The 120943-nt window shown below is 18.8% G+C and overlaps 21 protein-coding genes across 21 annotated transcripts; 17 read left to right on the top strand and 4 right to left on the bottom strand.

Moving 5' to 3' along the window:
* Positions 1 to 5105: 5105 nt before the first annotated feature.
* Positions 5106 to 5984, top strand: MKS88_004032 (uncharacterized protein; the record flags this gene model as incomplete). The annotated part of the gene is made up of 2 exons (XM_067217176.1): positions 5106 to 5192; positions 5325 to 5984. The coding sequence occupies 2 exons, from the start codon at positions 5106 to 5108 to the stop codon at positions 5982 to 5984; spliced, it is 747 nt and encodes a 248-aa protein (XP_067071631.1).
* A 2562-nt stretch (positions 5985 to 8546) lies between these two features.
* On the top strand, positions 8547 to 9527 carry MKS88_004031 (uncharacterized protein; the record flags this gene model as incomplete). Its single annotated transcript, XM_067217175.1, has 2 exons — positions 8547 to 8636; positions 8763 to 9527. 2 exons carry the CDS (start codon positions 8547 to 8549, stop codon positions 9525 to 9527), a joined length of 855 nt encoding a protein of 284 aa, XP_067071630.1.
* A 9592-nt stretch (positions 9528 to 19119) lies between these two features.
* Positions 19120 to 20158, top strand: MKS88_004030 (uncharacterized protein; the record flags this gene model as incomplete). Its single annotated transcript, XM_067217174.1, has 2 exons — positions 19120 to 19206; positions 19331 to 20158. The coding sequence occupies 2 exons, from the start codon at positions 19120 to 19122 to the stop codon at positions 20156 to 20158; spliced, it is 915 nt and encodes a 304-aa protein (XP_067071629.1).
* A 3504-nt stretch (positions 20159 to 23662) lies between these two features.
* On the top strand, positions 23663 to 24557 carry MKS88_004029 (uncharacterized protein; the record flags this gene model as incomplete). The annotated part of the gene is made up of 2 exons (XM_067217173.1): positions 23663 to 23725; positions 23877 to 24557. The coding sequence occupies 2 exons, from the start codon at positions 23663 to 23665 to the stop codon at positions 24555 to 24557; spliced, it is 744 nt and encodes a 247-aa protein (XP_067071628.1).
* Positions 24558 to 28114: 3557 nt separating this feature from the next.
* MKS88_004028 (uncharacterized protein) lies at positions 28115 to 28960 on the top strand (the record flags this gene model as incomplete). Its single annotated transcript, XM_067217172.1, has 2 exons — positions 28115 to 28201; positions 28331 to 28960. The coding sequence occupies 2 exons, from the start codon at positions 28115 to 28117 to the stop codon at positions 28958 to 28960; spliced, it is 717 nt and encodes a 238-aa protein (XP_067071627.1).
* A 4369-nt stretch (positions 28961 to 33329) lies between these two features.
* On the top strand, positions 33330 to 33638 carry MKS88_004027 (uncharacterized protein; the record flags this gene model as incomplete). Its single annotated transcript, XM_067217171.1, has 1 exon — positions 33330 to 33638. The coding sequence occupies one exon, from the start codon at positions 33330 to 33332 to the stop codon at positions 33636 to 33638; it is 309 nt and encodes a 102-aa protein (XP_067071626.1).
* Positions 33639 to 37002: 3364 nt separating this feature from the next.
* Positions 37003 to 37811, top strand: MKS88_004026 (uncharacterized protein; the record flags this gene model as incomplete). The annotated part of the gene is made up of 2 exons (XM_067217170.1): positions 37003 to 37089; positions 37215 to 37811. The coding sequence occupies 2 exons, from the start codon at positions 37003 to 37005 to the stop codon at positions 37809 to 37811; spliced, it is 684 nt and encodes a 227-aa protein (XP_067071625.1).
* Positions 37812 to 41378: 3567 nt separating this feature from the next.
* Positions 41379 to 42372, top strand: MKS88_004025 (uncharacterized protein; the record flags this gene model as incomplete). Its single annotated transcript, XM_067217169.1, has 2 exons — positions 41379 to 41465; positions 41593 to 42372. 2 exons carry the CDS (start codon positions 41379 to 41381, stop codon positions 42370 to 42372), a joined length of 867 nt encoding a protein of 288 aa, XP_067071624.1.
* Positions 42373 to 45660: 3288 nt separating this feature from the next.
* Positions 45661 to 46555, top strand: MKS88_004024 (uncharacterized protein; the record flags this gene model as incomplete). Its single annotated transcript, XM_067217167.1, has 2 exons — positions 45661 to 45747; positions 45878 to 46555. 2 exons carry the CDS (start codon positions 45661 to 45663, stop codon positions 46553 to 46555), a joined length of 765 nt encoding a protein of 254 aa, XP_067071623.1.
* Positions 46556 to 49090: 2535 nt separating this feature from the next.
* Positions 49091 to 50109, top strand: MKS88_004023 (uncharacterized protein; the record flags this gene model as incomplete). Its single annotated transcript, XM_067217166.1, has 2 exons — positions 49091 to 49177; positions 49306 to 50109. The coding sequence occupies 2 exons, from the start codon at positions 49091 to 49093 to the stop codon at positions 50107 to 50109; spliced, it is 891 nt and encodes a 296-aa protein (XP_067071622.1).
* Positions 50110 to 56832: 6723 nt separating this feature from the next.
* MKS88_004022 (uncharacterized protein) lies at positions 56833 to 58022 on the bottom strand (the record flags this gene model as incomplete). Its single annotated transcript, XM_067217165.1, has 3 exons — positions 56833 to 57006; positions 57130 to 57852; positions 57996 to 58022. 3 exons carry the CDS (start codon positions 58020 to 58022, stop codon positions 56833 to 56835), a joined length of 924 nt encoding a protein of 307 aa, XP_067071621.1.
* A 3999-nt stretch (positions 58023 to 62021) lies between these two features.
* MKS88_004021 (uncharacterized protein) lies at positions 62022 to 64633 on the bottom strand (the record flags this gene model as incomplete). Its single annotated transcript, XM_067217164.1, has 3 exons — positions 62022 to 63163; positions 63430 to 64483; positions 64613 to 64633. 3 exons carry the CDS (start codon positions 64631 to 64633, stop codon positions 62022 to 62024), a joined length of 2217 nt encoding a protein of 738 aa, XP_067071620.1.
* Positions 64634 to 68698: 4065 nt separating this feature from the next.
* On the bottom strand, positions 68699 to 69001 carry MKS88_004020 (uncharacterized protein; the record flags this gene model as incomplete). Its single annotated transcript, XM_067217163.1, has 1 exon — positions 68699 to 69001. One exon carries the CDS (start codon positions 68999 to 69001, stop codon positions 68699 to 68701), a length of 303 nt encoding a protein of 100 aa, XP_067071619.1.
* Positions 69002 to 76909: 7908 nt separating this feature from the next.
* MKS88_004019 (uncharacterized protein) lies at positions 76910 to 77807 on the top strand (the record flags this gene model as incomplete). The annotated part of the gene is made up of 2 exons (XM_067217162.1): positions 76910 to 76993; positions 77136 to 77807. The coding sequence occupies 2 exons, from the start codon at positions 76910 to 76912 to the stop codon at positions 77805 to 77807; spliced, it is 756 nt and encodes a 251-aa protein (XP_067071618.1).
* A 2763-nt stretch (positions 77808 to 80570) lies between these two features.
* MKS88_004018 (uncharacterized protein) lies at positions 80571 to 81132 on the bottom strand (the record flags this gene model as incomplete). The annotated part of the gene is made up of 2 exons (XM_067217161.1): positions 80571 to 80702; positions 80911 to 81132. The coding sequence occupies 2 exons, from the start codon at positions 81130 to 81132 to the stop codon at positions 80571 to 80573; spliced, it is 354 nt and encodes a 117-aa protein (XP_067071617.1).
* A 3315-nt stretch (positions 81133 to 84447) lies between these two features.
* On the top strand, positions 84448 to 85429 carry MKS88_004017 (uncharacterized protein; the record flags this gene model as incomplete). Its single annotated transcript, XM_067217160.1, has 2 exons — positions 84448 to 84534; positions 84662 to 85429. 2 exons carry the CDS (start codon positions 84448 to 84450, stop codon positions 85427 to 85429), a joined length of 855 nt encoding a protein of 284 aa, XP_067071616.1.
* A 3500-nt stretch (positions 85430 to 88929) lies between these two features.
* On the top strand, positions 88930 to 89768 carry MKS88_004016 (uncharacterized protein; the record flags this gene model as incomplete). Its single annotated transcript, XM_067217159.1, has 3 exons — positions 88930 to 89016; positions 89145 to 89521; positions 89633 to 89768. 3 exons carry the CDS (start codon positions 88930 to 88932, stop codon positions 89766 to 89768), a joined length of 600 nt encoding a protein of 199 aa, XP_067071615.1.
* Positions 89769 to 91652: 1884 nt separating this feature from the next.
* MKS88_004015 (uncharacterized protein) lies at positions 91653 to 92609 on the top strand (the record flags this gene model as incomplete). The annotated part of the gene is made up of 2 exons (XM_067217158.1): positions 91653 to 91727; positions 91851 to 92609. 2 exons carry the CDS (start codon positions 91653 to 91655, stop codon positions 92607 to 92609), a joined length of 834 nt encoding a protein of 277 aa, XP_067071614.1.
* An 8129-nt stretch (positions 92610 to 100738) lies between these two features.
* MKS88_004014 (uncharacterized protein) lies at positions 100739 to 101624 on the top strand (the record flags this gene model as incomplete). Its single annotated transcript, XM_067217155.1, has 2 exons — positions 100739 to 100822; positions 100947 to 101624. 2 exons carry the CDS (start codon positions 100739 to 100741, stop codon positions 101622 to 101624), a joined length of 762 nt encoding a protein of 253 aa, XP_067071613.1.
* Positions 101625 to 107177: 5553 nt separating this feature from the next.
* Positions 107178 to 108166, top strand: MKS88_004013 (uncharacterized protein; the record flags this gene model as incomplete). Its single annotated transcript, XM_067217154.1, has 2 exons — positions 107178 to 107264; positions 107384 to 108166. 2 exons carry the CDS (start codon positions 107178 to 107180, stop codon positions 108164 to 108166), a joined length of 870 nt encoding a protein of 289 aa, XP_067071612.1.
* Positions 108167 to 119051: 10885 nt separating this feature from the next.
* MKS88_004012 (uncharacterized protein) lies at positions 119052 to 119590 on the top strand (the record flags this gene model as incomplete). Its single annotated transcript, XM_067217153.1, has 2 exons — positions 119052 to 119138; positions 119267 to 119590. 2 exons carry the CDS (start codon positions 119052 to 119054, stop codon positions 119588 to 119590), a joined length of 411 nt encoding a protein of 136 aa, XP_067071611.1.
* Between the last annotated feature and the right edge of the window lie 1353 nt (positions 119591 to 120943).

Raw genomic sequence — 120943 nt, 5'->3', positions numbered from 1 at the left:
TCTGCTTACTTATATTTTTTTACTCGAATTGATTCTTTTATTTCTTCAAGAACATCATCAAAGTAATTAATAGATGATAACGAATAATGAGCATTTTCGGAATTATCTTTAAATATTAATGAACTACTTGAGTTTTGAAAATTATCTTAAAAATAACTTTTTAAATTAAATACTGTCTTTTGAGAATCTATATTTGTTTCCGTATATAATAATCTGTTTGGTCTTATTTTTGATGTATTATTAAAGCTGATTTTTTTATTGCATGATTTGTCAAAGTTAGTTCGCTGTAAATTAAGGTAAATATATAACATATAAAATAATACATGTACGTTCGTATTATTAAAATATTCAATTTAAAATAAATATGTAGGATTACAAAAAATGTATAGAAATTATTGAATATAATAATTATCTTACTTCATAGGAATAATTGAATATCCATATTAAAAGGGTAAGGAAGAAGAATTTATTTTTTTGTTTCATCGTGTTGAATGTATTTAGAATATTAAAACTTATGTAATGATAGAATTTTCAGGAATATATGTTTTTTGATAATATTCAATATAACAGTAATAATTTTTCTTTATGGTTTTTTGTTACTTTAAAATATGAAAATTTATGGCTTTCTTAAATTAATATTAATTAAAAAATATGTTTAAAGTTAAAAAAGGAAAAAATGCATTAAATAGAAATATTATACTAATTTTTCTATAATATAATATTATTAAGTAATATAGATAAAATATATTTAAAAAAAAACATTAAAAAATATATAAACAATTATTACATAATAATTGCAACTAAGCATATGTAAATAATTTATTTTGAAAATTTTGTTTATATTTATATATTCTCTACGTTAAATATAAACCTGCTTTCGTAGTTTAGCTATGAATATGAATAAAAATAAATAAAAATGGAATGTAGTATACATATTATTCTTTAAAAAAATATAATTTTAAAATTTTATGTTGATTAAAATAATGAAAAAAAATTAGGAGTCTACCAGAGCATTTTATATGAATTTTTTTTTTAAATAATTGATATATACGTAATAATTGTAACAACAAAATATATTATGATAATAATGATTTAATAAAATTTAATTTGAAATAAATATTACACAATATTAACAACTTATATATTTTAATTAAAAATGCTTAATAGAATGTTGACAATAAAAAATATTATATCTCAATGAGTTAATTTAATTAAAATATTATATTATTTAAATTAAAGTTTTATTTTTTTTTTACAATATAAAACATAATTTAATTAAATTTATGGTATATTAATGACCTTTAATATTACTGAATATACAGGAATATTAAATATATGAAATAATATTAAAAATAAAAATTTGAAATAAAAATTTTTTTTAAATTCTTATGATTAAAATAAGAAAATGTAATTAAAAAAAAAAAAAAATAATTAATTAAAAGTAATAAATTTATATATGTTATGAATATAATGAAGAATTATATATATATATAATTAACTGACATTTAAATGATGTTTTAATGTCGGGTTATTATCTATTTTTCATTATACAATAAGAAAATAATTATAACATACAAAAAGGGTTCAAATAAATATATTTTAGAACAATTTTATGAACAATATATATTAAACAAAATGAACTATTCTTAATATTAATAAAGAAATTATTAGCTAACATTATTTACATCTCTCTTACAATATTAATTTAAAATGTTATTAAATTATTTTAGACGATTATTCATATAATATGAATCAACTATATTACTCTAAACAATATAAATATATTTCTTACGTATATATTAATTCTGCTATATAAAGAACCAATAATGTATAATTATATTCTTATTTTTTATATTAATTAGATTTATAATATTCAAATATTGGGACATTTATTTATTTTGTTTATACTTACATATAAGTATATAAGAAATAGTGGATAAAAAAAGTATTTTCTTTATACATTCAAATGATTAATCATGTGTAATATTTAAAACGGCACTTTTAAAATAATTTTCTTATATTATAATATTATTTATATTTGTTATAAATATAATAAATTCATAAATATTACAATGTACTTTTTTTGTGTAAAAAAACTTGGGATAAAATGTGAAGACATGTATCTAAAATTTTCATGGGGATATCATTTATATTTAAAAATCAAATACAAATAACTTCATAATATTTTAGTTTGAAATTTTATGATTTTTTGCGTACTTTCTCATAAATAGTCAGTATATTTGTGTATGAATAAAGAATTTCTATTTTTTTATAAGAAAAAAATTTATAAATTACGGATTTTGACTCGCTATATTTTTTTTTTTGTTGTTGAGAAAAGATATAGCCTTATTATCAGGATTAAAGTTTTTGGATAATACATTGTGTACAGAATATAGCATACTAATATTTTTTCACAATGCTAAAGGAATGGTGCAGCATATATTAGTACCCTCTTTTCATGTAATAATATATAACTTACTTTTATATTGTCTGTTATAATTATAACGGAATTTTATAAGATCCAATGAAATAATAAAAAATATAAAAAAATTATGTTAATGTATCAGTAAAATGAACAATGTGTAATGAATATCTTTTTATAAAGAAGTGTATAATATGAAATAATATCTATAACATTTTTAGTGTTATACTTGCTAAAAATACACATAATCCCTAGAGTATTGTAAATGTACATGCTTATACCAGGTTACTTTGATAAACAATAATAAAAATTTGTGTTCATTTTTTTGTGGATTTGAACGTTTTAACATTTAAGACTTTGTATTTTAGTGTGTTATTTAGTATTAATTAAAAACATTTAGTATTACATATATATGTATTTTTACACATAAGTAGGTGTGTATGAATATTATATTTTGGGGCTATAAAATGAATAAATGATAGAATAGTTCGCATAATTTAATAGAACTCAAATAACTTACATTTTAACTAATAACTTTTATTCTCTATTTTGTGTTATATGTTAGTCTAAAAAGATTGTTTGTTAAGTTAATAAAAAACAAAATGTATTATTAGTTTTAAATTAATAATGAATGTGTCTTTTTTTAATTTTAATATAAATACCCTAGCATATTATGTTGGTTCGATAGGTACATATATATATATATATATTTATATTTTTGCTTTATAGTGGACTTAATACTTATTGTACAAAATTAGTTTTATCAGTTATGGGTTATAATATATATGTGTATAGTAAAAATTGTTTTAACTTCTTTTTCATGGTATAAAAGAGAACGTATATATATATATATATATATATATATAAATAATAAAATAATATATTCATAAAAGGATATTGATAAATGTTTAATAACTTCAGAATTTTAAATTTTAACAAAAAGATAACGAGAAAAAGTTATTAGATATATTATTATTGTGCAAAACTATGGAGTTAATTCAATTTTTCTGTTATTAGTTAAATATATATAGTATTAAAAATTTATGGATGAATACGATATATATAGTTCTTACGTTTATATGTCAATGATATATTAAATTAGTGAACTAAATTTAGTGGTATATTAATGGATAGTATACAAAAATGTTATTTTTGTTTTTTCGTTATAATCGTCATCTAAAAGTATTTTATATTTCAGCAAAATACTAAATAAACTTTAGGGATAATAAAAATAAATATATTTTTTCTGCAGTCTTATGGCAATATGTATTTATTTATTTATTTCCACTATTTATGATTGTTTTTTATAAATATATTAAAAATAATTTTAACATTATTTTAAGGACGAAACAATTAATATAGTTTATATGGTTAATTACAAATTTTTTTTTTAAGCTAATATTTTAAATAAAAGGAAATAAGAAAAAAATTTTTTTTAATATATAACTCATAAATTTAGGCTTACGATTTAGACTTACATTACAACCTATTTATAAAGAATGGTGTATATTTATTAGTATAATTTTAGTTTTAGTAGAAATTGTATGTATCATATTACTAATATTGTGCACAAGTAAACTTCTCCAAAAATCATGTGAACCCGTGCATTGATTGTTTTATTATAACACTTACATAAATGTTAATTTAATTATATTGTTTAAAAATTACTTAAATATCTATAAAAAGGTAAACTAATAAACAAATATAATCATTCTTATTCTTTATCAATTTATAAAAAAACATTATACATTAAAAATTATTTTTATTTTTATATATTTTAACAATAACTGCACTATATACTATTCGTTTTTTATTACATTCCTTTTTAAAATTTATATTTATTTAAAAATAAAATAGAATAAATAAATTTAAAAACATTTTATTCGAAAATAATATTATACTTACAAATCACAATGTTCAAAATATATATATCACAAGAATAAAAGATTATGCTTTATTTACATATAAAATAAATATGTACTTGTAGATTATGTAGTATTTTATATATGAAATTTTAAAAATATTTAATATATGGTGGAATATTGCACATCATATAAAAAATATAAAAGTACTTGTGCAAGATATTGCTATTTTTATTTATAATAACTCTTATTATAGTGTTATATAATTAACATCATTTAAAAATAATAATTATTTTAAAAAAAAAAAAATGTTTTAAACATTATAATTATTAATAGGTAAACTTTATTATAATTAGTTATTATCAACTTTATTTATAGGACAATATATTATCTATATTCTATACGATATATACGCTGAATTCTAGATTCTATAATAAATTGAATATTAAGAAATAATATATTGTTTTTTAATCTTATAAAGGTTAAAAAAATATATAATATATATAGTGTAATATGTTAAAATGTATATTTTTAATATATATGAATGATTTCAATTTACTTTATTTTATTAATAATTAGTTTTTTTTTTTTTAAAAGGATTAAGATATAAATTATGTAATGCATTTATAATGTTATCTTTCTCTGTTAATGTTATGAAATATAATATAGTTAAATATAATACATAAAATTATTATGAAAAAATAAAAAATATTAAAAATTAAATTTTAAAATAAATGTAGCTTTTTTTTATCACTAGAAGTATATTTTATCTTTACAGTTTTTTTCGTATATAACATATCAGATTATTAAAAATTTAAATCATGGAACAAAAAATTAAGTTACTTTTTTTTATTAAGTTTTCAAAGTTTATGCTTTTAATATGGATATGTCATTTTTACAATGATATAGTACGATAGAATTATTAATGTACATTTCGCTTATACATATTTTCTCGGTTTTGTATATAATAATATATATTTTTTTAAATTATATCTTTATTCTATTAAAAATATAATATTAACATTTTTTTATTTTTTTAGAGCTCCTTTAACAAAATTTTGGAAGATAATTTAAATCTTATTAGAAAATTAGAAATAAGAAATTACCGATTACTAGCAAAATATAAAAAGAAAAAGGATTTAAATATTGTATCGTTAAGGGAAGATATAGCAGACAACAGAGAGTGCGAGAAAAAAGCAATATATAATAATGAAAATGTGTTCACAAAAGAAAAGAAACAGTCTAATAGATGCCCATTAAATAAGGCGCAATACTACACAGAATTTGTGGATTATAATAATTTAATTTTTGATGGGAAATATTTTCATTTTGAAAAGAAATGGATTAAGAAAAAAGATTATGATTCTTTTCTTGAAAAAAAGAGGAGAATGAGAGATATAAAATTAAAAAAAATCAAATTTAGAAGTTACGGATTTGGAGTTTTCATATTTTTTCTTTTTTTCTTGTTTGGAATAGGATTACCCATATTATATGGATTAAATTATTTGGAAAAAGTGTTATCACCTTTGGATAGTCTTCTACAATCAGATGGAGGGGACGCAAAAATGTATTCTTTTCTAATACTATTTGGAATAGTTATCATTATATTATCTGTAATAATTTTAGTATCAATTCCTAAAATCTTAAAAAATAATGAAAAATATAAAAAAATTAAGTATATGACAGAGCGAAATGAATAATTTTGACTACATAGTTTTTTACAAGCTGCTTATAAATACGATGTAATTTCTATGATGTTTTTAGTGGTATATACATAATAAACGTAATTTTAATCTTTATAAAATGATAAATACTCGTGTGTACATATAGGATATATTATGCATCATAGAAAAAAATTATATTCTTCATTTTGTTGTAAATTAGGATGTACGATTTGTTTACAGTATACTTCTTAATTTATTAACTAATTTATAATAAATACATATAACATAATATATATATTTGTGTATTTATATTAATTTTCATGAAAAATACATATATATGCTTTAAAATAAATAAGTATTATCAAAATACATACATTTTTATTGAATTCTTGTGATAACAATATATTAAATAATAAGTGCTACGATATATCTTATAACCCATTCTCGTGTAGAACCGTCAATTGTTCTGGTTATTAACAAAAAGTGGTATAACCTTTAGTTAGTACAAATTTTACTTTTTTTATATTTTATGAAATGAATGATATATATTTATTGATAATGATATGTATATATATTTTTTTTGTTTAATTTACAGAAAAAATCAATATTTATATTATATGATATATTTTATGTAAAATGTTTTATATAAAGTACAACTTGTAAATTTCTCTCTCACAGTATATACTAATATTATTTGAATCACATAAACGTGAAATAATAAATATATAATGAAAAAATATTCTTGGTAAATTTCGATTATTTATAATTGTCTAGTAAAACTGTGATTCCATATTATATTAAATAAAGTTTTAAAAAAAATTGTCATTTTATTATTGTGCTTAATTCTAGTGTTAATAAAATTTTGCAGATATTAATTGAACGTATATTAAATTGAAAATCCATAAATAAAGGAATTATGTTGTTTTTATTTTATATGCAATACAATAATTTAATTAATTAGTAAAATTTAATCATATATTAATTTATAATATGTACAAATACTTTTTTCTACCTGTGATAGAATTGTATTTCTAAAAATTTATTATATATCTGTAAAAATCTAAATTATCATAAAAAGTAATCAAAGCAAATATATATTTCGTATAATAATTTCTTCACATATATGAATTTATTTATATATTTATGCTATATTAAAGTGTATATAAATATATTAGTAATTATTTAATATTAATATAAGAATATATATTAATTAATATTATATATATTGACCAATAACAACGCTTTCTTATTTATACTGCTAATTTGTTAAATAAAATAAAACTAAAAAATTAAGAATTTTTTTTTATACACAATTTATAAATACAAATATAGGTTTTAATTCAGAGTTCGAGAGATAATAGTAAGGTTATTTATAAGGATTAGTAAAATCTTATAAGGGAATTTTTAGATTTAGTATAAATTGTATATATGTAATTATTAATATTGAGTATTTCATTGGTGTTATAGCATATAAGGTGACAAATACTTTTATTATTTTTTTATTACACTTTTGTATTTTTTATTTAATTTTATTTTATATATATTACTTTCGTTTGCATAATATAATAAAGCAATAACAAAAAAATATATGCGTTTTTATTTATGAACACATGAAAAAAATAAAATATTGAACCATGGATATCGCAATAATAGTAAGTATAAGTATTAATATATATACTTTTTTTTTACTTTATTAAATAGCATTAATATTTCTTCTAAAAAAATATATAATTATTTATTAATAAAAAGGAATATATAATAAATTAAGTGCAAGGATATAATAACAATTCGTTTACAAGCAATATGAATTAAACGTAATTTAAAATTGTATTTTACAAAGATTGTTATAAAAAAAATAATAAATTATCATTTATTTAACTTATAAATATATATTACATTATAGATTTTGTATAATCCAGAAAACTAGATTTTTTTAAATATATTACTGCTCATTAAAAAATTAAAGTGGTGTAATTAATATAATATAAAATATTATATGATTTATGCTTCATTTAGCATTGTTCTTATTAGATTATTATGATAATTAATATTACAAAAACATTAATTTCAACTTTTCAAAAACAGAACGTTCATTAAATTAGAATTATTATTATAAAAATATTGCTAAAATTAGTTATTATCTCAATACAGGGAAAATTTATTACCTATATTCTCTACATTCTATATTCTACTTAAACTATGTATTCGGATATAATAAGCAATCTTATATTTTTATTTTAATTTATTCATAACGGAATAATAAAAAATTATTTAATTACCCTACCATATTAAATAAATATATTATATATTTTAAATATTTATATATGAATTATTATTATTTTTTTTTAATAAAAATTAGTTTTTTAAACGTTATATAAACATAGGAATTCTATTATATATTCTTAATCTTACTTTTCTTTGTGTCTACTGTTAAAGATATTATATATACCTTTTTTATTTTATGATTTTAAGAAGCAATAAAGGATAATAGAAAATCATATTAAATAAATAATGAATAATTTTTTATTATTAAAAGAATATTATACCATTGTAAATTTATTATTTCCCAATTAAGTTACAACATTAAAATTCTATATCATGGAAATAAAAATTATAATACTTTTACTTGTTAACATTTTTGCCTTTAACTTTTTACCTTGGAGATCATATTTTTTTGACAATGATATGGTATGATAATTCTATTAGAAAATATTTGGTTTATTGCTATTTTTCAAGTTTTGTTTTTATTGATAAGTTATCTTGTAATAAAATTTTATATTCTTTAAATAACAAATGTTTACTTTGTTTTTTTAGAGTTTGTTCAACAACTCTCTGAATGAGATGTACAGTTTTCGTAGAAAATTAGGTAAAAGAGTTTGTCGATTACTTTCAAGATATAAACAGGATATGTATTCAAATATTTTAGGAATTAAGGATGATTTACCGTATAATGGAGAAAATAACAAAGAAAGTGTGTATAGTAATGAAAATGACAAAAAAGTAAGAACGAAATCAACAAAGGGAAGTTCATTAAATAAAGCGGGAAATCATAAAAAAAATAAGAACTATAATTCATGTATTTTCAAAACTAAAAAATATTCCCGTTTTGAAAAAAAAATATTCAAAGAACTTGACTATGAGGATTTTCTTAAAAAAAACAGGACAATTAGTGATAAATTATACAAAAAAATTATACTTAAAAAATATGGATTACGACTTTTCCTTCCTCTATTATTGTTTTCGTTATTATCCTTATCTCTCATTTTAGATTTATTTGCGGGATATGGACTTCTAAATTTGTTATACAAGGTATTAAGTATTTCGGGAGCTCAAGATTGGATGAAATATCTTGGACCAAATTTTAATAAGCTTATAGGGAATTCTTGGGCTACATTCTTAAAACCATTTTTTACCCCTGCATTTGGAGAAAATGAGAAACTCGATGTATTTTATAATTTATTTGGTACTGTAATTTATTTCTTACCTTTCATTATAATGGGTGTCACAATTATATCATGGATTATTTTTTATCATAAAAAGGTTAAAAAATATGAAAGAATTAAGTTTAGAAAAATGTAAAATGTAGAGTAAGGAATATGCTTTCTTTTAAAATACGTTTTTAATAATAAATATTATCTGTAATATCTTTAGTGATTTCCTAATAAAAATAACTACAATTGCATAAATTTTATAAATATTCACATACGCGGCCTTCATTATACATAAGTAAAATACGTATTTCGTTTATTAGTATATTTCAAATTTTTATTATTTTTCAATTCGTATTATAAAGAATTTGTTCATATTAATAAAATGTATTTGTCACAATTTTATTTATTTTTTATTTAAATATATTTTTATAAAAATAATGTACATGTACATTAAAATTAATATATAATTCAACAACTATTATTATTTTATAGAATTATTGTAGTAATTTACATTTCATATAAAATGCGTTGCTTTATATTTTATATGTTATTCTAGTCCAAAATGGTTATTTTATCATGTTACAAAGAATTTTTATTTTTAGATTTAAATTAGCAATATATGTGTATTGTTTTGTATATAACTGAAGAATGTAAATATATTTTATTGTGAAGATATGTATATATATATATTACTAATTACAAAATGTAATATTAATCCTATAAAATATGCTTCATAAAAAAAGTATCATAAGGTATAATTATTGTAAAAACCATTTTAATTTAATTTTAGTACTTTTTACATGATATAAATTTGAAGATATAAATATATATGATGAAAAAATATCTTTATTAAATGTTGATTATTTATATTTGTCATCCAGGTAATAGGTTGTGTAACATTATAATTAAAATAAATATTTAGTATCATTCAATATCAAATTTAAATTTGGTGCTAACTAAATTTTATAAAAGCGAATTAAATAAATATTATATTCATAATGTATAAATAAATAAAAGATATATATTTTTTTATTCTTTAAATTATCAAAATATTATATTAATAAATTAAATGCGTACTTATATAAATGGACAGTATGTACAATTTTTTTTTTTTTTAAATTGTAAAATTTTGAATATGTATATATATATATATATATATATATATATATATATACGTAAAAAGCTATGTAGTCATTAACAATATTGAAACAATATATGTTTTTTTGCATTAATATAATAATGCATATATATATTTATATATATATTTCCTATTTTCCTTGTATACAAATATATTAAATAAAGAGTTAATATGCATTTTGAGATGTATATAAATACGCATAATTTATATTGATAACTAATAATTCATTTATATTTATAACTCTACTTTTCTATATAAAATTTAATTAAATTTTCTTTTAATTTTATTTTAGTTAATTTTTTGGTACATAACCTTGTTTTTTTAGTGATGTAAGTTTTAGTTAGTTCTATTAGTAAAATATTATATATTTTCTGTATCAGAGTTAATTAAGTATAATGTATTTAATTTTAGAATAATAATGTTTTTCTCCTAATATTGGTAACTAATATTAATATATTAAATATACTTTTTTAGAGATTCTAACGAAAAATATGAGATAATGTTAATATATATTATAGTTATTATATTTACAAAAAAAAAAATAAAGAAGAATTATTCAGTTAATGATATAACATGTGGATGTTTTTTTCTTTGGAAAAATATACTAAAGTGATATGAATTTTGAGACTTATATATACAAACATTAATGAGTAATGAAAGTGAAAAAAATGCTAATAAGAATTTAATATAAAATATTTATGTGTTTTTTGTTATATAATATGAAGTATTACTATATATTATTAAAATATTTTCTTCTGTGGGTATTATATATATATGCATGTAAAATAAGTATATTACCATATATATATATACATATATTATTTTTTGTTTTTTGTTTATTAGTAATTTTTGAATAATTTTATAATATTTATATGTGTATATGAATATTGTATATAAATTACATATGCACATATACTTGTAAAAAGTTCTTCATATTCTCGATTTTTTGTTTTTATCGCAGTTTTATACTTCTACCTTTTACCTCATTTTTTTGGTTTCAACTCTTTTTGCATTTAATACTTGAAAAATTAAAATTAAAAAATAAAATGTTATTAAATTTTAATGGAATTACAAGGTGTAAAAATTATTAAATTTAAGAAAAAGTAGAATTTGCGTTCTACTATTGTGACGAAGTCAATGAATTGTGGATATAATATAAACTGATATAATAACTGTTGTGATATGTGTAGTAATAATTGTAAATTTTCTTTTATTTTGCACACAGTGTATGCTTTATTTCATTGTATCGATAAATATTCATGGAGCATATGTTCATAAATATTAATAAAAATAATAAAGTAGAATTTAGCGAATAAACATTACATATATGTAAGCATTAAGTATATGATAGATATGAATAATACAAACTATTTTTTCGATTACATATATCTCTATGAAGATCATTTATTCATCGAGAAAATTACAAAGGAAAAAGAGAGGATGGAGAAGAAGAGAAACCAAACATAGAAAGGATGGACAGGAGAAATTCCAAAAAAAAAAAATAAGAAAAAAAAAAACAGTAAATCATATAAAATGTTATTTCTTATGAAACGAAATATGAATTTATAACTGCTAATTTTAAAACCATTATATTTTCCTTTTATTTATACGTTAAGACAACAGTTACAAAGAGATTTTTGTAAAAACGAAGATGGATATAAACGTATGTGTTTAATGAATGAGTCAGAAAAAAAAGGAAGATAATTTAAATAAAATATTTTTCTAAATTATTTGTATTTCCCTTTATTCTCATAAAAAGGAGAAAAACTGAAAAAATTAGCTTCTAATTATGTATTTGGAAATTGGGAATATAAAAAATGAAATCATATATATTAAAGAATTTATATTTGTTACACATGCTTCTAAAGCTAATACATATATATATGCATATGTATAAGTATACGTACATCTACATGAACATACATGCATCTCATAATGTGATGTATCAATTTACGTATTTTCTCATAAGTGCCGTTTTATGTTTCATAAATGAATATATACTTTTATACGTAGTTATGTACTTTGAATTATTCTTCCGCATAATTAAAAAAGTTCATTTAATCACTTTCTCTTCCACAGAATGCATATGAAAAAATTAAAATAGAAAAAATAAAATGCATTTTATATTGCATGTTTTATATATTCAGCCTTATGATATTTTTTGAGGAATTTCTTTTTGTGACAATGTTTTGCTTATATATACGTACATTTTTTATATGTTGACTTCATCTGTAAAATATATTTATGGAGGCTCTAATGTTTACGTAAACTTTTAAAAAAAAAGTATAACTAATAATACAGTTTTCACTGAAAGGTAATATTGTGTACATAAATAAATGAAATGGTTTATGTATACAGTTGTGTGCATAATTGTGTGGGTACATAAGATTGCATTATTCATGACTGAATGCTTATTTATACATATAGTACTTATGAATATGTATATTTTTTTTTTACTATCATTCTTTGGATGTTTTAGCTTGTTTACATTATTAAGTTGTAAACGTATGCATATACATATATATGTACATATAAATATTTGTATGCTGGAAATTTATTTACTTGTTTTTTTTCACATTACCACTTATGCTCTCCTGATGTACATGGACTCATGTAAGTGTTCATGAATATAAGATAGAATGAGACGAATGATAGTACTGTAATATATGACAAGCTAATATCACCACAGTATGAAATTCATTAAAAGGTATATTTCTCTTAATGTTGTTAACAAAAGGAAGAATAAAGTATATAGATGTTAAGGCAAAATAAACGTGTTGTTGATTAAATTAATTAGTTGTATAGATAATTCGTTTAACAATAGCTCTATTTTATAATAAGTCACATTTGTAAAATTACATGTGATTACTTTTATTAAAGATTCTTATAAAGGTTTTTAATTAGCATAATTGTTATAAGCATTCAGAAAGAACGAATTAAAAAGTAAAAATGGGAAAAGTAAAAAATGGAAAGGTACAAATTATTAGTTTTTTAGAGTTCTATGAAAACAATTTACATATACACAAATGCATAGGGTGGTCTTACGAGTGAATGCACGTGCTTATAATATGCATCACATATAAACAAGTATATAAGGATGCACAAAGAAGTAATAATAAAAAATATTGTACAAGCAAATTACTTCACATGTATGCATATAATGAATTTATTCTTTTGATACCAAAAGAAAATCAATTTTAACTATAGTTATTGTTTTTTTTTTTTTTTTAAACATCGCATTAGTTTAATATAAATAAATTTATTGGTAATAAGAAAAGATTAAGTATGCTTTGAAACAAAAAAATTAATTAGAATAAATAGATGTCAGAAATCTCTTGAGAAGAATGAAATACATATAGATATAAATTAGAATTACCCTTATTTCAGTGATTACATTATCAAATATATGTTTGCGCGAACATATCTCAGAGAATTTATAGTTGTAATAGTATTGTAGGAGAGGTATATTCTACAATAAAAATTATTACTGAATGAAACAATGAGAGATTAATAATTTCACTGGAAATATATATAAATTACATTAATTTATATTTAAATAAAATACTGAAATTAAAAAAGTCATATTTGTCATTATTATTAGATCGTTAGTAGTATCGCTAATTAGAAGAAACATAAATTATTTATATAAAAGTAATATTTATGAAATATTATTATTACAAATTACACTAAATCTACAAAAAGTCAATAAGAATTAAAGGACTAATATTAATAATAATACATATATATGAGAACTCATATATGTACATTTATAAAATGAATATTTATATTTAATAATACCATTGATTAATGTCGTATACAATTAATAAGTAACTAATTAGTTATTTCAAATAAAAAGGAAATTATTTATTGATAATTCTTTCATTTTTATAAATGCACAAAATTATTTAATTTAATTGGACGTTCATATAATTAATTAATATAACATGCATAAAGTAATTAAAAAATAAAATACGAAAGCTGCTAAAAAATATCAACTGAATTAGTTACATGAAAGCATAGAAAATAATAATTAAAAAAATGCTTAGTATATTCATGTAATTATTATAATTCTATAATCTTCATAATAGGCAGTTTTAATTATTAAGTTGAGTTATACTTTTTTACATCAATACAAATTTGTAAATTTTGACAAGTTGTTATCCAAATGAAAGTATCATATAAATGTCTTTAACCAAGTATCTTGACAAATATATATATATCTAAATATAAAAAATTTATATAGTGCATATATTTACATGAACACAAAATAAAATAATAATTATGTCATTTTTCTATAATGCTCCAGAGTAATGTATACTATGTAGCATATATAAATTCAAGGATATTTTATATTTATTTTTAATTAATTATGTTTAACTTGTTTACATACACAAATTAGCATCTATTATTATATAATAAACATAATATATTTTTGATATTACATTTTTATAATTATCTACGTTTATTATATTAAACAAACAAAATGAAATATAAATAGTTTTGCTTTTATAGATATATTTCATTAAAAGCCCAATTTAATTTATTTAAGTATGTCACATAGTAGTTTTAATATAATATGTTATTATAAGTAATATTTATTTATATGCCAACAAAAATTATGTACATTACAATATCGACCATAAAAGTGTTAAAAGGGAATATAATGCGTCAAAAGTTTTTCTAAATTTTATAATGTTATACTATATATTATCTTTTTCTATTTCTTAATTATATTATTTTCCGTTGTAAATTATTTTATTTGATATAATTTGTTTATTATAATTTTCCTTTTATTAATCATAATTACTGAAAAATATTTATTATTAAATATAATTGTGCATGATTCTTATATTTTTTTAATATTACTATTTCTCTATATAATATAAAATAACATATATTTTAACCAAAAAAAAAAAAAAATAATATTAATTAATTAATAAATTTAATAAATTTTATTTTAGTTATAATAAATAAAATACTTGTATTTTAATTATATAGAAATTATTGTATTCTATTTATAATAATAATATACAATTGTATAAAAGAGCTAAATTGGATAAAGCTCTTTAAAATATTATAATTTTATATTTGAATTAAATTCTAGAATATACTTTTAAAATTATCCTGCTACAAATATTTTACATGTCGTATATATATGGTACATATTAGATTATAATTTTAGCTATAAAAAAAAACATTTTTTATATTTCCTTTTCATTTTATGGATACTTTTTTATCTTATACAATAATTTGTATTTTTAGTTTGTAAAATAGTGTTTAAAAAGTACGATATGCATAAATAATTAAGCTCATTATATGGAATTCCTTTAAAAAAATAATAACTATATTCCTAATATATGATAATATTCTCATTCTCAAAGAATATCTGATTTTTTTATGCTAATTATAAAATAAAATTTTTGTGTATCAGAAAGGCCATTTTATAATTTTTCTGAAAAGTATTAATAACAAAAATTTAGATCTGTTCTGTCAGGTTATTAAAATATATATGTTTTTTGATCATTCATTAAGAAAATTAGTTTTCTGAAATATCATTTTAATGGTTCTTTTTTTAATAATAAATTTATTGGAAATATATAAAAACATATTTTTTAAATTACCTTAGTTTTTTATATCTTGTACACTATTCATGGAATTTTCTAATTTTTTAAAAAATAAAATAACTATGGAAATTACTATGCGCTTATGTTACTAACTTGTGAATATAATGTAGTATTTTTAACAAAATTGATATATTTTAAAAATAAATGAATCCATATTTAATGGAAAAAATTAATATTTTATATTAGTACAATTAGTCAGATTTATCTTTTTTAATATGATGTTTCCATATTTAACTAGTGAGTTATAATAACTTGGCATAAATTTTGCTTTATATTTTTGCTTCTGCATATTGTATGCTCAAATATACACCTGTAAGATAATTAGTATTATGAATAAAGAACTTTATTATATTATAAATAATAAAAATATCTTCCTTTCATTGCAATATATCTTTTATAATTTTTTATATAATTAGAACAGTGGAAATGTATTATTAGTTTCAATAACTGTTATAATATTTTCAGAAAATTAGAAAGGAAGAAATAATATATAATTAAAGATATGTTACAAGATAATGTATATGATAATTCCTAATACAATGAGGTAATGCTGAATTAAAAGATCATCGAAAGTATTAATGTAAAGATGATGATACTTCAAGAACTGCATCCAAAAAATTATTCATGAAATGCATATCCATTATTTTTAAGACATATATAGTGAGAGATCTATCTTTAAAAAAAAACTATACAGAGCATTTATTCATATATATTATAACACAAAATATGTCTGTCTTACCAAGAAAAAAAGTTTAAAACTTTCAGAATATATGAGTAATACTTTAGAATTTACCATATTGAATACTTTTTCTATCGTATTTTTATTATATTTTTATTTCTTATCTCATTAGGAAATTTGTTATATATATTAGGGTGAGATGTACTAACGAAATGATTTAATTCTCAATAAGGTGTTACAATTGTATGGTTATTACTTCTTATGCACTTTATTTCTTTATATACTATTAAAATTCTAAAATGTGTCGCTGAAGTAGAAAAAGATAAAATTAAAGCATATTTACAATTGATAGATAGTTTTAAAAAATACCTTTTTTCTTGTATCTAATAGATTTTTCTTTTATGATTAATGAAAATATGTTAACAAAAATTAACTGTCGTATACATATAAAAAATTTTTTATGAAACGTTGATATTGTACAGGTACATGTTTGCACAAAAAAGTAATAAGATATATGTTAAATAATATTAAGGGTTTTTATGTTTCTATATTTTTTTTTGTATTACAATTAATTATTCTTTACATATATATATATATATGTAATAATATTTTCTTGATTCATTAAAATGTGAAATTCAAATTGTTCAATAATCAGAATAAAGATATATACCTAATTTGCAAAAATTACATATGTAGTTGTTTCATTCGGGTTTTTATTATAATATATATGTGACATTTAAGCTATTATATTATATCGTAATCAATGTATATTAACTCAGCTAATAAAGTGATTTATTTATTTAACCATTTCTATTCTTCTTATTTTTTTAAAGGTTGCATGTTTTCATTTTTGATCCTATTAATAAATATATGTTATATTACTTTTAATTTTAATATATGATTACTTTTTTATTTAGTAAAATCAGAATTATTTTATTTTTTGTGTTAAGTTGTACTTTTTATTTAAATGCAAACATAACAAAACATCTTCATAAAAAACTTATTTTGAAAATTATATATTTAATAAGTTATATGAAATAAGAATGTATTAATAAATTTCTAAATTTTTTTATAGTTAAAGTATTAAATTATAAATAAATAATGATATAATTCTCATTTAAAAATTAACTATTAATAGAACATTATGAATTTGAAAATATATGAAGCTTTATAATTAAATTAGGACTTCTATTAAAAATTGTGATTTACTTCTTATCCTATATAAATACGGGATGTAATACATTTGTATAAGAATTGCTTAAATAACTATGATATAATATATTAATAAGAAAATATTATGTTCATGAATACATTTGACATAATTAAACAAGTGCATTCTTCTATCAGCATTTTGATTATGTGAATATACTTTATACAACTATTACTCTCTTTTTATTTACTATATTTCTTCTGAATATATATATTAACTAAAAAAATATATCTATTATTTAATCGACAAATTTAACAATTTTACATTTATAAATAATATTAAAAAATATAACTAATTAAATACTATACCCTTCAAAAATGATATTACAAAAATAAAAGTTCGGTATTTATGTACCTTTTCAATTTATTGTTTTTTACTAGATTAAGTGATACGTCATATATTTAATATTTTAAATATGTTGTATACCATAAATAAATGCATATGATTATGAAGTAAATGATGCAATCACTATAAATAATGAGAAAAAAAATTTATACAAAATATTATTTTCATATTTTCTTATTACTATTATTTTATTGGTACAATAATAATATTTTTTAGAAAAAAACAATTTTTCCGAAATATTATTTTCAGTATGTTAGAATTATTAGTAGGATAACATCATTTAAATAAGTGATATTTCTCCCATCATTTAGAGGAAACAATCATCTATATTCTCTACTTTCTACATTTTCTATATACTCAATACATATAAATATTATGAAAGCATATATATATATTTTTTAATAAAAATTGATAAAGAAATTATTTAATTACTTCACTGTATTAAATAAAAAATTCATATATTTTGAATATCTAATAATGAAATAAATTTGTATTATATTAATGAAAGTTATTGTTTTAAAAATTGCATTTTTATAAAAAATTTATAGTTTATTTTTGAAGTCATTTTTTTTTGTTTCTGTTGTATAAGTAATTATAGTCATACAGTTTTTATTACTATTTTACGGGAAAATAAAAAAACACAAATTAAATAAATAATAATAGTGTTATATATTATTAAAAGGATATTTTATTATTGTCAAATGAGCCCTTGTTGGATATATATAAATATTAATAATCTATATAATGAAGAAAAAAATTAAGTCACTGTCATTTATTAAATTTGTTACGTTTTTTCTTTTAAGTTGGATATTACATTTTCACATTTATGTGGTTATAATAATTTTATATAGATATAGGTGTATTGTTTATATTTTTAGAGTTTTATATTCATAATTTTTTTTTAGTATATTATTATTTATTTGATCATATAATAATTTTATTTTTGTTTTTTCAGAGTACGCACGAGAAATCTTTGAATGAATGCTACAATAATCGTAGAAAATTATATACAAGATATTGTCGTTCATTGGCAAAATATAAGCAGATTAAGAATTCAAGTATTGTATGTTTAAAAGAAGATATACCAAATGGAGCTAACAATAAAAAAGATATATTTAGTAATGAAAAAAGGAACACAGGAACAATGAAACAATCAAATGGAAATCCGTTATATAATGTTAAAGGCCATAAACAATCTATGAAAAATAAATCCTGTATATTTGAAACAAAAAAATATTCCCATTTAGAAAAAAAAATATTCAAAGAACTTGATTATGAAGATTTTCTTAAAAATAACAAGACAATTAGTGATAAGATTTATAAAAAAATAATATTTAAAAAATGCGGATTACGAGTAGCCTTACCAATATTACTGTTTTTTGTATTAGTGATATCGTTCATATTAGATAATTTTTGTAGATGTGGGCTTACACATGGTTTGCTTAATGTGATAATTCTCTGTTCACCTGTCGTACAATTTAGTCAACTAAAAGATATTTCATATCTTCAGCATATTACAAAAATGAATGAATGGTATAAAAATGGAGGTTCTCCGGCCTTAGTACACTTATATGACATTCTGAACAGACCTCCTTTGAGATGGTTCACAGAAGCTTTGGTAAAGAAATCTAATAAAACATTTAACTGCTGTGTAACAGGTTTTTTGGGATTTCTAATATATGTTGTGCCTTTATTCATATTAGGTATCATACTTATATCAGGGGTTTTTTATTATCATAAAAAAGTTAAAAAATATCAAAAAATTAAGTTCAGAAAAAGGTAAATGAATAATAATTAATATTTTTCTTTGCGTAATGAAATATTCAATATGAACAGTTAACTGTAATATCGTGAATTGTATTCATAATATGAATACTCATAGTTAAATAAATATTATAGGTGTAAATACTTATACCAGTTCTAAAGGATACACACCATTAAAAAAAAATCTTATTTTTTTTGTGAATTATAATATATAATATTTTTTAGTTTGTAATTTAAGGTATCGTTTTATCCAAATTGAATATTTTGAATTATTGGATATATTTGTATATTTTCATATATTTGTATGAAAAATATGTCTTTGTGTGTTATAATTAATATTAAGTGGGACAATTTATATAATTTTATTTATTGCTTGTGTTAATTTATATTTTGGCTATAAAAATATTTTTTTATATGTTTTCATTTTTCTTTAGTTTTAAATGAATATTTGTTGACATAATTTGAAAGATATTTCATTACAATTAATATAAAAAAAAATATGTCTTGATTTATTTTTATTGACACGATGAAGTTGTATTTTGTTTAATTGTAGTACATATATATTTTATAAAAGCAAACATAGTATTCACTGTATAAAATAAGTTTCATGATAAATAAACTGTAAAAAATTTACATTGTAAATTTCCTTTCAACGGATTATTATTTTTTATATTTTTAATATAAAAAATAAAATATAAATTTACAATATAATATCTTTATTAATTTTTAGGTAATTATAATAGTTCAATAACCTAATATTTCTAAATATACACAATTAAATGAAAATGACTACTATTTATCATTTTATTATTTATCTTAATTGTAAAGTTAATATTATATCTGAGAAATTGATTAAATATAAATTTTATGTTAAATTTATAAATATACTATATATATTTTATAATTTTTACAATATTATAAGTTTAAATTAATGAATTAAATGTAATCAAATATTAAAAAATAATACGCATAAATACTTTTTTTTTTTTTTTAATATTATTAACATTTTATATACATTCATATCTATAGAAAAAGATAAATTATCATTAAGGGTAATAAAAAAGTATATATTTTTTCTACATTTATATAATAATCTGTGTTTTTTATTTATATTTCCTCATTTACTTATGTCTAATAATATATTATGTAAATAGTTAATATTATATTATAGAAGCATAAAAATATATGTAGTATATATTGAAAATTACTAATTAATTTATATTGATAAAACTTATTTTTTAAAATAAAATGAAATTAAAAAAAAAATTACTTTTCTTTAAATAATACATATCTACATTTATGTTATTTTTGGTTACATAGGTTTTAGCTGAGTCTGTTAAAAAAAATTTCCATATATTTTTGTAGATGTTTTAATTAAATAAGTGTAATGATTTATTATTAAGTATATTAAGAATTTGTAATCGTTAAAAAATAATAAAATGTTGTAAAATTACTATTGTAAATGTAAGAATTTGTCAATTTCCTTTTATACAATAATAATGAGGAGAAAAAAAAAAATATTTTAAATGCTTTTATATTTGAAAACCATAATTAAAAACACAATGCATTAGTAAAAATAATAGATTCAGAAGTTAATATTGCAAAAAACGATATTGAATCTACAAGTGAATGAAATAATAATAAAACGTTAATACAAATATATATATAAGAGAATATTGCATTTATGTTTTACATATTAAAGTATTATAAAATTAAATATTATATAAGGATATTAATCTATTTATATGTTATTACTTAATTTAGTAAAAACACAAATAATATAGAAAAATATAAAATATTTTAAAAAAAATAGGAGCAAAAATATTTAGTTATCGTAAATGTTGCTCAAACAGAAAAATTGTATTTTTAATAAATTTTTAGCAGAATTATATGTTTTACTGTGATTATATTTCGTAATTAATTTTGTAATATATTTACATATAATTATTATATTACATTTAAAAACTTAGTTTCTTTATATTTTACATGAAAATATTATCTATTAGAAAAAACGTTAGACGATAAATGTATGGAAACATATAAACTAGTTAAATATGAGTCTTAATAAATTGCACTATGAATGCATTAATAATGTAAAATTATAAAAATATAGTAGTATTAGTATTTGTAGTATATTCAACATATTTTAGTTATTTAATTATTCAATTGTAGGAATAAAAGTTTTTAAAGAGAACAATAATAAAATATTATATATCAGATAATTATATTAATTATCTGTGCATATCATGTTTTCATAATTATCACTGTTATGTTTATAGTACTTACGGAATATATATATTGGACTATAATATTTCTTTATTGGTAAATATATTTTCAATAAAGCATTTACTGTTTGTATATTTATGCCTATTTATTATATTGACCGTTTAAAATTTGTTCTTGACATAATGTATCTATAAAAAATATATAAAATATAAAAGTATCCGTCTAAAGTTAAAAATAGAAAAATTACTAAATCATACATTTAAATAAATTATAGTGCTATCCTTTCTTATTTGTTATGTAGATATTGTAGACTATATATATTATTTTTATTTGTAAATTTATTTCATTTGTAGTATCCTTAATTTAATGTGAATAAAGTAATATCTTTGTAACCATTTTTTCATTAGGCAATTTTATTTCTTTTTCTTTACATTATTATATTAATACTACCAATAATTATATACATAATTTAAAAAAAATTATAAAACTAAGTACATAAATATAAAGAGTTCTAATTTAAATATAGTGACACAGTTTGATCTTATTTAAAAATTGTAATTTTCAAAAATTATTTATAAAAATAAAAAATCAATCCTTATTTGCTTTTAGAGTACATATATCTTTATATATAAAGTACTGTATATATTTTACATTTTAAAAAATATTATAAAAAAATTAAATATAATTGTTCATTGGAATCTAATGCACTTGTTATAATTAACGCAATGAAAAAAGTTTCTATCATTAAATAATATTATTATTATAATAATATTTTATTTAAAATAAGTATTTTTTCCAAAATAAAATGTTTGAGAATTTTGAATTATTAATACGAAAATATCCTTAAATTTGTAATTATTGTTTTAACATACAGAGAGATACATTATATATATATTCTCTACATTCTGTAGATGAATTCAATATTTACATATAATAAGAAATCACAAATATACTTGTTTATGCTGAAATTGATTAAAAAAAGTATATATTAATTAGTGTTATACATTAATTAAATTATAAATTTTAAATATTTATGAATATATTAGAATTACTACATTTTCATAAATGTTCTGTTTTTTTAAATAATATTATGGCAAAAATAATATATTATATTTTTAAAGTAATTTTACTTTGCGTATGTAGAAAAATACAGAATAGTTACATACATTTTATTATATATTTATGAAGTAATAATAAAAATAAATTTTTAAATAATTATAACATCCTTTGTCATTAAAAGCATATTATTATTAGTTTGTTTTCTGTCGAATAAATTAGAATAATAATTATTTATAAAATGCTTCAAAAAATTAAGTTACCCCTATTTATAAAAATTTCTACATATATCCTTTTAACATTGGTATGGAATTTTAACAATGAGCTGTTTCAATTATATATTTTAAAGATATTTACGTTTTTCATATTTGTATTGTTTTATATTTATGTATATGAATTTTTGTTATTAGACTATTTATTCTATTGAATAATAAATATTACCTTTCTTTTTCTAGTGTATAATTGATAAGCCTATGGATGAGAACTGTTACTTTCACAGGAAACTAGATATAAGGAATTATCGATTATTAGGAAAATATAAACAGGATGAAGATTCAACAAATGTGTGTTTAAATGAACACTCAAGTAATAATAAAAGGAACCAAAAAAGAGATATATCTAATAATAAAAAAGATGCCTATAGAAAATATAAACAATCAATTAAAGATTTGTTAAATAAGGAACAATACTATACTGAAATTGTGGATCATAATTCTAGTATGTTTGATGGAAAACATTTCCATTTTGAAAGAAGATGGATTAAGAAAAAAGACTATGATGAATTTCTTGGAAAAAACAGAAAAATTTGTGATATAGCTTTAAAAAAAATAAAATTTAAAAGTTATGGATTTGCAGTTGTTCTATTTTTTATTTTTTTCTTGTTGGGAATAGGAATACCCGGATTATATGGAATAGAGTCTTTGAATGTTAGTTGGAATGATATTAAATCACATGATATCTGGAAATATTTCGAAGAACCTATAGAAAGTATGGTTCCAGGGGCAATAAGACCATATATTCATATAATAACTTTTAGCATACTTATGATTATAATATCAGTAATACTTATAGTAGTGATTTATAAGACATTAAGAAATAAGGAAAAATACCAAAAAATTAAGTTGATGAGAGAGTAAAATGAACAATAAGGAATTTGTATTTTCATATAAATTAATGATTAATAAAAAGTATTATATGTAATATCTTTATTGTTATATACTTTATAGTCATACCTATTATTGATTTAATTTTATAAATATACATGTGTATAAAATATTATTTTCATACGAACATTAATAAATTATGTTTTTGCTTTCTTGTAGATTTGAATATCTTAATAATTTTCATATAGTATTATAAATTATTGTTTAAATATAATTAAATATTATTGGTTAATATATATATTTGTGCGTTAAATTTATTTCTAATAAAAATGTATGTATTTAATCAAAACGAACATGTAATATTAAAATTAATATAATTTTGTTAATTTTATATTATAATATATATATTAGATTATAAATAACTGTATTCTATTTTTTACGTTCTTCAATTCTAAAATGCCTATTGGTAGAAGTAATAAGACGAGTACATGGTTAGCTATATTTTAAAAATAAAAATATTCTTATCTTTATTTAATCGAAGTGCATGTATTATGTTACATTATATATATTTTACTCAGAAGAAAAAAGATAATTTTTTTTATATAGAATAATGTTTATTAGAAAAATATTATAAAATATATTTATTACTTCAGACTTTTTAACAAATGTCTCTTTTTTTTTTACGGTATAAGTGAGGAATTATAAATATATAATAAAATAATAGTTTTTCTGTATAAAATTATGCGTATGATATGTTATATAATACTTGCTGCCGTAATAATATATCTAACCTTTTTCAAAACTACTTGACGTTATATGTTCATTGTATTCATCTAAGCATTCCCATGAATTTACTATTCTTCGTAATGAATATCATATAAGTGTTCAGATGAGGAAAAGTAGCTTAAACAGAATTACATATTCGTAAATGCAACACTACTGAAATAATAATTTTATGTCCTAATAAATTAGAGAGATTATGAAAGTTCAATTATTATTTTAATTGGAATAATTTATAATGTTAGAAGAACAAAAAAAATAAGAAAAATGCTGTAATAGTTGTTAATGTAATTATTGAAAATTTATAAATAATTTCATGTCTTTTAACATGAGTAGTTCTTTTTCTCATGATTATGATTACTAATGAATTTCTTACAAGAACATGGATTTATTTAGATTTAAGGGCCTCATGTTTATCATTAAAAAATTGTTAATATGATATACTTTTGCACTTAGTCATAAGTATTTTATAAGTAACATATTCAATTTTAATATTTTGTATTTGAATAAAAAAATTATTGCCATTTTGCACTATACATATATATATATGATTATTTTATAAACAATAACATGTTTCATCATAGATTAGAAGATATTATGTATAAAATGTATTAATGTAACTTTTTCGAAATTGTGAAGCATATACTATATATGACAAATTATATAACAGGAGATCAATTTAAGTATTTTTTGTTTTATTGTAGAAGAAAATAGCTTACGTTTCACTATATGAATTATAATGAAAATGTAAAATATATTAGATTAAATAAAAATTTAATATTTAAATTAATATTTTTTATCTTTAATAGGGTATGGCTAGTATAAAAATGAAAAAAAAATTTTGAAAAATGAAATTTATATTGCTTTACATTTAACTTTATTATTATGCAATAAAATTTTTTATTAAATATAAAGATGTTATAATGGTAAATATATGTGTAATTTATTGAGTTATATTATGCATATATATATATATATATATACGAATACAATTGTCTATTAGCATGTATAATTAATAAAACGAAAATTTTAAGTATTACTAGGAAGTTAGAGTATTTATGTATTCTTTTTTAATTTAGGAATAACATAAATAATTTATAAAAATAAATAATTATTTTTTAAGAAAACGCCTCATAAATATGTTTACAAACAATGAACGTTACTATGAGAATAAAGCTGTGTTTATCTGGAAAAGTTTACCATGATTTTATAAAATATACACTTATTTTTTTTAAATTATTTAATATTTTACATATGAGTGTTGTTTTAAAATTTTAAATTGGTCATCATACACTATATATTAAAATATTAATTGTGTAAAAAAGTAACGTGCCCCAAATGTTCGAAAACCTAAAAGAAACTAAATAAGTTATTTCACAAATGTCAGTTTGACAATAAATTTAACTTAAAAAAACATAAAAAGAATAATTTAAATTTGTTTATGTATATATATATTTTTTTTATTTCTTAAGTTTTTCCTTAGAAAAGTAACATTTTATGAGAATAAAATGGATTTTTATATTATATAATTAATATTAATTTATTAATTCCATAATATTTTTGTAATTCATAATTTTTTATTCTGATATAATATATAGAAAAATAATTACGCTGATAGAGAATAATTTTGCTGTTAAAGAAATTTCCATCAATATATAATTTTATGTTGATTAATTTATATCTCTAAGAAATGTTTTTAATATAATGTGTTTGTAAATAAATTAACTAAAAATTATTTATCTATTCAAATATTATTAGTAGTAAAATTACAAAATCATACATTTTACAAAAATTACTTTTTTATTTTTTTATTTATTGTGTATATTTAATACCATGCATATAATATTCATATAGTAAATATATTTCATTAGAAATATCTATGACTTTATTTTTTGTATATACTATTTTTACACCAATTTTAATTTTAATCTCAACTTTTTTTTTTTTTTTCTTTAAATTTTATTAACATTTTTTCAGAAAATGTACTTTTTATAAAAAAAAAAAATATATAAAGAGGAAATTATTAAAAATTTTCATTTACAAGCAGTGGAACAAATTAAACTTATAAATTCTAATTTATAAAATCTATGATGCAAATATAAGAACTCTGTTTTTTTTGTTAGATTTTAAAATTGGCATTTTTTTAATACATATATATCATATAATTTTGATTTTTTAAATATAAAATAAATCATATAAAGTACAAATTTTAAAATTAAAATTATACAAAATATGTAAAAATATTTCTACTTCAGTTCATTTTTACAATTATAATATTGTTACGATAATTAATATTTTTTAAAAATAATAATCGTTTGTTCCACAATATAATGTTTATCAAAAAGTAATTATTAGTAAGGAAATATAATTTAAATTAGCATATATTCTCTTAATATATGGAACATTGTATTATCTACATTTTATACATTATGTATTTTATATAAAATGAATGTTTTCAAGTATTAAGAAATTTTTATTTTTATTTTATTTTGAAAATTATTAATAAAAAAACTATTTAATTACCATAATATATTAAATAAACAAATTAAATATTTTAAATATTTCTGATTATTTTCAAAATTATGTTATAATTAATTTTATATTTTAGTAATAACAATATGATAAAAATATGATAATAAAAATTTAGAGCTATCTTACATTTTCTGTAGTGTAAACTGTATTATACTTATTATATACATACTATTAATTTTTTATGAAAAAAAAATATAGTATCCCTCGTCATTGAAAAGATATTTATTATCAGTAATTTGTTATTAACAGGATATTGTACAATATTAAAAATCTACACTATGAAAAAGAAATTTAAGTTATTCTATTTTATTAAAATTGTGACCTTTATCTTTTTAACATGGATACGTCCTTTTAATAGTGAATTGGTATGACATAATTTAATTCAAGATACCTCTGTTATTCATTTTTATATTTTTCTTGTTTCTATTAATATTTCTTATTATCCTGGATTCATTTTTGATTTTAAATCGTGAATATTAATTTTGTTATTTTAGAGTAACTTTTGTAAATATTTGAATGAGAACAAAATTACTAATGAAAAATTATATACAAGAACTTATCGTTTACTAGCAAAGAATAAAAAGGAGGTGTGTTTAAATATCGTATGGAAAACGGAAGATATTCCAAATAATGTAATATACGAAAAGGTGAATATATCTAATAATAAAAAAGTATCCAAAATAAAAAATAAACTACGAAAAAAATGTACATCAAATAATTCAGGAGGCTATAGAGAAGCTGGGAAATGTAAACCTTCTGCATACAATAGGGTAGATAACTATTATGGAAAAAGAATGTTAGACAAAGTATATTATAAAAATGTACTTAGATATAGTAGAAATGATGATTTAAAGTTTATAAAAAAATGTATACAAAGAAAACGTGAAGTATTTTTTGCTTTATTTGTCTTACATTTAGTAGTTGGAGTATTATATGCTCTATTATTCAGTGCTTTTGAGATTATGGGGAGCAGCGCATTTAATGTTAATAATATATTAAAATATTTTGTACCATTACAAATATTATGGATTATAGTTTTAGTAAGGCTTTTCTATATCTTAAGAAAAACTGTTAAATATGAAAAGCTATTACATTTAAAAAGTAAATTTCATTATACGGAGTAACATTCCTTACGTAAAATAGTGTTTTATAACACTTAATATATATAATTTACTAAATGTTTCACACAAATAACAAATATACATATAATTTAACAGATATAATAAGTAGATCTGCAGGTGACAGGAGTTTTTGATTCTCAACAGAAAAAAACTACACTTATGATGTTTTTGTAAATTTAAATGTTTTAATTTCATACACATTTTATTTTAAAATGTTTTCTCAGTTTAGCATAATATTTTATTTTACATATATGTTTTTGCTAATAACTAGATTTTTTTCAAAAATATATGTAACTTGATATAAATATATAAAAAAATAGTTTATATATTTTCATTCATATATATGTCAATTTATATTAGTAATTATAAAAAATATATTCTCGATACTCTATTATATTATTTTAATCTTATTTGCTATTTAATGAAGTAATTAAAACATGTAGAATTAGTCTTTTTAATTAAAAATAAAAGTGTCTTGTTTTTCGCTCGAAGAAACAATGTGAATAAATGTACTTATACTGTTATATATATATATATATATATTTTTTTTTTTTTTTTTTTTTGTTTATATATAAAGAACGAATGAATTATGAATTGGATCAATCGTATCACATAAAATTTTTTTTTTAATTAAAAGATTAATTTGCTTTATGAGAGCTATTATTATATTTAAAAAAAAGAAAATTAATGAAAATTAATTTTATAGAATATATAATTTAGGATAGTATATATGATAATTATTGTTTATTCATATTGCTTTTTAATCTTTTTATTATTATAAAATATATTGTTTAATCAATAATAATACTTTTTTGTAAGTCACAAATAGGTGAAGAATATTTATGATATTCTAAATAGTAGAAGATGAAATGTAAACAACATTTTTGTTTATTTTAATAATTTTATTACAATAAGTGTTATTAATGAATTATAAGTATAAATATATCTAAGTATTATTATACATTACAATTTATGGTTGATAGTAGGTCCTACTATTTCAAGTAACATAGAATATAATTTTTATATCTTTTTTAGTTATATTTGCATGAGTTTTCTTATTAATATTTATGTATAAGAACATGAATAAACATCTAATGATTAAAATTGGTTATTTTATTTATGTTTTTTTATTATTTTGTTATGTATGTTTATTGAATTATACGTTTTATTATAGGCATATTAATTAATTTATCTCTATTTATTTATATATATATATATTTTTTTATTAGACTTATATTAGTTAAATATTTGTAAAATTTATAATATATGAATATATTAAATAAGTTTTGAACATGGTAGATTAATTAAAATAAAAAATTGTGTTAAAAAACACTAAGGTAAAATAAGTAAAATGTTAATGTAGTAATACATTAAATGAAAATAAAAATTTCACGAATTTTCATTATAAATTAAAGTATATACGTTTGTAATGATATATTTTTGTAGTTCTATTATTAGCAAATAGCAGAGTTGGAAAAAATTAATAGATCTATAATAAACATCCATGTAAAATAATTGATCAATTGAACGATAGTTTAAGAATATTTTTTTTGAGCATATATGTAGTATACTATCATATATTTTTAATCATTATACTGGAATAAAAACATTATATACCTTATAATTATATAATATTAATACCTTTACTGATTATTTGGTGCATAATCAAATATAACGGGATAAATATTCAAGAAATATGGGTATTGTACGTGATATTTTAACTGAAATAATTGAAATAATATTAATATATATATATAATAATATCATACGTTTATGCTATATACATTTAAACCTGAAAATATTAAATATATATTGAATTAGGTTTCAGGTTTTTTCTGTGAAATATTGAGTATTTATTTGTGTTATTTAATTTTTATTAGAAATTTTTGGTGGAACATTATTAATTTTTTGAGTTATTACTAGATTGTTCTAGTGGATAACAGGATTATTATATTTATCATTTTATTATTATACATATATAATTTTGATTTAATACTATTTAATGGATATATAATTAAAAATTTATCATAATATAAATTTATGGCAGAAAAGGATTTCTATTTATATAATTGACATATTTAAAATAGTATATCATTAAATATTTTTATTAAATAAAGGGAAAAAGAAAAAGAATTTAAAAAAAACAAATATGGAATATAATAATTGAGGAGAAAAAATTAATATAGTATCATATTATTAAATGTAATTTATATGTTCTTATAACTTAATTTTTAATGTGCATATTAGAAGCTTCTACTTTTATTAATTTTTAAGAGTTGTCACAAATGTTATGTAAAAATTTTTGTTTAATTATTTAATATATATATATATTTTCGAATTCATAAAAGGACATAAAAGATAGCAGACCTGTATCAATATGAATATTTGAGTATGTACATATAATATAACTGTATGATATATAATTAAGTCGATTTTTTTAACTTGATTAAATAATTAAAAAAAAAATTTAACTGTAGTATTTTTATTCTTACTTTTTAAATATATTAATGTGTTTTCTTAATATTTAACTTACTGAAATAAAATTAAGAAAATTGTTTTTTCTTATTTTAATTAATAATAATATATTTTTGAATAAGTATTTTTACTATTGTCAGTTCAATGTAAATATACTCAGAGTAAAATTCCTATAATATATAATAATTTTTTCATCATAAGAAATATTTATATTATTCGCGAATATTTATTGTTTTTATATCACCTAAAAATATATTTTTAATAGTATATATTTATATAAATTTATTTGAATTTCTCTAAATTGTTTCATATGAAAAATTAGTAAATTATTTATATTCCTAAATATTTTATAGGATCCTTTTATATATCTTATATAATTATTTTTTCTGTCAGTATAATTTGCAAAAAAAATATTGCTATAAATATCTTTGAAATTATTGAATTGCACAGAATACTTTATACTAAATAACTTTTTACCCCCTTTTTTTTATTATGTTAATAATATTCACTATATATGTTTATTTACACTTTTAAAAAGAACAATATAGAAATTAAAAATTTATTAATATTCTATTAAATAATAATAAATCATTTTCTGATTCAGATATAATTTATAACTTTGTAAAATCATTATAGAAATATATAACTTTCAAAATTATATCTTTTTAAACTATATGCACACAATTTCACAGATTTCCTTGTAACAATAAATTTTATTTTATTATAACTGTATGGTTTATAAGGAAAAAATATTTTTTTTTAGACAACTACTAATTTTTATAAAATTAAAAATATTCTTCATAATTTTATGTACTTTATCCATTATTTTTACAATTAAAATAATTAATATTATTTAACTGTAGGAGTAAATTCTGCAAAAAATAAATAAAATTAGAATTATTTTTTAGGATCTATGTAATAGTTTATAATTAACTTCTGAATATAGTAAGTATATATTTTCTACATGTTATGCTTTATTTTTAATAAATAAACAGTTTTTATCACTGAATGAATAATATATATTTTTTTTTTTTATCTTATCTAATATTATTATTTTTAATATTTTATTTTATCATTATATTTATGTAAAATCTCTATATATAGAAATTATACAAATCAATTTTTAAGTTAAATTTCGTTTGTAAAATTTAATATGAGTTACATATATATATGTATATATATTTATATTTTATTTATTTTCATTAAAATAAAATAAATTAAAAACTATATAGGTTTATTTTGTCATATGAAAGAATTAATATATAAATAATATTTTTTTTAGTTAATATATAATAAAATTAAAGAACTATATAATGAACGAAAATTTTAAGGCCCCATTTTTTATTAGAATCTTTGCATTTATCTTCTTATTTTGGATATGTGATGATAATAATAATGTAGTATTATAATAATATTTCGTATTTTTTTTTTTTTGAGCCTACGATTTATTTTTAAGAATAAACTTTTCCTAATATAGAAATACATATACTTGTAAATAATAAATATATATATATACTTTTTTTAGTATACCTGTTGTAAATCTATGAAAACCTAGAATAAATTAGATATCTATTTGTGTATTATAGCTAATAGGCTATTTTAAGAAATATCGTTGGATGCGTTATCAACTGGATATGCATCAGATGACGAGGATATCACTAAATTAATTGATGAAAGGATATATATTTAAAAATGACAAAGAGCATAATTCACGAAGAAAATTAATGAAAGAAATTTTATTAAAAGCAGAGAAAAGGAATAAAAAGCTAAAATAAAGAAGTATTCTTCATTTAATATAATTGATTTATTTCTTGGAAAAGATATATTAATCCAATTATAATACATAGATAAAATTAAGAATAACAAGAAAATAGTTATAAAAATTGAAAGAATAAATATGTATAGGAAGGTATCTTTTGGAGTTATTCGACTTTTTTTAATTATTCTGATAGAAATCCTATTATTATTATTATTATTTGCGTTGGGGGCATCAACAACTTCAGGATCGGGTGGCTATCAGACTAGTGATGAATTCTCAGCGTCCATAATTTTATTATCTGCAATATCATTAGCAATATTTTTACTTTTAGTGTTTGTGGATCTTTTAGTTACATCAAGTTTTTATTATACTTCGAAGAAGTTTGATAATTTTAAAATAAAAAATGTAAGTGATTTAAAAATATACTGTGATATTGATAATACGTAAGTTAAAAAAAAAATTCTACATGGAATAAAAAGATTGTAGAATCCTTAAAAATAATATATAAATAATAAATATGAATATATTTATTTAATTTTTATTTTAGAGCATACATATACTTAAGTATTTTGATAAGAAATATAAAAATACGTATTTTTAATCTCTAGTAATTTTCACTGTTTTATCTTGAAAATATGATTTATAGAGAATTCATTTAACGTAATTTTTATTTTTTGGCATAATATATGCATGTGTATATAAGTATTTTTTTTATATGAATATATGTATATCGTAAATAAAATTAATTTATATATATGAATTATTATTATTGTATTAAATTAATAGGAAATTCCTCGTTACTAATAACAAAAAATGGACATAATAAGTTTTTATCTCTTTCTTTTTTTTAGTTTAAAATGATTATTTGGTGATATAATTAAAAAAAACGTATTATTTTTTTAAATTAATTGTACATATTTCTTTTTGGATTTATTGAAACAGAAAAGGTGTATAAGTTTTTTGGATTTTGTAAAAGGAAATTTTAACTAATTTTTATTGTGAATGTTATTATAATATATCTATTATGGTACATTTAAATTTCAAAGATGTTTTTAATATATTTTTAAATATTTGAATGTTTTATTTATGATAACATAAATGTGTAATAAAAATAACTGTTTAAAAAATGAATCATATACTTCATCATTGTTTTAGAGGAATATTTATTCTTTTAAGTAAATTTTTACTAAGTACATTTATTGGAGTACTTACTTTAAATGAGTTATTAATTGAATTTTATAAAAATTAAGTATTTATTATAAGGTATTGTTATAAATATATTTCCTACTTTAGTTTTTTCTTTTTAGTTAACATAATATATTTCAATATATTATTAAGTTATTTTGTTATATATATACATTATTTTGTAAAATATTTTATATAAAAATTACTATTAATGAGAGAACCAATTTAATTCTGAGTAGTAAATTTTTATTATGGAATAATATCTCTGATTATGGTTCCTATATAAATTCATTCATAATGACTTAAATTTTTTATAATAATACAGAATATATTGTAACTCTATACTTTCTCTTACTTTTATTTTATATGTTCATTTTATTCATATACTAAAATTTATAATGTAAAACACATATATGGAAAAAAATATGTATTTCGTCAATTTCATTTAAATTATATATTTTTATAGAAAATTTTAAAATATAATTTAAAATTTTTTTTTAGAATGCAACGAGTAAAATATTTACTCTTGGTAATATGATATTATTACATGTTCAGTTCGATATTAAGCATATTAATAACTTAAAATGTATGAATTAACATAATTCTCTTAAAAAATGAAGTATCTAGAACAATTTAAATTAATTTTTTTAATTTATTAAATAATATAATTCATAATATCTCAGACGAAAACTGTATAATTGAAAGTCCTTGTATAGAGTGTTCTTTATATATATATAAGTTTTGAACCGAGGTGGAAATATTAAATATATATTACTTCAAGTTCGTTAACATATTTTTAAGTATATTAAAAATAATTTAAAAAATATAATAATGTTCATGAGTATAAGTTTTATTTATAATTTAATATCTGTTGGTGTATGATTTAAAATACCTTTTTTATTATATTATGAAAATAATAAAAATAATTAATATACACAATGTGCCCTTCTTTATTATCTAAGATCCTTTAAAATATTCGTTATGAGTTGTATATTAATTTAAAACTTTTTTCAATTTATAATAATGTTACATTTTATACTTTTGAAAAAGGTTGATACATCAAAAGCTAGAAAAATGAAAAAATATATATATATATAATAAAAAGTAGAGTATTAATAATAGTAAAAAAACATATGAATAAATGTATTAATAATAAAAACGCAAGTATCTATATAATAAATAGATAAACTGATATTAGCTTATGTTTAAGAAATGGAATAGTATATTAAATTTTGTATTTTAACTTTTAACTTGGAGAATATTTTATACTCAACTATTTTTTGAGAAAGTCAACTCAATGAATTACTGAATTGTGACTTAATACTAATTTATTTTACAAAATATCTAATATATCCCTTAATTATTGTAGAAAGAGAATCATACCTTATTTTATAAACTAAAAAGACGTATAAATTTTCCATTATAAATTTATTTACAGATATATATTTATAAAAATAATACTAAATATGGCATTTGAATAATATTATATATAACGGGGAACGCTCTGTAGTACATGACGTATCTTAACATCTAATGACTCTCAAAATATATATATTACTATATGAATGTTTTAATGTATATATATATTTTTCTACGATAAATATATTCATTTAATTTACATTTATATACATATATATATTTTTTTAAATATACTCTCTTTATAGTATGTGTTTATAAAACAATAGAACAAATTATAAAATTGTTCGAATATGCTCTTCAGAATAATGAATGTATGATATCCTTTATATTTATTTCCCCTCTATTTTATTATTTACAGAAAAATATCGTACATAATATTTATTTGCAAATATATTTCAATCCAGTATACTAGATATTATTACTAATGCATTCAAAGAATATTAGCCAAAGCTATTTTTCATTTTTTTTTTTATTCATAAAAGTTTATTTATTTGAATAAAATAAGAAAAAAAAAGATTTTTCATAAATTTTTTTAATGTAATATATATAAGAATGAAATTCTTTTTAAAACATATCTAATGTATAATAGTATTAAAATTTTATGATACAGTAACAAAGAATTCATATGCATAATACCTTTTAAAATAAAACATTTTTCATAAATTAAGTAATATAATAAAAATCTAATTTCTAACAAATGTATTATAATTCAACGAAAATTTTATGTAATGTTAGTTACTATGATATAACATATAATGTAAAAGTTCTTTCTTTAAAAAACTATTTTTTTGTTTAATTTTATAATTAGATCATTTAATTATAAGAAACAAATTTAATAAAAGTCACTCTGAATTTATTAAAACTACATGTACGAAAAAATAATTGAAATTATAAATTAATGCCTCAATACATAATAGTGCATATACTATCTATATTTCGTACATTTTTTATTTTGATTAAACTCACTGTAATTATATATTGGGATATAGTTTTTTTTTTTTTTTTTTTTAATTGTTTAATAAAATATTATTTTATTTACACTTCAAGGAAATATTTTTATACATTTTGAATATTTTATAGATGACTTAAATTATATTATTTTTATTTAAAGTAGGTATTTATAAATAAAATTAGGATATGAATTTTATAATATATTTTAGTAATATTGTTTTGTTATTAAATATATTACGGTTTAATGAACTATAACATGGAACACAAAATTAAGTCACCGTTTATTTTTAAAATTGCTATTTTTATCGTTTTAACTTGGATATGTTATTTTTACAATGATTTGGTATTACAATATTCATTAAGGAATTTTGTATTTTTTATTTTTTCTGATACTTATTCTTATTAATACTATATTTTATAATAAAATTGTTTATTTTTATAAATAATAAATATTTTTTTTTTTTTTAGACTACATTTAATAAGTACATAGGGATATACACTCTTGACAGGAAATTATATATAAGATATTATAGAATACTAGGTAAATATGAAAAAAAAAAAGTTTCAAATATTGTAGGGATGAATGAACTAATATATAAATATGAAGAGAAGGAAGATAAACCTAAATATGGAAATAGAAAAAAAGACCAATCAAATAAGAGTTCATTATATAAGGAAGAATTCAATAAACAATTAAAGGGACATAAATATTTAGTATTTGAAGGGAAAAAATTGTCTCATTTTGAAAGAACATTATTCAAACATCTTGATTATGTAGAATTTATTAGAAAAAATCCAACAATTAGTGATAAGAGCTACAGAAAAATAATTTTCAAAGAATATGCACTACTAATATATTTGCCTTTTTTATTACTTTCGTGGTCATACATACTGTCTATAATAAAACATTCGGTAAATAATTCAGAAGTATCTGATTTTCATTTTATATTATTTTGCGTCCCAGTCGCTATATTATTTGCTATATTTATGTTAGGGTTTGCTTATACACTTGTAAAAATTAAAAAATATAAAAGATTTGTAAAGAAGCAAAGGGAAAAATTATAATATGAATTATAGTTTTTCTGTAGAGAGGCCAATAATAATAAGAAGAAAATCTAATATCCTTAGTGATATACCTAGTAAACATGTGAATAATTAACGAAATTTCATAAATACTATAGAGTATACCAGAAGTTATTGATAAACTGCATTTAAAAAATATGATCTTAGTTTTTTTACAGTTTGATTATTATAGTGTTTTTAAATATTTATTTTAAGATTTTGTTTTACGTCAATCATATATTAAGTGGTGGTATTTATATTTGTATATTTAAAATTATTCCAGTTAATATTGTATATATTTTTTTTCTATATTTAATATATAGTAACACAATTTATATAATTTTATTGAAGCGTGATAATTTGTATTAGAAGTAGGAAGTGTTTGTTTGGATATTTGATATTGCTTTAGTCTAAAATTATTTTTTGTTGTAGTAACACTAATAATGTATTATTAGTTTTAAATTAAAAGTAAATGTGTCTTTTTTTCTATTTAATGAAAAAAAAGAAAATATGTTATTACAATGACATATATACATGTATTTATGATTTATAATTAAGCATAATTTTTATTCTATAAAATAAGTTTTATAACAAACGAGAAACAAACATATTTATTATAAATATCTTTTAAATAAACGTTTGGTTCTTATTCAGGTTTTAAAAGGAAAAATATATATATAAATATATAATAAAACTGTATATTCACCAAGTATTGTTTACACATAATTCCATATTAAATTTGGAATTATAAATATTAGCAGTAAAATGAATACTTAAAAGCTTTTATTATCTTATATTCGTTTCTATCTTTTCCTTTAATTTTGTAAAATTACTTAGATATATATTGTATTGAATATTAAAAAAATATACATTATATTGTTTTAATGTGTTATGTCATGGAATTATTATAATAATAAATAATCTTTGATAAGTTATTCTTAGTTAACTTTTTGAAGTTACTTTATTTTTGATATTTAATAATAGCAAAGTTAGGAAATTTTTTTATATATATGTAAATATAAAAAATTTGCATACGAATAATGGAAAGGTATATATACCGTTCTACAGTCATGTAATTACGTGTAAATAAGAAATTATATATTTGTACTATTTTTTATGCATTCCTCTTATTATATTAATTAAATTATTAGCATTATTTTTAAAATGAGTAAATATAGTACACATTAATAATTATCAATACTTTTACATTTATATCATTTATTTTTTAAATAAAATAAAAATAAACAAAATTCTTCTTCTTTTGTGTATAATTTATGAATGCATATTTGATATTTAGAACAATGGTTTAGTTCATTTTTGAGAAATGTTGTAGACCCATTATCATTATTTTTATTCTTATTATTTATAATATGTAGTATATTATTAATATTGATTATTACTCTCAATTATCAATAAATGAAAGGATAGCTGATTTTGTTATTATAATTATGTAATTATTTAATTAATTTAAATTTATAATATTTACTTAAATATCTGTGATTAATAAAATGACAACAAAAAAGTTATGCATTTTAATTCTTAACAGAATGAAACATACATACTATCGAAGCAAAGTTATTTTGTTATTAATTTATTTTTAAAAATTACTTGTTTCTTTTTTTTTTTTCTTTTTCTTTTTATTTTAATTAATAAACTTTTAGAAGTGTAATAAGTGTATATTAATGAGTAAATTTTTTTCATTTATATTAGAAACATAATTTATTTACTATATAATATATTTATAAATATTTCAAGTCTGTATGTGCAGACAACAAGAAGGAATAGACATATTAGTATATGAATATCTCTCTTTTTATACTTTTATTTAATAAAAAATCTTAATTAATTCGTCTGCATTATATGAATAAAATTTATTATTCATTTTATGATCTTTGGTTACATTTATTAACATATGAATAAAGAGTTAATATCATAATTTCTCCTATATAATTATTTCAAAAAATATTTAATACAAAAATTTTTCTATAATTTTATTATATATTAGCCCTGTACTTTACCCCAAGGTGCTATATTAATTAGAATTTTTATGCATTATCAGAATTACCAAAAATATTTTATTACTAAATTTATTTTAACATTATTATTTTTTTTTTTTAATTTATTTTTCTATAGAATATATAAATTTTTTTTATTTTTATAAAAAAAATAAAAAAGGAAAATAGGTGAATTCTTAAAATTAAAAATTTTACTTTTAGTTATATTAAATAAAGTACATTTATTAAAATTATATAATAACTATAATGTTATGTTTGTAATAATTTGTTACTATTTTATAAAACTGTTAATTTAAATATTGATTTTTAAATTAAAAGAAATTTTTAGTATTTAATACAAGAATTTACTTTTTAAAATAATAGTGATTAATTTTTATATATATTCCAGATATATTTCTCTTGTTACCTTGTAATTAGTTCGATACATTTTTTGTATTTTGTTTTCCTGTTTGCGACATATCAGTGATTTTCTATCCAATATATGATTTTATGTTTTTTACATATAAATTTATTTATAAAAATGTATAAGTTTCCCAAATTACGTTTATTTATAGAAAATATAGAAAAAATATCAGTAGCTGTGTTACTATAATATATTTATATTCATATTCACGCCATATATATATATATATATATATAATTAAAAAAAAAAAACTTTAATTTGTTAATATTAAAAATTCTTCATTTTGAAGTAATATTATATAATATAATTAATTTAAAATTACAACAATGAATAATTTTATTACAAAAATAAAAGACAAGACTTTAATTATCTTTAAAAAATATAATATTTCATATATTAATTGTATTTATATATTTTATTTTTGTATATATTATAGATCATAAAAATTTTCATATCCTTATGTAGTAATTAATTGAAAAGTTATATATATTATAACACAAAAAGATATAAAAAATATTATTTTCAACTATTATTACTATTACTATAATTTTAAATAATTAATATTTCGTAAAAGTTATAAACTGTATTAAAAAATAAAATTTATGTAAAATAAGAATTATTAGTAGGTTACTTCATTGGAATCAGTATATATTCTCTTAATATAGAGAAAAACAAATTGCCTATATTTCCTACGTTGTATATTCTATATATTGTATATTCCATATATTGCTTACATTCTATATCCTACATAAAATAAATAAAACGTTTCATAAATCCTAATCGATCTTTAATGTTTTTATAAAAAGGAATGTATTATAAAATATATTTAATTACTCCACTATATTAAATTATTATATTATGTATTTAGAGTTGATATAAATGAAAACAAATTTCATTATTAAAATTAAGTTGGTCCTTTATAAAATATATTTACATAATGGATTTATAATATATTTTTTAATTTATTTTTCTAATATATATTATAAAATGTATTCTTGATATTTTTATTTTATTGTGTTTTTATCTGAACAGAATAATAAAGCAAAAAGAAAATTTAAAGAATATATATACTGTTCTTATTATTAGAAGTATATTGTGTCAAATAAATTTTTTTTTTTAACCAAATGTTTTACAGTTTTATAAATTAGTATCATGGAACAAAAAATAAAGTTTTTCTTAATTATTAATATAGCTATACTTTTAACTTTTACATGGATATTCAATTTTTACGATGATATGGTAAGAAAATATTATGAAAAGAAATTTGTGTTATTAATACTCTTCTCTTCTAATTTTATTAGCACTGTAATTTATCATGGGATTATTTGTTCTTCTAAATAACAAATATTACTATATTTGTTTTTAGAGTAAATTTAACAAATTTATAGATGAAATCCTCAAAGGGAATAGAAAATTAGACGAAAGAACTAATCGATTACTAGTAAAATATAAAAGGGATAATGAATCACATATTGTATGTTTAAAAGATATACAAAATAATATAGATGACAAAAAAAAAGATGTATCTAATAATGAAAAAGAAACCAAAACAAAAGTGAAGCAATCAAATGGAAGTTCATCAAGGATTGTGGCAAGCAATAAACGATATAAAAAAAATAATTCTTGTATATTTGAAACGAAAAAATATTCTCATTTAGAAAAAAAAATATTCAAGGAACTTGATTATATAGATTTTCTTAACAATAACAGGACAATTACTAATAAAATATATAAAAAAATAATACTTAAAAAATTCTCATTACGAGGCGCTTTACCTTTATTGTTGTTCTTCTTATTATTAATATCACTCATATTAGATAAATCGATGAATCGTGGTTTTGCAAAAGGATTTTTTGAGTTAGCGCATTTGTTTTATGGAGGAAAAGGATGGTACAATGCTTTACATCAACGGTTAAGTGTTTCCCCTTTATCTGGGTTCTTCGGGACTGCGGAAAAGATAACATATAAAGTGCTAATAGGGGGCACTAAGGCGACCAGACAAACATATCTTTATGTATTTAATTTTTTTGACTTTATAATATATACTCTACCTTTATTTATATTAGGTGTCATGCTTATATTAGGAGTTTTTTATTACCATAAGAAAGTTAAGAAATATAATAAAATTAAATTTAGAAAAAGGTAAAATATGTAATATGATATATATTTCTTTTGTAATGAAGTTTTTAGTATAATGTAACATTTGTATTTTCTCTAATTATGCACTTAATAATGATGTCCATGAATTTCTAAGCTTTAAAAGTGCACCTACTTATAAATATCCTTTTTTGTGCACAGTAGTCAAAAAATATTATCTTTGTATATTTTTTTGAATATGTATATTTTCATAATTTGTATGTGCAATATAATGTATCAATTCAGTTTAGTTATGTATTATTTTTTCATATACATATATATAAGTAGACTATTATAAAAAAACATAAGTTTATCCGTTAAAATATATATATATTAGGACAATTCATATAATTTTATTAAAATTGTGTGTTATTATATATTTGGTATATAAGAAATGATATATTTTTTTTCTTTTATTCCTACATAATTTTATTATTTGTTAGAGAGAAAAAAAACGGTGTGTTATTGTTTTAAATTTGAAAATACATGTGTCTTATTTTCTGTATAAGGAAATAAAGATAATATATTTTACTGCATTGATGAATCTAAATATGGCTCTTTAAAGCAGAATATAAAATTTATGTTTTTATATATGGAGTTTAATATAAAATGTAAAAATATATTAGTACAAAGGAAAGTATTATTCTAAAATGAATAAAATGAAGTATCTTATTTATATGTATGAATCATTACATAAGGAATTTCATTAATGTAATATATAATTAAAACAAAACGTTTAAAAAGCATAGGTATATAAAGCTATTATAATTTTAAAAATATATGTAAATAAAATAAATATTTAAGGAAATAAACATTTTGTGATGATAAATTGTAAATTATAATGAAAAAATTAAAAGGACACAGTATATTTTTCGCAGAACTTGTATAAATTTATGTTAACTTATATAAACTATGAATATATATATTATAAAATATATTGTATCGATTGAAAACATAAATATAAATAAAGAAACACACATAAATTGAAATAGTATTCTTAGAAATAGAAAATGATTAATACCATGATATTTTAGTAACTTGGATTAATTATTATGATATATATTAATATGTGAATATAATTATGTTTAATTTCTAAAGGAATAAATAAAGCATTGTAATATCTTTTTTATATATATGTTAAAGAATAAATAATTATTCAAATTTTTTGAACGAATTTTCTATTTTAAATGTAAATATGTTTTTAATACTTCTTAGAAAAATACACTGATTGAGCAAAAAAGAATCACACTATACTGCGTAACATTATACAAATTTATTAATGTTACAATTCGTTAATATATATAATATATTTGGGAGAAGGTAGAAACGAAAAAAATATTAGATAAACTGTTGAATATAATATCTATTGGGGGATTAATACTAATATATATAAAAATGGTTCATGTTGTAGATATTTAATAAGACTTAAATTGAATGTATTATAAAAATGTAAAACATTAATGCGTAATACTTTAATTTTGCAAATGGATGAACAATATGGGCAAATATATTTATGTAATTAATAAAAACAATCCATATATAAGTTAAAAAACAATGAAGATTTCGAAGAATGATGAATTAATTTTATAAATAAACATTTAGCATGATTTTATTATACTCATTTTTTTTATACATTATATATATATTACTTAAAATTCTTAAAATGAAGTGACACGTCTTTTATATAAAAATTTAGATTGTAAGTAAAATTATGAGACGAAAATATTACAGCAAAAAAAAAAGGGAAATTAAATAAAGGATTAATAAATATCACGATAACTCAATAAATAATTTTAAACAATAAAGGCAAAATATTATTATTTTTATTAAATTCCTTTTGAGTATTATACAGAACTTTAAATTTAAATGTTTTTTCTTTTTTATAATTTCTTAATTATTTCCACGGAAAAAAAATATTTTAGGTGAAAAATAAAATAGTTTAATATTAGATTATTTATATAATATTTTGGGGAAAAAATACATTTGTTATTATCAGATTCTCAGTTATAATATATAATTAAGAGAAACATTTGAACTCAACATATTTTTGGTCTTAAAAAAATTTATTGCAAAATAGTATTTAATGATGTGCGTTGTATAAAGTATACTTTTAAATTATGTTCCACACAATACGTATTAGTGGGAAAATAAATAAAAAATAATGTCTTCGTTTTAAAATTGTTAACAGAAAAATGACTATATCATATATTTATGTATATCATAACTTCATACTTTCTAATTCGTTATGTATATATTATACTCTTTAAATTATTCTTATTTGTAAATACATTTTATTTAAAAAATATAAAAATTCCTACAGTAGTATATAGTATTTATATGCTAACTTTACTTTTAATCTACATTTATTTTCTTATTTTCTCTTATATTAAAAGTTCTTCTTAATATATATATTAAATTAGTAAAAATAAAAAAAAATAAGTTTATATTTTTTAACGTTTCATTTAATAAAAAAAGATATAAATTAGATTTAGTTGAATGTAATAATTTCATATACTATAATGCATAAATGAAAAATATTTCTTTATTTAGCTTTAAATATAAGTGTCTTATTAGACTACATTGTGTAATATAATTTGGATTTTTTGAATACATTATATATTTCAAATGAAGCATATGTTTAAGTATGAAACACTTAAGTTTTTACTAATAATTCAAAGGAAAGTGTTATACGGTATAGTTGTATTTTTATTTATTACTACAATTATTACTATTACTATAATTTTATAATAAATAATGTAATCTAAGAAAAATACAAAAAATATTTAAAAAACGTAACGATAATAAAATTATAATTATTAATAAGATAACATTCATAAAATTATCAATTATTGTTTTAATTTGTAGATCAAAATTATATTTATATCTTCTCTATATTCTATATAAACTCAATATATCCATGTAACATGATATAACATATTTTTTTGTTATTTTATTATTGGAAGGATTAAAAAAAAATGCATAAATGATGCACTCCATTAAATAATTATATATTTTGAATAATTGTTAATCAATATATATTATTTCATTCTAATCAATCTTACCTTTTTTTTTTGAATAATAATAAGATAAAAGTATACTATATATTGTTAAGTTTATTTTTTTTTTTTTCGTTAATGTTGTAAAATGAACTATATTTATATACATTTCATTAAGTATTTACAAAGAAATAATAATGTTAAATTTTAAAAATAAAATTTTCATATTATAATTAGAAGTATATTATTTTTTTACTAGTTTTTTATTTGTTGAATATATTGGAAACTTAAATATATATATCATGGAACAGAATATTAAGTTACTTTTATTTATTAAAATTGCTGTGTTTATCCTTTTAAATTGGATATACATTTTTAACAGAAATATCGTATGATAACTTTATTTAAGGATACTTACATTATACACATTTTACATGTTATATTTTTATGAGTACTAATTTGTACAATGAATTATTTATTCTTTATAAAATAAAAATTTATGTTATTTATTATTTTTAGAACAAGTTTAACAAATCCTTTGATCAGACCTGCAATATTTGTGAAAAGTTAAATACAAGAAATTGTAGATTACTGGCAAAATATAATAAGGTTAAGGATTCAAATGTTGCAGGTTTAACAAAAGACTTATCATATAATGAAGGATACGCAAAAAAAAATATATATAATGATGAAAAAGGAGTAGAAAGAAACAATAAACAATATAATAGAAATTTGTTAAAGAAAGCACAATACTATACAGAAGTTATAGATTATAATATCGGAATGTTTGATGGAAAACATTTTCATTTTGAAAAAAAATGGATTAAAAAAAAGGATTACGATAATTTTCTTGAGAGAAAAAGAAGAATTTGTGATATAGCTTTAAAAAAAATAAAATTTAAAAATTACGGATATATAGTTGCTATGTTTTTAATTTTTATCATGTTTGTAATTGGAATATACAAAATACCAAGATTAGAGTCTCTGAATGCTGCATGGAAAGGCCTTGATAGTGGCAATATATTGAAAACTTTGTATGAAACCGTAGAAAAGTGGGAGCCAACAGTAAAGGTATCCATTTATTTAACATCATTTAGTGTAATTATACTTATATCGATTTTTTTGCTTGTAATAGGAATTTGTAAAATCTTAAGGAATAATGAAAAATATAACAAAATTAAGTTAATGACTGAGTAAAATAAAAAATATTGGATACATATGTTTTCATGACGAAATTATTAATGTGATGATACATCTTTGATATTTTTGGTGATATAATCTTTATAACAGTAACTCTTATTGTTATAATTTCATAAATATTAATGCGTATACTTGAAATCTTTGAAGTATCATAATGAAAATTTTAGCTTAATTTATTAGTGAATTAGAATATTTTAATTTTTTACAATATGATATTTAATGCATAAATTAGTCTTAATTAAATATATTTGATACATCATATTATTTGTGTATATGTATGAATTTTCATGAAAATTATACCTTTGTGCTATAAAATTTATAAATAATATCACAATATATATATTTTTATGGATTTCTTGTGATAATTTATTTTTTAACTAATAAGTGATGTTTCTATATTATGTCTTGTTCTCATTTAAACTTGTTACTTGTTCTGATTATTAAGAAAATGCCTTGTTATATTCAAGTTAGTTGTAAAAGTGATCGCTCTTGTATTTTATGAAAGCAATTGGATATATTTAGTTATAATGATATATATATATTTTTTTAATTTATGATACAAATTAACATTTATTTTGTATTATGAGTGTTATGTAAGTTATTTTATTGAAAATGACAATTGTAAAAACTTTTATAACAGATTCACAGTTTTTTTTGCATTGTATAAATTTGAATTAATAATTATATAATGAAAAAATAGGAATTTGGAATATGTATTATTCATAATTGTTCTGTAAATTTGGATTATAAATCATTGGAATTGAATATAAATTTAAAAACATTTATTATTTTATTATTATGCCTAAATATTTTATTAATTCTATAATGAAAAAATTAATTATATATATACTTAATTACAACTTAATACATAAATATAATACTTATTGTTTTATTTTTTACGTATTTTAAATATTATATTAATAGACCAAATTTAATAATATCTCAAAAGATAATATGTACAAACCTTTTTTTTCATCTACATGTAATAGTGAATTTCTAAAAATGTGATATATATTTTGCAAATATTTAAATAGGTATTAGAGAAAATTTAACCAAATATATATTTTATTCAATCGTTTCATCGTGTATTCGTATTTATTTATGTACTTTAAGATATATTTTGTTGTTATCTATAAATGTGTTAAGTAATATTTTCATCTTATTTTAGAATTATACAAAAATACATGAAGTTTATACTTACTATTTGTAATTCTTTTATATTTATGATGCTCATTTTTTTAAATAAAATAAATGAGAAAACATACAAATTTTTTTTTATATATTATTCTTAAATAAGGATTTAAATTTTAATTTGGTGTTCAAGTTATTCATTATATACTGCTTTGATATTTTGAAATAATCTTTGTTTTAGTAGTAGCTCTATGTAGAAAATTATTAATTGTCGTATTACTACGCTGTTAATGGATAAGAATTTACTTTATTTATAGTTTAACTACTATCATTGAATAACTGTTGATGTTATTCTATTTTTAAAAATATCTTAAAATTTTTTGGTAAATAAATTGATTAATAAAAAATATATATAATTAAATTATAATGAAATTCACAAAATATATATAAGAACCGATAATGCTATGACTACAATATATTTAATGCTAGAACTACAAAATTTTTCGTTTTATTAAATGAATATCATTTCTAAATTTATATCCTTAATTAAAGAAAAGAAATTATGTTAAGAATTTGAAAATATTTCATTTGAAAATAATTGAATTAAGTTTAATTATGAATAATAATTTTTAGATTTTATTATGAAGTAAAAAAAAACTGTAATTTATTTATCTTAAATATATATATTCTCTCAGATTTTGTTTTATTATAAAATATAGTCTTATTAAATATTTTATGGTCTTTTAAACAATGAAATTATAATTACCATAATACAAAATGCTTTACAGTACATAAATATTTTCAACTGTTATTATTATTAGATTATTACAATAATTAATTTTATATATCAATAATAAACCGTTTTACATAAGCATAATGTTTATTAAATTAGTGTTACTAATATAAAAACATGTTGAAATTAGTTACTATTCTCTGAATATAAAAGATAGTAGATTACATATATTATATACATTCTATATGGTATACCTTCTATATCCTATATATTGTGTATTCTATATAAAATCAGTATTTAAATATATCAGAAAATCCTATATTCTTTATTTTTAATAGGATTAATAGAGAAGTTATTTAATTTTTATATTAAACAATTTAATTATATATTTGGAATAATTATGAATTATTTCAAATTATTTTAATTTAATGGAAATTATTATTTTCAAAACAAAATTAAAATAAAAATTGTATGACATGTTTCTAAATTTATTGTTTTTTGTTTCTGTTGTATAATACATTATACTTATATATATTTTAATAAGTCTTTGCGAAAATTTATGAAAAAAAGGAATAAAAATAAATATAATGTGAATCATCATTAAAAATATATAATATTATTTTTAATTTTTCCCTTAATGTATTATTACAATATTAATAATCTATATAATGGAACAAAAAATTAAGTTCCCTTTTTTTATTAAGATATTTACATTTATTGTTCTAAGCTGGATATATCATTATTACAGCGATGTGGTATGATAATGTGATATATAAATATATTTATAATTTATATTTTTTGTGCTATATTATTATAAATATTCTTTCTCATTATGTAATTACATAATACTTTTAATAATAAAAATTTATTTTCTCTTTATTAGAGTTATCTTGGAGAATTGTTTTATAAGAAAAATTTTTATAAAAAATTAGAAAGAACAACTCAACGAACACTAGCAAAATATAATCAGGATAAAATTACATGTAATATAATGTTAAAAGAGGAGATACCAAATAATGAAAGACTCGAAGAAAAAGACATAGCTAATAATGAAAAAGGGGGAACTGGATGTATGAATCATTCTTATGTAAGTTTAACAAAGAATACTAAAGGTTATAAACAATCTAAAAAAAATAATTCTGGTATATTTGAAACCAAAAAATATTCCTGTTTCGAAAAAAAAATATTTAAAGATCTTGATTATATAGATTATCTTAAAAATAATAGAACAATTAGTAATAAGGTTTACAAAAAAATAATATGTAAAAAGTACGGTTCAGGAATTGCTATACCTATAGTATTGGTTTTGTTTTTATTAACAGTATTCATAGTAGATCTAGCATTGGGTTTGTTACCAGGAAGTAATGGGGGGTTGTGGTATGAATTAGGGTTGTGGGAACCTTTAGCAAATTTGGCAAAAAATAAAAGTGGATGGTTGTATACATTTTTAAATTCAGTGAGATCTAAGTTGCCAACAGGTTTTACTAATTGTGGGAAATGGGTTTCCACAGGAGCATCAGAAGGTGGTAGTCATACGTGTAGTGTGGCGTGTACGTTAAATAATTTATTTGGTTATGTAGTATATTTTATACCTTTTATTATATTAGGTCTCATATTTATAATAAAGGTTGTTTACTACCATAAAAAAGTTAAGAAATACCAAAAAATTAAATTAAGGAAAAAGTAAAATGATTAGTAAGTTATATGTTCTTTTCTCTAAAGAAGTCGACAATGTGCACAAATATCTGTAATATCGTTTGTTATATTCCTATTAAGAATATTCATAATTGCTTAAATTTTAGAATTTTACGTACAAGTACGTGGTCTTTTTGATAGAAATCAGGGAAAACATATGTTCTTAGTTTATTTGACAGTTCGAATATATTAACACTTTTGAATTTAAATTATGAAGTGTTATTTTAGCCAGACTATAATATATGACATCATATACAAAATTTTTTATTTTAATAGTTTTTAATGAAAAATATATCTAAGTGCATTAAAATAAATATATTATAGCAAATTCATATAATTTTATTCAAGTGTGATAATTTATACTTGGTATAAAAATTGTTCCTTTCTTTTTTTTTATATGATGTTTTGGTATAATATTCTTTTGTTATTTTTTTTATTCAAGAAAATTTATTATTAGTTTTAAGTTAACTATAAGTTTGTTATGTTTTGTATTTAATAAATGAGAGTGTATATAGATTGTTACATCGATAAATGTATTAATAACTTTTTTATTATTAAAAAAATTAATTAATAAAGAAACGATATAATAAGTTTTACAAGAAGTATATTATAAAATATAATTACTGTAAAAAACATTTTAATATAATTATAATTTTTGTGCATGATATGATTTTGATGTTATAAATATATAATAAGAAAAAATATATATTATATATTGATAATTAATAATTAAGAAATAATGGATTCTATATATTTACAATTAAATAAAGAGTTAAAAGAATTAACTATATTGTTATTTAAAACTTTTTGGAGATAATTAAAATTTGGTAAGCTGAATTATATATATATTATAATAAAATTTTATAAATAAACCATTTATTTTTTATATTATTCAAAGTTTAATTTAATGATTTAATTGTAAATACATATAGATATATATATCTATAAGTTTTTTATTTCTTTATTTAGAATACTAAAATTTTACATATGTATATATCTATAAAACCATATATGATGATAAGGGGTTATGAACAAATATTTTTTTTTCTATAATTATATAATAATATGTAGGTAATATTTAGACATATATTTCTTATTTTTCATGTCCTTATATATTTAAAATAAATAGTTTATATCGTTTCAAAATAATATAACAAAAATATTGTTTCTATTTTCAGTAATTCTTAATTGTAAGGCTCATTTCCTAAATAGAGTAAAAATAAATCTTTTTTTATTGTTAATTCATGAATACTCAGAATAGCTTTTGTTGAATAGATAAGTTTTAAAATGGTCTATTTATAAAAATACTCGATTTTTTGAAAAAAATTTTAGTTAAATATGTGTAATGTTCATAGTTCTGCTAGTATAATTCATAGTTAAATTTAACGTAAAATATTTTTTTATTATATTTTCAACAGAAAATGATAATATAATATTATTATGTGTTTCAGTTATTAAAGTTACATGCTCTTTAAAAATTATTGTTCTATAAATTAAATAACGTGTGCATTTTTTTTCTGTGTATAATTATATATAGGACATGGAGAAAATGATACTAGTTTATATGGACAAATGTACATAATGAAAATATTGTTATCAAAAATTTTAACAAAAAATAGTAAGATATTTTTTTTGTTGTTCATATTAATTATTACTATATTTTATTAAAACATATCTTTTCACGTATATAACATGTATATATGCATGTAAAATAATTATATTACGATAATATTTTTTTATTTTTTTTTTTGCATTTCCAAATACAATTCATATAAATATTATTCTGTAAAAAAATCAATTACATTTCATCTGGTATTCGTTGAATTATAGAATGTCTAAAGATTAAAGTTGTCTACTTATGTATTAATGTGAAATTAGGAAAGCTTTTTAATTATATAAAAGTTATTGAGATTTTTGATTTCATATGTGTTATATTATAACTATTGTGATATTAATATTTATATAATTATTAGTGAGGTAAAATATACAATTCAAAAGTTATATATTTTTCATTTTTCCTTTAAACTATTTATTTTTATAAAAATCTTTGTAGTATATATTATAACTATTCAAAATTTTTTATATAAATTATGAATAATTTAGAAAATAACGATCTCATAAATGTAGTTAAAATTTAGTTATTTAAAAAATATATATATGTTAAATAGATGTAAATATGATAATTTAAACGAAATGTAGGAGATCTAAATCGTTTAATTTTTTTAATAACTAATAATTATTATTCTATGATAAAATATATGTGTCTTAGAGAATATATACGAAGTCATTTTTGTAAAAAGTGTTTCATAGATTTTGTTTGAATTAGTGAATATATAATATTTTAAATAATATAATAATAATATTGTGTGTATAATACTTAATCTGGTGATATAATATTATTTTTGATTATTATTATTGTTATAACGTATGTATTATTTTCAAGTTATATACAAATTTAAAAAATGATTATTTTTATATCATAAGAATAAGGAAGTAGGTTAATAAATATATTTAGAGCACTTCATTGGATAATATACATTAATATGACATATAATTGTTATGAATTCATTTGAAGTATTTTTTAATTTATGTTATATTATAATACGTATTTTAAAAGATATTACTTCACTTTAAAAAAAGAAAAATAAAATACAATCAAGAAAATATCATAAAATATATTTATTATGACAAAAAAAAAAAAATTGAAATAATTAAAATTTTCTTGTTTTTAATTAGAAAAAATATATAATTTATAGAAATAAACATATAAATAGGCAAAAACTATGTGTATAGTTGATAAAGCATTATATGATTAGTTGATTCTTATCTGATAAACAATTTAATGCATATGTAATAATTTGTTTTATATGGTATTATGTGTTGATAGATATATGAAATATTGTAATATGGCTTTTAAATTAATTATTAATAAATTAAAATAATTTTTATTTATTCACTTAATAAAATAATTAACTACTATACAAAAATATAAAAAAAGAATATATTTCTTATAGTTGTTATAGTTTTATAATTATCAATTCTTTTTCTTATATATAACTCTAAATTAGAGAGGAGGTACTATATACGTTGGGAAATAAATATATCTTATCCTTATCAGTTTTATCAGTTATATAATAAAAATTTTCTACGAATATTGAATGTGTTTTTGTTTATTTTTTATATTTTCCTAGTTCTTTTTTGTGTTTTCTTTTATGTATTTCATTAATTCGTTAAGGGGATTGAATAACCATTTTTTTTTTTTGTGTTTGTATGTTTCCATTCTATATTTACACTTGTATATTTTTTTTAATTTTTTTCTTAACTTTTTATAAATATTTACGCGTATATGTGAGTAATTAATATACACTACTTATGAACATGTATTTCTAAGAAGTTTACTTTTATATTTCTTCCTTTTACTTATTTTATATATTTCTATCTTTTAACTTACCTTTATACTTTTCCCATTTATGCACCTTTTTTCCTTTCTTTTTTATTGAAGTTAATGTTCAAAAAATTATAATTAAAAAGAATAAAATTAAATTTTATATAAATTAACTTGCATATATATTTAAAAAAACATTAAATATTATAATTCCCATTTTTACACTAAAAAATCATAGAATCGTAAAAAGCGTGTTGAGCTGCTATAAGAATTGTTGTAATATATGTAAATATAATTCTGAGCATGAAGCAGTTTTATCTTTTTTTTATATTAGTCGTTGTACCATTAATCAGTAGACTGCATGAAAAAGTTTTAGTAAAGTATAAAAAGAGGAATGGAAAGAATTAAAATATTGCATGGAAAGAGTAGTAATATGCTTATAATGATTAGAGCAGTTCCTTTTTTTTGGCAACATATTTCTGCTTGAGTGACCTTAATCTATATAAAAGAAAGTTAATCTGAAAAAGAGTAAATGGAGAAGTAGGAAAACGATAGCTGAGATATCATACGAAAGCAAAACCATAACAAATGATATCAGGAAACATGAAAAAAGAAAAAATAATAACATATTGTATAATTAAGGATGTTAGAAAATATATGAGTGTAAAATACATTTTAAAATATTTTTTTTTTGTTTACTTTGTTTTCCATGATTAGCCAATTAAAAATTTGTTCTTTTAAAAAAAGGAAGGTGGATATAAATATAAATGTATAATGTAAAAGAAATATGAAAAAAAAAACATAAAAATAACAGGAGGGTTAACTGTTTACAACATTTTTTTATTTTATATTATGTGCACTTAGTTTTTTTTCGAAGGCCAAAAACTGAAAAAATAAATTTTTAATTATGTAGTCCGCTATGGTTTGGGATTATAAAAAATAAAATCGATTTTATTAGAATAATATATATGTGTCACATATAATGCTACATCATGTATAAATATGTGCACATATATATATGTATATATATGCATGCAGTAGATAATATTAGGTGTCCATTCATATGTTTCCATATATATACCTTCATAAATTTCATAAAATGCATATTTATTTTACTATATATGAAAATACTTTAAATTATTTGATAATATTTTTAATAATGCTTATGAAAGTTATTACCCCTAGAAAGAGAGAACATAATAAAATTAGAACAAATAAGCCAAATAAAATGCATTTCATATGGCGCGCTTTATTTTTTGCGCCTTACGATATCATTTCAGCAATTTCTTATTACAATTAAATTTTATGCATATATGTATAAATTTTTTTTTACGTTAGTGTCCCCATAAAAAGAATACTCTTGTAGATAAGCTAATGTGGGCGTAGATCACATAAAAACAATATATAACTTATAACATATTTATCTTCGGATTATCATTTCATGTAGTTAAATGCAAAACATTGCGGATACTTTTACATGAATGCTGGTGTATTTTCAAAAAATCGTATTATTCATGACCTAACGCTTATGTAAGCATATAGAAAGCACTCTGTTAATGTTTTCATGTTTAAATCTTATATATTTAATATATAAATGAAAGCAACCTTTGCAGCACTAAAATTATTTCTTTATAAAAATTAAATTAAGTATATATCAAATTTTTTGAACTAAGTAAATAATTTTTATAGATTAATTCTGGTTAAAATATATTAAGTCAATATTAAATAAATGAAGTTGTAAGATAACATTACTTTATTACTTTTATATTTTATTTTTGTTATGTGTCACAGTAAGCGGTTGACAATGTATGTAAATATATATTTTAATAAATAATTACTGTTAAAATAAAAACAATAATTAACAATTATAACAGACTAAATTTTGCTTTTATTTTAATTAGATTTATGAATCATGTTCTCCGAACTTTGTTTTTACTAAATCTATGCTTACTGTAAAGAAATGATAATTAAAAATAAAATTTGAAACCTCAATATCATTAAAATTATTTCATTTATCCTTTTTAAATGAATATTTCAGTGTTTGAATAATTTTCTATAATTTCAATATTACATGTATTTTTTTTTATTATTTTGAACGCAATATTAAGTATAGTGCAAAATATATTATATATTGTTAATAAATAAAATTCGTATTTACAGTAAAATTTAAAGACATATGTAACTATGTACAATACAAAAAATGAGTGCGTACATGAAGTTTACAATTAACGAATTACCATGGTGCCTAAAAATTTCTTGTAATGAGAAATTAAATCCTCCTTTTCTAAATTGTTATTTTTATATGAATGTATAGATAATAAATTGTGTAGAAAATATGGAAATGGATTCTATCTGGAAACTCAATAAAATAAGAATTACATTTCTATTTCTCAGAATCTATAAACATAAACATGTTACTTGCTATTATATTTATGGGAATATTTGTTGAATTTTTCTTTTTATATGGAGAAAATAAAAACGAAACATAGTCATTTAAATACTACTTGTTATTATTAAAATTTACTTTATCAAAAAATTTATAATGTAGTTACATTTATTTATATTATTTATCATATATCAATTTTCTTAATCATATGTATGTTATATATAGAATAAGGTATTAATGTAGTTAAAAAATAATAAGAATAATGCTAAAGCAGACCTTACTTATGAATTATAAAATAATGGTTAGGATTTTTCCCATTTGAATTCAATTAAAATTAGAATTCATCTACCATAGCGCCAATCATAAATACCCTGTCAACAATATCACATATAATATGTATCAATAGAAGAAAAAAACGTTAAAACTGTTACATAATGTGTAACATTTTTAGTAATATTAAATTGAAAGTGGACAAATAATAAAAATTTTGAATAAAGTTATAAAGAAAAAGTAGATATATACTTTATATTTTGATTAATGTTTTTATTCCAAGGTTTTACATTTTTTATTTATATAATATTATTATTGGTGTTGTTTCTAATGTTGTTTTTACTTCTGTAATACTAAAAAAATAAACGCTACCTCATATTGTTATATAATGATAGGCACTTTTGCTTTATCATCTTGTGTTATATGCTTAAGTTTTAAAATTATTTATATTTAATTCTAAGGGGAATCTCGTTTAAAGGGAATTTTCTACTACTAATTTTAAAAATAGCATTGTATTTATTTTATCTTTTTTTTTGAATAATTTTTATAGACATATATTCATTTCTTTATTTATTGTTTACATTTCTTTTTAATGAATTTGTACTTAAGAGTAACATATATATCACTAAGTATTTTATTTTTTATTGAAAATAATATAAACGGTTAATTTTGCATCAAGTGTATCCTTGAGGTTGATAGGATATATTATGAGAACTTCCTTCATAATTTCTATTTACTTCTTCATGAAGGTTTTGTAAGGATTCTCTTGATTCTTCTTGAAATTTGTTAAGTTCAATAATTTTTTTTTTTCGTAAACGATTATATGTCCAAGTTTTCAGTGGAGTAAACTACATCAAAATATATGTATATTTATTTAAAAATATAATTTATATATGCTTTTAATTTTTGTGGAAATAAATTATTCTATATGTGATAAATTATTATTAATTTTAAGTATAATTCTTATTAACCTTATATAAAAAAAATATAGTGAAAGACATTAGTAATACGATAGCTGTTGTTAAAATGGGAACAAATAAGTAATCTTTTTCTTTAGGTGGTAATATTTGTGCTGAAGTTTGTTCTAGTTGTGGTAACGTGTGTGGTAAACCATTGCATGGAGTTAATTTATTCATTTTATAATCATATGCTTTCTTGAATTTGATTAACTCCTCACAAAAAGGGTCATTGCAATTTTTTTGACATTCTTCGTAATGTTGAATATAAAGTTGGTAACATTTTTGAATATTATTGCAAATTCCACCATCAGAATCACTTTCTTGACCATTAAATTTTTTAAAGTCATCATAATAACTGTATAATTCTTTAAGTTTATCTAAAACATCTTGCTGAATAATTTTTATTTCGTCTCTGCATATATTTTCTGTTTTGGACGAAAATTCATTATATCCCTGAAACCATTCAGTTTTCTTATTATAATTATTATCTGAATTTATCCTATAATTTAAGTATTTACAACGTTTCAAGCTATCATGTTTATAGAGTTCCTTTATTTCAATTAAATATCTACCAACTTCTTGGCATGGTTCAGTAAAATTAGGATATTTTTGCCGCATAAGACCACATTTCCTTCCAGGATTTTCGCCACGGTTCCCGTTTCTCAAATTTTGAGTATCTACGATAACATCTTCAAATTCCTTTTTATATTTAAGAAATAATGTCACGGTATTTTCCTGAAAAGAAAAAAAGTGCGATTTTAATACGTAAGTGTGCAAAAATACAATTTCATGCAATATATTTCTGTATCATTTATAGAATGGAGGATTCTTTAATATAATAATACATATAATTATTATAACATAAAAATAGTTATTACATTTTCACCTGGAGCTCCGGATTCCATTATATATAAGTATATGTGACAAAATTGGAAATAATTAAATTGGTATCATGTTAATTTTAGTATAAGTAAAAATAAATATATAATATGTTTATATATGACGTATTTATTTTTTTCATACATAGAATTTTAAAACATAACTAAGTAAAAGTTTCTCTTTATATTTTGATAATATTAAAATAACTTAATATGCTTAGTACGCCATAAATTAAATCCTTTAATTGAAAACATAATAATATGAAAAACAGGATCACTTTATTGTAACTAAAAAATAATTATAGAGAAAAATATTCTTTACTATATTTTTATTAATATGAAGCTTATGTAATTCTAATGACATTTTATACAAAAAAATAAATTAATTTTAGTACATACTCATATGAATTTCTCATTATACTGTAATATATATTTAGGAATCTATTTGGGTCTTTAAAAATATTATAAATAGTTAAATATTAACTATTTTTAAGATATATAATTTTCTCTTATAAATTATTACTATTTTTTTCATTATTAAAATAATTCTATTCATATTATTTAATTTAATATTTATTATAAGTATCAATAACATATATATTAGTCAATAAACTGAAATTCACGATTATTACTAAAATTTAAATTTAACTAAATAAAAAAAGACATTTAGCTAAAAAGAATTATAGTATATGAAAATAGGCATTTATTTGTTAAATGAAAACTATACATCCTCAAAAAATTTATTTTAATTATAAATATAATATTCCATGAATGCGCTATGTCGTATCATTTTAAAATAATCTGCTAATTCTCTTCATTGTATTATATACAGAAGTTAAAGCTTTTCTTTCTTCTTTAGAACTTTTCATAATGGGATAATATATATATTTATATTCGATATATAAATGTATGCAGAAAAATTAAATATGTTTATACTATAGAATAATTATTATTATATATTAAAAATAAAAAGCAGAATAATATAATATTTATCTTAATTGCTTTAGTAAAATTTATTATTGAAATCGTTTGTACACGTAGCATAACAAAAATATAGATTAATATGTCAATCAATATTTATCATAATAATCTACAGAAAATACAACTTATTAGCAATGTTGTTTATGATATGTGTTTATATTTCAATATATAATAAAACAGTAGCGAAGGTTAATATCATAATATTTTTCAATTATGTATATGTCATTTATATTTTATTTATGATATTATATTTCATATGAGTTCTAACATATTATAACATTTAATTCAATGTATTTAGAAAATAATATTAAATTATTATTATTTTTTTATTTTTATATATATTTTATTGTTCTAAATTATCTTACGATTATATACGTTTAGTATGATATATAAATTATAAGTTATATCTTAATTGAATTAATATATTTAACATATAATCAAATATATTTAAAAAAAAACTAAAAAATAAAATAAAAGAAAAATATGTTTTTGTTATTATTTCATATATGTAATGATTTGTTTTTTCTTTATAAATTATGTATAATTTTAAATAGTACAATAAGATTTATAATTGCTAAAATAAATATTAGTTAACGTTATTTTGTAGTGGATATTATTTTGCTCTTATATCATTTTATTATTTATAATATTAAAATTTGTTTTTTTAATTTTTACATCAGCATTTAACTTAATAAAGTATAATATTTATCAAGGAGCCTTATATATTTCAAAACATTACGGTTTTGTTATTCGACTTTTATATTAAATGAGAACTATGTTCGTAAGTCCATGTATGTTAATATTTTTTAAAATATTTAATATATTTTTAATGTACTTGCAGTATGTTTATATGATAATAGTTAAATTATATAATTTATTAAGTTCACATATCAAATATAAGAAATATAAGAAAACATACGTATTAATATTCTTGAAATTTATACACAATATTAATGAAATATATAAGTGATATATATATTACATTATAAAACAAATGTATTTTTTGAAAGGAGTCTTATATATATTAAAATAATATACATTAAAAGAACTATATATTCATTATTTGTAATATAAAATAAGAATATTTAAGTTAATTTAAATTTATTAAATATTTTTTGAAATATGGATAATGTTAATATTATTAATAAGTAAAAATAATTGCTTTCTTAACAAAATATTATTGATATACTATAATATATATGTTTTATGTAATATGAGGATATTATATTACAAATAAGTATTTATATTTCAGTTAGGATTGTGTTATTTGATCGTCATGCTTATAATTCATTCAGAAACATATTTTTTATATTTTTTATATTAATATTATTACTGCATTAATTATAATGTTTAAAAAATAAACAGAATTCTGTTATTATAGCTTTTACTCAATACAAACTAGTAAATAAAAATTTATAATTTACTAATATTTTATGGAATATGATAAAAATAAAAAATTATTATGTATCAAAATGGATTAAATATTTTAACAAATAGATCAACTATTGGTTTATGTTATAAATAAATAAATATATATATATATATTTATATATATATATGTATAATTTATAAAATAATAAAAAAAAATATAAGAAAAAATATTTTTAACTAAATATTAAAAAGAAAAATATTATTCTATAATTACAAAAATCAAAAGAGAAAAAAATTGAAAGTTAGAATATATATATTCTTTTCAAAACCCAAAAAGGTAGTGTCCAAATTTTTTTATTAATATAATAAAAATAGGTATTTAATTGAAAGGGAAAAAATAAAAATATCTGATATTTTTTGAAATTCCTATGAAATAATTTTATTCTGTTTCATCTGTATTTCATTTTAAAAAAGTGTTGAAACTTATCAATTTAGTACAGTTTTCCTTATATACTTTTTTATAATTATATTTTATATCTTTGATATTATAAAAATATTTATAAATTATAATTTATAAAAAAAAAGAACAATAACACAATAAGAATCATTTTTAATTATCGGTTTATATCTTTTTTTAAAAGTGAATAATAAGGTTAATATAAAAAATTATGTATCCTGTATAATTTCATTATTATAACATTTTTATCATTTTAATAATTTCATTGATATTTAAAATTTATTTTAATAAAATTTTTATAAACAATAAAATAAATTCTCTAATAATATTAAGGTACATAAATAAGTATGAACGTTTTTTATTAAAGTCACAATATTGTTGAGAAAAAAAATTAAATTCTTTATTAAGAGAATGATTTTTTATATATGATTTTTTCATTTTGCGTATATATAAATAACTCAAGAAAAAAATTATTATATATATAACAGTTAAAGTATTATAAATTTATAATAAATAAGAACTATTTATATGTGAACATTTATTAGGGCATAGAGATTAACAGTTTTTTATAGAATATATAGTTTACTTTTTTATAAGACAAATTATATGTGGAATATAATTACCTTTTCATATATTTCAGAATCTTTTTTTTTCAATCAACAAATTTACTATATCCGTTAAAGTATTAATTGCCAAATAATGCGAATACTTGTAGATTACATAATAATTATCTTTTAAAAAGTGAAAAATATTGTACAGTAATTTTTAATGGAATAAAATATAATTATATAAATTTATGTGACAATATTATATTAATTCAAAAATAGTATTAAAATTTATTTATTTTGCTCTTTTTTATTATTCAAAATATTAGTTTTTTCTATGTTTAATATTTTGGAAAATGTTAATATTAATTTTTTTTTTTTTTTGATATATATAATATCATCTTACAAATTTTATTGAATAGAGTATTAACATAATATTCTAATGGATATTTATTTAGAAAGAAAAAATTGCATAAGTAATAGTAATATATTTTAAGTATCGATGTTTAAAACTTCATATTTCATTCTTGCCTTTTTATTCTTTATTACTTGCTACTTTATATTCCTCTTCTTTATTTCTTACATGCATTAAAAAATTCAAATAAACATTTTTTTTAGCTGCACCTTATCATGAATATAATCAAACTATATTTTGGTTGTATTACTATCAATTTATGAAATGTGTTTTTCTGCTATATCAATGGATTTTTCGACTGTCCCATTATTAACTATAGAACTTGAATATAAGTAATCTTCTACTATCCTATCTTTCATCTCATTTTCGAAACTGTCATTCCCTATATGAGTATGGAATTCATTATTTCTTTTATTTTCTATATCACTATTGATATATTCAATTGTATTTTCTGTAATTTCTTGTTTGTTACCTGAATATTTTTTTGTCTTCCATTCATTTATGGATATATCCAAAAATGATTCCCTATTATCAAAATTCACCTCTTTTTTATATTCTTCTAATATGGTCATAAGTACTAGAATACAGAGCTTTGTTAATAATTTTTTTTTTATATATTTACATAATTCTTCATAATTTTCTTTGTGCTGCAATTCTTCTGTATTTATTAGTGCTACATAATTTTTTGTATCTTCCTTTACGCATTCATCTGACATAATGTTCAAATCCATATCCAATTCCTTAATCCATTCCTGTTCCAAATATTGTTCTATAATAATAACCTTTTTTGATATCCAGTGTTTCCATAGATCTTTTTCTATTTCTATAAATGGAACTTTGTGATTTTCATTAGGAGCTTTTATTTTTAATTCTTCCCTTTCTTGAATATAAGCTAATTCTTTTTTCCATTCATTTTTCAAATTATTAATCCATTGCACTTTTTTCAATTTTTCAGAAATATTTCTATGTCTTTCTATCCATTTATTCCATAGAATATTTTGTTTTGTAATGTCATCGCTACATTTAATATTTTCTATTATTAGATCATCATCTGTTGAATTAGGATAGGCTCTATAATCTTCTTTTGCTAACTCATCTATGCATATTTTTAAGAATTTCTCTTTGTTTTTTTCCCATTCTTCATTTCTGCATTCTTCGAGTACTTCCATATGTACTTCTATTATGGTTCTGGATCTGTCTTTTTTTCGTTTTGATAAGTATACATTTTTTGTAAGTTCATTTATTTTAATTTTTTTTATGATTTCTTCATCATCATATATTGGGTGTTCTAAACGATCATCTGTAAAAAGTTCACTTTTATTGCTAGAAAATGAAGGTACTAGTAGTCTCAGAAATTTCATGTGCCTCCTTCTTATCTTTTTTTTTTTTTTAAACATTTCTATTAAAGCATACTGTAAAAAAAAATTTTTTTTATTTAATAAATTACTAAAGTAATAAAAAGTTTATATTATTTTTAATAAATATTTTATATTTTACTTTAATAAAAAGGAAAAATACAATAACACATAAAAAGCTTATTAGAATAGTGTATTTGTTTGTGATAGCTGTATGTTTTTCTGAATCTGTAATTGTATTATATATATATACATATGTTACACATTGTAGTTATATGAAAAATGGAAAAATAAGTAGCATTAATGGTACCTAGAATTTTAAGGGGATCATTAGAGTTAGAAGAAGTCGAGGAGAGAAGTGATGTTCGAGAATGTGACGATATAGTTTCAGTAGAACTAGGTGCCATTGTTATTTGGAAAACTTTATTCTGTAATATATTAGAACCTGGTGACAATGAAGCTTCATTTTCGGGTTGTGATGATGTTTTTGAAGTTGTTTCTGGTTCAGGTTGTATATTTTGTATTTCAGCACTTTTACTTTGTGAACTTGAAGTTGCATCTGAAGGTGGTACTTGAGTAACAGATTGTGACACCGGTTCCTTTTCCTGATCTTCTGTAGTTTTTTCTTTTGTTTGAGTTGATCCTTCTAGTGAATGTTGCATGACTTGTTGGGTTGGAACTTGATCAGTAGATGGACTATTAACTGTGTTTTGACCTACAACTTGTGAAGGTGTTTTTTCTTCTTTAGATGTACTAAGTGAAAATGTAACTGAATTCTTATCCCTACATTGATTAAGTGTTCTAAATATATTACTTTTTAGTATGTTGCAGCTTTTTGTTGGAAATTGGGATGGTGGATTTTTGCAATTATGTTTTAAGAGTTCTTTCTTATTATTAAAATTAACCTTTTCATTATTAATCCATACATTATATTCATTAATTTTATTTGAACATGTTTTATCACATTCACCTAAAATTTTACGTCTTCCTGTAAGACATTGTATTTCACTTATTTTATTATTTTTTTTTTCGCAGAAATCTAGTGCTTCATAGTTTAATTTTAAAATGTTTTTTTCATTATTATCTAAAATTGGAAAACATCCACCATGCTTTTTTGCTATCAGCTTAAAGTATGATGTTGCCCAATTTTTTATTGTTCCTTCCCATTTATTTTGATTTTCGTAAAGTGGTGCTTTTTTATGCTGTATTAGAAAATCAACCAATTCGAGGCATTCCCTCCTAAAAATGCTTTTATTAGTCTCATTTATTAAGGAAGGAGTTTTATTTTTTATTTTTTCTCTTATAATTCTAAACTCTGATCTGCCATAGTATGCTAATGCTCCTAAACCAAGAACACCTCTTTCCTGAATTCAAAAGAATTATTATGAATATTTTAATGAGCGTAAATTTTTACCTCAGTTGTATTATAACTTTTTTTTATCATAAGTAATTTACTATTAAATTTAATAGTATTAAACAACAATGAATATTACCGAGGATAAACATTTTTCCATAACGACTCTATATTAATACGCTGTTGTAAAAAATAATCTGAGAGAAAAATGCATATATGTTTATTTTATGAATAACGTAATTTTAAAATAATTATATATTGCTTATCAGAAATTGTAGAATGACGATCTAAATAAGAATGGTAAGATAACTAAAAAATAAGTAAACATATTAATATTTATTAATATGTTTTATAACTTTTTTTAGCTTAAACATACGTCTACTGGATATATATACTAATAATACTTTGAGAGTAAACCGCAGTTACGTATATATTTTATGTAAAATCCTTACTACCTTTATAACGAAAAGATCAAATAGATGACAATAACAAATTATATATAAATTATGTTAATATGTTATATAAAATTTTTTGCGCATAATTATCATTATATATGTATTGCGATTTTTTTTATTTTTTTTATTGTGTTACTATTGTTACTTATTTCTTGTATAGTTCTCACCGTTTTATAATTAGTATGTTAACAATTCTTTTGTATTTACTACAATGAAAAAAGAAATGAGAATTAATAATATATAAACTATACTAAATTCTTATAGTAGTAAAATTTACATACGATTAATATATACAAATTACTATTAATATTATATATAACAATCACCCAAAAATCTAGTAATTATGGCTTACATTATGTCATTAAATATTTTTAATATAATATATTTTTTTACATATATATGCTCCTATGTACAATGCTATTAGCAATCTTATATTTGAATAATTTAATTTAGACAAATTGTTAATTATTTAATGTATAATTAGGTATATTAAAAAATTACAATAAATTAGGATACCTATACAACCTATTGAAAATTAGCACTATATAATACATCGGAATTTATTAAAATATATCATTAGAAAATGTAAAATACATTATAACTTTTCAATAAGAAATAATAATATAATAATTTCATGTTAATAAAATTATATATTACATTATATAATATCAAAAAAACTAAAGGCTCATAATTATTTTTCTCTAATTATTTACAGGTGCATTAGAATATACAGCCTAAAATATTATTTATTTTTATTATTTTTTTTGAATTTTATACATATATGCAAACATATTTGTATTACTATTAATAAATAATTATTTAATATATAATTTAAGAACAAATAATGCATAAATTTATAGTACTTTTTAAAACAAAATTTGATAAATAAAATTAGAGAACACTTTAAGTATATAAAAAGCATCATAAAATATTCTATTGTAATGTACATACATTTTTTTTTCATTTTAATGTTTCATTTGAAAAAGTACTTAAGGGATGAATAATGGTCAGAAAATTAATAAAATAAAATTAATAAAAAAAATTTTGTAACTAATTATTTTAGATAAACAATTATGTTATTATGATTATGATTAATTAGCAAATTTTATGTATAAATGTTCTATTTTCATTTATTATTAAAATTAATTCTATAAAAATATTTTACCCCTGGTTTTACTTTTTTTATTTTAATCCATTATAATATATGCCACTTTTTTTTTCTTTTTAAGATTTTACTTAATAGTAGTATACGGATATTTTATGCGGAAATAGTTTATTATTTTATAAAATATTATATATTTACATATATGTAAATATATTATTTAGATATATGGTAAGTATTATATATATTATGAACTTTTTATAGTGGATGAATATGTGGCAACATAAAAAAATATATAATTTTCTAAAACATCTGGAAAATTATATATGAACTACATAAAATATGTTTTAAGATATTTATAAACTATATTTTCTTTTCTTTTTTTTAATATTTTATAAATATATTAAAATATTTTTTTTTTTTTTGATCTATTTATCTCTATTTTGTTTGAATTATTGATTAAAATTATTCTATATTACTGAATTTTATTTATAATCTTTAATTTAAAATAATGAAAAATTAATAAATATTTACAAAATTTATTTAAAATTTTTTCATATAACTTTGATTATTTTATTTGTATATTTAAAAAAATATATTTAATTGCAAAATAAGCATAATGAATATGTAAATCTTTTACGTAAAAAAGATTGAAGAATCTGTTTTATCTATATATATATATAATGTAGAAAAGCATGTAGATGAAAATATAAGTAATTCTATTCAACATACTTTAGTTTGTTTAAATAACGTATAATAATATTGTTGTATTTAATATGTATAAATGTACAATGTAGTAAATGTGGTATATGTTAATGTAAAAGGCCCTTACGAATTTAAAATTATAGTTCATATTATATTATACTGTACTTTATAATAATCGATGTATTCTTATACTAAAATTGTTTTTATAAAATAACAAAAAAGAAAAATATAATGCAATAATTTATATTATAACATATATATTGTAATACTATGAATATTCTTTTATTTATGTTTATAAATATAGACTCAAAATATATTATAGAAGGAATTTTTTTAATGTGCTTTAACTAATAAAGGAATAGGCATCATTTATCTAAGTTATCATAATATTATATATATAATATTATTATTAAGGTTTAATTAATATCGTTTAATAATAATGGATATCATTTTGTTGTTATATATATAATATGTTTAATATACAATTCTGAGGTTATAGCACCGATTTTTCAAATATTGAGTTCCATAATATATTTCATTCTCATTATTTAATTACAAGAGTATACATTTTACTATGTATATTTTTTCGTACATTAAATGATAAGATAATCTTATTATTAATATTGTTAAGCTAATTTAATGGTAATCCTGTTTTTCTATTGCAGCTACAGTTCATGTTACGATTTTTTAATAATTAAGTTACCTTTTTCTTGCATATCCATTTGTATATATAAAATTATCATACAAAATACTATTTATTCTAACAGTATTCATGATGAACATTTATATGAATAAAAGGAATACAATTAAAATTTGTGCTTTTTTATATTTTATGCATACATATTTCATAATTTTTAATTTTGTACAAAATATTTTTACTTTAATTTCATGTTTTTTTTCACACTATTAAATTAGTTCTTCGTTGTTTTTACTGTTCTTTTGAAATTATGTTCTCTTATGTATCATTATATATGAAATTTTATTTTTAAAAAATATTATTCTAATCTTTTTTTTTTTTTAGTATTTTTAACATTTCACTTTAATTATCTTATTCAAGAACTTCTTTTATATTTGCCAAAATTATTATTATTGAACACTTGTTCGTTAGAATTCTTTACAAAACTGTTTATTATATGTGATCTATTATCACCTGATTAAGGAAATCTTTTTTATAGCCACGATTGTAACTTGGTCAGCGTTTTCAAATATACATTTTAAAATATGTATGTTTTTATTTTGAATATACATGCATTGTTAAAAGAGCACGTAATAGTATTAAAAAATATTAATTATTCATAAATATAAAATTATTATAACATCATTGTATGCATAATACTTAATTATAATTATAATACATACTGAATACATTAAAATATTTAAAACATATAGGATGAAACAAAAAATTGAGTTGTTCTTATTTATTGAAATTTCATTGTTTATGCTTCTAACATGGGTATGTAATTTCTGAGACTTCATAGTATACTAATATTATTCAAAGAAATTTGTATTATTAATTTTATTATTGTTTATTTCAATTAATTCGTTTTTTTATAATGAGATTATTTGTCTGTTTAAATAAAGAATATTTACTTTTTTTACTTTTTTTAGAAAACTTTTAATAAATATTTGAATAAAAAGTACAAACCTGGTAGAACAATAAATGCAAGAAGTTATTGATTGTTATCGAAATATAAACAAGAGAAGGATATAAATATTTCAAAGATAAAAAAAGGGATGTCAAATAATGGATTTAACAGAAAAAAAAATATATGTAATAATGTAAAAGAAAAAACTGAAAGACACAGACATTCACATAAAGGTTTGTTATATTTTGAGGGGTACAGTAAAAAAACTCAGAAAAATCAATATAGTATACTAAAACGAAAAAGTATTCCTATTTTGAAAAACAAATATTCAGAGAACTTGATTATAAAGATAGCCTTAAAAACTACAAGATAATTAATTATAAGGAATATGAAAAATTAATGCGTAGGAAACGAGGAATAAAAATTGTTTTATTTTCACTATTTATATTGTTATAGATAATACCCATATTAGATTTTTCATTAAAGCATTTTTTACAAAAAGGATCGTTGGAGTTATCAGGGTTGTTAACCTTAAATATCCCTTTAATAAGCTCTGATAATGGTCCTTTAGAAGGATATATTATTCCGTTGTTCTCTTTCATTGATTTAGAACATTCTACCATAAGATTTATATCGAATATTTTTTTATATTGTTTACCTTTCTTTATGCTAGATGTCATATTTATATTAGGGATGATTTATTACTATACAAAAGTTATAAAATATGAAAATATCAAGTTCAGAAAAAAATCACAAGAATAAAAAGTAATATGTATCTTTTTGAAAAATGGTAATTAGTAGGTAGCAAAATATAATTAGTAATAAACTGAAGAAAAATAATTACTTAATACATTATATAAATACATCTAAACATGATTGTATTTTTTATAGAAATGAGTAATAATATATGTCTCAGCTTTTTTTTGTAAATTGAATTTTTGATGTTTTCTTACTTTTCCAATTGTATTTTAATGGAAGACTTCAACTTTATTAAATATTTTGACACTATACGTATGTTTTTGAATTAAAATATATCTCATGAAAAATATATATATTTGAATTAAAATTAATGTATAATTGAATAATTCATATAATTTTATTAATGTTAATTTCTATTTGACTAAAAATTTTTTGCTTTACATTTTTTAACTAGGTCTATTATAAAATGATTATTACTTTAGGTTATTAAAGAAATATAATATCATTGTTAAATTGACATTAAATAGGTCTGTTTTTTCTTTGAATGAATGTATATAAATAATTTTTTTTACAGAGGTAAGGATATGTTTTATTTTTCACTAAATATGTCTTCATATTTATTCCATAGATTACACTTTATATGAAATATGTCATAAAAAGTAAAAATTGTGAAAATCTTTTAAACAGACTTCTGGTACTTTTTAAATCGCATAAGTGTGATATTATACGTATATAATAAAATAATATACTTTTTAATTATAGATTATTTAATATTACTTTGTAACCTTAAGATTTAATATAATTACAATTTAATGATGAGATAAAAACAATTATTATATTATTATTGCTCCTAATTGTAGTGTTAATTTAAATTTGTGAAAATGAATTAATCGTATATTATACTGAAATTAAAGAATATGTTACGATTTAACAGCTATTTGCTTTTTCTAAGTTATTCAAAAATTAAATAAATTAATTAACTTTAATAACATATAAATAGGCAATATAAAAAATTATTTTCTTCATCTTTTGTTAATAGAGTATTTATATAATTGCATTATGAGCCTGTAATAATATAAATTGTCATATGGTATAATTAAAATATATATATATACTTTTTACGTTAATGCAATAATAAGTAGGTATTTATTTACATTTTTTTAATATTAATATGTCTACAATTATATTAAGAAATTAATTTATATCATTTAAAGTGTTATAGAGAAAGTATCGTCAGTATTATTAGTAATACTTTCAAACTAATAACGAAATATTTTTAATAAAATATTAGAAAAAAGAAGTAGCACTTTCTTAAATATAATTCATCTATGAATATTTGAATTTTAGAATTGGAATTAAGAGTTTATTATTTATGTTATATCTATGAAATATTCAGTAATCACTTTTGTAATTTAATTTTTAGTAGAATGTGTTTTTAAGGGATTATTATTTTTGAGCATCATTATACTGCACCAATAAATAATAGGAATATTATATCTATTAACCCATAATTATACATACATAATTATGATTTAAACTTGTTTTATGAGGATTTATAAATATTTATGAAAAAAATAATTTGATGACAAAAAAAATGATGTTTATATTATTGATAGAATTAAACAAATAAATAATTAAATAATATTACAAAATAAAAGAGAAATGGAAAAAATGTTTAAGAAGAATGAACATAGCGTAGAATACATGAGAACATGAACAAATTAACATTTTAATTTTAATGCATTATATAGAATTCATTATTTTTTCTATTTTATTTCTTAACATACATGTTACAAGCTTCGTTTGTACCAATATTTAAGAGGTATCCCAATTTTCATGTAAAAACCTTTGTTTAATTATTTAAAATATATATCGTTGAATACATAAAAGCGTACAAAAGATAGTGAATATGAATCATTATGAACTTTACAATATGTATAATGTAATTGAATAATATATAATTATATCACCTTTTTCAACTTTAATGATTAAAAAAAATATATCTTAACCGTAATAATTGTTTTCTTTTTTTGAAATTTATTAAATTTTTTTTTTTTTTTTGTCAATAATAATATAATTTTTAAAATAATAATATATTATTATAATTATTATTTTTATTGTAAATAAAAAAAAAAGTAAAATTAATAAGATATATAATAATTTTCTCATTATAAGTATTATTTATATTATTTGAAAATAATATCTGCTTATATTTTCTGAAAAAATAATTCATGAACAGCATATATTAAAATGAAAATAGGAGAATTTTTTTTAAATTAATTCATAAGAAAAATTAGTAAATTCTTTATATTCCCTAGAATTTTTCAAGATCTTTTTATATATAATATATTTACGTTTTTTTGCTACCATCTATTTTAAGAAAATGTGGATATATATTTTTTTTAGAAATTATTGAATTGCGAATAATATTTTTATACTAAATGGATTATTACCTTTTTATTTATTATTATATTAATATATCTATCTGTATATATTTATATACATTTTTGAAAGGTATAATTTATGTATGGAAATTAAGAATTTTTAATCATTTCTTTAAAAAAATATCTTTTGTATTAGGATTTAGATAAAAAATATAATATTGTAGAATTGTTATACAAGAATATAACGATCATTAATGTATTACTTTCAAATGTATACATAAATTCATATATTATTTTTTGTAAATATGTATTTTATTTTATTAATTTACATTAGCTCTTAAATGAACATATTTTTTTGTATAGATATTAATAGGCACTTAATGTAATCAAAAATATTTTTCATAACTTCTCATTCCTTTTCTATTATTTTCATTGTCATTTAATTAATATTAATCAACTATAACAAGAAATAGAGCATAAAATATGGATAAAATTAATATATGTTCTTGGTAACATAAAATGTCATAATTATCTATTGAATATATATTAATAGACGTATTTTCCATGTTATATATTCTCTTAAATAAATGAGAAATTTTTATGACTTATTTAATAATTTTTGATTTTCCTTTATTTTTCTATTGTTCAATTTTCGCGTAGTATTATATTTTTTTTTTTTTTTGGCACAGATAAATAAAGAAAAAATTTCCATATTAATACTATTAAAAAATTAACTTAAATATTTTAAATATTTATTATTTAGATTTATTAAAATAATTTTAATAATAATTTATTTTTATAGTAACTCTATGTATAAATTATATTAAAATCTTTTTAATAATATATTACATTTGTATAATTTATTTTATGTTATAACTGCAACATTCACTTTATTACAGTTAATGCAAAATAAGTAAAAAATAATAATATAAATAGTTTCTTCTATCAATTGTAGTATTTAAAATTTCGTTATCATTTATACTGTTGCATATATATGATGACATTTAAAAAGTAAAAAATGAAAAAAATCCTTAAGTCTCTCAATTTTATTAAAATTCTTGCATTTACTCTTTTAATTTGGATATTCCATTATAACAATAATGAGGTATTATAATAATATATCATATTTAAATTTTAAGAATAATATTTTCTTAGTACGGAAATATATAATATACAAAATATTAATTGTATACTTTTTTTTTTTTAGAATAACAGTTATGTGTCATTGGATAAGAAGTAAAATACGATAAAGTGTCATTTATATTTAGCACATAATTGTATACTAATAGAGGAATCGGTGGGTGTAAAATCTTATGAAGGTACATCAGTTAATAGGCACAGTAAAAAATTATTAGAAGCAAAGAAAAATGTATCTAATAATAAGAAAGTAATCGTCTCAAAGACCAGGAATTAATAAAAATTCATTAAATAAGAAGAAACGGATAAAACATCGAAAAAAAATCTTCTTTACTTAATACTGTAGATACTTTTTTTGAAAAAAAAATATTCAATTAATTAGATTCCAAAGATAAAATTACACAAAACCCTAAAATTAATAGAAATATTGCAAAAGGAATAATATACCAAAAGATAGCTTTAATATTTATTCCAACGTCTTTACTTTTATTAACAGGGTTAGCACTTGAGATATTTTTCATTGTAACAATTTATTATACTAACTGGTCAAATGCTATAAACAAATTAGAATCTCTTGTATAGACAAATTTGGTATTTTTCTGTTTCATGATTTTCTTATTTATAATGGGAATTATTTATTATTTGATGAAAAAGGTAAAATATGAATGATAAAGGCAAAAATCTCTAAAATTTGCTATAAATAGTTATGTTCTTTAGTAAGAAAAACTTTTAATTTAAAAGAATAAGATATATAATATCGTTAAAAATATAACATGCAGTTAATTTTTAGAATATCTCCAATTTTTACATAACTATTTTGATATAAAATATAATAATACGTATTGATGTTCTTTAGTATGTTTAAATGATTTATTTTTTAAATTAGTATATTAAATATATGGTTGTTGTTAATTTAATATTTTGGCATAATTTTTGTGTGTATTTAAGGGTATTTGCATGGGGAACAAATGATTGTACAATGAAATATTTATAATAAGGTACATTTCATATTATTAGTTAATTTAGTAGAAATATTCTCATTGTTGACACGAAATAGTGGCATCTATTTTGTTTTCATTCTTTTGCTTTATTTTGTATCAATATAATTATTTCATGATAAAATTAATAAAAAAGACTGTTTATATTAATTGTTAGTATCTTTTTTATTATGTAATATAAAGAAATGTGCATATATCTTTTTTTTTTAATAGGTAAATTTAATATTTATTATAGTGTTATAATAAATGTATTGTGATACCTACCTACTACAAACACGATTTGAGTATGTTTAAAATTCTAAATAATTTAAATGTATAATAATAGCTATATAAAAAAATAATATTGTATTTAAGAATTATCTATATATAGAAAATTATCAGTTATAGAATTAATAAAGCTTTATGACTAAACTAAGGAATTATGTCCAATTTATGATTTTATATATAACCATAAGAAATGGTTAGATACAAACCTGTTTTACAGGTAATTCACAGTTACACATAATAAAAAAGAGATTGTCATTATTCTTCTTGGTTTTTGACAGTATTATTTATTACATATATGAATCATTTTTAGTCTGATATTAGTATGTATTATTCGAGAATTGCACATCTTGTTCGCACTAAAGATATAATTATTAACAAATTGTTTAATATATTTATAATTAAATTCATTCAGAAATAAAATAAAATGTAAATCGCTTTTAACTATAATTATATTTTTTAATATAATCAATATGTATAGATTGTTATTTATTCATTTCTGATACATTATATATTTTCTCTATGCGTCCGTTTACCGGATTAGTACCAGAATAATGAATATACTAATAACTATTAGTGGTTTATATGAATTATTGAGTTTATTCTTTATATTAAACCTTTCTTGAATTATATAAAAGTAACATAAAGGAAATTTATGTAGTATATATAAGTTAATTTATGAATGGATTATTATGCTTTTATTAATTATGTAGGCTTCATAATATTTTAATTACTATATTAATATGTTGAATATTAATGGTTAAATTATATAAAAATAATTTACATAGTTTTTGATACATTATATATAACAGAATCTCACATAATATATTTTCTTATTTTTTTAATATTGGGATTATTTAAATTTAAACTGAAAACCCTAATTAAAATTAATATTTGATTTATTAATTACAGAGTATGTATATTTGAAAATGTATTTTAAAGATCACAAGAAAGCTTACATATTACATTTTAATTTAAAGATATAGTTGAAATTACATAAATTGAGTTTAAAATTTCTAGTATTGCGAATAAAAAAATTTATGATCTAATAAAAATTTTAATGTGTTTTGTATATTATTTTTTTTTCTTTGCTTATATTTTGAGGTTCAAAATTTAATGTGTATGTTTTATAGTTTTTTTTTTGGAATTTAAATATTACTCAAACTTTTTTTAAATTTAGCTTAATTCTAATTTTTAATATATGTATGTCGCCCCTTATTAGGTTTAACTAATAAAGTACATGATCAATAAATGAAGATATACTTACGTTTATAATATTATTACTTCTCGTATGTAATTGTTGATTTATTTATGTTTTAAATATATTATGAATCATACAATATTAAATATACTGAGAGACGGGAAAAATTATGTATGCTTAATATTGATGAAATTAAATAAATAAATCAGTAAATTTTTATATTGAATAGAAGGAAAAGCGAAAAAAAATTTAAAATAAATAAGTATTCTCAAATGTTTTTGAAAGCACATAAAAGTTAACGTATTCTCTTCAATATATTATATAAAATTTATATGTTATAATTTATTTAATAATATAAGTTTTATACTTTTAATTTTACTAATTTTTATGTGTTAACTCGTTTTTATGTAAACAAAATTAATTCATCAATATAATTGTTTATGAAATGAAAAAAGTCGGCAAAAAATATAAAACCGGTGTTATAATAAATCTTAACATATATACATATAAAATAATGGAATAAATATATATTTATTTCAATATTTTCAATTTCATTAAGTAATTCCAAAAAATTATATTAACTGTAACAAATTAATATTTCTTTTTTTTTTTTTAAGTAATTATATTCTATGTATAATTAATTTATAATTAATAGTTGTGTTATAATGAACAAAGCGTAAAAATATAAATACATAAAATAATCTTCTGGTTAAAAGAAATTTATATGCTATATAAAAGTATTATTGTTTTCACTTCCTTTTAAAAATATATTTTTTAGTATCTATTATATAAATAATATATGACGTGTTTTTTCAAAATTTTTCATCCATAATGATAATATATTAACTATATTTCAAAATGTTTTATATTATACATTTATATAAATTAAAATTATATTTTATGTGATTAAATATGCTTATGATATTATATGGCTATAATTATTTTTTAAATTATTTAATTATATACAGTGGTATTATAGTGAAAATATTTTATCAAGATTTTTGTTTTTCTATTTTTTAGAAGAATTAACATTTTTGTGAATATGCACTTATTTATATTTAAAAAAGAAAAAAACATATGGAATATATAAAATTAGAAATTTTTCATTATATAGCGTAAATTATTTATAGGATTTACATCTATGTATAATATTATAAAATCATTATAAGCATATATGTCCCTTATTATTATAGTGTTTCAAAATATATATATAAATTGTATATTTATTACTAGTTATGAATTTTACATTATAAATATATAATTATAAAAGAACATATTTTTTTAAAATTGTACTAACATACATATAATATAATAAAAAATATATTACTAAAAACATATTCCTTTACTACTATTTTTACTTTAATAATAAATAATACTATATATATATCGCAAAACGATAAAAAAAACATGTATATTATTAGAATTATCAATTGCATACAAGCTGTAACTAATAGGTAGCTTCTTAATATATATTTGTGACCATTTTCTACAATGTATGCTTTTTATTAAATAAACTAAATATTATTGTCATTGATTTAATAATTTTAGATATTATTTTAACTAAACTTTTTTTTTTTTTTCATTTTTAAAAAAATCAATAAAGAAAAAAAATTTCACTTATTTATAAAGAACGCATTAATTTTTTATAATTATTTTTATCCAAAGTGTTTTCTAATATATAACTTTCTTTTTAATAGCCCCCTATACAAATTATACTAAATCAACTTCAATGTTTTCTTTTTATTGAAATATTTAATAATATTTATATTTATATAAATACATTTTGAGATATATAAGATAAACATATCATAAATAATTGTATGAATAACAACTTTTATTATTTTAAAAATTTTGAATATTGTTAATATTTTTATTAATCTATACTTATTAATATTTATGTAAACAATGGAAGAAATGTACAGGTCTTTCATCAGTATTAAAATCCTTGCATTCGTTATTTTAATTTTGATATGCCATTATAATAGTATAGTATGATAATAATATTTAATATATTTTTTTAATTTTTTTGGCTTTTTGCTTTTTATTTATTTCTTGCTTTCAAAATTTTTTTCTTAGTATAGAAATATATATATTTAAAAATAATAAATGTTTACGTTTTTTTTTTTTTTAGAATAACTTTAGTAAAACATTATGTAAGAAGTATAAATTAGATGGAGATTTATGTTTAACAACTAATAGACAACTATCAGGAGATTCAATGTATATAAAATTAAATGATGTTATAGGATGTAACTTTAAATATAATAAATTGCTAAATGAAGATAATTCTAAAAATAATGAAAATAATGTATCCAAAATCGAAAAATTTAGAACAACGGCATTAAATGGAAGGGAGTGGAACAAAGTACCTAAAAAAATAAAGTCTTCCCATAATAGTGTGGATAAATATTTTGAAAAAAAAATATTCAATCTATTAGAAACCTTTGATAAAAGTGATATGAAAATTAATAAAATGACTCATAATATAAAAAGACGTAGAATGATAGTTTCACGAGCTATCCCAATATTTTTTGCTTTATTTATTGGATTAGTGCTTACTTCGTCATCTAAGGCATTAGTTTTAATTTATAAATGTCTTGGATTTCGTAAATCAGGACATAAATGCATGGTAGGAAATGCGGATTGTAAAACATTTCCAGTATCTCAAGATATTTTAGTAGCTGGTTCAGTAGTTTTAATTTTTGTAATATTTTTGTTTATATTAGGTATTGCATATACCTTTAAAAAAATTGAAAAATATGAAAAGATGAAGGAAAATAATTGTAAATTTTGTTATTTTTAGTCAAGTTCATTCCAAGGAATAATTTTTAAATTTAAAAAAAACTTATGTAGTATTTATAAAAATATTACATTCATAAAAAGAGTATTTACAGTTAACTAATTTGTATAATACAACCTGAATATGCATAACTGTTTTAAGATAAAATAAAAGTATATATTTTTTTAAATTTTTGTTAATTTAATTATTTTATTTTTTAAATTGGTATTTTTAGGAATTCTCAGAATTTAATATTTTATCATAATATATATTTGTGCATATAAGAATATTGGTATAGGAAATATAAGTACGTTTAATAAAGTTACTACTAAAAGTTCATTTAATATTATTTCGTTAAATTTATTTATAATTACTTGTTTTTAATCTTATAATGTGGACGTGCTTTATTTACATTTACTTTTCTTTTAGATTAAATTAGTAATTTAGTCGCCAAACTAATAAAATGAATTATACATTTTAAATTAATTATACATGACTTATTCTGTATTTTGTAAAATCAAAAGTGGATAATTTTTTTAGTTTTTGTAGAAAGCAAAATTAATTTATTTTTATTATAGATGAAATATTATGATAAATATATTATAGTGCGTATTTACTGTAAATACGTTTTTAATATATGTTTAAATTATTAAATTCATAAAATATAGAGATATAATATTGTAATAAAAAATTAATGGTTAAAAAAATGAAACATTTATAGTTAACTAATAATTCTGAGTATTACAAATTCTTGTAACCAAATAGACGTTTATACATTTAATACTTAATTATTTAAAATGTGTTATTATTAGAATTTTATAATAATTACCTTACATATAATATAAAGTTAAATATATATATATGCTCTAATTCTTTTTTCTTCTTTTAGTTAATATAAAAACATCACATTATGTTATTATAATATTTAATTTCATTTATATAGTATATATGTGTATATAAGAAATAATTGTACTATTATAAAATAAATAAATAAATATATATATATATTTTTTTTTATTGTAAAATAATAAAAATAAATATTCGTTTTTGTAACAAAAACAGTTATATTTTACACATCACATTTTTAACTAAAAATACTGTAGATATTTAAGGTTTTTGAATATACGCGTTTTTAGTGGAGCAGAATATATATCATAATAGAATATTTATTGTAGCTTTTTCTATTATGTATTTTAAACATTATAACTTTTATTTATTTTTGTAGCAAATTTTGTAAACTGAAATACACATAATCCCATATATATATATATAATATTGTAAAATTAAAAATAAAAATTAAAAAAATATAATAAATTATGTAGTGTCTTTACTTTTACTAGTAGTATATATTATATATGTGGAACCTACTTTTATATAAATTTATGATTATTAAAGTTGTAATGAAAAATATAATCTGGTAACTCTTTGTCGTTAAAATCCATGGATTTATTCTTTTTATATGAAAATGACAATGTTACAATAATTTATAATTATTTCCGCAATACATATATGTTTTTTAATTATTTTAAATTTGATAATATGTAACATACAAAAAACTCCCATATAAATTAATAACTACAACTTAGATGTGTTATAACGTCTAAAACTATACATACTTATGTAAAGTAAATAAAATGTATTCTTAATTTGAAATTTCTAATTAATAAATTATAGCAGTACTTGAAATTTTTACCTGACGAACAAAAAAGCCAGCATTACTAAAATATCACATGTAAAGTAATATGTATAAGATAAATTACATGGAAAGTATAAAATGGATTTGTATCTAGAACTTCATTTAAAGAAAAATTATTTTTCTATTTTTATGAATTTTTACATATTATCATGTTACCTGATTTTACATTTATGGAAATACATGTTTTATTTATCTTTTTCTATAAAATGAATAAAAATGAAATATAGTAGAATAAATACTCTTACTTGATATTACAATTTAATTTGGTGGAAACATTATAATTATAATGTAATTTTTTATATATTATTTATTTATCGTATATCCATTAATTTAATTCCCTTGGATGTTACATATATAAAAGGGTATTTAAGGGAAAAAAAAGTTAGAATAAATGTTTAGAAAAACATACTTATTATTAGCTGACGTTTAGGATTTTTTCAATTAAAATTATACCAATTGTACAACCCATTTTTCTTGTCATCACGCATAAGTATCATTACGGTAATGATATATATAATAACTTCTACAAGAAGATAACTATGTTATAACTGGTGCATATTGGATTAAATTTCAATTCTATATAATTTAGTGGGATCATATAATAATATAATTTTAAATAAAGCTTGTATAAAGGGAAAAAAAAAATGTTTTTTTTTTGAATACTTTTTTTTCCAATTTTTTTTTATTTTATATAATAATATTAACGATGGTGTTTTTGACGATTTTTTATATTAGGAATCTGTTTTAGGACTTATGTAATAAAAATTTTTACGTGTTATTGTCTAATAAACTCAAGGTATCATTTATCGTTTTGAATTATATATTTATGTTCTAAAATTATGTGTTTTTCCTTCTCAAGAAAATTTCATGTATAAAGGGATTTTCGTGCTACTAATTTTTGAAATAGTATTGTATTTATTTTATCCCTTTCTCTGAATAATTTCTATATGATTATGTTAATAATTTATATATATGCGTATTCATTTATTTATTTTTACTTTATTTTATTTATTAATAAATTCTCTCTTATGTGTATATGTCAGTGGGTATTAGATTTTTCACTGAAAAAAATATAAAATATGACTTTTACTTCATGTTTCTCTTTGAGATTTATAACCAATATTATGAAAACTTTCTTCACAATTTTCATTTACTTCATCTAGTATATTTTCTAAGCATTCTGTTTTTTCTTTTTCAATTTTGTTAATTTCATTTTTTTTTTCCTTTGCAAACGACTATGTAAGAAGGTTTTTATTGAAGTAAACTATATAAAAAAGAAGAGATATATATGTACTTAAAAATATAATTGTTTTTGTACAGATAATATTTGGTGAATTTGAATTAAACATATTATAGTTCCATATTTACATATTTATATATAATCTTGGTTTACCTTATATAAAATAAATAAAGTTAAAAAGTAAGTAATACGGCAGCTGTTGTTATACTGGCAGTAAATACATTATCTACTTCTGTAGGTGGTAAAATTTGTGATAAACCAGCACAATAAGTTGCTTTGCTTCTTTTATTATTATATGCTTCTTTAAAATTGTTTAACTCCTCACAAAAAGCTCCTTGATTTTTTTCACATTTCTCATAATTTTGAATATGAAACTTATAAATTTTATTAACATTTTCACATGTACTTCTCATGGATTCATCTTCTTTACAAATTTATTTATTAAAACCATCAAAATATCCGTATAATTCTTTAAGATTATCTAAAATATTACGTGGAATATTTTTTATTTCTTCCTTGCATATATCATTTGTTCTAGAAGAAAAGGTTTTATATCCCTCAATCCAATCAGGATTTTTATTATAATTTTCATCTGAATTTATTTTGTAATGTAGGTATTTACATAGTTTGAGACTATGATATTTATAACGATTATTTATCTCATTTAAATATCTACAAATCTCTTGACACACAGTGGTAAAATTATCATAATTAATTGATGAACATTTGATTGTAGGATTTCCACCAGGTCTACTACTATTCCATGTATCTTATATAGCTTTCTTATTAAAATCATCTCTATATTTAAGATATAATGTTACAGTATTCTCCTAAAAATAAAAAAAGTATAATAATAATATATAAATAGACAAATTTATATTTTCAATAAACAAATTTATGTATAATTTCTAGAAAAATGAACGCTTGGGTACAATGACAAATATAATAATTATAATATAAAAATAAATTTTGCGTTTTCTTCTGTACCATTAGTAACCACTGTATATAGATTTACGTGAATTAAATAGCAAAAATTAAATTGGTGTAATATTAATATTTATATAAATGAAAAAATATATTTAATATGTTTATATGGGGTTTGTAACTTTTTTTCATACAGAAAATTTTAAAAACAAAATACACAGGAAAATTTCTTCTTTACTTTTTAATAGTATTAAAATAAGGTAGCATAATTAGTAAAATATGAAATAAACTATTCTAATAGACAATATAATTATTTGAAAAAAACAGGTTGTTTTATTGTAAATAAAAATATTTTAGAGGAAATTACTTTTTTCTATTTGTTTATTTATATGAATCTCATATATTTATACTGATATATTATACAAATAAATAAAATAATTCTAGTTCATTCCAATATACATTTCCTATTATAATGTAATATTTATTTGGGAATATTTTGGACATTTTAAAATAATATAAATAGATAAATGTTTACTATATATAAAGCATAGATATTTCTCTTTTATTTTATTATAATTGTTTTTATTGTTAAGATTATAATTCTCATATTATTTCATTTAATATTTATAATAAGTTTTAACAATATATACACTGGTTAAGAATCTGAACTTCACGAATTTTACTAAAATTAAAATTTAATTAAACGAAAAGTAATTTTAAATAAAATGTATGTATGTGACAATAAGAATTTATTACTTAAATTAAGAATATACGTCCTGTAAAAACTTTTTTCAATTATAAATGTAATATTCGATAAATAGACTATATTATACAATTAAAAAGTAATCTGTGAATTCTCTCTATCATAATGTATATGGAAGTTAAAGTTTTACTTTTACATTTATATCATTTAACTTTGTATAATATATATATTTATATTCTATATATAAATATATGTAGAAACATTAAATATTTTTACATTTTAAATTAATTATAATTATGTAACAAAAATAAAAGATGAAAAAATTTAATTAACTATTAAATAATATAAGTTTTTCATAGTATGAACATTACATGTATAAGTACATTATAAAATTGTTATAGAGGTTTTGACAATACTATAATCTCTAATATATTATAATTTAAATATAAATCTCTATATTAAAAATAAAGATATATTATACTGTTTTGTAATAAATTTATTTATGGAATTTTAACATTATTAATCTCTAATTTTGTTGAAATTGCTCTACTATAAGTTCATATTGAAAGACGCACTTAGATAATTATTAGATTTATTAATCATATGCTAAGTATTTTTGAATATATATAAATTAGAACATGAAACACCTTAAGTATTTCAGCTTTCTTAAAAAAATATAATTGGACATTGATACTTTAATATCATTATTTTTAATATATATACTTAGCAAAATTAACAACCTTGTTAATACAACTTTTAAAGTTTTTTAATTATATATTTTTATCTGATTAAATATTAAAAGTTATGATATGTTATGAAGTTACATTCTTTTCTTTATATGACATAAGCTTGTATTTAACTTTTGTTTGTTCAGGTTCAAGTTATTAGTACTATATATTCAAAAATTGATAATTCAATTTTAATTTGTAATGATTACATACATTGTAGACAATTAATTTACTTATTATGAAGTTTTACCAATCAAAGAAAAAATACATTTATTATATTTTGATTACACTTGCATAACAGTGTATTTAATAATATGATATACGAATTAATTTAATATTTATTACAAAATGAATTAGTAACAAAAATAAAAATTTATTTTTATTCCAAATATTATTATGCAAATATATTAGTGAACCAAAGTTATTAGGTTTTAGTATATTATATATAGGAATTACTTCATAGTTTTTTTTTTTTTTAATAATACTGCTAAAAAATATATATATATATTAAAAAATGAAAAATTAAATAATATCCTTAAATTTACAAAATTTGCATTTAGAAATGTTAATATAAATAATATATAATTAAAAATTATTCCATTTAAAAATTATATAGTAGCGATAAAATATAAATTCTTATTTGCGTTTAAAGTAAGTATTTTTTGTAGAATATTTCCTCTGTTCTATATTTTATTTTTAAAATATATTATTGTCCATAAAAGAAATGCATAAATTTATGTATTAACTAATGTATCAGCTATCAAAAATATGATAGAATAGGTCGTACAGATTATAGTTTTCTTCATTTGTTACTACTATTATTATATTGTTATAATAATTAATAATTTAATAGGCATAACAAGTTTTCCAAAAATACAATTGTTAAGTTAAAAATATTAATAGAAAAGTATCAATAAAAACAGTAATATTTCTATTAAAATATAGAGAAAAGCGTTATTTACCTTCTCTACGTTCTCTATATATTCAATATTTCGACGTATTAAGAATTAAAATATATTGTTTTTTATTTTGTTTTGAAAGTAATTAATAAATATTTACTTAATATACTGTATTAAATTAATAATTTACATGTTTTGTATATTTATTAATTAATTAAAATAACTTCATTTTAATTAATCTTATTTTTATGTACATATAGTTAAGATAAAAAATTTATAATATACATTTAAATTTACATTTGATTATCTCAGTTGTAAAAAAAATAATAGTTACATAGTTTTCATTACGTTTTTATAAAAAAATATAAAAAACAGATTAAATAAAAAGTAATTGTATATTTCATTTTTAAAAGAGTACCATATTTTGTTAATTATATTCTTACTTCGTGTATTTCTATATTAAAGTTCTATATAATGGAAAAAAAAGTAAAGTCACTGTTATTTATTAAAATTCCTAAGTTTACCCTTTTAAGTCGGATATGTTATATTTACATCTATATGGTACGATATTATTATTTAAATATATTTGTGTTATTCTTGTTTTTTTTTTGCTTTATTTTTGTAATTACTTTTTTTAGTGTGATATTTTTTATTTTTTTGATATTCATTTCTTTTTTTGATTTTTTAGTGTACATTTAATAAATATTTTTATGAAAGTTACAATTATAGTACAGAAATACATGGAAAAGCATATCGTATACTGTCAAAATATAAACGGGATAAATATTCAAATGCCTTAGGTTTAAAAGAGGAAATGACAAATAATGGAATGACGAAAAAAAAAGATATATCTAATAATATGGAAGGGTACACTGGAAAAAGAAAACATTCAAATGGAAGTCCATCAGAATTTAAAGGAAACTGTAAATCATATATGAAAAAAAACAAGTGTATGTTTGAAACAAAAAATTATTCCTATTTTGAAAAAAAAATATTCAAGGAAATGGATTTTATGGATTTTCTTAAAAACAACAAAACAATTAGTAATAAGTCTTACAGAAAAATAATACGTAAAAAATGCGTACTACCATTTGTTTTACCTTTATTAATGTTCTTTTTGTTATCAGTACTACCCATAGTAGATTTATCGTGGGGTTTGGTAGATGGAAAAGGGTTGTGGGATGCAATAGGTTTTTCGAACACTTTGAAAGAATGGGGACAAACTGGCAATTGGTTGAATACAGTATATGAGTCGCTGAAAAGTTCGGAATGGTTTTGGAAGCCCATTGGATGCAATTCTGAAACTATCAGTGAATTGCATGTATTATTAAGATTATTTAGAATCCTAATATATGGCTTACCGTTTTTAATATTAGGTATAACACTTATATCAAGGGTTCTTTATTATCATAAAAAAGTTAAAAAATATGAAAGAATAAAGTTCAGACAAAGATAAAATTAATAATGAGTTACATACTTTTTTCTGTAATAAAATAATCAATGTGAACTAATAATTACAATATATATAAATATATATAATAAACATATCAATAATTGCTTAATTCTTAAATATGAACATACAGATAAGGGAATTTTTTATGAACAATTTAAAAAAATTCTATCTTAGTTTTTTTGTGAATTAGAATATTTTAATATATTTCTATTTGTAGTTTAAATTATAGTTTGAGCTTTAATGTAAATAATGGCTTAGGGTGTATTAATATATTTTAGTAAATTTGTATAAGTATATGTTTTTGTACGTTATTGTAACTATATAAAAAGATAATCTATACAATTTTATCAACATTTTGTGGTGATTTATATTTTAACTATAATAAGATTTCTTTTTATTTGATCTCTTTCTAATCTAAAATGGTTATTTGTTGATATATTTAGATAATTGTTTAATTAGATTTATATTAAAAAAGGATGTATTACATTTTTCGTTTAACAATTAAATGTGAATGTATATTGTTGTATTGATACATATATACTATATAAGGAAATATTTAATATTTATTATATAAATAAGTTTATTAATAATGTGTTATAGAACTTATTTATTTAAACGTCCTTTTAACAAACATTTATTTTTTTTTTAATGGTTTAAAGAGAAAATATAGATATATATTAAATTATTATTTTTATTAAATATTTTTTTGTTTATAATTAATTAACTTAGGATTTCTACATATGATCAGTTAATGTATGGCTAAACACTCTTCATTTTTTATAATTGCGCTTAAATTTAAAAAATTACTTAAATATATATTATATTGAATATTTATAAATATTTCAAGTTATTATTTTTTATTTTTTACGGTAAAAAATGTTTATATTAATGAATTAAATGTACTTATATATTAATAGATAATATGAATTATATTTTTTCTTTTTGCCTTTCATAATAGTAAAATTTTAAATATATCAATACATCACTAAAAAAGTGAATTATAGATAGGTGTCATGGATAAATATATATTTGTTCTGCATTCATCTAATAATTTGCAAGTAATATTTTATATTTATGTCCTCTTTTTTTATGTCTAAAAATATATCAATTGAAGAGTTATTATTTTTTTAAAGGTATATAAAAAAAATATATTTAAATTATATTGACAAATACTAATACATTTATATTTGTAATGTAAATTTTTAGATAAAACGATATTAAAAGAAGCATTATTTTTTTATTGATAATTAATATGCATATTATATTGTTTTTTTTTTTAATTAGATAAGTTTTATTTTAGTTTTATTAAAAAAATTTCAATATTTTATTGTAAAAGATTTTATTAAATAAGTATATTAATTTTATATTAGAAATATCAATAAATTACTTAGTTTTTAAAAAAAAAAGGAAAAAATCTATTAAAAGTTCCTTTGTAAAAGTAAAAATATTTTTATTACATTATAGACAATAATACTGAAGGAAAAAAATGAATTAGTCTAATTGAATATAGTGTTGAACACATTACCATGTAAAAATAAAATATATTAGTATACAAAATAAATTTATAAGACAGAAATATAAGAAAGAATATTGGATCTAGAGGTGAATGATGATATAATAATATATTTATTCTACTACATATATATAGTAGCATAATTCATTTATTGTGTAAATATATATTAATAACAAAAATATATTTTTTATAAAGAACTTAATATATTTGTATATTACTGCCTAATTGAGTAAAATCATAAATAATTTAAAACAATATGATTTATTTTTAAAAGAGTAGACTAAAATATTGTTTAGAAATCACAAATATAGAAAAAACAAAAAACTTGTATTTATATTTAAATGTTTAAGAGGAATATGTGAGATAGAGAATTTATTTTTAATAAATAATCTCATAATACATATATATTTGTTTTTAAACATTTTAAAAACGGAATGGCTTATACTTTATATGGCAATATTTTATGTGATATAAAACGTTAAATACTCAAATCATTGTAACATAAAAAGATAGATAAAAAGGTTGAATATATGTAGAGGTAAAAATATAAATAATGTAAAACTATAAAAATATTATGATATTAATTTTTGTAATATTTTAACATTTTCTAATGTTGTTTATTATTACCTTGTATAAATAATTTATTTTAAGCATAACTACAATATGACGATATATTTCAGATTATTACAATAATATCTTGTGAGTATAACTTTTTCATAATTATCACTGTTTGAGTTCCACACAAAGAAGGCAAGTATTTGGGTATAATATATTTTTTGTATATAATTTTTTTAATAAATGATTATTTGTTTTTATGTTTATGTTTATTTATTTTAGTACGCCTTTAATATTTGCTCCTGACATAACATATTTTTAAAGGAATAAATAAAAAAATAATATATACCTTCTGAAATGAATAGAAAAATTACTAAAACATACTTTTTAGTAAATTATTTTGTCTTATCCTATTTTTTGTGTGCAAATTATTCATTATACATATTATACTTAATTGTAAATTCATTTCATGTGGAATATTCATTAATTAATATAATTGCATGCAATATTTCTATAAACATTTTATCTTTAACAACATATGTTCTTTATCCTTTTTCTACCATATTAATATTTCTTCTAAATATATATATAATAAATAAAAAATTAAAGTATAATGTACTCGAATATAGAGATTTTTCATTGAGAAATGATGGAATAAATCAAAATTAAAAATTGTAATTTTTAAAAATAATAGCACAAATATAAAGAATGAATTATTGTTTGCTTTATAGTGTCTATATCTTTATAGATTAGGTAGTATAGATTAAATTCATCATTTTAAAAGAATTATACACCATAAAATATTGTCATTAAGGAGAAACTAATTCCCCTACTATAATTGTAATAATACACAAAGTTTTTGTTTTATTTTGTTATTATTATTTTTATAGTGTTATAATAATTAATGTTCTATAAAATATATCTAGATTTTCCTAAATACAATATTTACAAATTTAGAACTATTATTATGATAATAACCTTAATATTATTAATTATTACGTTAATATATTAAAGGATATATTATATATGTACTGCACATTCTATGTAGTAGTAAACTCAATATTTAAATACAATATAAAAACGCTTATTTCTTATTTTATTCCGAAAATAATTAATAAAAGCATTACCTAATTAATACACTACATTAAATTAAATATATATTTAATTATATACGAACAAATTCTAGTTAATTTATTTTTATGAAGCTTATTTTTATTTTAATATAATATTATAAGTTGTCCAATATATTTCTAAAGTTATATTACTATTTATATGTAGTATAATTAATTATAATTATATATATTTTATTATGTTTTTATGAGAGAATTATAAAAAAAAAAAATTTTTTATAAATATAGAACTGTTTGTTATTGGAAGTACATTATATTTTTGTTAATATCTTCCTTAATAAAATATAGTATTAAAGTTATATATAATGGGACACAAAAGTAATATAATAATATTTATTAAAATTGCTGAGCTTATCATTCTAACATGGATAAGCAATTTTAGTAATTATGTGGTAAAACAATATCATATAAGTATAATATTTATTATTTATAATTTTTTTGTTTTATATTAATCATTACAATATTTTACCATTAGTTTATTTATTCTTATTAAATGTAATTATTTACTATGAATTTTTAGTGTACATCTGGCAAATCTAAGGACGGAAACTGTAAGTATGATAGAAAAATAGATATAAAACGTTATAGATTATTAGAAAAATATAAACATGACAAAGATTCAAATAATATACTTTTAAAAAAAAGATTCCCAAATGGTGAAATTGATAAACAGAAAGACATAACTCATAATGAAAAAGTAACGAAAAGAAAAAATAAAAAATCAAATAAAAGTTTATTAAATAAGTCGCAGTACTATACAGAAAATATAGATTATAATAATGAAATTTTTGATGGAAAACACTTTCATTTTGAAAAAAAATGGATTAAAAAAAGAAATTATTATGATTTGATTGAAAAAAAGAGAAGATTTCGTAGTATATCATTAAAAAGTAAAATGTAGAAGCTATGGATTTGGAGTTATATTTTTTCTTTTTTCTTTGTCATGAATAACTTCTTCAACAGTAAGAAGAATGGGATATTTAAATAATGTAAACGAGAATCTTATAGAACTTATAAAATTAATTGTAATGTTGGAAGATGTATACACAATACAACCCTATACGGGTATAATGGACCTTGGGATACATATCACTATGACAGATATCCTATTTTTGATAAGAATTTAGAAGATATCTTGCAATAACGAAAGGTATAAAAAAATCAAGTTGATGACTGAGTTAAATTTATATTAGAGAATATGTATATATGTATAAGAACGTCTTTAATAAGTAAAAATAGCCTTAATATTTTCAGTGATATACTTAAGAAGCATATATATAATTCTAATATATTATAAATGCACATGTTCTTACGTGGTCTCTTTGATATCTAACAATAAAACATTATATTCATTTTTTCTGAAATTAAATATTTTAATATTTTATAATTTATATTTTAAATTAATTTGGTAGCCTAATATAATTTTATGGCATAATTTGTATATTTGTAAATTTATATATATTTGTAGGAATATTTATGTTTTTGTTTTTAAATGAATATATATTAGCATATTTTATATAATTTTTGTAGATCTGTGATAATTTATATTCGTACTATATTCATGGTCTTTTATAAATATATAAGTAAAGATTTAATATTATTTCAAGAATGCAAAATGATACATATAGCTTATATTCACTGATAAGAACTCTCTTATATTTAAATTCTCATTTTGTAAATGAAATAAAACAAAACAAAAAACACAAACTGTTTTCTTATATACAATTCATATATACAAATATATTTTTGGTTTAGATGCGCTAGTTAGTATTCAAATTATTTCTAAGAACCGTTCAACACAAATTAGTGTAATTTCGTTTTTACTATAAAATGCATGTGTGCTATTATTAATATGGTGTATGACAAAGTTGTTATAATATATAAGTTTGTACGTACTTTTAATATTTTATTATTACTATTACGTAGTTCCTTAATTAATTCTATTTTATAGTTATTAATTATATTTGCTTAGTGTAATAAAACGTAAAGAATAAAATATATGTGTTTTTATTGTTTATTGAATAAAAAAATATATTAATGAAACAATGATATTCTGATAATTATGCAACTATGTAAGTATTAATATATATTATTACTTTTATTTTATTATATAATATTAAAATTTCTTGTAAGTATATATATATATATATATTTATTTATTTAAAAAACGAAATAAATAATAAATTATATAGTAGAATTTAAAAAAAATTCATTTACAAGTAATATGAATTAAACTTAATTTAAAAGCGTAATTTACAAAAATTATTATACAAAAATAAAAAATTCTCATTTATTGAATTTTTAAATATATATTAAATTATATAATTTATAATATCTAGTAAATTATATTTTTCTAAATACATTATAGATTATTAAATAATTAAAGCGCCGCAATTAATATAATATAAACAGTTGTAGTAACTATGATTTATTTAACCTTATTATTATTAGAATATTATAATAATTTATATTATATAATATTAATTTCCAATTTTTGAAAACAAATGGTTCTTAAAATTAGAATTATTAAAATAAAAATATTGCTAAAATTGGTTATTATCTAAATACAGGGAAAATTCATTACCTATATTCTCTACATTCTATATGCTGCTACATGAAATATATGTTTAGAAATATTCAGTAAACTTATTTTTATTTTAACATATTTATAAGTGATCAATAAAAAAATGTTTAATCATTGTTCCACATTAAATTATTAAACTATATTTTTTGAATATATATAAATGTATTCAAATTATTTTTTTTTAATAAAAATTAATTTATTAAAAGCAAAATAAAGATAAAAATTTTATTATATATTATTAAAGATATTTTTCTTTGTGTCTACTGTTAAAAATATTATATGTACTTTTTTTTTTATCGATTCATAAATGCATAAAAGAAAAATGAAAAAAATTCTAAATATATAATAAATTATTTTTTAATATTAATCGAATATTATACTATTGTTTATTTATTCTTTCTTGAATAAGTTATAGTATTAAAATTCTATATAATAGGAAAAAAAATGATGATACTTTTACGTATTAGAATTTATACGTTTATACTGTTATCCTGGATATACCATTTTAAAAATGACGTAGTATGAAAATATTATTTGAAAATATTTTGGTTATTACCATTTTTAGTGTTTTATTTTTGTTAACTTTTTTAGCATAAAATATTTCATTTATTAAATAACAAATGTTTACTTTGTTTTTTTTAGACTATATTTAAGATGTCTGCGGTTGATAACTACAAGCTTGAAAAAAAAATATATGCAAGCGCGTATAGGATACTAGCAAAATATAAACAGGATAAGGATTCATGTGCTGTATATTTACAAGAATATATACCAAAATATCAATCAAACGAAAAAAGGTACATATCTAATAATGAAGTAAAAACCCCAGAAACAAAAAAGCAGTCAAATGGAAGCTCATCAGTGAATGAAGGAGGTCATAAGCATCATATGAAAAATAAAACTTTTATGTTTGAAACAAAATCATATTCTCGTATAGAAAAAAAAATATTCAAAGAATTAGATTACTTAGATTTTCTTCAAAACAACAGAACTATTACTGATAAGTTTTTCAGAAAAATAATATTTAAAAAATACAAAGTACGAATTTGTTTACCTTTATTCTTATTCTTGTTTTTATCAACCTCAATAATATTAGATTTATCTTGTGCTTATGGAATTATTGGGGGGTTGTTAAAAATATTAAATACAACACTAGGAAATGGATGGTCAAAACCCTTACGTGCTTTCTTGAAGAAACTCAATTTAGACATTTTATGGAGGACACCTAAGGTTCCTAATGGTAGTGGAACACAAAACTGGACTTATATAACTAAACCTTTTCTAAATTATGTAATTTATTGTATACCTCTCCTAGTACTGGGTACCACCCTTATATTAGGAATTTTTTACTACCATAAAAAAGTAAAAAAATATCAAGAAATTAAGTTCAGGAAAAGGTAAAACCTCTAATAAGTAATATGTTAGTTTGTGTAATCTTCAATATGAACTGATATATGTATCATCCCTATTAATATGCCTAACAAACATTCCCATAATTTCTTATATTTTAAATTGCATCCATATACATATTGTATTTTTAGGATACAACAGTTAAAATATATGTTCTTTGTTTTTTTGTGAATTTAAAATTTTTCTTTTTTCTAAACATGTATATTCTGCAATTATTATAGAGTTATTAAATATACATTATGAATTAGTAAATATATGTGATTATGTCAATGGATTCATATGAAAAATATATGTTTATATATTATAATTGATGTCTAATAGGACATTTTATATAATTGTTTTCAAATGGGATATTAATCCATATTTGAATTATAAAATACTGTACTTTTAAATTTTCAATATTACAGAGTAAAATTATTATATATTGACTAAATTAAAAATATTTTTCGTTATTTTTTGGGTAAAAATGAACGTGATGTTTTTTATTTGTAATGAAATATACTGAAAGTGTCTTGTTCCCGTGCATATGTATATATACATGTTTTGTTATTTACTTTTAAAAAAAAATAATATCATATTAAAATATGAATTATCTATAATAGTTCACTATCTTTATATAATTAATTATTTGCAATTAAAGAGTTAAAAGCATATATCGCATTATTATAATGATTAAATGAATTATTAATTAATATTTAAAAACTATTTTTATATATATTATATTGAAAATGTTTATATAAATATATTATGAATTTCATATATATCCTATGTCATTGAATCATTAAAATAACGATTTGAAATTAGTCAGATATTATTAGTTAATATGTCGAAATTTAGTTTTATTTTTATGCTTATTTCGTAATAGTAAATTTAGAAAAATACATTATATTAGGGTAAAAATAAAAATTTTAATTAAGCATAATGAAAAAAAATATATACGGTTCTAAAAACATATAATTATTTGTAAATAAAGAATTACATATTCATGCTCTTTACACTCTTTCCATAAATATATAATGTAAACTGTTAAAATAATTTTAAATGTATATAATAATAAAGTTTATATTAATTAATAATTACTTCAAAAAATAATGACAATTTTTAAACAAAATAAATGTTAATGAATATTTTGTTTTAATATATAACTTGTGAATGCGTAATATTTTTTATATTTGTTATATATTTTTAAATAAGGTATAATCCAAAATTTAATCTATTTTTTTTTTACCGTTTAGTTAAAAAATTTAAAGAATATGTTTCTGCTCTCAACCGTTTTCGAGTAAATTTAATAAATAAATTTTACATATTAAATTTCATTTTTCATATTTTCTAATCAAACTCATAATATAACTTTAATATATGATTTAGTTGCAATAATAGAATGAATTTAAAAATATATTGTTTAATCTCTTAAAACATAGATATCCCATTTTTTATAAATGTATACTTATATATTAAAGATCATAATAACATCATATATAGAAAATTCCGTATGAGAACAAAAATATTTCTAATTATTGTTTAAATGAAAAACATATATATTTATATATATATTATTAACATTAAATGTTATTTTATTTGAATAGAATATCTTTTTCTATGAATATAATATAAGCATATATATGGCATAAATTATTGTAATAATGTATTTTTTTATTTTTACATGTACAACTATATTAAAAAAAATATAAATAATTGAATTAGAATCGATTCTATTTTATATAGTATTTGTTTAATTAAAGGCAATGTAAAAACTGAGAATATCTATATTTATTTACTTAAAAATTTGAGAAGAATTATCGAAATTAAATTTATTACAATTGTTTCATTTTTTTTATGTCATAAAATAACCTATATATTTATTGTTGTATTGTTCATAATAATTTGAAATATACATGAATTTAAAATTTTTTTAGATTATATATTATAATAAAAATGATTTATGAATTTATAAAAACTGTTTAAAATATTTTACGAGTTTTACACAAATATCCTATCAAATAATATTGTCAGAATTATAATTTTATACTAGACTTCGAAGGTTATTACAGACGCCCATGTAAATATATGATACTGTGGATAAATCAAAGAACAATTTAAATATTTCTATATGTTTATATAATTATTTTAATTGAATATAGGATGAAAATTATAGAAAAGGAACATTACACATAAGAAGTTATATGTGTTGTAATTATTTGTTCGTTTCCGCGGAATTCATAGAACATATATGTCAAAGAACACTATAATTAAAATATTATTATTTATTGTAATTATAAATGAAGTGGTCTAATATTATTTTTGATTATGATTTTTATGATTACTTTTGTGTCAGCAGATATTGATATATAAAAATTATATTTTTATATCATATGAAAACAAAGTTACATATATTTATTATTTCTAGTTGTCCTGACTTTTAAACAGGATTACTATAGTAACGCACAATCATTTTATATTCGTCTATGATGTTTTTCAAATTTAGATAATATTATAATTTAAAAAAATGTGACATTTCGAAATAAAGTAATACGTTAATTTAAGCAAAGCGTATAAAGTATATTAATTAAAAAACAGATGTAAACGATATTTAAAAGGAACCTTTTTATTTGTTAATTATAGAGAATTTGCAATATACAAAGTTTAGTATAGAAGAACAAATATATAAATAAACAAAATATAAATCTGTGAACAAATAACATATGTATTATTAGAGTATTATATAAGAATTCAATTCATATATTATGATTTTTTAAAAGTATTCTTTCTTTTTATTTTTACATTTTAATATAGACAGACATATAAGTTACTGAAATGTCATATATAACCATATGAAAAAAACAACATATAATACACTCTTTTAATGAAAGTTTTATATATAAAATGACATTGTATGTCAATATATAGCATTGTTCTAATGTTATAATAAGTTTTTTTTTTTTTTTTAAATATAACGATAAATTGAAGAATATGCATATAATACAAGGTATAAACATAAAAAATTTTTCATTTTTTTTCTTTTATGTATTTTAGAATAAGAATTTAGTAACGATTAATTTTTTCTTGTTTTTTCTAGCTTCTTTCCCATATCTATTATATATTTCGATGTATATATTTTAATGTATGTTTGATTTTATTATATACATATTGTTTCATTTTGGAAACTCTTCAGTTCATATACACAGATTTATCTCTTTTTTTTTTCATCTTTTTTGAACTTTTTTCAAGTATATACATGTATGAATGAGGACATAATATAAAATGTACATGTATATATATCCCTAAAATTTTCTTTACTTCAAATTTTCATTTCTCCAGTAAAGCTCACTTTAATGTCACTTTTTGTCTTCCTTTTTTTTTTTGAAGTTAGTATTTAAAAAATTAAAATAAAAAAATAATATATTAATAAATTGTAATAGTATTTCATTATGTATAAATTTTTAAAAATATGATAAATTATAAATTTAGCTTTACAATTGTAAAAAAGTTAATTTATGGTAAGTATAAGATAGAACTGTTATAATAATTGTATTAATGTATGTAATACTAATTGGTATACTTATTTTATTTTTTGCACTTGATGTAATGCTTTTTGTTGTAGGCTTAAATATTAATGAAAAGTAAATGCATAAATTCTAATAAATATAAAATATGAGAATTGAGGGAATTATCGCTGTGTACATGAATTATACGCTTTCTTTTTATAGGTTAACTGTATCTTTATCAAGATAAATTAATCATCCTGAATGAAGGTTATGTTAGAAAAGGAGGAATAAAAAAGGAGATAAACATTATCTGATAAGGCCATGGAAAAGTGGCTCCAGTAAAATAAAAAAAAGTAAAATATAATGAAATATGGTTAATACTGATACACAATGTATATGTATAGTTGGATATTTTAAGTTAATTTTGTTTTCCGTTTTTTTTTAAGTTCAAACAGAAATTACAAAGATGTTTTTCTAAAAAGGAAAATGGATATACACACAAGTACTTTATGAAAAAGAGACAGAAATAAAATGGTTGTGAATCTTTTTAAAGCATTTTCCTAAATAATTTTTTGTTTCCTTAGCATGAATGAAAGAGTGAAAAATAGAAAAATTAAGCAATTAATTATATAATTTGTTGGGAATTAGAGATATAAAAGTTGATAATTATTGTTTTCAAATAATTTATATATATCATCTATACTTATATGCCATGTATATATACACTGGAGATGAACATACATGTATGTATATGCGTATGGGCGCGTGCCTATATATAAATATGTATATTTACATAATATAATGTATCCATTTATATATTTTAATACCTGTATATTTCTACATTTCAAAAGACGTATCTTTTATTTTAAAACGTGAAAAATATATTTAATTATTTATCTATATTTATAATACGGCTGATAGAGGCGTGTTTTCTTGCATAAACAGACGGTACACAAAAATAATAATAACTAATAAAACAAGTGAAATATATTTTTTACAACTTCATTTATCTATTTCGTCTTATGAAATCATTATGGCAGTTCCTTTTGATGGATGAGCTTCATATATATATATATATGTATATATGTAGATTTTTTTTTATGTTGTACCGTACATATGTGAAACGAACGAAGGAACCCATAAGAAGAATATATTTATAAAGACACCAATGCATATTAAAATCATTTAAAATAAAATATATCGAATAGGGTATTTATCGTCATTAAGTAATTTTAAGTATATAAATAAATGAAAAATTATGGGTTACCAATTTCGTTCAAGTTGTGTACTCTTATCGAATATCATTATTCATAGATGTATGCATACGTATGCATATAGCATGTTTATATATATATTTTTTTTTTTTTTCATGTATTAGCTTTTCTTGCGCGTGCTAGAGTGTTTATATTGAAAAGTCATAACAGGAAGCACGTAAATAAATAAATAAATATATATATATATATACAAATGTTGTGTCCTGAAAATTTATTTACACGTTATGTCTCTGACTACCTTCTGATGTTCCCCCGTTTTAGTTATTTGCATGTAATTGTAAGTTTATGTGAATAGGAAAGTATAAGATATATGATAAAATTCTTATGAACGAAAAGGAGAATATCACCAATGCATGAAATTTATTGAAAGAGATGCTCTCTTAATGTTGTTATAAATTAAATCGATTAAGAACAAAAATATATGTTAATCCTTTTTCACAGGAGACTGTTTAAATTAATTTGTAAAAAATAATAATTCATGTGTATCCCCATTCTATATCGCGTCCAAATAGTAAACTTTTGAATACATTTATAGATGATTTTTTTAGAGGGTTTTTTATATTGTACATTTATTGTAAGAACTGATAAATAACAAACAAGTGTGTAAAAAATGCAAACGTATAAAGGCAAATGTAAAAGTTAATTTAGTCTAAATCGAAGTAGCAACCTTTATATATGAATATATGTATAATTATTCTGACGTGGAATTACTCGTAGATACTCATGCTTATAATATACTACACCAATAAATAAGCACATTAGGAAATGTATATATGTGTTAATGCAGACTGTATATAAACAACTCTGACATGTAATCATGAATATAATAATTAATTCATTTACAAGATAGAGCAGAATAGAGAAAATTTTACTATTATTTTTGTTAACTTTTTTTTTTTTTTTTTTTTGGTTTCATATATATTTTTTATATTAATGTATTTTTAACCAGCACTATTTTGAAATAAAAATTATAATAAGAAATACATATTACAAAACTAAATGCCAAAATATTTTTATTATATATATATTTATTTTCGATATTTTAATTAGGATATATTCATATGTACTAATATAATTTTACTTATTAGAATGTAATATTAATAGCTCCTTAATAATATAATAATTTATAATATATTTGAATTAAATGAGTGGTTTATATCCAGATTGATATCTTATTATTTATGTTATATTATATATGAGGTTAATTATTTTTAATAAATATTACTTATATATCTATAATAGACGGGTAATATAAATATTTGTTATCGACACTATGTAGCTAATATATATTTGAACCAAAGTTAGCCTAATATTGAAATGCATAATACAGAAATTACTTATTTTATTCTTTCTGAAACTACATGTATATAGTTAAAATGAGTAAAATATATATAATGTAATTAAGTTATTCATAATATAATATTTAAGTAAATTTTAAGGATAAATTTTATTTTTACTTATGACATCATTATATATAGTTGATTATTTATACATTTGTTATTCAGTGAATTGTTTCTTTATGCTTTTACTAGGGAATTAATGGAAACTTAGATATATGGAAAAATATAATTAATTTATATTAATGACTATGAATTTTTTCAAACACTACACTTCCTTTTAAAAATATAAATCTATTGCAATAATAATTTGATATATATAATATATATATAGTTCATACATGTTCAATAATTATTTTAGTAATTTTATAAGCTATTATATGTTATAATTAAAATATTACTCTCTATTATGTATATAAGGATTATTTACATAAGGATAGGTTATATAAATTTTTGTGAATTTTATTTATGAGCTTTTTACAGTGAATATCTCTAATTTTTTAAAACTGCTCTATTGTAATTTTAAAAGTAAAATTAAGATTAATATTACTATTTAATTTGTTAAACATGAGGTACATACTATTGAAAATGTATTACATATCCAAAAAAAATATTAAGTATTCCATTTATTCGGATATAGAGAGCTGAAACTGGATATTTTGAATTGAATATTTGCATATAAATACAAAAGAAATATTGATCATTTTGTTAATGAAAATTGTAGTAAGAACATTAATTTTTTTTTTTCATTATAAATATATAAAGTTATGATATTTTACGAAATAATATTTTTTATGAATTTGATATATATACATACGTAAGGATTTTGTCCTAGGATTATGATTAAAGGAAGGATATTATAAAATTGCGTTAGTAAAGTTTTAATTTCAAGGAGATATGTTAGTAGAATATTATTAATTTTTGTATTACAGAGTTTTACTAATGAAAGAAAGATTAAATACATATATTACATTCTTGTCATAATTGCTTAATTGTACTACATAGGAATCATTTAACAATTTAGTATAAAATAATTCACTAATCAAATAATATGTATTTTTATTCTTAATTGAATTAAACTAATACATATTTAGCTTAAGAACTTTTTGATGCTATTATATTTTATAAAATAATTTAAGTATATCGTCACTTTTTTTTCTTTAATCTAATTTCATCTAAATACACATAAATATATATATATATATATGTAAATAAAGTAAAAAAAATTATGTTTGTAAAATTAAAAATCTTTAATTTAAAAATTATAGTATAAAATATATATAATTAAAATTTATACTGTAATAATAAAAGATGAATCTTTAATTAGTCTTAAAATATATATTTTATCATATATTATTTATTATGTTTATTATTTTAAAATATGTTATAAAACAAACAAGAATACATATTTTAGCCTAGTAACCGAGGGTGGTAATATAACACAAAACATTATGCCATATATTGTTATTCTAATTTATTATTATAATAATTAATACATTTCATGAAATAATAAAAAAATTTCAAAAACATAACTTATATAAAATAAAAATTATTAATTCGTAACATTTATGAAATAGTAATTATTCTATTACTATAAGGATGAATTAATTATCTATGTTATATATTATCTATAATGTATATAAACTCTCTATATATAAATATTTAGAAATCTTTTTTTATTTTAAAAAGTTTTAATAAAAAAGTTATTTAATTACTACACTATATTACATAATTATTTTATTTTTTATTTCTGAATATTTTTCAATGAACTAAAATTATTTTATTAATGAATAAATCATTTACATTAAAATAAGATTAGGTAAATAATTTAAGATATATTCTAAAAACTTTTTTTGTCGTTGTAGTAAAATGAATTACACTTAATATATTTTATTAGGTATTTACAAAGGACTAATAAATTTAATTTATAAAAAGTAATAATGCATTTTATTATTAAAAATATATTATATTAATATTGTTAATTTTTACTTACTTTATATATTAGAATATTATAGACCTTTATTATGGAACATAAAATTAAGTTATTCTTATTTATTAAAATATATGCTTTCATAGGTTTAACTTGGATATGTGATCTTAGCAATAACGTAATAAGAAAATAATATATAAGGAAATATTTATTTTAAATATTCTCACTATATTATTTTTATTAATACTGTTATTTAACATAAATTAATTATTATTTAAATTAAAAATATATTGATTTTTTAGGGAAAGTTTAACAAATATTTATATGACAACTACAATAATGATAGAAAATTAGGTATAAGAAAATATCGATTATTAGCAAAATATAAACTAGATAAGGATTCAAATATTGCGCTTTTAAAAGGGGATTCACTAAATAATGAAAGGTGCAAAAAAAATTATGTATCTAGTAGTGAAAAATGGGCTAACGAAAAGAACAAAAAAATTAATAGAAATTTATTAAATAAGGCGCAATATTATACAGAAGTTGTGGATTATGATAGTGGAATGTTCGATGGAAAACATTTCCATTTTGAAAAAAAATGGATAAAAAAGAAAAATTGTAATAATTTAGTTGAACGAAATAGAAGAATTTGTGACATAGCTTTAAAAAAAATAAAATTTAGAAGTTACAGTTTCGGAGTTACTCAATTTTTTATATTTTTGTTGTTTGGAGTAGGATTAGCAGTATTGCCAACTTTTGAATTTTGGAGTAGTGTGGAGGCGAAGATTAAAGGATCCTCATTATTAGGTACTTTGTATAATGCTATAGATGCGTTGGATAAACATCAACAATTTTATATTTATTTAGCATTATTTAGCGTAATTATGATTACGTTATCTGTTATGCTTATTATTGGAATATACAAGATCTTAAGAAATAATGAAAAATATAATAAAATTAAATTAATGACGGAGTAAAAGGTATAATTAGAAATATATATTTTTCTGTAAAGTATTCCTCAATGTGACGAAATAATTTTAATATTTTCTATTGTACTATAACTGAACGTGTACACGTGAACTTTTTAATATATGATAATAGAAATATATGTTTTACTTTTATTTGTTTATTTGAATGTCTTAATGTTTTGGAACTTGTATTTTAATTATATGTTGCATCATAGATAAATATTACGTTATTATATATATATTTGTGTATTTAAATATATTTCTTTGAATATATAGTTTTATGCTTCAAAATGAATTATAATTGTACAATTCATACAATTTTGTGGATGTAATATGATATATATTTTTACTAAACTGTTGTTATTTTTATTTCATATATTATTGTGGTCTAATTTTATTATTTATTCAGGCTTTTAAAAAAATTTATTAACTATTTTTAATTAAAAATAGATGTGCCTTCACTTATATTCTACATAAGGAAATGAGTGTTCATTGGTACATTGGAAAAAAAAAAAAAAAAAATATATATATATTAATAGAAAAAGACTTAATATTTATTATACAAAATTCAGTTTTTGAGAAATATTCAGCAAAACATATTTATTTTAAAAATAATTCAAAGTGCTAGTTTTTTTAGTATTGTGTAAAACTCACGCTATAAATGTATATTAACACAGTCGTTTAATAATAAATTATTTATAAATGCTTAATAACTTGAGGATATTAAATATATAAATTAAGTGAAGACATAAAACAATTTATAATTTTATTATTGTTATTAATATTGCAATTAATTCAGTTTTGTAGAAATTATTTAAATATATATTATACTAAAAATTACTATATAAATAAGTTATATGTTTTATGTATCTTTTTAAGTTATTAGCGTATTAAATTAATACATTAATGTTATTTATATGTTTATATATCTCTTTAGAATTTTTTCTTTATTTTTAATATTATTTATTATCTATCGTAAAACATATCTTTGGTAAAATTAAAATCATTTATATTTAATATAAATATTAAATTAACTGTGATTTCCATTTGTCATTTCTTAGAATCAGTTTTATAACTAATGAATCAAAATAATTTCAATAAAATAAAAATTTTAGATATTTTATTCTCCTATAAGATAGAGATTTTATTTTTAAAAAAAAGAATATGTTAAATATGTATCTTCCGCAATCGTAGTGGTTATGAAATTATATAAATACAACATATTTCTTTTTGATTATGCGAAAATATTAGAAATTATGAACATATAATACCAAATTAATAACTAATAATATTTTGATAATTAGACTTTTTTTTTTCGATTTTATCTTAAATTATTTTGACCTTTTTTTTATATGATTGTTGTAGCTCTTTGAATAAGAAAATACCTTTGTTTTTGTACACTATAAATTACAGTAGTTCTTTATGCTTATTTTAATAATTATATTAACATTAATAATAATTCTATATATATATAATTTTGTGTATTTATTTTTTATTTTATGGGTTTTTTAAAATGTTCATTTCATTTTTTTAGAATTATTCATAAATTTACTAATTGATTCCAAACGTTCAAAAATATGTTTTTCTTTTTATTTTTTTAGAATATACTCGTGTAATAATAATTACATATATGTTCTTTATTCCACAATAAACATTAATATAATCACCTCAGTTATAATATTTTGAAATGAATATATGATGTATTCAAGTTCCTTTTTTGTACAAAATGTGCACAATACATGATTTAGGAAATTTGAAATAATAAAAATGGATGTGTTTATGGCTTAATTTATATTTTTTAATATGTAAATACAATATAATATTTGTTATGCTTTAATTTATACTAAGCTGCATCTTAAAATGTTTATTTTTCATTATGTTATTATTATAATTGTATTTAATATAGTGATTGTATAGACAGAAAAATATATATTATTTGTTTAAGCTTATTTTATATTTTTTTTTTTAAATACATAATTATAAAGCTTAAAATAGTATGTAAATATATACATATATATTCGATCACTATTAAGAATAAAATTAAGGGAGCATCATGTATAAAATACAAAATACTAGCTTTTACATAATTTTGTTCTTCTTTCAATATTATATATCGGAATCCTTTTAAATAAAAGACTAATTATAATTAAATGAGTTTATAAGTCATACTAATAATTAATTTTTAAAAAGGGTTTTATTAAATAGTTGTACTGATAAAAAATAATGATGAAATATTTAATATATGTAATGAATTATATACATGAATGAAAGACATAATTATAAGGATAAATTAAAGGGTTCAGTTCCTATATATATTATAATTGTTTACATCTTATAATATGGCTCTTGATTTTGTATTTTTTTGCATTAAACATAGAGTAAACTACAAATATTCCATAAATGAATTATTAAATGTAAATTAGTCTTAAGCAAAAATATATTAATTTTCATTTAAATAGTTACTGTATAATAGTTGTCGTTAGTTTTTTTATTTTTTTTTGTTATTATTTTTTGAAAATAAATACTTATATAGTTAGGAGTGAATATGAAAGGTATTTAAAAAAAACTTATATGAAATCTATTATAAGTATACAAATGAAAGTACTAGTTTAATGAAAAAATAATGAATGGCAGTTACATAAGTTATATTTTGTATATATACAAGCAGGAATGTTTATAAAAAATAATAAAAAAAAAAGAATAAAAATATGGTGCATATGAATTTAATTTAAAATTGGACCATGTTTTTTATGACATTAATATGATTAAAAGACATCTAAACTATGAATTAAATATATAAGAAAAATACAAACATATTATAGAATAGTAAAAAGAAGAGGAATTTTATAACATAAAGATTATGTGATCAGAAGAGATATGACATTATATATATATATATATATATATATATATAGGTATATAAAAGAACGTTTAGTATTGTATCTTCCACTGTTTTATAGGATATACGAGAAATTCTCAAATGTGTATGGAAATAATGGCTAACAAGAGAAGTAAATATCATGAAACATTATTTTAAGGGGATGGTTTTTAAAAATAATTAAGAATTTTTAGAAAAAAATGTATGAATGTTGTAATGAATATGAGAATGATATATTACTGGCAATTATAAGTGGTTTAGAAGTTAAAGAATATTTCGAAGAATTCCATTATTGTAAAAGGAATATACTAAAAGAAGAATTGTTTTTAATACTATTAAAAGGAAGTGTGATTAAAGAATACATTAGAAATAAAGGATAATTTATAGATTCACTCATCAAAAATAAGTGATAATAGAATAACTTCATAAGAATAAAAGAACATATATACTATGAAAAAATGGAAAAGATCTATATTAAATATTAATGAAATAAGGAATTTTATAAAGATATAGTTCAGGAACTTTTTGAAAGCATGCATAGCTCTAACGTAGGCAATGTTTGTGAGAATATATTTTATATTGAGTATGAAAATTTATCTAAAAATGAAGAAAACATAAAAAAAAAAATATATTGTAAATAAATAAGTGTAAAAGAAAGATATATAGAGGAAAATATGCAAATGAAGAAAGCATATGTAAATAATAAAATAAATTGGCTATATATTTTACATAATAAATATAATATATATATAATTATGTTACACAAGCTGAAATGAAAATTATAAAAAATTAATTATAGAATATAATGAATTAAATAGTTATTTTATACTCATGAATTTTATAAACTAATTAAAAGGAAACGAGAAAATTACATAAATTATACATTTATTAATAAATGATACTGTATCACTAGACGTTAAAGAGAAATTGGAGATAATATATATTTTATATATTAACCTTCTTCAAGAGGCAGTATGTAATTAATTACAAAATTGAATAGATATTATATAAGAATAAAAATGAATATATAAGTATATTTAGGCATTTAAAATATTTTGTAAAATATAAAAGTATAGTAACTTGTGTGAATAAATACATCTATCAATGATTTTATTTTAAAAGTATCTCTCTAAATATATATTAAAAAAAAAAATAGTAATAATATATAGTGTTAAAAATTATTTATTTTATTTAGGGGAATATTTAATTTATAGTTACTTTTATTCTTAACAATTCATTCATTTATAATATAAATATTAAAATAGTTCTTTTTTTAGAGTTATATTATTTTATCTTGTACATTTTGAAAAATTGTTTTTTTGAGGTTCTAAAACGATATTCTTCCTTTATAAATTTTTTTTAATAAAATGTTTAATACTTATAGTAATTAAATTCATAGAGTATATATAATATAAAATATGTTAATATATGAGGGTTTAGAATTCAGTTTATAAATCAGAAACTATCAACATTTGTTAGTATAATTTTGATTTTTTCTAAGAATCGTATGTTGTAGATTATTAATATTTGGGCTTTTAATTGTTTAAAAAAGAAAAAAAAAAAAAAGAACATCTATTATTTTATTATTAGCATTTTCGTGATAGTTCAACAATTAAATTTTATAAAAATTATTAAACCATTTGTGATAAAAATAACTAATAAGATACAATGATATATTTTTTCATAATTGTAAAAATGAACAAATAATTTATTAAATCAAGGATATATTTACAACAGTATATTTAATACAAGATTTAATGATATATATATATTTTTTTTTTTTTGTTCAATATATTATATTAACATTTCCTTAAAAAATATACATATAATTAAAAAAAAATATATACAAAAAAAAAGTTAAGTAAAACTTTTAAAATTATTCCATTTTAAAATAATGGTATATATTGCGCATTATTAGAACTATTAATATACAAAATATTATACGAAAATAAAAAAATCATAATTTATTTACATTTAAATAATATTTTGTATTATATATTTCTTAGTATCATATAAATTCAATTTTTTACATACACTATAGACCATTAAAGAATGAAATGGTATAATTAGTACATTGTAAAATATTGTATAAACTATTAATTTCTTAATATATATATACTGTTATTATATTATTATAATAATTAGGATTTTTTATTATTAATTATTTGTTCTTTGAAAGAAAATATTAACAAAAAAGCAATAACATTAGTTACTGTATCAGTAATATATAAAAAATATGTTTTATCTATATTCTCTCTATGTCATATTCTCTACATTCCGTACTCTATATAATTCAACATCTAGAAATATTAAGTAATCTTATATTTTTTCTTTAAAAAGAATTAATAAAATTATTAATTAATTGCTCTAACGTGTTAGATAATTAAATTTTATATCTTGAATAATTAAGAATAAATTCATGTTTTTTTATTTTAATGAAAATTAGTTTTTCAAACAAAAAATTAAGATGTGACAACTAAAGTATATTTTTAAATGTATTTTACATTGTGTCTATTGTAAAGAAAATTATAGTTACATATAATTTATATGTTTTTTCGAAAAAATAAAAATTAATAGAAAAAATAAAATAGCAAAAGAATAATATATTATTATATAACATTAGAGGAATATTACGCTAATGTTAATACTTTCCTTAACATATAACTATATTAAAGATTTATATTATGGAACATAAAATGAAGCTAATTACATTTAATAGAATTTCTGTTTTTATCCTCCTAGCATGGATTTGCCTCTTTAACAATGATATGGTGAGATAGTAATATTTAAGAGTACTTGCATTATTTATATTTTTGGTGTTTTATTTTCATGAATACAAATTTTGAACATGAATTATTAAAGAAGAAATATTTAAATTTATTTTTTTTAGAGTATGTTCAGCACATATTTTGACGGGAACTGTAAACTTGTTAAAAATTCACATAGAATATTATGTCGTTCACTGGCAAAATGTAAAAATGATAAAGATTCAAATATTTTAACTTTAACAGAAGGGATACCAAATATTGTATTGAGAAAAAAAAAGGATGTATTTAATAATGAAAAAAAGGTTAAAGCAGAAAATAAATCATTATACATAAGTTCAACAAATAATACTAAAGACAATAAAGAAGCTATGAAAAATAAGTCTTGTATATATGAAACAAAAAAATATTCTCGTTTAGAAAAAAAAATATTTAAAGAACTTGATTACGTAGATTTCCTTAAAAACAACAGGATGATTAGTGATAAGTTATACAAAAAAATAATTCGTAAAAAATATGGATTACGATTTACCTTACCCTTACTGGGGGTTTTGCTATTATCAGCATTTGTTATAATAGATATTATATTGGGTTTTGTACATACTAAAGATTTCTGGGGTGCAATAGGTTTAACGGATTATTTAAAGACATTAAGTGATTCAGGAGGTTCGTTGTATTCCCTATTAACAGAAGCAAAGAATTATTTACCATCATGGTTAACACAATGTGCACAATGGTCAAGAGACGCTGGTCACAGTTGCAAGGAGTTCTGTACCTTAACTAATTTATTTGGCATTATAGTATATTTCGTACCTTTTTTTATAATAGGTGTCACATTTATATCATTGTTAATTTACTATCATAAAAAAGTTAAAAAATTTGAAAAAATTAAGTTCAGGAAAAGGTAATATGTATATTAAGAAATATAATACTTTCTATGAGGAAGTGTTTTTATAAGTATTATCCTATATATCTTTAGTTACATTGTCGTTTGACATACGCATTAATAGATATATTTTATATGTGCACTTGCATATACCTTACTGTTTTGAAAATAAAATATAAAAAACAATATTCGTCGTTTTTTTTCTAATTCGAATATTTTAATATTTTCGAATTTGTGTTTTAATGTATTAAGCTCAATTATACACATTAGACATAACATGTGTATTTGTATATTAAAATAGATTTCTTTGAAACATTTTTTTTTGATTAAAAATTAATATGTAATAAGACTATTAGCATATTTTTATTGAAGTGTGGTAATTTATATTTGGCGTATAAATGGTTTTGTTCTGTTTTTTTATTGTATTCTAGTTTTAAATGATAATTTTTGTAGGTTATTAAGAAAATATATTATAAATTTTATATTAGGTATAAATGAGCTATGCTTTGTATTTAATGAATATAAGTGTATAACCTCCATAAAAAAGATATTTATATGTATTTACAAAGAAAAGTTTTAATATTTATTCTATAAAATAATATTTATGAAATTTATATTATAAAAAATATTTATTGTGAAAAACTCTATAATGTTTTACTAGTTCTTTTTTCATGAAATAAATTTGAGGTTATTTATAGTTAATAAAAAATGAATATGCTTATTAAATATAAGTTATTTATAATTGTCTAAGAAGTTATGGATACTTTATCGTTAAAATTGAATGAATAGTTAAAAAAATTTAATAATTAATTATTGAGAATAGTTATGGTGTTAATTAATTTTGAAAAGAATTAAATATAAATTATATTGAAATTTTATAACTAAATAACCTATATATTTTATTTACTCCACTACTAAAAACATAAATTAATGAATTAAGTGTAAGTATATATTAACACATAATATATTATATATATATTGGAACTATCATATATAAAAAATAAAAAAACTTTTTTATAAAAAAATGAATTCTAATACTTCTGTTACTCGTTCAAGTAGAAAATTCTTAAACATTATTGTTGTATGTATATATAAATCTGAAATTTGATAAGAATAACATAAAAATTATTTTAATTCTTTGATTTGCTATATGATATATTAGAACTCTAGTTACATTTTTATATAGTTTCTACTAAGATAAAATAAACACTTATACATATATATATTAAGTCTTTGTTTCCTTTAATTTTACAATTACTGTTTCATGTTCTAATGTATTCATTTCACCCATGCAGTTATATATATATATTTTTTTAAAATTGGTAGTATATAAAAATTATTAATGAATGGTAACCAAATTTTGAATTTTCGAATATTAATATATGAAAGTAAATAGAAAAACTAAAGTTATATTAATATTATATATAATTTTATTAATACTAATATATCTTTTATGGAGTGGAAATTAAAATGCTTATTAATATATTTAATTGTGTTATTATATGATGTTGAAAAATGACATAGGAGAAAATATGTATATTGAAACGTCTAAAAGTGAAATATGTACAAAAGTTTCCTTATAAATATAAAATCGTATAATTTAAAAAAAAAATTATTTTATAATACTTTGCTGCTTATGTATTTTTTTTTTAAATTATATAATATTTCTATATGGTTAAATACTTTAGACAAATAAAAAAAATTAATAAGTCGCGTTTTGTAGTATTGTTACTCATTTAAATGTACAAGAAATATAAAATATGTAAACGTTCAGTTATCATTCAATTTATGACATTACGTTGATTATATTATTAGATAAATATTCTCTAGTATTTTTTAGTAGGTCTGTTCAATATTAAAAGTATAAATATATATTAAGAACATTTTCTTTTTTTACTATTTTATGATAATTATGTCATATTTTTTAAAAAAAATTGTACGAACAGTTTTTCGTCCATTATATTTTAATTATGATTTAATATTTAATAATATTAATAGTAAGAAATGTGTTTATTATCCTGGGAAGATTCAAGGATAATTTTGAATTTAAGCAAGAACCTTACTCCTACAATGTAAAAGAAAGAGAAACATTGCAAACATGCTCTTTAATAGAGGGAACACAATATATTTTTATTATAATAATCACATGATTGAACGAAATATTATGATGATAAAGATTATTTATTAATTAAAAAGATTTATTTAACGAGTATTTACTCTTATTCTTTAATATAATTAGTTTTTCTTTTAATTGTTTTTTTTTAAAAAACATGAACATATAAATACAGAAAACAAAATCTATCTTTACTGAAATACTCCAAAAGGAAAGTTAAAAATATATTTTGCGTATATATAGCTTTATAACAACAAATCAAGTCAAGATATTCATCAAAAAAAAAGCAACTGAAAATCTCTTTCTGTGTATTCTCTATATGTTGTATTTGATTTTTGCATTTTATTATTATTCTTTAAAAATTATTTTTATATTTATTTTTTCCTTTTTTTATATTTTTTGAATTTTTTTCGAATATGTACTTGTATATATATGAAAAAAACATAATTTACATATATACATATATCTCTAAAACTTTCGTTACTTCAAAATTTAACTTTTCTTTTTACATCTGTTTTTTTTGTTTACTCTTTTTCATACGCCACTTTATTTTTTACATTTTTCAATTAATATTTGAAAAATTAATATAAAAAAATGAAGGATTATTAAATATTAATAGAATTAACTAGTTAGAGAATATTTTTTAATAAGTATAAATTGCATTTTGGCAATGTCACAAAATCACTGAAATATGTGTATAACTTTGAACTGTTATAATAAATTATGAGATATATGTAACTAAAATTGTAAAATTTATTTTATTTTCTGCGATTGGTATAATTATTTTCATTTTTCCGTAGGTATTAATGGAAAATGCATGAAAAAATATTAACAGTTGTATAAAATGAGAACTGCGTGAATTACGATTATATATATGTAAGCATTATCAATATGATGTTCATAAACAACGCGATGTGTTTTATGAGGTAGCATATATTTTCATCAAGGAAATTTATTTATATAGAAAGAAAGTTACTCTGAAAAAAGAGAGAAAAAAGAAAAAGCAAAAATATATCTGACATGACCGTGCAAAAATGACTCCGCGTAAAAGAAAATAAAAAAAATCAAAATAGCACAAAATATTATTAATAATGATACAAAGAGTATATATATAATTATTAGTTCTAAAATCACTTTTTTCTACTATTTGTTTCTATGTTCAGACATTAATTACAAAGTAGTGTTTCTAAAAGGGAAGATTGATATACATAAAAATGTTTAATGCAAAAAAGCAGAAAAAAAATGGTAGTATATCTGTCTGCAACATTTTTCTATTTTATTTTTTTCTTCCTTAACATGTAAGAAAAGGAGAAAAATAGAGCATATAAGTCTCTAATTAAGTAATATATTGGAACTTGGAGATATAAGTGTTGAAACCAACTGTTTTCAAAGAATGCACAAGTGTCAATTATGCCATTATGCAGTGTACATACATGTGGGCATATATATGTGTAATGTACATGTGCATATGAGGATGCAAATACATATATATTCCATAGGGTGATGTGTTCATACACATATGTGCTGGTTATATGTCATAAAATGCCTATTCATTTTTATGTGAATTAAAATACTTTGACTTATTTGAAATATTATTAATAAGGTTAATGGCAGTATCTTCTGCAAAAAAAGAACTAGAGAAAATTATAACAAATATACGTTATAATATATAATTTATTTGACTTGTTTTATCTATTTAAACTTACATTTTTTGTGGAATTTCTTATTATGACCAAACTTCATATGTATATATGTAAATTTTTTTTACGTTGTTATCTCCATCAGAAGAATATTTTTCTAAAAATGCTAATGAGTACTTAAACCATTTAAAATAAAGTATATCTAATAAAACATTTGTCCTCAAAAGGTGATTTTATACATTTAAATAACTGAATTTTCTTGAGTACACATTTGTGTGAATGATTGTGTGTGTACATAAGATTGCATTATTCATAATTGAATGCGTATTTATGTATATATCACTCATGTATATTTATATTTTTTTTTTTTTACTAGCTTTTCTTGAATGATTTAGTCTGGTTACATAGAAAAGCTGTAAACGGATGCACATACATATATATGTACATATGATTCTTTACATGCTGAGAATTCATTTACATGTTATTACACTCATTAACCTTTATGTTATCTTGTTGTACATGGGTGCATGTAAATGTTTATGTATATAAGATATAATGATACAAATGATAGAACTGTGATATATGACCATGGATAATATCTCGAAGATATGAAGTTCACTGAAAAGAATATTTCTCTTAAGGATGATAAGAAAAGAAAAAAATAAAATATGAATGATAAAATATCTAAGAGTGGAGTGGTTTAAATTAATCATTTGCGTTGAGAATTCTTTTAACAGCAGCTCCATTTACATTATGTCCAATTTATATGAGTACTTTTGATACCTATATTAAATATTTTTATAAAGGGTTTTAATTATTGAATTCATTGAACGTATTCAGAAAACACGAATTGGGAAGTAAAACTCTGAAAAGTATAAAATGCAAAGGTACAAAACGAAAACGCATAAATTATGGGTTCGTCGGAGTTCTATAAAAACAGTATAAATATGTGCATATATGTATATATGCCTATAGTGGTATTACGAGTGGATGTACATGCTTATAATATTAATCATATATAAACATTTATATAAGGATGTGTGTTCAAGTAAAAATAAAAAATATGAACAAACAAATTACTTATGCATTTATCCATACAATGAATTTATACAATGGGAACAAAAAAAAACAAAATTTTACGTATAATTATTGTTGTTTTTTTTTTTTGGAAAACATTTCATTATATTAATGTAGGTAAACTTATTGATAATGTGCAAAAATTCATTATGTTTTGAAAAAAATAAAATTATTAGAATAAATAAATGTTAGAGAAGTGATAGAGTAGAATGAAATATAAGTAGATATAATATATAATGGTCTTCATTTAAGCGATTATCAAATTAATGTTTGTGTGAATATAATACAATTTATAGTAATAGCATTGTATAATTAGTACTGAACTAAACAATAGGAGAATAATAATTTAAGAGGATATATTTATAATACGCATTAATTTATTTATAAATGAAATAATTAAATTAAAATAGTCACATATTCCATTTTTTTACAACATTAATAACATCTCTAATTAGGGGAGTTATAAATAATTAATACAAAAGGAATATATATGATAAATGATTATTACAAGTGATATTGTATGAACAGGAATAAATAAGTATTAGGCGATTAATATATATATATATACAATAAATATATATATTTATTAATAGTGCTTATTTATGTTGAATACATATACTTATGTACTAATTAATCATTTCAAGAAAATATGGAAATTATTTATGGATTATTCTTTATTTCTTCTGAATATGCATAATTAACTGTTTTAAATAAACGTGTATATTTTCAACAGATATATACTGCATAAAAAAAATTAGAAAAAACTAAATGCAACTAAAAATTATCAAATCAACATATTACATGAAACATTTGAAAAAATTTGTAAAATAGACGATAATAATTTTATATAATTTTTAACATTATATATTTTTAATAATGGATAGTATTAATTACTAAAATGTGCTCTTGTAGTTTTTTATATAAACACAAATTATAAATTTTAACAAAATAATGGACATACAAATGAAAGAAACGTTTAGAGAACATAAACCTTGAATATTTTTAACTAGTTTTATATCTATAAATATAATATATGTATATGGATACTTGAAATAAAATATAACTGTTTCATTTTTGTGAAATACTGTATGATAGTATAAATTTTGTAAAATAATAAAAATTTAATGATTTTTTATATTATTTTTTAATTATCTTTTAGAAAAATAATTTGATTATGCAAATTAGTATAATTATAGTATTATACATTGAAAGTAATATATTTAATATATTATATTTTTATTATTATCTACATTCATTATATTAAACCAACACTAGGGAATATATTTATTTCTGTTTTTATAGTTACATTTCATAAAGCAAATTATATATTTATGTAAGTTGCTAAATAGTTGTATTTTAATATATGATTTTGAGTAGTGTTCATTTATATATCATTAAAAAGTATGTACATTGTTATATAGTCCATAAAAATGTCTAAAAGTCATACCATGAATTACAAAATTTATTAAATTTTATTATATGCTATTTTATACATTATCGTTCTTATTTCATACTGGTATTATTTTATGTTGTAACTTATTTTATTGCTATAATTTTTTAATTAACTTACTAAAAAAATTTTTCTACTACATTTCCACTCACATTATTAATCATTACTTTAAATGTTATTATTCATATAAATCATAAAAAATATTATTATTATTTTTACAAAACAAAAAAAAATAAATTACATGAATTACCTAATTACTAAGTTTATTAGATTTCTATTTGGTAATAATAAATAAAATGCATTATTTAAAATGATATAAAAATTATTGTATACCATTTATAATAATAGGTACATATATATAAAAGAGTTAAATTGTATAGTAAATTTTTAAATGTCAAAATTTTGTAGGTGATTTAAATGCTAGAATGCTATCATAAAACTATTCAAATATAAATATTCTAAATGTCGTAGGTATACGGAACATGGTATATCATAAATTGTTCTTTAAAAAAAATTGCCCTTCTTTTATTTAATTTTTTCTCATTGTGAGAATATTACTGTATGATATACCATAATTAATGTTTTTTAACTTAAAAAAACGCTTTTTTGGTATATTATATACAATTATATAGGCTCATTATTAGTAAGATTAAGAAAAAATTAATAAATTTATTTCTAATATATATTGATGTACCTGCTACCACCAAATCTAATTTTCCTATACTAATCACAAAATAAAATATTTATTTACAAAAATATACATTTTATTTTATGGAAAATATTTACAACAAATTTTTAGAATTGTTCTATTAGGCTGTTAAAAAAAAAAGTATATATATATATATATATATATATATATTGGGAAATTTATTAATAAAATTGGTTTCACCCATAAGTATTTTATTTGTTGTTGTATATGTTATAAATACTTTTATTGAAAATACTTATTAAAACATTTTTAAATTTAACTTTTTTTTTTGTTGAACTTCATATGTGCTTTTATTTATGCATTTTAGTATTTTTGCAAAAAATATATTAAAGTAAAATGTGAACATTGATGGTTGAATTTTTCCAAGAATACCTTATAATTATATAGAAAAATTTGTATAGTATTAAGGATATCATAACATTAAATAATGCCAAATTGAAAAGAAAAATGAAATATATAATTTAAAACTCATACATATATACTTTTTATTTGGATAAGTTATTATTTCTACAATGCAGTATAATGATAACGTAAAAAAAAATTCTCTTTATATTTTACTTCATATTATATTTTTTTATACTAATAAAAAGGATTTACATAATGCTTAGATAAATTTATCAAATTATTAATATTAAAAATATTTTTTTTTTTATATGTAGGATGTGTAATAAATACTTAGATTATAAGAACAGCGAAGATAGAATATTCGATTCAAGAAAAGATAGATTATTTGTAGAAAATTCGAAGGAAACAAAAAATTTGGTTTTGAAAAATATGTTAAATATAAATAGATACGATCATTAAAAGCAATTAAGACAATAATTGAGAATCAGAGTATGATGGAAAAAGTTAATCTACAAATAAAGATAATTCAATGATGAATCCAAACTATTTAGTCAAAAAATATACTTATGTCACATGTAAAACTTTTTCAGCGATAGAAAATTTTTTGAAAAATTGATCAAAAAGGAATTTATTCCTTTATATATAATATAGGAAATAGAACTATTGTACTAGGAAAAAATTTTTAATACATGAAGTATATACAAGAATCGTTTTAGCAATTGCTGTACCAGTAAAACTTTTGATAACATGATTTTTATTACATTTATTTTTAGAAATCTATGTTAAATTTACACTTTTCTCGTTATTGTTAATTATTTTAGGTATTTCTATTGTTATTCAAATATTAGTTAAATTATTATTATACGTATTTGAAGTGAAAGGAAATTTAGTTAAAGCATATTTATAATGAAACACTACTTTGAAGAAAAATGTTTTTCAAGCAACCAATAAAAGTTAGTATTATGCTTCATAAAATTATGTTTTCACCATATATCCTTATTACATACATATATATTTTATTTAGGAAACAATGTAAAATAAGAATATATATTTATAAATAAGGGTAAAAATATATATACTATACATTTTTATCAGTAGCATGCTTTTATATACGTTTTCGTATTATGATATAATAAGTTGAAGTAATTTATTAATCTGATCTTACATATATATATGTATATATATATTGTGTTTTATAAAATAGAGGAATTGATATTTCTTAGTATTCGTAACAGTATATGTGCTTTATAGGAAAAAAAGATGTGCATATATGTTTAATCTAAATTCTCATAACAACAAATATGTATTCATTAAATTTAATACATCATATTACGTTTAATATGTCAATCTAGCTTGTGATGTAGTTCATATTTTTAACATTTATATTTGTTCTCTTTTTTATTTTAAGAATTTAAGTAAGCATATTGAGAATTTTTCGAAAAAGCATATTATATATTAGTTTTATTTTATATGTTTTGTTTTGGCCTTCATTTAATAAAACTAAACCTTTATGTTTTATTTAATTTACATGTATTTTTTATTTAAATATATACATAATAAATAATTTCCGTAAAAAGAATTTTTAAAAATATATATTTTAAAACGTAGTATAAGAATACTTTTATAACATTTTTATATATTTATCATATATTAACAATTATATTATCAATATATATTAATTTTTTTTTTGGATTTTAAGAATAAATTATTAATAGAACATTGTTAATTTTAAAATTTATAAAACTTTATAAATAAACTAATAGCTTAATAAGCTATCTCGCATTAATTTTTAATTTAATTAGTTGTTGGGGTTAATTCTATATTGTAAAAATTACCTAAATTTATATAATAAAAAAGATGATAAAAAAAAAAAATGTATTTTGTTTCGGAATATATTGAGTGAGTATATTTTTAAAGCTTCGTTAGTTCGATGTTATAGTATTACAATAAAGCAATTAATATTTTGGTTCGATCTTAAAGAATAAATATATATAAAATGTTATTAATACATTGTTAACGAAATTCAATTAACAATTAAATAATATATGTATAACTTTTAAGGTTCAATATATTTTTTTTTATAACATGTTGCGTATGTATAATAATTTATACATTTGTGTTACTTTAAAATTTTCCTCTGTAGATACGTTTCTCAGATCAGTAATATGACATTGTGTATGTCAAAAAGTATAAATAGTTTACATTAATATCTTCAAAAAAATTTCGAAATTTTTTATAATAATTTTTTTAATAATATACTGATAAATAATAGGGAATCAATATTATATATATAAGTCAATTCATATAAATGTTCTTATAAATTTATATATGCTATAAGCTCTTTTTTATTTTAAGTAAAATATTAATCCATGTTGTGTATAAAATTATTTATTATGAAATACATAATTTTTAAGCAAGTTCTATATAAGTGTCTTACAAGTGATTATACACTTTATTTTTTAAAACTGTTATTTTGTAATTTTAAGACGAATCTCCTAATTAAGAATGACATTTTACTTATTAATCATAAGAATTGTAAATTTAAAAATTTACTGCTAAAAACATGAATAATACTGATTATTTTATTTTTTTGAATAAATATAATTGGAGATAAGCAAAATGATAAAAATATTTGGAAGGATGCACATGAAAAATTTACCTGCTAATAAAAATTTTAAAACAGTTTTTAGATGTTTTTTTTTTTGTTTTTCTATATTAATATTTCTTCTAAATATATATATTAAGTAAATGAATTTGAAAAACTAAATAAAGAAACTGTGATAGAAAATAAAATTAATAATTATAATTTTTACAAATTACTATACTCAAATAAAATTTAATTCATTATTTACCTTTAAAATGTAAATTGTTCATATATAATGTAGAATGTTATTAATTTTTTTAAATATACTATATATATAAAGGAATTTGTGTGTTTAAATAGTTACTAAATTATGTAATATACTTAATATAGAACAAACCTTTTTGGAAAATTATTGCTTTTTTAATTTATTATTACTATTATTATACTGTTAGAAAAACTATTATTTTATATCAAAAATATAATCTTCTTGGAGTATATGATATTTATATAAATATAATAATAAATAGGAATATAATAAAATCAGTAATTTATCTATTAATAAATAGAACAATGTATTATACCTGTATACTCCATGTTCTATACTTCATAAAATTTCATTATTTACAAACATTAACGAAATATATATTTTTTTTTTAAAAAAGGATTATTAATAACATTTATTCATTTGCTATTCTGGGTAACAAAAATATATAATTTAAATATATATGAATTAAAATAAATTATATTATTTTGATTAAATTAGGTTTAAAAGAGTAAAATTAAAATAAAAATTTAAAAATATATAATTATATTTATTTTTCTGTATCAGTTTTATAAAATTTATTGTGAATATTTTTATTTAATTATTTTTTATGAGGATAGAATTGTAAAAAGTTACATACATAGTTGTAGTATCCACTATTAAATGTATATTATAACAATATAATTTTTTTGTAATTGAACATATTATAATATAAAAAATATATGTAATGGAACAAAATTTTAAGTTTCTCATATTTATTTATATTGCTTTGTTTATCCTTTTAATATGCATATACCATTTTGACGATGATGTTGTATGATTATATATTATTTAATGATTTTTGCATTATTTCTTTCCTTTGTGCACTATTTTTACTGATATATTTTTTAGAATACTATTTTTTATTCATTTACATTATAAATGTTTATCTTACATTTTTAGAGAGTGTTTTATATATCTTTGGATGAAAACTATAAACATAATAATAATTTAAATACAAAGAATTATCGATTACTAGTAAAATGTGAACACATTAAGGAATCATATATTGTGCGGTTAAATGAAGGAATACCAAATAATGCACTGAACGAAAAAAAAGAAATATCTAATAATGAAAAAATATTCGCAGAATTAAAAAGTGAATCAATTAGATGTTTATCAAAGAATATGGAAGGCCATAGAAAATATAAGTATAATAATTCTTGTATATTTGTAACAAAAAGATATTCCCGTATGGAAAAAAAAACATTCAAAGAATTAGATTAGGCGAACTTTCTTAAAAGCAACAGAATGATTAGTAATAGAACTTTCCAAAAAATAATACGTAAAAACTGCGGATATCGAATAACGTTACCTATATTATTTGTTTTGTTGTTATCTATATTACTTATGCTATATTTATATATGGGTTGTGGACTAATAAGGGGATTGTTTATAATATTGAATATTATATCTACAACAGTCTTTCCAAGTCCCACAGGTGGTGTGAAGTCTTTACAAATATTATTGAAATCTTTACATGAATGGTTAATGAAGTCCCCTTTTAGTTCGTTATTTAAATCTACAGTTGAAGTAATTAAAGGGATTAGAGGAAATAATATAACTAAGGATTATTATATAACCGGTTTCTTCGGTTTTCTGATATATTTTGTACCCATCTTTATAATAGGTATCACATGTATATTAGGAGTTTTTTATTACCATAAAAAAGTTAAAAAATATGAAAAAATTAAGTTCAGGAAAAGGCAAAATGTATTATAAGAAATATGATTCTTTCGGTAATGAATTGTTCAATGTGAAGTAATAACTGTAATATCTTCAGTTATATACCTATTAAACAAACTCATAATTGATTACTTTTTTTTAAGTATATTTACATGAACAACATTTTTTTGATATAAAATAGTAAATATATATATTCTTAGGTTTGTTTGAATTTGAACGTATTATTGTTCTTTAATATGTGTTTTAAATTATTACTACTGTTTATTAAATATTATGGCTTAAAATATATATTTGAGTATTTACATACATTTCTATATAAAATATATGTATGAATGTTTAAATGAATTTATAATATTATAATCTATATTATTTTATTTATGCCGTATGTTACGTTATATTTGAAGTTTATAATATATTGTTTTTTAATTTGTAAATTATTCTAGTTTAAAATTATTATATGTTGATATAATTGCAAAAATGTGCTTCACTACTTTAAAAATAAAGATTAATATGACTTGTTTTGTGGGTAATTTATTGAAGTGCATGTATTTGTTTACAGTAAAATATATATATATATTTACTTATAAGGACGTTTTAATTACTCCATAAATTAGTTTTTATGTGGCATTTGTTATAAATAATACGTAATTCAAAAGTATCTTTATCAATTGTTTAACTATTTTTCTTAGTTCAAAAGCTAAAAAATAAATATATAACAAAATAATAAGTTTATTCTGTACGAATTATTTATTATTGATTAACAGCGTTGAATTAATGATTGTTCATATTTAAATAAACTAAATCCATTTATTATTTTATAATTGTTCTTAATTCTGGAATTAATTCAATATATCAACAAATAATTATTATAATATATATTGAAAATTTATAAAT

This window comes from Plasmodium brasilianum, chromosome 12 (genome assembly GCF_023973825.1).
Source record: "Plasmodium brasilianum strain Bolivian I chromosome 12, whole genome shotgun sequence".
In the NCBI taxonomy this organism is placed as follows: Eukaryota; Apicomplexa; class Aconoidasida; order Haemosporida; family Plasmodiidae; genus Plasmodium; species Plasmodium brasilianum.
The sequence above is the reverse complement of the archived record's forward strand: the minus strand, read 5'-3'. Positions and strand labels throughout refer to the sequence as shown.